Source organism: Pituophis catenifer, unplaced genomic scaffold (assembly GCF_029215685.1).
Source record: "Pituophis catenifer annectens isolate HBS135680 unplaced genomic scaffold, rPitCat1.0.hap2 SCAF_2, whole genome shotgun sequence".
Lineage (NCBI taxonomy): Eukaryota > Metazoa > Chordata > Lepidosauria > Squamata > Colubridae > Pituophis > Pituophis catenifer.
The window spans coordinates 159,145,951-159,290,129 of NW_027256882.1; the positions used below are offsets into that span (position 1 = coordinate 159,145,951).

The 144,179-nt window shown below is 41.1% G+C and overlaps 3 protein-coding genes across 3 annotated transcripts in view; 1 reads left to right on the forward strand and 2 right to left on the reverse strand.

The window, feature by feature from the left end:
• Positions 1 to 40,707: 40,707 nt before the first annotated feature.
• On the reverse strand, positions 40,708 to 42,959 carry BCDIN3D (BCDIN3 domain containing RNA methyltransferase). The gene is made up of 2 exons (XM_070934909.1): positions 42,741 to 42,959; positions 40,708 to 41,749 (listed from the first exon to the last, which is right to left on the reverse strand). The coding sequence occupies exons 1-2, from the start codon at positions 42,957 to 42,959 to the stop codon at positions 41,165 to 41,167; spliced, it is 804 nt and encodes a 267-aa protein (XP_070791010.1). The 3' UTR covers positions 40,708 to 41,164.
• Positions 42,960 to 66,510: 23,551 nt separating this feature from the next.
• Positions 66,511 to 104,718, reverse strand: FAIM2 (Fas apoptotic inhibitory molecule 2). Its single transcript, XM_070934910.1, has 12 exons — positions 104,704 to 104,718; positions 100,124 to 100,310; positions 87,741 to 87,841; positions 86,626 to 86,690; positions 85,999 to 86,052; positions 81,225 to 81,275; positions 80,223 to 80,262; positions 79,507 to 79,544; positions 76,580 to 76,667; positions 74,895 to 74,990; positions 70,297 to 70,350; positions 66,511 to 66,706 (listed from the first exon to the last, which is right to left on the reverse strand). Exons 1-12 carry the CDS (start codon positions 104,716 to 104,718, stop codon positions 66,557 to 66,559), a joined length of 939 nt encoding a protein of 312 aa, XP_070791011.1. The 3' UTR covers positions 66,511 to 66,556.
• Positions 104,719 to 137,321: 32,603 nt separating this feature from the next.
• AQP2 (aquaporin 2) overlaps positions 137,322 to 144,179 on the forward strand; it is a 20,995-nt gene continuing 14,137 nt past the window's right edge. The window contains exon 1 of the mRNA XM_070934911.1: positions 137,322 to 137,684. Coding sequence (XP_070791012.1) covers positions 137,322 to 137,684 — 363 coding nt within the window. The remainder of the gene's footprint in view (positions 137,685 to 144,179) is intronic.

The window sequence follows — 144,179 nt, forward strand, 5'->3', positions numbered from 1 at the left end:
AGAGTAATGAAAATGAATGCAGAAATGAAAACGAAGGATATGCTGAACCTGTTACCACAACCACAAATACTGAAGATGATGGGGTCCTTGAAGGTGGTGTTTCTGGAACTCATGATGAAATAAACAGGGACATCTCACAGGTCAGCCTATCTAGAAGCCAGAATGATGAACCTAAATCTAGAGGCAGCCATGAAGAATTTGCTGAACCTATACTTTCTAGAACAAGGAGCACGGAAGATGGTGGAGTCCCTGTAGGTGGCATTCCTGAAAGCAACAGCAAAGCCAGCAGAAATAGTTCATTGGATGACTTTTCTAAAATACAAAGAGACCAAAGTCAAGACTCTACAGATACTACCTTTAGTCAAGGCCGCACTGAAGGTATACAGGAGAGCAACCTTCATAATTACCCCAGTAATACCGGTAGTAACACAGCCTATGTAGAGGGTAGTGTTTCTGGGTGCCTTAGTGGTGAGAAAAAATCTGTCTCAAAGGATGGTGGCTTTAGAACCCCAAGTATAAGAAGTACAACTTTAAGTGACAGTGTGTTTATCAGAAGTCCTACCAGTGGAGATGAAGGTCTGTGTGAGGAGACAGATTTAAAAATTCATAGTCATGCAAGAGAAAGTGCTTTGGAAAGTAATATTTCAGGAGATCCTAGTCCCAGAAGTGAAGAACTTTCACTGCCTGAACTTTCTAGACTCCAAACAATAGAGAATAGAGGCATCCCAGGTACCAACCCTGGCCTTTTTGTATACGGGAGAAAAAGCAAATCGGAGAGTGATTTTTCTAAAAACTACACCAACAGAAAAGGAGGCTTAACTCAAAGTGTTTTTGCCAGACCTCACAGTGTTCCAGATAAAGCTGACTACTCCAGCAGTGTGACTGATGGAAGTCAAGGTTTCGTCAAAGCTGTGGTTTCTAGACTCAACAGAGGCATTGTGGAAGATGGTTCCTCCAGAGGCCAAAGCAGCAGAAGAGGAGGATTTGTAGATTTTGATCTTATGAAAGACCAGACTAAAGAAATCAAAGAAAGTCATGGGGAGAAAAGATATCCAGATTATGATGTCAGAAGTGCAAATGAGACAAAGGAAGGTGTCTTACCGTCTGGTTGTTCCAGAATTGAACATGAACAAGCAGGCAGATTCTCTAGAAATCTCAATGATAGTATAAGTCCTGTAGAGACCTCCACTCCTATTCAGGTTCACAGAAAGAAGGAAGATGTTGCCGAACACAGCTTTTCTAGAAGTCACAGTGGAGAAAGTGGGAGCTTTAAAGCAGCTGATTTATTATCAAGAAGCTCCAATGAAGAAAGCAGAGATATCCAAGAGGCCAATATTTCTATTCGTTGTGACAAAGAAAATGAAAAATGTACAGAGGGCATGATTTCCAGAAACTACAGTTATAAATGTGCAGTTACATCACACCCTAGAACCGAAAGCGACAAGGCTGAAGATGTTCTAGAAAGCGGCTTAAATGAAAGCCACAGTTCTGAAAGTGGAAGACTTTCCCCATCTGGAACTTATAAAGGCCAAAGTGGTGAAAGAGAAAATCAGTATGACATTTCTAGAAGCTACAGCAACACAGATGAAGTTACAATGAATAATCCGTGAATAAGCCATGACAACAGAAATGAGTGAAAGGCCAGCATCCTCAGATCCCATTACCTTGGCCTATGAGGTTTGCTCTGATGTGTATCACTACTTTTCTTCTGGTGAAATGTTATTATATTACAACCATTCACAAAGTAAGTGTCTCACAAACACATGAATAGGACTCAGATACCACATTCTAGAAGTTCAAGTTCATCTAAAGACTGATGGATTGTGGATGGGAATCCATTAAAAAGGTTTCTGTTATCAACATAACAATAAGACACAGAATTCTGCAGGCTTGAAGATGCTGACCCAATCTTCTTTGGCTATTATAATTTGTGAGTCATGTTCAGAACATTTTTTAATGCTAAACTTTATGGTGAGGGGGACTAATATTGCAGTTATACTACAGACATTAACTGCTACAAAACATAAGCCAGCAGTATATAGTTTTTAACCAGTATTATTTACTTTTTCTGTTATTTACATATATTATACCAAAGTTTAAACATGCATTAAAGCAAATAGCATGAGGCTTTGCAAGAAAGCTTATTCGATGGAAGCTAGTTAGTCTACTTCACTGCTGATCTTTGGGCTGATTTCAAGAATCTTCTTTTGAGTTGATCCACTGAATTCTTAAAGGCAAAAATTATGTTTTTCATTTGCTTAGAAGGCTTTTGCCAACCTTAATGGACACCAGCATGCTTAGTGAAAACTCACTAGCCAGTTCTTGAAGGCGCTGTTTTTAGCTGAGTCTGTTAATCTGTTTTGTCTTGTATGCTTCAGCATTCCCTTAGATGGTTTCATTTCTATTATTTGCACACTTATGCAGATGGATAAGCACAGTCCAGAGACTTCGTACATTGCCTGACCATTGTAGAATCCAATACAATCTTTGATTGTAATCTCTGAGCACAGTCTCAAATTTAAATCTTCACTCAAGACTTTGAACTGCTGATAGCAATTCAGCTGCAGATAATTGAAAAGAAATCTCATGCTTGCTTTTCAGTGATGGTAAATGTGTGGCTAGGAATGGGTAGGAATATTAATAACAATCATTTAACTCTTATAGTTTTGTATAGCAATTTGCATGCAGAATAGGGAGGAGAGGGAAAATATGGAAAGTATAGTTGGGAACAAGCTAGTGATATTTTGCCCAAATTCAGCTCATATTGTCTATCAAAACATAACCACATTATGTTTATGCTAGCATGTTGTAATTCTGGGGACATGGCAACAGGTGGGTGAATATTTTTTGTATATTTATATAAACCTAGATAGTGACATATGCCTTTTCTTGTATTTTCAAACTACAACCGGAATTATAAAACTGAAATTGGGTACTGATAATCAAGGATTAGGAATCTGATGATCAGAGCTAAAAAAAAAAAAAAAAAAGGATAGGAAATTACAAGTACAGTTTAAGAGCCTGAGTCTCAGGTTTGTTCTAGGACTGAATTTGATAAGTATGAAAATGCACTACTTCCAAACCAGAGTTATTTATACTTAATTACAAAACCCAGTTATTTATATTTAATTCCAGATGTTTTATTAATGTTATTTGTCTCCCAGTTCTCCATCAATTAATCATCCATTCATTATTTCTGACATGAACAGGAATTCTCACAGTTTAAAGTGTTCTTTTATCAACTGAATCTAAAAATGATTAGTAAAGCAAAATCACACTTTGATCAAAGAAAAAGCGTGATTTCTGGGATATATTCCTTCAGCAGATAGGGGTAAATTTCTTGGAAATTTATCAAAAGGCACTAATTATATTTCTGAATTTTGACATAACGCAAGTTGTATCACGTATAATCATTCCTTCATCAAAGGCTCTACATTCAGTTTGATGATTATGCAGATGAAATTGTATCACCTTTTGGCTATTTTAAAAAAATCATTAAGAGCAAAGTACAATTTTAAAAATGAAGATGCAAACCACACATGTGATTCCACTAGTCAGATGTTATACAGCAAATGGGGCTGTGTCCCTATGCAGTACAAGACAGTTAGATTAAAGGTGCCTAAAGGTAACTGGGGCTTGGAATAAATGTAACAAAGCCAATTGATAGGCAAACATGATCAAAACTAGTGCTGGAATCCACAAAAAGGAGAAAGTTTCAATTGCTGAATAAAATTGCTGAATAATTGGCTTCTTTTGCTCTAGGCCCTTTGACTACTTCTGAGTTTTTTGCTACCATAAATTAGCAGAATTCTCTTCCTACAATCCTACAAAGCTCTAACTGATATCTTAGTTTAGGTGTCTTGTCTTGTGTGCCATGGAAGGGAATGCAATTCCCAGTATTAGGCGTGGGTAACAGAAACACGGAACTTTATAACATGAGCACAGATATCATAGATGAAGCTAGATCAAATGATGGGAACTAATAACAAGCAATTGCAATTTTATGCATACATATATAGGACTGATTGATTGGTTGTTTACGTTCCATCAAGTAGTTTTTGGCTCCTAGGGATCAAATGAATTCACTGTAACTTCTCCCTGAGCAAACATACAGTACAGAAACAAGCTGAAGAAGGGGAAGAATGCTTCCGACACAAATATGATGAAGGAAAGACACTTTCTGCAATTTGCCTTCCAACTTTATGCAACTTGAAGTCAGGAAAATGCACCGAGGAAGCAGACAGCCATGTGAAAAATTAGGAAAGAAAAAGGCCAAAAAAGTTGGGTGATTGTCCTAACAATGGTTATTTCACATGCCGTAATCTTAATAAAGAAAACAGTAAGCAGGATGTTTAAAATTGCCTTTATCATAAGGATCCATAGTGTTGTGTTCACCCGTTTCTAAAGCAAAGGTTTTAACACCTATGCGTACACTGTAATTGAAAATCAGATATTGTGCTAACAAGGAAGTAGTAAATGAAAAATCAGAAATTATTGTCTGGGTATATTTTTTGTATTTGGCGAGATAATATATTTGCAGCAATTATTTTGGTCTTGCTGAAATATAATGCTTTCCGCCTGTTATAGCTAGCATTTCTATGCACTGGGATCAGATTATTCATGCTACTGTACTGTTATTTAAATACTAGAGATGCATAGGTGACTGATTTTATTAAAATAAAATGTTAAATAGGTCTTCATCCGCATAACAATCCACATAACAATCAAGGGCACCTCTAAACAATGAGCTTTTATGTTAACAAACCCTTCCAGTTGTGGTTTAAAGAATATCTGATATTTCTGGGCCATTCTCACTATTGCAAAAATATGGTTATTATGAGGATGGAGCCTATTCAGGGCTCCATTCGCTGAGTTTTATCAGTCTTCCACATATTTCTCCTCTCCCCATTTTCATCAAAAATACAGGTAATCCTCCACTTACAACAGTTCATTTAGTGACCAAAGTTACAACGGCACTGAAAATAGTGAGGTTTTTTCACACTTACGACTGTTGCAGCATCCCCATGGCCACATAACCAAAATTCAGATGCTTGCAACTGATTCACATTTATGACGGTTGCAGTGTCCCGAGGTCAGGTTATCACCTTTTGTGACCTTCTGATAAGCAAAGACAATGAGGAAGCCAGATTCACTTAACAACCATGTTACTAACTTAACAAGTACAGTGATTGACTTAAGAACCATAGCAAGAAAGGTTATAAAATGGGACAAAACTCACTTAACAACTATCTCGCTTAGCAACAGAAATTTGGGGGTCAATTGTGTTTGTACGTTGAGGACTATTTGTTGGCCTTCAGCATGGGGCTCTTTTACAAGCTAGTGTATTATGCAGGGAGGTGAACAAGCTGGACTCTACCACTGAGAGTACGGAGGCCCTCTCCCCTTGGTAGGAAGTACCTCAAGTATTAAGATTATAATTTTCACTGCCTTTGTGTTGCTGTTCCTAAGTGACAAAAGAAACAAGAACTGAGTCATTTATAAGACATTATCTGCATTGTTACTTACATTGTCATCTGATCTATGGGGGTGGCTCCTCTGTAATTATCAGATGGGAACTCAAAAGTCTTCACAATAACCGGATACTAAATTTGAGTAAGACCAAGCTCTCTGTTTCTGTACCCGTAGTGTTCATTTTGCTCACTTTCTGTGGCTCAAATATCCATTCAGTGAGAATCGACTCATTTGATGGCATTGAATAATGCAATATCCTTGTTGTGTATGTGTATTGTATTAAAATGCGGGTGTTTTAAATAAAGTCCTAAGCTATTTAAAAAGGAAATGGTGAAAAAATAACCAAAACATTTTGTCATTTATTCCTCTCGGCATTCAGGTTGGAATAATGTATCCCAATTTTCTCTTCCCAACCACTCATCTGAACTTGCACACTTCATTGGAGGCTGATAACCACAACAAACAGAGTGCAAGATAGAACTGCATAGTAGTGTCATGAATTTTCATGGAATCCCTCCCAATGTAAATCCATCCTCTATGTATACCAAACCACCCCAAAGAATAGCGGACATTTTATTAATTTATTGTCTCATACAGTCCAACACAAATCAAAATATCAATTTCTTTGCAGCCACAGCACTTTGTGGCGAACTAATGACATAGCTTTTGTCTGTCTTTAAGAAACAAGGAACGTAATGGCTCAGTGGCTAAGACACTGAGCTTGTCGATCAAAAGGTTGGCAGTTCAGCGGTTCAAATCCCTAGTGCTGCGTAACAGGGTGAGCTCCCGTTACTTGTTCCAGCTTCTGCCAACCTAGCAGTTCGAAAGCACGTAATAAATGCAAGTAGAAAAATAGGGACCACTTTGGTGGGAAGGTAACAGCGTTCTGTGTGCCTTTGGCATTTAGTCATGCCAGCCACATGACCACGGAGACTTCTTTGGACAGTGCTGGCTGTTCGGCTTTGAAATGGAGATGAGCACTGCCTCCTAGAGACGGGAACGACTAGCAGATATGTGCGAGGGGAACCTTTACCTTTACCTTTAGAAACAAGAGGTAATCATCAATGGGTATGGCTTTAGTTAATAAAACATGAATCCAAGGAACCAAAATTCAGCACCATACAAATGTTTTATGGGGAGGATAATCATATGAGAACCTGCTTTCCTTCACCCTGGACTACCTAATTTATGCTCCTTGAGAAAGGGACAATTTGTAGGTAGGAGGGGGAGAGAGCACGGAGTGGCCAGAGTTTACATAGAAGGTCTCTGGGATTTAGCCCAAGGATTTCTCAATTTAGGCAAAATCATCATCCATAATGAAGCCATCAAACTAGTTGCATGCTGGTCTTCCATAGAAGAGGCAATTGCTAATATATTGGATGTAGCAGAGTGTTACAGGAGGAGTGTTTCCAATTGGGAGAAAAATATTCCAGATATGTGTGATAAAAGAAGGTACAAAAAGCTCTTCAAGTGATTCACCAGAAAACTACTTATGTGCTTGTTATGTTGCTTTCTCAAATTGGCTTTGCTATTTATGTGATTGCAAACACCAGCCAAACAACACAAGTGTTGCTCTGACAACACTCTGCTGCTCCTTCGGTATTTCAGCCATTGTTGAGAAAGGTTTCGAGTCAATGAACAACTTAAACCTGGATGGGCTGCATTCCATTCAGGAAAGGTAAGCATACCTTCCAGATGAAATAGTTGGATAACACTCTTGAAACTTCTGTTGAAAAACATTGTCATGCAGTACAATTTTGAATCAGGCACAGAAGAAATTAGGGAAAACCAGAAATTAATCATAGTGGAGAAAAGTTTGCTTCCCAATAGTTAAAGTAATGCTAACAGTGTTACTCACTTACAAGTTGCCCCGAATTACATTACTAAAATGAAAAATAATGGATTAATGAGTGCATTTTCATGAACTGGACTATCAACTCCATTCAGTTCTACTATACAAAATACATTCCTAGGTTCTGAATTCTTGAGTGCTATATGGGTGTCCCAGGTACTGATGGGTGGATCTCAGAGATTTTTTAAAAAGTAAATGAATAAGCCCAAAGTCTAATCACCATTTAAATATTCCTGATGTTGTGAAATCAAAACCAGCAACAATAGGTGTTCCATTAAACACTTGCAATATGCATATACCGTAATTAATGTGTTCCCCTCCCATCCTAGAGCTCACAAGAAATAATCTCTTGACTGCCATCTAGCGAATGATTAGATTTATGCGGCATCTGGGTAAGTAGGCTGTTGAAGAGCTGGTGTTTGAGAAGAGTCTAACAGTGGAGATCAGCGTGGGAGCTGCACACAATGCTCAACACAATAGGCAAGAAGAAGAAATGAAGAGGCAGGGGTCCTGGAAGCTACTGGAAAGGAAATACAAGACAGGAAATCTTTTCAATTAGACATCCAATTAAGCCAGGGACAAGTTAGTAAATTACAGAGTTTTACACTCTCTAGATTAGTGGCTCCCAACCTTTTGGGCACCAGGGACCGGTTCCATGGAGAGAGGTTTTTCCGCGGACCAGAGGGAATATGGTTTCGCATGCTGCCTGCATCCCATGGATGGGGCTTCACTTGTTTGTGGCCCAGTTTCTGGCATGCCACAACCCAGTGCTGATCCACAGACTGCTGCTCTAGATTGATGGCGGACCAATCCCGCCCCACCCCCCCCACCCCCACCCCCACCCCCGTAACAATCCACAGGATACTAGTAGAACAGGATACTATTAGATACTTGGAGCCACGAGATTACCAATACAAAACACACTATTTCAGATTGTTATCCTCTGCATCAATAGTCTGCATATTACCTGCCTGCAGCATGACAATCTATTCTCTGGCTGCTTTAGCTGCAGATGGACAATGAGATACAGATGGGTGACATGGCAATAAAGCCCCTTGGAAATTGTTAGTGATCTGTCTTCAGACCAGTGCTGAGCGGATTTGTGGATAATTTTATCTTCTCTCTCTCTCTCTCTCTCACACACACACACACACACACACACATATACACAAAACACACACATCACTTCTCACAGCACTTAACAACTAATTTCTGTTGTGGATTTAAGGGCTTTGCAGAAAGATTTATTAGAGGTCTTTTTTTTTTTTAAAAGAAAGAATTTTCACATCTCAGGAAATATCAAGGTTGACTAAAATCAGCTGGGAGAACTGAAGCACACAAAAAGAAGGAAAATGAGAAATAATACCAGATAGTATTTTGTGTCTAGAAAGATTCCCTTGATTCACACAAATACTTAATATTTATCATGTCCTACAAAAATCAGAAGCTTCCACTAAATTAATACAGAAAAAAAATGTAGGGAATAGAATGGCTACTAGTTATTTCTGTGAAGTCAAAATAAGCAGTAAACTTGGAACTAATGGAGGGAATGTTGAAAGAAATGTCCATCTGGGTTTAGTTCCAAGTGGGGAGAAAGACACTGGAAACATGGAGGCTGTTTGGAAAGATGGTTTAATGGTAGACAGGACCACATGATTTGAGGTCCTGGGCAATTGAGCACATATGTGTGTGTGAGAGAGATTTATACCCTCTCTTGGGCCCCACCTTGGAGCTTCCTGTTCCTGTGTAAGAAATGTATTCTGATTGGTTGTCAGACTCCCATGGGGGCATGCAGGGGTAACTTTGTAGATTGTCTTGAGTCCCAGGCTTGGTTGAATCTTGCTGGGTGATGTAATGAAGGGGCTTTGGACAATTCCTATTATGGCTTAATGGCTTTGTCCTGGTTTGGATCTTGAGTGAGGGATAATCCTATCACCCTGGAACTGAAGGTCCTTTGTAGAGAAGATGGCCCAGTCTTTTGTCTTGTAGATAGGTTGGCACCAGTCTTTCTGGGGTTATTAACAAAGATGGGGGCTGCTTTCCAAAAGTATGTTTCTCCTTTTCTCATCCAGGGAGGTATAATATTCTGCCTTTTCAATATTTCCTAGAATATTTTATTCTTCTAGGAGAGGGGTGGGTCCTAACTTCCTACGGGAAGTAAAATAATCCCCCTCCCCCAATTGCCCTGAGCATTTATGCCCAATAATCTTCTATATAAGCAACCCAAAAAATTAGAGCATGCAGTATGCAGCTGTCATAAAGAAGACAAGAAACATCCGTAGAACAATCAGGGGAAATTTCTTTAGGGGCATTTCTAGATGACATATTTCTCCTGATGACATTCCCTTCTCCTTTTTCAGTAATCGAGCTTGAAGAAAAATCAAGAAGCGGAGCCAAACCAAAATTGAAAGATTCCTCCATTGCTTGCTAACAGCCACATTGAGGAAGGATTACAAAGGGAAAACAAAGGAGCATTCAATAATCTTTGAAGTAACTATTTTGTCTCTTGGCCTCTTCTACAAGCGAGAGAAGGTGTGGCAGATAAAAACCTTCCCCAAGCCCATGTTTACATGTGTATTCAGCGCCCTCTAGGGTTCAGGTGGGATATCTCTTCTTTCCACAAAGAACAATGCCAGACTTGTATTGCTGAACTGCATTCCAAAATGAAAGCGCCTGTGAAAAATCCAAAAGGATTAGCAACTAAGCTTTGAATAACATCCCTTGTAGACTGAAGGGTGGAGGGAGAGAGAGATTCTGCTTCAGCAGCAGATCAAACAAAGACTGAATCTTTTGGGGTTGTGGGATGGGTGGGACAGCTCCAAATAGTCACGCTAACCTTTTTTTGCATTTGAAATGAAAAAATATAGCTTCTCCAAATGCAGGACTGGATGACAAGTAACAGCTTAAAAGGGCATCCAAACGTACTCTCCTGATTCTAGCTATTGCATTGCATTGGAAGATACAGAATTTTGCAGGAAAGAAAGAAATGCATATTGGAGAAACAACTGTAAAATAGGATTCCCCAAACTTGCAATGAGTTAAAATTAGATGGAGTCATGTGGAAAGATAAATTTAGCAGCAAGAGGAAAGTTTCATTCTTCCATATGATGAGGGCAAATCCCAAGACATTCTTTCACTGGAGGTAAAGAAAAGATGGTCTGGTTTTACACAGAAACTGACCAAACAGGCAGTTGAGTGTTTTTTCAAGACTAAAATAAGACTTCAGTGTTATTCCAGGGGCTCATGAAGGCAACTTAATAAAATAGTAAAGATCGTAAGGCATCTCATGCATCTCTCTGGCTTCGGCATCCAAGAGGAACTGTTGAAATGTCAATGTGGCAGACTCAAGAGAATGATCAATGTCCTACCCCTCAGATCAAATTAAATCTTCTATCCAGCCAGGAGTGGGCTGCTGGGGGTTCGCAGGGGTTCAGGAGAACCTCTAGCTAAGATTCTGTGCAGTTCAGAGAACCCCCAAATCCCACCGCTGGCTGGCCCCGCCCCACCCACCCCGCCCCTCCCAGGAGTCCCCACATGGCCCATTTTGGATGCAGGTAAATGCAGGGTGCGCGTGGAGGCTCAGGGAGGGCAAAAAATGGGCCTACTGGAAGTTCGGGAAGAGGGCCAGAGGGCCTCCGGAACTTGGGGAGGCCATTTTCGCCCTCCCGGAGGCTCGAATAAAGCCTCCAGAGCCTGGGGAGGGCAAAAACACTCATACCCCCGCCGTGGTGCAGGAGGCCAACTAGGCCACGCCCACCATGGCCACGCCCACCCAGCAATCAGGCAGAGAACCCCTTGCTAAATTTTTTGAAACCCACGCCTGTATCCAGCTACTATCCACTCTGATAGTTTTTCTCTGGAGTTTCTACCATGGCTTATAACCTAGCATTCTTTGAACTGAAAACACCAGCTGAAGACAGTTCAAACGTAGAAAGCAGATGTTCCTACAGAATTTCAGAGCCTCAGTGCTATCAACTGAGCAGCAAAAAACAATATCAGTATGAAATTAACTCTAATCTAATAAACAAGCTTTGGGTTAATTCCCTCTTTGAAAAGCTGATTTTTCTAAAGACGATGAGATTTTCCTGTTTCTGTTACCTAAATCAACAATACCTTCCTTCCCCACCAACACACACTTAAACTGAAGTCCATTGGAGTCTCTTTGCCATTTTAATTCCCCTCTTTATGTAAACCGGCCCTTAAAATTTGAGAAGTCGCAGTTACCAAATGTTTAGATTCTATTGCCAGATTTGATCTCTACGTCAATTATCTTTTCCTCTTAAAAAGGAATTTGGGGATGGGGCTTGGTGAACAGAGATGGGATGAGTGTTCTTGTAGTTTCATGAAAGCTACGCCAAGCACACGTTTGTGGGATTGGAAACAACAAGCTGAGCTGTTTGGACCTGAATGATGAATTACAAAGAAATCCTTTTTTTAAAAAAAAAAAGTCTCTTGCTTTTGTCCTCCCACTGAAAGACATTCCTGTACTTTGTTAGGTGGGAGGTTATTTTGAGCTGGGAAAATAGCTACAGCTGTGCATTCACAGGGAGACACAAGGAGAACATTTCACCTCAGTTTCCAATCCCCAAAATTTGGAGAATAATAGTGTCCTGTTTTATGTGCAATGATGGACAAACGGCTGGACAAAACGACTGCAAAGTGTTTGGAACACCCAAATGCTCTTTACCTTTTATTGCAAAATATAACTCTAAATATGTTCAGCCTGCTAAACAACTGCGTAGAGGCAGCTTTACTTTGAAAGAGGATATAAAGCTATAAAAGCATAATGCTGGTCAACAATCAAGGCCATCACCGCTATGAAAAAAAATCATTTTTTAAAAAAAGGTAATAGTAAAGTTTAACAGCATTTCCACATTTACAGATTACATTACAGCAGATTCAATTCCCAAGTATCTACAGTATTTGGATAGCAGGACAGAAAACACTATACAGGTAGACCTCGGCTTACAACAGTTCATTTACTGACCATTCAAAGTTACAACGGCACCGAAAAAAGAGACTTGTGACCATTTTTCACACTTATGACCGTTCCCATGGTCACGTGATTTACATTTAGATTCTTGACAGCTGGTTCATATTTATGATGGTTGCGGTGTCCCGGGGTCATATGATCACCTTTTGCAACCTTCTGGGGAAGCCAGATTCACGTTACTAATTTAACACCTTCAGTGATTTACTTACTTAACAACTGTGGCAAGAAAAGTCATAAAATGGGGTAAAACTCAACAAATTCCTCACTTAACAACATACATTTTGGGCTCAATTGTGGGCGTAGGTTGAGGACTACCTGAATTGGTCATTCTTGCATGAAAGTTTAAATAATGTAAGCCTACGCGCAGTTGGTTGTTCAAGTAGAAGCCCAACACATAGAGACATATATGATAATACATAGTACCGTAGCAATCCTTGACTTATGATCATAATTGGGACCAGAATATCCATTGCTAAGCAAGGTGGTTTTTAAGTGAGACACACCCAATTTCATGACCCTTTTTGCCATGGTTAAGTGAACCACTGCAGCTGTTAAGTGAATCATGCAGTTGTTAAGTGAGTCCAGCTTCCTTCATTGACTTTGCTTGTCAGAAGCCAACTGGGAAGGCCACAAATGGAGATCGCGTGACCCTGAGGACACTGCAAATGTCATAAGTACATGCCAATTGCCAAGAACTCTAATTCTTTTTTTAAAAAGATTTTTATTTTTATTTTTCATAAGCACATTTACATGCACAGTCATTTCCATCATTTTTCATTCATCTTTTCTTTTAACTTTCATTTTTCATTTTTACTTTTTCAGGGCTGCTCTTTTACCCTTTACCTTTACACCAACCTTTCTTCTTCTCCTCCCCTTCTCCTCCCCTGTTTCTCCTCCTACTTCCTTCGTTCTTCCTCTCCTTCTCTTCCCCTTCTCTTCCCCCACTCCTCTCTTCTTCCCCCCTTCTAACCTTCTCCTCTACTCCTCTTTCCCCTCCCTCTTCCTCTCCTTTTCCTTTTCTTCTTTCTCCTCTTCTCTCCTCTCCTCTCTTTTCCCTTCCTCTCTCTCTACTCCTTCCCCTCTCTCCTGTTGTTTCCCTTTTCAGTTCAATCTAAAGTGGTATTCGAGCAGCCCCGATTTCCTAATTATCTTTATTCCAAGCACTCTAATTCTGATCACATGATCATGGGGAATGCTGCGATGGTCATTAAGTACAAGGACCAGTCATAAATCACATTTTTTTCAGTGCCAGTGTAACTTTGAATGGTCACTAAACAAATGCTTATGAATCACGAACTACCCTTTATGTGCATGTGTTTCTTCACATACTTGCTACAAGAAACTCAGGTGTAATTGGTAAATTTTGTATTTACACTGCAACAGTGAAAGCAAGAAAAATGGGGGATATCCTACAGTATAAGAAGTATACTGGCATAGGATAAATGGAGAGCTACAACACTCCCTAAAATGTGTGTTCCTAAAATATTCTTAGTCAGACAGACTTAATTAACCCAATTATCTAGGTTCCTATTACACAAAGAACCAGGAACTAACCATAACTGGCTGGGTTTGCATAGCACCTTATGCTAAAATACGGTCAGTTAGTTTAGAACTGAGTGGGTCCTATAAAGAGGGGGGTACATTTAGTTGCATTCCTCTCATTTGTTGACCCATTTTCTTACAAGGGAGGGAGGAAGGGAGGAAAGAAGGAAGGAAGGAAGGAAGGAAGGAAGGAAGGAAGGAAGGAAGGAAGGAAGGAAAGGAGGAAAGGAGGAAGGGAGGAAAGAAGGAAGGAAGGAAGGAAGGAAGGAAGGAAGGAAGGAAGGAAGGAAAGGAGGAAAGGAGGAAGGGAGGAAAGAAGGAAGGAAGGAAGGAAGGAAGGAAGGAAGGAAGGAAGGAAGGAAAGAAAGAAAGAAGGAAAGAAGGAAGGAAAGAAGGAAGGAAGGAAGGAAGGAAAGAAAGAAAGAAGGAAAGAAGGAAGGAAGGAAAGAAGGAAGGAAGGAAGGAAGGAAAGAAGGAAAGAAAGAAGGAAGGAAAGAAGGAAGGAAGGGAGGGAGGGAGGGAGGGAGGGAGGGAAGGCACTCCATCCACCTGAAGTTCAATGTAGAGTATCTTTCCCGACAAGTTCAGTCTCTTAGGAAGGTGTGGCAAGTAAAGCAAGCATTCTCATTTACCATATAAGGTTATCTCTTGGTCTCCTCAGGATTGACTGGCCTATCAGGAAAGGAATGCAAACATTCCAGCCCTTAAACTAAGAACTCGGAATATCTGCCAGGAGTTTCTTCTGTTGTTGTTTTTTTCTTTCAATAAATTGCTTTCAGCTCACCAGGTGTATTGGCAGCAGTGCCCAAGCTTAGCAGTGGTGGAGTGCTAGTCAGAGCCACTCCTGACTTGACTTTCCACGAAGGCTGGAACTGGTCATCACAGGATTTCTCTTCACCCTGAAACCCAACATAACCAACAAGGCCTGGATTAATTGGACCAATTAAAAATTATTGGCTGCATTTATATAACATGCAAAACTTTGTCCAGATTTAAGTTTAAGTAATATGTATGTTTCTTGGGGGACTTAGAATTCCTTCAGAACAGCTTGTGGGGTCTGCTTGTGGTTCACTGCACTGAGAGAACACAAAAAAAAATGGGGTTAATTCAGAAACTGTATTGCACATTGCTCAAACACTCCTTGAGTGAAGATTTTCCCAGGTGTGTGAGGTTTTTCACAGCAGTATAGAAACTGAATACCTTCCCTACTGGCAGGGAAACCAATAATACCCTGAATATTGGTGACATTTGTCAACACTGCTGTCACAACTGCTTGAATTCATTCCATGATCCAAAACAACATAATTGTAAGTAATTAGGTGGCCATTTCCTATAGAACCTAAGTGATCTTGGCTGACTTCAAAAGTTAAGCAGGGTTAACCTCGGTTGAGATTTTTGGAGCACTCCCTGGAATTTGCAGGCTTGTTGGTTAATGTGAGAAATGTATTTATTTTCATCAAGAAAGTGATTCCAGGAGACAGCTATGGCAGCTTCTGCATGCCCAGGAAACAGCATGGATTCAGTCACTGGGAGTCAAGCGCAGCTCAAGGCTGTTTTTTGTTTGTTTATTCAAAATGCAACAAACTTTTCATGAACTGCTGCTCATCCCAATGGCAATCAGTGTTTCGAATTCTATGCACTGGAAGAGGAGAAAATCTTAGGAGCCATGTGATAAATGATTGAATAGAAACAATAGTCATATTCAACACTTTTTGTGTGAGAACCCCAGCATACGTGGAGACATGGAAATGAAATAACATGTAAACATTTGGATCAGTTTTAAAAATTGTAGCTGTACAGTGCTGTACACTGTAAAGGTAAAGGTAAAGTTTTCCTATCAAGAGCCTTGATAGTACAGTGGTTTAGTGCACCCTGTTATTAACACAGCTGCCTGCAATTTCTACTGGTTTGAATCTCTCCAAGGCTCAAGGTTGACTCAGCCTTCCATCCTTTCTAAGGTAGGTGAAATGAGGACCCAGTTTGTGGGGGCAATAAGCTGACTTTGTATAAAATATACAAAAGAATGAAGGCTATTGCTTAACGCATTGTAAGCCACCCTGAGTCTCCGGAGAAGGGCGGCATATAAATCAAATTAAAAAAAAAAAAAAAAGTTTCCCCTGCACATGCATGCTAGTCGTTTCCAGTTCTAGGGGGCGGTGCTCCACTCCGTTTCAAAGCCAAAGAGCCAGCGCTATCCAAAGACGTCTCCATAGTCATGTGGCCAGCATGATTAAATGCCAAAGGCTCACGGAACACTGTTACCTTCCTACCAAAGGTGGTCCCTATTTTTCTACTTGCATTTTTTACATGCTTTCGAACTGCTAGGTTGGCAGAAGTTGGGACAAGTAACGGGAGCTCACCCCGTTAAGCGGCGCTAGGGATTCGAACCACTGAATTGCCGACCTTCTGATCGACAAGCTCAGCATCTTAGCCACTGAGTCACCGCATTCCTGCAGTGCTGTTAGCTGTTGTATTATTCCAAGAAAAGATATGGCTGCTTTTAAAAAATGCACTCAGATGCCATGTTTGCATCCGTTGCATACTTGAAAGCATTTTTTATATCCTTTCACCATCTCCTGCTTTGGATATTTTGGGCTCATCTCCCAAATTTTCATGCAACAAAGGATTTGTCCACAGGAGAGGAGGGAGGGAGGGAGAGACAGAGAGGGGGGGGAGATAAAATTTGGAAGCCACTCATCTCACAGACTCATATGAGAGGGTTATGCCAACACTTTGTCTGGAACATACATTTTATGAGAGATCATCATCTGTATTTGTAAGAGGATTTTGTTCAGAAATCTGGATTTTGAAGGGTGAAATGAACATTTTGGAGCAGTTGCATCTGAACCCTGGGCTTGCAACTCTAACTCTGTAGTGTGCACCAGACATGTTCTGAATCACACTGTTCTTCAAATCCAGATTTCTGCAGAACCCTACTTAGAAAGATGGTTCTACCTTTTTTTCTTACAAGATGTTTACTAAGGAGAAATTGTTTTTTTAAAAAGCATAATGACTTTGATTGGTATTTTGCAATTGGGAAGATTGCTAGGAGACTGGGAGTCTTTGACCATATTAGATCCTAAATACAAATTTATCCAGACAAATTTTCTGGTGACTTCTCATCCAACAGATTCTGAAATGAAAAGTTTTGAACTATGTTTTTCCTATTTCCAAATAAGAAATTTGTGACTTGCCTCAATCCTTGATTAAATTTGTGACAGGAAGACAAAATCCAAGCCTGTGGGACCAATTTTATCCACTGGCTCTCATGAAGGCTAATTTGAAATATTTTCATCTATATCACTCTGTTTAGTATCTTTAGAACATGGCTGAGTTAGATACATGCACGTATACATACACGAACACACACACATATGCATACATATAAACATAATGTAAGTTGAAAGATATATTTGCCCAACAGGCAAACTTAACTGTGCTTGGCATGATTCTGAGTGAATATAAGTAGGAATTTAAGAACAGCCAGTAATTTCTCATTCTGGTGCCAAGATTGATCCTTATCAACTCTGAAGACTTCAATTAGATCATGAATTTTAGGGTGTCAACATCTGGAAAGAGAGAGAGGCAGAGACAGAGAGATTAAGGAATGGAGGAAGGAGGGAAGGAATGGAGGAATTAGGGTTAGAGGGAAAATAAGGGGGGCTTTTTGTCATTAAATATGTAGTGTTTTGACTGCATTTGTGGGCACATATTACCTATGAGATGAGATATCACTTATATCAGCATGTCCTCCAGAGGTTTCAAATACCAGTTTCCCTCAGCTCCAGCTACCATCGTCACTAACACTAGCACTTAAACTTATATACTGCTTCACAGTGCTTTACAACCCTCTCTAAGCAGCTTACAGAATCAGCCTATTGCCCCCAACAATCTGGGTCCTCGTTTTACGGAAAGATTGAGCCAGTGAGAATCAAACTGCCTGCTGCCTGCAGTTGTAATGCATATTGTAACCCTAAATGTCTGAGTAACACAGACGTTGCCTATTTTGGTGTTTTGTTATATCTCTTCCTTGAGATAGGAGAATTTCACACAAAAGATGCATATGAAGTGCCATAGAGCCCAAAGGAATCTGTATGTCATTTAAAAGAGTGACCTGTTCATCTTGGAAGCCCAAATGACCAAAAATAGAGGAGACAAGCTTTCTGCCTAGATAGGCAAGCATTACCAATGAGGTAATGAGGACATTTTAACAAACCACTTTAAATTTCTTTTCTTGGGTATTTTTAAAGTTGAAGGCCATCTGTTTTTGTTTTTATAGTACAGGTAGTTCTCGGCTTACAACCATTTGTTTAGTGACCATTCAAAGTTACAATACAACTGGTCCTCATACTTATGACCATCACAGCATTTCCACAGTCACATGATCAAAATTCAGCACTTGGTAATCAACATGAATGGTTTCAGTCTCCCAGGGTCATCTGATTGCCTTTTGCGATCTTCCCAGCTGGCTTCTGACAAGCAAAGTCAATGGGGGAAGCTGGATTTGCTGTGTGATTCATTTGACAACCATAGCAAAAAAGGTTTTAAAAGCAGGCATGACTCATTTAACAACTGCCTTGCTTAGCAACAGGAATTATGGTCCCGATTGTGGTCATAGGTGGAGGTCTACCTATATCGAGTCACTCTAGGTTTAGTACTGATAACTAACTACTCCTAATCAATCTGTGCATGCTGGGTTGTGGGTGGCTAAGTTTCGTTTCTCTTGGTACATTAATAAAGCAGATGGCACAGCAGCTTCTCACACAAAGGTGTTTTAATCAAATACTCCTTTACCAAAGTTAGGATGCATTAGGACAATAGCACCACCATGTGGTCAATGGATGTTTAAAGTCATTGATCAAGGGAATACAGAACCTAATTTAAAGCAGAGATATGCTGGTACCAATACCTCCTGTCCTTTTCTGCTTCTGTCATCTACCTAATAAAAAGAACTTTATATAGTTATATGAATGTGCAAGTATATCGACAATTTGAAGAAAATGAGTGCAGAAATCTATGTTCAGATTGTAGGTTATTTGTTTATTTATTAGGATATAGTCTGTCTTTCTTCCATGAGTTTCAGGGCAGCATATACATTGCTTGACTTTTCTAGTTTCCCCCCATAACCACCAACCATAAAATAACTTGAACTGAGAATGAGCGACGGACACCAAATTACTCAATAATTTTCTGTGGCTCAGTCTTCTTTCTCAATCCAATACTCCTTTTCCCTGAGAACATGATATTGCAAGTTTCTTCTTGAAGTTCCACCAATTTGTCCAAGCAAACACTTAAAAACGTAAATCTAAAAAAGGGCAAGAATTGAATTTCAAAATCACATCTTACATACTGTATGTCTTTCTGATTTGCGTTACTCTGTATCAGTGATTTTCAAACATTTTTGAAAATCTCCAGATTGCTTTATATGCTTAAAAATGATCAAGGACACCAACAGCATGGTTTTGGTTATATCTGTTAAAACCGAGCAACTTTAAAATATTTATTTGACTTTGCGGACCTTCCTGAAAGGGTCTCAGGTAACCCCAAGTTCCTTGGACCATACTTAAGCCTTAAACCGCTTAACATAGAACCAACACATCAATTTTGTTTTGTCTCACTTTTTCTCTTCCCTTCAAATATAAGAGAAAGGACCCCCAGACAGATGTTGCACTCCATAAGTCAAGAAGAAGGGCGGACTGAAGGCAAAATGCAATAACGAGTCCAATTACTTGGTTTGCCTACTGAAATCTGGAATATAAAAATCCAGATGAACTCAGATTTGTTATCAAGCATAGTAGCCCTGTATAAGAGGAAAGAGAAACCAGAACCCCAATTTGGTTTCCATTGTTGGCTATGAAAATAAGACTGGGACTGATTAATTGAAACCATGCAATGGATGCAAATGACTGGAACAAACGTGTGGTGCTTCAAGTTAGCTATGTTGTCTGACATGGGCTGGTGGCATGAAGCCAGGATCGGGCTACTTCTGTAGGGCAGCAATGGAAAAGCATCTCCTCACTTCTTGCTGAGGCCTGTAAGTATTTGTGAACCTGGTAATCACACCCTCTGATTCAGGGTTTTGGGAAGGGGCGGGGAATGTAACGCAAAAGGAATCATCTCAGAACTGAAGAATCCTTGGGCAGGGAGCTGCCTGCAAAAGCTGGGGAAACAGACCAGGGAGGAGATTTGGATCCTGCCAATTCTAGGGCAAATAAATCATTTCCCCTCTGCTGCCTCCCGGTAAACACTGTAACAAAAAAAAAAAAAAAAACCAAAGGATTTCCAGAATAAATAGAAAAGATCTACAATCCTAGTGAGGGAACACAGGGCTTCAAAGCTTATGATTCATCCCCGTTGAAAGCCTTCTGCTCTGGATTTTGCAGGCATAAAGACCCAGGTGTTACCTTGAGGCCTGTTTGATTCACCACTATGAGCGGAGATGGAGATAGTTCTAGCTGGGTCTTCAAGAAAACTGAACAACTGGTGATAATTTCCTTGCCAGGAAAAGTTCTAAATATATCAGTGGCAAATCCAAGTTAATTTTCTGGACAGAATTGTCTATGTTAATGTAAGAAACATGCATTATTAAGTTTGGGTATTATATGATTTTGGGAAATATACATTCAAGTAATGTTCTTTCGCTATTTGATATGTGATAATGATGATCATGGGAGCTACATCTGGTCAAGAGCGAGCAAGTAGGCAGAAAGGTTTCAGAGGATCCCAGACATACACACAAAAAATTGTGTCCTCAAAGAAGTGGCTCAAAAAAGAAAAGGAAGGAGACACTACTGCTCCTTTCCCAAAATACTTTTTTTTTGTTGGCTTTTTTCCTTCATGTGCTCAAGGAGACTGTGGTTCAAATTCCATACAATCTAGGGCTCAACAAATTTAAATTTTGGAGATGTTAACTTGAATGCAATTCAGTTGATTTATCCTTTTGATAGATCTTCGGAGTCTTCAATTCTGCTGAATTGCTCTCTTCAGAGTTGCCTTTAATACAATTTTAAGATTGTATTTTATACAATCTTTTATACAGGTGAACAGCACTTTCATGAAATTAAAATCTCCCAAAGGAATTTGATTTGATGCACTATTCAAATTAAGTTGAGCATTCAAATTCTGTTCCAATTTGATTGACTAGCTCTGGAATAAGGCCCATTAAAATCAGTGAGATTTACTTCTGAGTAGGCATGCATGCTCCAAACCTTGAGTTGAAATAAATTTTTCAGAACTGAACTCCAAAATTGACTTCACCTATTGAAGTGAATCAGGTGCTTTGAAATATATTCAAAATTTTGGTGGGTTTTACTCATGCAAAATCAAACTGAATATTTGATTTCATTCAAATAAGCAAGTTACACTCAACTGACTCATTTCAGCTTGACTCAACCCTTGGAATCAGTGCATATTTGAATAAAATCCTGGTTGATTCATGCAATCTTGTCCCTTGAGGATTAAGCTCAATGAAATGAAATGGGGTTTACTTCTACGTAGACATGCAGAGGATTGTGCTGTCAACCTTTTGCAACGGAGCTTCAGAAGGAAGGAAGATTGGAAGACCTACTTGAAGTTTTTTAAATTAGGAATTTTTTAAAATGTCTTTTCCCTTCCCCCTTCACAATCATTATTTTCTTCATCGACTAGAAATTGTGTTCTTTACTCTGGCTATTAGCTCTGTGGCCAGCCAAATTTTGAAAGGCGTGCAGCCAGGTACGTTTTCATACTTGAATGGAAATACTTCTGGAAAGTTTCATAAGTACATAGTTCCTATGTACTGTATGTTCACAATATTTAATGGCATTAGTCACTGAAGAAGCATGTCTGAACCTGGGGAGAGAATTTTATGATATTTTTAATATCACCCACATAAAGGTGCTCCACAACCACACGCCCAGTTATACAATACTGCCTGTTAAATAGGACACCAGCATTTCATTTGCATCCATATAACTTGCATTGGTTTTAGAGGATCAGAGTCTCTAAAGAATCTTTTTCTAGCCTACAACAAAAGTTTAAAAGAATAAAATCCTCTTTTCCTCCGGCAAGTTCTAAATAAACGTTTCCTTGTTTTATTTGCATTGTATGTCTTGTTTACTATATATTGCTAAATGCTTCTGTTAATAAAAGGCAGAAGATTACAGAGTACCTCATCCTGAATATTCCAACTACTATTGGTCAAACCCACCAATACCAGTTAAATTATGTGGGAGAAGCCTTCATTTCAATACTGAACTATATCTAACACTCTAATCCCTCCCCCCAATAGAGCTAGTTGACAATTATTTACTAATAGGAGAGAAAGTAAAGGATGTATTTCCTTTGATGATAGCTAATGAGTCCAAATATAATTTTCCTCTAGGGACCTCAGTCACTTAGAATCAAGCCTTTTCTGAACCACAACATCCTGTTATTTCATCTTCTACAGTATCTTCTATTTTCTGGGTAAAAGTAGAATGCGACACAATACTGTGTCTTTGAGAAAGTGGCTTTTATGCATTTAGGTACCTTAAAACTGTGTTTCTTAAAGAATATTAGTTGGGATTCCAGACTTCTCCGAACACCTTGTAGGTGAACCACAAAGCTTAATGAAAATACCTCAGCCCTGTATTCCTGCCTGGTCCTGCTCTGCTGTCAAATCACGGTTGCACGTGTAAATATCTTTAGCAAGCCGACTTGATGCATCACCTCAACCACAGCTTTGTGGTGCCTGAAGTATGGAATCACAGTGCCTCACTGACATGGCACACCAAGAACAAACACAAAGGAGCTCAAACTGGTATGTCTCTGTCACCATGAGGGAGTCGTTCTTTGCGCCTGCATGGAACACCCTTCCTAAGGGCCTGCAAAGGGTGAGAAGATGTTGAAGGAAAGCTGCTGAGCTGCCTCAACCATTTTCACAGCTATATTATTATACCCACAGCTCCATCTGGTCAACAAGATGGGAGCCACCAAAGAATGCTGACAAATCCATTAGGACAAGCATAGCCAAGTCTACAACTTGGGCTTTGCTTATGGCATAACCCACCCGTCACCCCCACCCTCCTGGCATACTATATTTAGATGTATCTAGATGAACTTATCCCAAGTGGACATCCTAAAATTGTGCCCAGCTTTCTCCTACATGTCTCCCATATCTTCACTTTGGCCAATCTAAGTCAGTCATGCCTTTTGGCAGAAGTAGCCCAGGCACTGTGTCTTGTCTTCTTGGCTGGTGTTTGCCCATGGAGAACACCCTGTGTTCAATCTGCTGGACTGCACTGCTGTTGCTTTTGTGTTTTTCCACCTTTGGGAAAAGCAAAGCGTTTGGTTTTCCACAGCCTTAAAAAGGTAAAGAAAATAGCTTACCATGTACGCGAATTAAAATTATTTTAAAAAAGAAGAAAAGGTTTAAAAAGTCTTCAAAGAGAAATGAATGTTCCTAAAATTCAGCAGAGCTGGTTAGTGATAAATCTGAATCCCATTTCCTCCTAGCTAATTTACCACTGTATGGTGAAAATAGATTTGCTCTGGGGAAACATGTGCAAAGCAATTGCTCATTTATATGGGAATGTGCTGGGTAAAAATTGCAGACGGAAAGGGAAAAGGGAAGGGAAGGGAAGGGAAGGGAAGGGAAGGGAAGGGAAGGGAAGGGAAGGGAAGGGAAGGGAAGGGAAGGGAAGGGAAGGGAAAAGATGTGGCAAACTCTACAGAAATTTCAAATTATTAAATATCTTATGCACAATGCTATTAAATATAAGTAGGCTGCTGTATATTCAATAGTGAGTCATTGACCACTTAGTTCCTGGGCATGCTTACTGGGAATTAACTGTGCCTAGGTTTAATGGTGCGGGTTCCTAAGATGTGTACATGGGCTTGGAATGTGTTGGACTTTTGAGAGAAGAGTAACTGAATAAAAGAAAAGTGTGTGTCAATACAGGAAACAGAATATTGGATTTCATGTGGCTCTTTCACCCCACTTCTGCGGCTCCCTGTCACTCAAAATATGTGTCACAACTGCCAATGTGCGACACCCGCCAGCATGCAATGTATTGAGCTTTTCAACCCCCAGTAGGCCAACCATGGATAAATCCAAGAAAAGAAAAGTTTCAGAAGAAAACAGAATGTTTAATTCAACTACATATGCTAGTTTTGTGGCTGCTCAAGAAATAGTCAGGCACAGGAAGGGTTTTGTGGCTCCTGGTGTGTTCTTTTCTGTGGGAAATGGGTCCAAATGACTCTTTGAGTGTTTAAGGTTGCAGACCTCTGCCCTATACCAGACACATGGTTGTCCACAGCCTCTTCTTAAAAGCCTCCAGTGTTGAAGCACCCACAACTTCTGAAGGCGAACCATTCCATTGGTTAATGGTTCTAACTGTCAGGAAATTTCTCCTTATTTCTACGTTGGATCTCTCCTTGATTAGTTTCTATTCATTGCTTCTTGCTCTGCCTTCAGAACAAGAATAGCTTGACCCCCTTTTCTTTGGAGAATAGGTTTTGGAGAATAAGTTGACCCCTCTTCTTTGGAGAATACGTTTTGGAGAATAGGTTGACCCCTCTCTTCTTTGTGGCAATCCCTTAGATATTGGAACACTATTAACATGTCTCCCCTAGTCCTTCTTTTCATTAAACTAGATACTCATGCATGACCTATGCTGAGACTCCCACTTCTTCTTGAGGCACCCTGCACTACTTGCCTCTGTGCTCTTTGCTTGGATTTTGTCTCCCTCTCATCTCTGGGGACTGGCTGAAAGAGCTGCCTCCTGAAGGACATCATCTCTCCTGACCGTCGGCAGGGTTCAGGAATGGAGCTCAGATTTTCCCCTCTGTCAGCAGAAGAGAAGAAAGGAAGTCAGTGTAATCTGTGCCATTAAAAAGCCAAACAATAGGTTGCAGGTACAATATTGGAGATTTTGAAAGAGGGAAATAAGTGATGAGTTTCTACCAATAAATCAAGATAAGAAAGGACTTGTTTCTTTTCATCTCTGAGGCAAACCTCCAACTATCTGCCTGGTCTTTTGATGTGTCACTGGCAGGTTGTTCCCTCAGGCAGAGCAAATCTGTCACATCTTGATAGATCTTTTTCCACAGAGCTTTCCCACAATAATTTTTTCGATAGCTGTGTTACTATCCCCCACCCTAATTTTCAGAACAGTCATCACTTTGCCATTTAAGGATAAAAGGAGAATAGGAAGAATAAAGTTGCTAAAAATATCAGCCCCTTCACCATGTAGTTCAGGATTTCCCAACGATGGCAACTTTTAAGACCTGTGAACTTCAACTCACAGAATTCCCCAGCCAGCATGCCTGGCTGGAGAATTCTGGGAATTGAAGTCCACATGTCTTAAACTTGCCAAGACTGGGAAACCCTGGTGTAGTTTGTAGTAAAGTCTGCTCTATCCAAGTAGCACGATGAGGGATTAGAAATCCTAAGCAGGCCAGAAAGACAGGAATGCCCATTCTTTAGTGGCTGTGCTAGATTTTGAAAGTGCAAAGAATCTGGCCCCATGAATCTGCTGATTCATATATATTCTTTACTTTCCTTCATCTTTATCATATATATTTAAAATAACAAACCTGGTAAAAATGAGACAACACCATTTGAGTCTAAAACTTGGCTGCCCACCTCATTCTGATGCATATGTTACAAGACAGTTGTACGTCACTCCAGGAGTGAAATCCAGCAGGTTCTGACAGGTTCTGGAGAACCGGTAACAGAAATTATGAGAACCGGCAAATACCACCTCTGGCTGGTCCCAGAGTGGGGAGGGAATGGAGATTTTGCCTTCCCCTGCCACACCCACCAAGCCACGCCCACAGAACCGGTAGTAAAAAAATTTGGATTTCACCACTGCATCATTCAGTGTCCTACTCTGCAATTATTCCAGCTTTCACCAGATGCTATTAAGAAGCTTCATCCTTTCTGGTCAGTAGAACAAATGTCCTTGTCTCAGCTTGACCTCTAGTTTTCTGTGTAGCATTGTCGGGAACTTCCTTGCTGAGCTTGTTGTGCTTTTTCACCACTCAACACTTCTATTTTGGCTGCTGTAGTGCGCGCGCACGCAAGCGAGCGAGCAAGATTTTGCATATTTTGATTATTATGTGCAATAGCAAATGTAGAAATAACTATGATAATTATCTCACCAATGTGGAGAAAACTGCAACCATGTCCTACCCAGCCTTTTCAAACTGCCATCCGAGTGTTCAAAGGTCAATTTCTTTAATAGCGATAGCATTTAGACTTATATACTGCCCCGTAGTGTTTACAGCACTGTCTGGGTGGTTTACAATGTCAGCATATTGCCACTAACAATCTGGATCTTTATTTGACTGACCTCAGAAGGATGCAAGACTGAATCAACCTTGAGCTCTCTTAGGATCGAACTCCTGGCAGTGGGCAGAGTTCTCCTGCAATGCTTATTCTAACCACTGCCCCACCATGGCTTAAGTCCAGTTTGAACTGGCAACCCCTAGAGTAGACTGTGACTTCAAACAGGGCACTGTCAATCATCAAGCTGCCCTGCAGGACTCCCTAGACCAGTTATTTTACCATACTAGTCATATTAAGTTGCAAAGTAATGGTCTTGAATAGGAGATAACACACTCAGATTTTGTTTCAGGGGAAAGGGGGGGAAACCAAGAATACCCCTTGGCCTAAAGTCCAGTTTTACTTGTTTTAACTTATTTTTGCTTTGCTGCAAAGAACAGGCTCTGCAAAGCTTCTGAGACAGATTGCTCTATGCCTGTAACATTTCATTAAAGTGTGATAAACTTGTAGCTCACAGTCCCACAGAAAAGGCCACTCGCTTTAATCACTTAAGTACAAGAGAACAATTTCACATTTCGGGGTTCACATGCATTGTAAGAAGAGGAATCTGGTCCCATACATCTTACCAGGTTGTTTTCCCTAGATTTGGGATTTACAGATAATTTCCTGGAGTCCTGTCAGTATAATAACTATTATACATATTAGAAATCCTTTTTTATTCTGTGGGTTTCTGAAATTTGTGCAAAACAGGGTGCCAGTCGGTGGTGGGTTTCAAAATTTTTTACTACCGGTTCTGTGGGTGTGGCTTGATGGGCGGGGCTTGGCTTGGTGGGTGTGGCTTGGTGGGCGTGGCAAGGGAAGGATACTGTAAAATCTCCATTCCCTCCCCACTCCAGGGGAATACTGCAAAATCCCCATTTCCTCCCGATCAGCTGGGACTTGGGAGGCAAAGAATAGATGGGGGCGGGGCCAGTCAGAATTTTTACTGCCGGTTCTGCGAACTACTCAAAATTTCCGCTACCGGTTCTCCAGAACTGGTCAGAACTTGCTGAAACCCACCTCTGGTGCCGGTGTACTTTATTGGATCTTTTTGTCTCTTTAATTAATTCTTGTCTTTTTGATCCAAACCATACTTGCACATTAGCCAAAAGAGAGAGAGAGAGAGAGAGAGAGAGAGAGAGAGAGAGAGAGTTGGAAAGTAAAATAAAATTGGAAGGGGGCAGAAATGGTTGGCTTAAGAATGGGGGTGCAAAAGAGTCTAGGGCTAAACTCAGCAGCTCAGAGACGTGAAAGGAGCTCGGCCTTGCAGTTTATCGCAAGCTTATTACTTTCCCTGCCCTCTCTTGCTCGGAATATCTGAGCAATGTTGTCACTGGGAAAGGCTACATATTTCCATGCCAAGCCTACAGGTCTTGGCTGGTAGCTGCTGCTTTTGTATAAGAGTGTGTGTGTGTGTATTTGTGTTTCCTCCACTCCAGATGTAAAGGCTTGCTTTGGCTGGTTCAGAAGAAATGCTGACTGCAGCTGTCCCAGGAATATAGATGGGGGAAATACAAGGAAGTTCTGTAAGAAGTAGGAGGGGAAAAGATTATGAAATGAAATTGTTCCAAAGACTTCTTGTATACTTTTTTTTTTAAAAAAGGGACAGGTTTCTTTTTTTTTTAAGCCAAAGAGCAAAGAAAGAAACTAAGGTTTTTTGTTTTGACCAATAGGTTTAAAATCTTTTAAGTTTCGTATTTGTGTTTAGTCAACATCTGCAGAAGAGAGGAGAGCAAAGTTTTTGTTAAGTCAGCCTTGATTCTGGTGATTAGCTGAACATATCCAGGTAGTTTCCTTGACATGAAGACAGAGGTGGTGTGACGTTGTCTTTGTCCACAATGTTTTCTTTCAACTTCCCACTTCTAGTCTACAGCCCCGGCATTTTTTGATCATCTCCCATTGAGGAATTAAACATGTCCAATGTTATCTATCTTCCAGGCCCACGTGAGCTACCTCCTGAGGCTAGCCTACAGAACCTTCCCTCCCTCCCTCCCTCCCTCCCTTCCTTCCTTCCTTCCTTCCTTCCTTCCTTCCTTCCTTCCTTCCTTCCTGTGAAGGATCGTGCAGTCCTAGTGAACAGCCACTTAAATGTGTTGCAGCCACCAAAAAAGCCAGTGCAATCCTAGACTGCATCAACAGGAGGATACAATCAAGATCACAAGAAGTGTTACAATCACTTTATAAAGCCTTGGTATAAGGCCATACTTGGAATACTGCATCCAATTTAGGTCACCACGATTAGGGGACTGGATGCTAAAACATATAAAGAATGGTTGCTGAAATTAGATATGTCTAGTTTGATGAAAAGAAGGACTCGGGGTGACATGATAGCAGTGTTCCAATATTTGATGGGCTGCTACAAAGAAGAGGAGGTCAATCTATTCTCCAAAGCACCAGAAGTCAAGACAAGAAGCAATGGATGGAAACTAATTAAGGAGAGAAGCAACCTAGAACTAAGGAGAAATTACCAGACAAGTGGAATGGCTTGTCTTCAGAAATTGTGGATGCGCTGGAGGCTTTTAAGAAGAGACTGGACAGCCATTTATCTAAAATGGTATAGGGTACTCTGCTTTAGCAGGGGGTTGGATTAGAAGACCTCCAATTCTGCTATTCTGTATTTTGTATTCCTTTTTCAGCAGAAACCCAATAAAATATCACTAAACTTCAAGATCCACTGTGATGGAGTGAATGACGTGTGGCAAAAGAATAGGGGAGCCCAGTTTGTAGTCCACTATCAGCCAAGGAAATGCAGTGGATAATTGTGGACACTCATGTCTACTCTTAGCCCCACCAATCTCACAGGGTTATATATGGGAGAAAATAGGAAGACAGAGTGCTGCGTATGCTGTGTTGAGCTCTGGAAGGATAAAAATATACTTATTTAGAAATAAGTATATATTCAAGGCAGGAGTGCATCTAGAAAGCCACAGGAAGCAATTTCTGCCAGATAAGGGTTAGGAATAAAGAGAAAGAGATTCCACTTGCAGACAGGTTGCTCAAAGAAATATAGTCTAAATGATGGAGCCAGAACTTCACACAAACGTCTCAGAAATTGGTTGGAAAGACAGCTTGATTAGCATGGACCACTTTATCACTGACATGATTGTTCACCGCACATTGCTGGGTGTAGTTTCAATTAGTGTGGTGCTCTGGCAGAGCTTAAAGGATCCATGCCAATATCCAAAACATTCTAGAAAGTGCTCAATACGTTTTTTTCCTTTGCATACAAATTATGTAGGATAAAATTATACTTTCGCTGTATATATGCTATGAATTATAATACTGTGATTGCTTCTCAAAAAAAAACCCCACCATGTTTTCCCCAATGCACTGCAGGCTGGGCTTTTAATCATATCACCAGGCAAAGATTGTTAAAAGCTGATGGCTTACTGCAAGGTCTCTCACATACACACAATTTGAAAAATAGCACGGATGTGAAATGAAGCAGCTTGCTCATCAACTCTCTTCTGACCAAGATAAATATGAAGGGAGTGGCTGCATGGACTATTGCTATGACAAAGTCTCCTTCATATCTACATTTTATTTATTTTTATCCTGCCTTCATTATAACTCAAGGTGGTAAACATACCTAATGCAGGTGGACCTCAACTTACAATGGAACTTCCGTCACTAAATAATGCAGTCATTAGGTGAGTTGCATCTGATTTTATGACCATTTATGCCATGGTCTTTAAGCATTCCCAACTGACTTTTGTCAAAAGCTTCCTTAGAAGGTCATAAATGGCCTTCTGTCACGTGACCCCAAAATGCTGCAACTCTCAAATGCATTACCAGGCACACAAATTGCAATCAAGTGCCTGTGGGACACTGCAACTGTTGTAAGTGCAAGTACCCATCAAGTCACTTTTTTCAGGCCCATTGTAACTAAGAACAGTCGTTAAACAAATGGTTATAAGTCAAGGACTATATTCCTCCTATTTTTCCCTCGACAACCACCCTGTGAGGAGGATGAATAACTGGCCCAATGTCACCAGCTGGCTTTCATGCCTAAGGCAACTGTCCCCAATCTTTGTGGCTTTGTGGTTGAAGGGGTGGAGAGGGGAACCAGGCTGCCCGAGCAGCAGGCCACTACATATATACGTGTGCAGCTCGACTTGTGCTCGAGTGGCCTGGTTTCAAATAGGCCAAAGCCCAGCAGTGGGCCATGGCTCAGAGGTTGGGGACCTCTGGCCTAAGGCATGAAGCCCTAAATAAAAATTTTTCCATTTACTTAACCTTGAGAAAGTATCCTTCCTACATCTAATTATAGACAACCAGGAGGCAAGAAAAGGCAACTGTCTCAGCAGGCAGGCTTGAGTTCCATCAATAGTAAAAAATGGGGGGGGAGAGAACCCCACCACAAACAAAGCAAAAGAGATCCTCCTATGCAAATTCAGAGAAAATACTGGATCTGAGTGCATTGAAAAGGGGCTAAGAGAACTAGGTCCTATGTGACTGAGTGGGACAAGTAAGCTCGTTGTACCAAAGTACCAATAAGTAGTCAACTAAGGCTGGTCAGGCATCATGCGTTCTTTGAGTGACGGCAGCAGGGGTGAAATCCAGCAGGTTCTAACAGGTTCTGAAGAACCGGTAGCGGAAATTTTGAGTAGTTCGGAGAACCGGCAAATGCCACCTCTGGCTGGCCCCAGAGTGGGATGGGAATGGAGATTTTGCAGTATCCTTCCCTTGCCACGCCCCCAAGTCATGCCCACCAATCCACACCATACCCACCAAGCCAGGCCCACAGAACCAATAGTAAAAATATTTGGATTTCACCACTGGATGGCAGTCTTTGTACATAAGAGCGTGGTGTCAGCATTCATGGGTCATTTAAAGCCAGAAAACATATAAGTGCCAAGTGTGATGGGTTTTGTGAATGTGGCTGTTGTGAATAGCAATAGCACTTAGACCTATATACTGCTTCATAGTATTTTTACAGCCCTCTCTAAATGGTTTACAGAGTCAGAATATTTCCCCCAACAATCTGGGTCCTCATTTTACCCACCTCGGAAGGATGGAAGGCTGAGTCAACCTTGAGCCCGTGAGATTCGATCTGCTGAACTGCAGCTAACAGTCAGCTGAAGTAGCCTGCAGTACTGCACTCTAACCACTGTGCCACCTCGACTCTATCAAGGTTGTGAAGATCAGTTGAGCAAGAGTCCAACTATTGCTATGTTGTGATAGTCCCACAAAACTGACATGCATAACACCCAACTTGGAACCTGCCCTTACATTACTATTGTCTGTTGGCAATAAATTAAGGCTGTGGTACAACTAAGACCTTGATGACTATCCCTCCATCATAGCATGCAATATATTCAGGGATATTCTGATACCAAGAAGGAAGCCATTTCAACTCCAGGGTATGCTTCCGGATTTTATACTCAGTTTAGCAAGACGCACATACAATTTCACACAAGGCCTCATTACTGTTCATGGCTCAAAAATGGGGGAGAAGCCTTTAGAAACCCTGCAATGTCCAATTGTTCTGAAGAAGCTGGTTGCTTCTTGCACTTTTCCACTCTTAAAACAACAACTAGAGATAAGTAGTTACCACACAATGGGGTGGTGTGAAGCTTAACTGCTTTAAATGAATGGTAAGAGCAAACAATATTTAGTCCAAATTACCACAAAGGTTGACGGCTGAGTTCTTAATGGAGATTCCATTACTTTTATTTGAGCATCCTTAGGTCAAGACACATAACTGAGCTGCCTGTAGGATAAGTGAGCTGAGTCACAGCTTTGCCTTTACTTATGGTAAGAGGTACTTAGTGGCTTGCCTTTGCTTAACCAGGCTGCTTTTGCAAAATAGAATTATTGAGCGGGACTACGCCTTTCCCTGGAATGGAACTAGCCCCTAACAATGTCGCAGAACCAGGCTGTTTTCCATTATGCTGTGTTCAAAAGAAATCTGAAAAAGCTAAGACTTTATGACAATACATGCCGGGCCTTCTTAAGAGATGAAGGTTGAGGTAATAGTCTATCAACGTTTTATCTCTTGCCAAACCGGTCTTTCACGAAGAACAGCTTGTTGAGTAGGCAACAATAGTTGTGCACTCAAGAGAAGAGCTGTGGTGAGCAGTCAGAAAATTCGCTGTTTCTCATGTCTATAATTAATACTCGCTTACTTCTTAATTTAATTCCATAAAACCTCATGCAGGATTTCTTCCAAACTACCGAAACAGGGGTGGGTTCTACTTACCTTACCACCAGTTTGCAATGGGGCTGCACAGGCGCGCGCTTCGCTCGCTTCTGCACATGCGCAGAACACCCTGATGACGTCGGGGTCGGTGGGCGGAGCTTCCCGCCAGTTTTACTACCGGTTCTTGCGAACCGGTCCGAACCGGGGGCAACCCGCCACTGTACCGAACTGCAAAGTTTCTCAGGATATTTTCTGTCAGAATCATAAATGGATTCAGTCAAAACTGAGTCTTCAATTACCCTGAAAATGTGAGGACAAGTCTGATTACTTATTAGTACTCACTATTACTTTTATAGCCTCATCTTTCCTCCAAGAAACTCTTAATTGCCTTTTTGATTTATCTAACCCTATCATTTCTCACACTCAGGGAGAGATACACGCACTTTTGATCATCACAACAACTTTGTGTTATTTAGAAATAAATAGCAAGTAACCATGGTTACTTAGTAAATGCCATGATAGGAGGGGGTTTTCATTCAGTCTGATACTCTGAATCTCCAATACAAGTGGGAGTTGAAGTCCAGATATCTTGAAATTGCTAAGGTTGAGAAAGACTGTAATAACTATCACACCACACTGTTGCTCTCGATTATTACAAGTTCTGCTTCTTTCACACATCTTTCATCTCCTATTTGGGAATTGGGATTCAATGGGACAATAACTGCGGCAAGGCTGAAATGACCAGGGAGATGGCTTCCTCTTTTCCTTTAAGAGAGTCCTTCAGTGATACTCTACTACCACCAGCTGGGCAATTTAAGTAGAAAAGTGAGGCACATACAACAATATGGCTTGTCTTGCAACTTTATTACCTCAGCTGCAAGGATGGATATAAATATATTACGTACATTCTGGAAATTTAAATAATTCTGCATATTCATATGCTACAAGACAGGTTTTGTCACAGAGATATTTAAAGTGCATCAACCCCAGCAAAGTTTTAGTCCTGCTTCAACTCTTCTCTTCTATGTATTCCTTCCCCAATCGGATTAATGCCTTTACCTTGTAGAAGAATTTAAGGGGCAGGGAGGTAAATGGGGAAAAAACACAAAGGCTAAAACATATGAAGAACAGTTGCAGGAACTGGGTATGTCTAGCTTAATGAAAAGAAGGACTGGGGGAGACATGATAGCAGTGGTCCAATATCTCAGGGGCTGCCACAAAGAAGAGGGAGTCAAGCTATTCTCCAAAACACCTGAGAGAAGGACAAGAAGCAATGGGTGGAAACTAACCAAGAAGCAACCTAGAACTAAGGAGAAATTTCCTGACAAGACAATTAATCAGTTAATCAGTTAATTCTGAAGGAACAACTTGCCTTCAGAAGTTGTGAATGCTCCAACACTGGAAGTTTTTAAGAAGATATTGGATAACCATTTGTCTGAAGTAGTGTATGGTTTCCTGCCTAAGCAGAGGGCTGGACTAGAAGACCTCCAAGGTCCCTTCCAACTCTGTTATTCTATTCTATTCTAGTCACTACATACATAAATCAGTAGATGGATGCCATCTCTTCAACTGAATTATCCTACTGATGCAATTCCAATAGGGCATTGCATGGCATACCTATTCACTTCATTATGTTCATGAAGTATTATCCTACTGATGGAGAACAAATAGCAATATGGGTAGTCCTCAACTTACAGCCACAGCTGGGATCAGAATTGCCATTGCTAAGCAAGAGGGTTGTTAAATGAGTCACATGTGATTTTACAACGTTTTTGCTGCGGTTGTTAAGTGAATTACTGAAGTTGTTATGTAAATCATGCGGTCATTAATTCGCTTATCAGAAACTGGCTGAGAAGATTGCAAATGACAATCACATAACTCTGGGACACTGAAACTATCATAAATGCCTGTCAGTTGCCAACAGCCTGAATGATTCTATAACCGTGAGGTTGCTGCAACTGTCATGAGGGTGAGGATCAGTAATAAATCACTTTTTTCAATGCCATTGTAACTTTGAATGGTCACTAAACAAATAGTTGTAAGTTAAAGACCATCTGTATAATATGGAGGGGGAAATGGCTATGAAATACAAAACCCTTTCCTTTCAGCCAAAACACTTTCTGCAAACAAAAATTCAGCTTCTCTCTAGTCTCTACAACTAGAGTTAAGCTTTAGCAATGCAACTGCAAATCTAATTCTTTAATGTAATATATTTTGAAAAACAGCACTGCGATAACACTGAAGATTTATGTGGCAGCTCTTATAACCGTTTTGCACTAAAGCTCAAATAATCACAAAATGCAAAAGGTATTTGCCTTCACTCACAAAAGGTATTGTTTGTTACCATTAAAAGGGCAGCTTAATTATTTTCAGGGGGAAAAATGCAATTGGCTTTTGTAGCAGTAGAAATAATTGGCTGCAATAGCAGTGACCTCTGCTATGTTATTTCCAACTGTTGGCAAGAACAGGAACTATTTTCTGAATACAAACACAAACAAATCAATGCTGAACCCTCACACAATGTACTATTGTTGTGAAGTTAAAATGCAATTGTTGTGGACTGTGCATCCTGAATATTCTCAACCCTTGTAGATTTTTTGCGGAGCTGGGATAGGTGTGGCTTGCATGTGATGCATCCGGCTCGTGGGCTGCCAGTTTGACACCCCTGGATAGAAGTCTGCTTAGATGCTGGAGTTCAGAAGAAACTTATAGAGATATTTGTCTTCATCCTTTTACTGGATACTTTTAAACAAATCAGTGACTTTTGGCTTTCTAAAGACGTTTTAGGGGCTCATTTGAGGCCCAGTCACATTTTGAGAAATAAAGATGGTCCTTGAGGCCTGGTTTGACTGGCAGCAAAACAGATTTCTTTGTGTCAGTGTATGTGGGCATGTGTTAAGTTAACATAAAAAATGAAGTGGAGAAGACCTTGATGGGTATCAAGGGAGACATTTGAACAGCATATTCAGTACTGGAATATGCTGCAGAGTTGTCTGCCATATCCACAGATTACAAAACCAATAGACAAATTAATGCAGGAATGGAGAAAATGAAGGTATTATACTTTTGGTAGAGTTGCAGATTTTTGAAGGCGTTATAAGGGCCTGGTGGCTCAGCAGACTAAAAGCATTGTGATTAACACCAGCTGTCTGCAATTACTGTAAATTCGAATCTCACCAGGCTCAAGGTTGACTCAGCCTTCCAAGGTAGGTAAAATGAGGACCCAGTTTGTGAGGGCAATAAGCTGACTTTGTATAAATATACAAAAGTATGAAGGCTATTGCTTAACGCATTGTAAGCCGCTCTGAGTCTCCGGAGAAGGGCGGCATATAAATCATTTTTTAAAAAAAAAAATAAAAAAAATAAGTGAGTCCCCTAGTGGGGAACCAAATGCACTGCAACCTCCATAATGAAATCTTCAATACTGTATAGCAGTGATGGCGAACCTTTTTTTCCTTGGGTGCTGTTACATGCTAACACGCATAATGCAATGCTCCCCCCCACAGGCCATGCCCCCAGCACATGTGTGCGTGACCACCCCACGCTCCCCCCACCCCCCTGCTAGCAGGCCTCCCTGAAGCCTCCTGGAACCAAAAACGGGGTGTGGGGGGAGGCGCTGCACCCCCCACACCCCGCATATGCACGTGTGACCCACACACACACCTCCACGCATGTGCGCGCCTCCCGGCAGAGACCCAAAAATCAGCTGGCTGGCAGGAGGCGCGTGAGCATGCGCGGTGGAGCTGACCTGGGCATCGGCTCGTGTGCCCACAGAGATGGCTCCGTGTGCCACCTGCGGCACGCGTGCCATAGGTTCGCATCACGGCTGTATAGGATACATTGATACTCTCTGAGCATCAGTGCTGATGACGTTGCCTAGTTTGGGTAATGAAATGTCTGCAAGAAAACAAGCAAGCTCAGAGAGCACCAAGAACCTCTCATTTCAACCCTGAGCTACAAATATTCTCCTTTATTGATATAGATTATAGAATATAGTTCTGTGGCTCAATAAACATAAAAATTCGTAACAAACTTGGTAATAAATTCAAGATTTAGCAGAACAGTGATTGATATTGCTCTGAATGAATGTACAAGGTTGTTGCCACCTGAGAGGTGTGGTAATTTAAAGCCTCCGTTGATTCGAGCAAATTGGAAAAGGCGCTATCAGACTTCTGGGCTTTTTTAGAAGCATTTGGGTAACTTGTAGCCATTTGATTACCCTCGTGTCACTAACTGCAGAATGCCTGTGGATTTCTTTGCATGGCCACCAGTGGTGGGTTCCTCCCGGTCCGGCCTGGTTCTCCCGAGCCGGTAGCGGTGATGATATGACATCACCAAACCAGTTCTGGGCCCCCCACGTCCCCTTACCCCGCCTTATTCTTACCTTTTATTTGGCCCCACCCCCAATCTATTGCTGCCTCCTGAGTCCCAGCTGATGGCTAGAGAGGAAAAAACCTGTTTAAACTCAAGGGTCGCCCTACAGCTGATCAGTGTTAAAAAAAACAAATGAGTAGACCAGTGCCTGCAAAAATACATGACTAGATCAGTGCCTGCAAAAATACATGAGTAGATCAGTGCCTGCAAAAATAAATGGGTAAACCAGTGCCTGAAAAAAATAAATGGGTAGATCGGTACAGCTCTGCAAACAGTTAAAAGCCTGGTAGACCAGTACCTCGGCTAAATCCTAAATAATTGTCACATGACCATCAAGCCTCGCCCACAAAATAAGCCACGCCCACAGAATCGTTAGTAAAAAATTTTAGAACCCAACCCTGATGGCCACCATTCACAAATACCTCTCTGGTTGGTGAACAAAGGATTAAAAACAAATCAAGCTAACCAACAAACACAAACCACAATCGCACAGCATAAATCAAGGCTCAGGATAGAGTGCAGTAGGTTCAGAATTCTAAACTATTTTCTAGATGAGTTGATACAATATCCTAATCCAGTGCTCGTAGGGAAAGCCAAGCTTTTAAAGCATTATGGAAAACCCATAGCATCAGGGCCATTCAGATCCAGGTGGAGCAAGGCTGATGGCAGAGATTGCTGTTCCAAAGGGCAGGTACTGTGACAGAGAAGGCATGCCTCCTACGTCCCAATAGATGGCTCTGATTCATGGAAAGACCTGAAGCATATCTACTCTGTTGGATCCTGCGGGAGAGGCAGGCATAATTGGAGATTAGTAATCCTGCTAATAATTCTGTGCCATCAAAGGCTTGATAGGTGATAAGCAGTAAAATGAATTGCACTCAGAAGCTGATAGGAAGCCAATGTAGCTCCTGAAGTGGTAGCATTACACAGGCATATAGCTACCCATAGCATTGCATTCTGGACCAACTAGATCGCTAGGTGATCTTCAAGGGCAGCCCCATGTAGAGCACATTGCAATCGTCCAGGCAGCCAGTGATTGTGAAGCAGAGCCTCCCAATCTAGGAATTAGGGCACCTGGTGTGTTAGATGGAGTTGCAGAAAAGACCTCTTGGCTATGGCTGCCATCAGTTCAAGCAGGAATTGTGAGTCCAAGAGGGCCCCAAATTGTGTGCCAGTTCTGCCTGGGGAGTATGACCCAATCCAGAAGCAAAAACAGAATTAATGGGGACAGTGATGTTGCTGTCATAGCTTTTTTTATGTCAGCCAAATAAGAAAGCTCTTACTTTTATTCCTTTGATCTGTTTCGTATGTATATTTAAAGTTATTTAGTTATTTATCAAATTGATATAGCCACCCCATCTTATGAATGTAACCCAGGGTGGCACAGAATAAAAATAGCACCATTAAAAATAAAACTTTAAAAACCATTAAACAATTAAAACATAACTAAAACAACAGAAGAGCACTTTCAATACATGCAATATAGGTAGTTCTTGTTTTAACAACCACAATCCGGACTGACAATTCCATTGATAAGCAACATGGTTATTAAGTGAAACATCACGTGAATACGCTGCACTTACCATCTGTTGTAGGCCATTTGTGAAATTCTTTTTCAGCATTGTCATAACTTCAAATGGTCTCCAAACAAGGCAGTTGTTGTATAGCCATTTCATGGGCTCCCTATTTCCATGGGATCCTCAAGCTTGCTGTCAGCCTTCCTAGGCAGCTAAAATTTCAAACAGTCAGATGGGCTAAATCTGCTTTATTGTGAGACTTCATTAATAGAATCTTGCAAGCCTGAAAGTGCAACTCTCCTTCCATCTCTTTTACTGCCTGATAAACCCCTCCTATCAGACCTGATAGGACAGGTAAATATAACCAGGGAGAAGTAATCCCTCCAATAATCCAGCCTCATGCTATCTAGGACAGGGGTCAGCAACCTGCGGCTCTGGAGCCGCATGTGGCTCTTTCACCCCTCTGCTGCAGCTCCCGGTTACTCAAAATATCACTCACAGCTGCCAATGTATGACACTTGCTGGCACACAATTTATTGAGCTTTTCAACCCCCGATAGGCCAACCATGGATAAATCCAAGAAAAGGAAAGTTTCAGAAAAAAACAGAACATTGAATTCAACTACATATGCTAGTTTTGTGGCCGCTCAAGAAATAGTCAGGCACGGGAAGGGTTTTGTGGCTCCCGGTGTTTTCTTTTCTGTGGGAAATGGGTCCAAATGGCTCTTTGAGTGTTTAAGGTTACAGACCCCTGATCTAGGACTTTAAAAGTTAAAACCAACACATTGAATCTGGAAGTAAACTGGCAACCAATGCAGCTCACAGAACAGAGGTTTAACATGTGCAGTTTTAGGAGCATATATAACTGCCCACTCCACATTTTGCACCAGTTGAAGCTTTGGGATACTCTTCAAGGGGAGCCCCATGTAGAGTGTACTGTACAGTCCATTTGGGAGGTGACCAGAGCATGAGTAACTGAGAGCACAGCCTCCTGATTCAGAAATGGGTACAACTGATAATACAGTACAAAGTTGCTCTAAGATCCTCCTAGCCGCAACAGCCACCTATTTTCAAGCAGGAGTCATAAATCCAGGAGACACACACACACCCCAGATTGCAAACACATAAAACACAGCAATGAGGATTGTAGCAATATAATCATTTCGCTGGTTTTACTCCCCTAACATATCTATGGAGATTCTCAAAGCATTCAGGTATGGTTGTTCAGTACTGAAACTGAAAAAGCTTCTTGGATGAGAAGCGAAACGTTTTTCAAGGAAAACCACCAAGAAAGTCCAGTTGCCTTTTGACAAGCACCTTTGGTACTCCCCTAGCTATTCACAGCGGTGCAAGAATACCCAGCTATGCATAATCTTTCATTGTACGTATTTTGAATTTGCTTACTGCATTTCAGAATCACCCAAAGGAGGAGATGTTTGTATGGAAGGCTGAACAGGAGAATATGTGAATATCTTTATCTTCTTTTCCTGCTCAAGAGTATTTCCCGATATAGAATTATTCCGAAGTATTAAGCAGGCTCTTCCTGTGGTTCTTGCCACTTCACACTTCTGTGTTGCTTTGAAAAGAAAGCAAATGAAACCAGAGTCTGGGATACCAACAAAGAATTGTGTGAATCTGGTTTGCCACACTGAAATTCATTCATTCTATTATGTGCCTTCGAACCTAAGGAGGAAGGGAAGTTTTATCAATGTAGTTGAGTAGCATTCAGCCCCCTTCCCAGTTCTGAAGGGCTTGAGCATGCTTCAACAGATCTCCCTAAAAAGCATTGCCAGTTATATTGTCAAAATATAAATTATATTAAGGAATACAGAGCCAGTATAGAGCCAAAAGTAAAAGCCATAAACAATATGAGGCTTTATTTCAGAACTAACAGAAATCAAATTTCTGTGATGAGAAAAGAATCATTAAAATTGTGAGATACCGAAACCAAGCATATCTTATTTTCCTGTTGCTGGAGGACCAAAAACATTAAACTTTGTTTCCATCTAGTGGGAATTCTCTGTGCAGGATCCATCTCCAAAATTTTGAGACTACACCAGGGGTGAAATGCTCCCGGTTCGGACCGGATCGTCTGATCCGGTAGCTTTGGCAGCGGGTGGTTCGGAGAACTGGAAGCAAAAATCCCTGCCCGCCCCCCATGCCCAGCTGAGCCGCGCGATCATCAGAGGCTTTTTTTTAACTTTTAAAAGCATTTTTTCTACAACCTCTTCGGCCAAAAAAATGCTTTTAAAAGTGTAAAAAAAAAGCCTCTGATGATCGCACGGCTCAGCTGGGATCATCAGAGGCTTTTAAAAGCATTTTTTCTACAAATTCTTCAGCCAAAGAGGTTGTAGGAAAAAAAATGCCTTTAAAAGCCTTTGACAATCCCAGCTGAGTTGCCTGATTGTCAGAGGCTTTTAAAAGCATTTTTTTCTGCAATCTCTTAAGGTTGTAGAAAAAATGCTTTTAAAACTTAAAAAAAAAAAAAAAAAGTTGGCCATGTCCACCCAGTCACATTACCCCCCCTAAGCCACGCCCACAGAACTGGTAGTAACAAAATTTTACATTTCACCACTGGACTACACCAAGAGTCAAGGTGTATCGGTAAATTTGGAAAATAATTTCTGATATTAAAATGTATGATTTTCAAGACCCCATGTTATCCGTACAATTCAATCACATGGCAAAAGAGTTGGTTCTCTCAATAACCTGCCATTTTCCCTTTGATTAAATGCCAGAATGTAGGTTAAAGGTTTTCCTCTCCAGTTGTGTCCAAATCTAGGGGGCTGTGCTCATCTCTATTTCTTGGCTGAGGGACCCAGTGTTGTCCAAAGACATTTTCCATGATCATATGGCCAGTATGGCTATACGCCAAAGTGCACGGAACGCTGTTACCATCACACCACCTCAACAAGCCATCACACCATCAATGTCGTCATCATCATTGAGCCATTGCGCCCCTTCAACAAGAATATACAAATCCTGAATTATCTCAAATGTTTTTTCTCTTTTGATTTAAACAGCAAGAGGCTCCTGTCCCAACTAGTGCTTCCAAAGCAACACACAAACTCCATGGCACAGTCTCTTGTCAAGATCTGAGTTATCTTCTCAGCCATGTTCCCTTTGATGGTGAGCGAATGGAAATGATCAAAGTCATTCCGGCCCAACTTCCTCAGGCGCCGAGCAGCTGCACGGTAGCATTTCCATGGCTGGGGTTCAAGAAGTAAATATGTACATTTAGTCACAAGGGAAGATAAGAATTTCACCAGACCACTGTCCCCATGATTCAGATGGATCCACATAGTTATTGACATGCAGAAGCAAATGTCAAACCAACAGCGACCAAACTTGTTCAAGTAGGAGGTCAGCAGAGTCTCTCTTGCACTGGGGTCCATGATATCGAGAGTGGTGTAGGAAATGGAACCAGGGAAAGGGCTGTGTTGTTTGGCTCTCTCAATCAGGTTTGCATCAATGTCACAGCAGAGGAGGCGGAAGTCCTTTCCATTCACAGAATGCTCCGGGTTAGTATGGTTAAAGCCAAGGAGGTGCTTATAGAGGGCGACACTGAGTTCCTGAAGAGAGGAAAGAGAGAAATCTCTCAACTTTTGCTCTAACCTTTTCCTAGATACCCACCCCCTAGTCCAGGGGTCAGCAACTGCGGCTCCAGAGCTGCATGCGGCTCTTTGGGCCCTCTGCTGTGGCTCCGTGTCAGGTGATCCCACCACTGGCTGGCCCCGCCCCTCGCCCTCCCAGTCAGAGAGAGAGAGAGAGAGAGAGATGTCAAAAGGATTTTGTGGTTCCCAGTGTTTTTTAACAACTGGTTCTCTGCCCTAATGGGTAGGCATGGCTGGGGGTGGGGGGGTCATGTGACTGGTGGAAGTGAGCGACATTGAGTTGGCCACGCCCATCCAGGTTTTGTGGCTCCCGGTGTTTTCTTTTCTGTGGGAAACGGGTCCAAATGGCTCTTTTGAGTATTTAAAGTTGCAGACCTGTGCCCTAGACTAACTGTAATTGCGCCTCTATGATCTTAAACAAAATTCAGACAAACCATAATTCATGAATCCAGAAACTCAGATTCAACAGGACACTGGCTGAGTCCATCCTGGCTAACCCCATAAAGGAAATCCGGCTGTCTATATAAGTCTAAATCGAACTGTCTATATAAGCATCCTATTTCTTAGGGGTTTCTTATAAATGCGGCTGAACTATAATGTCAAATCATCCCTCGTCTTTGCCAATTATCGCTGGGGAACTGATGAGCCGATCCAACGCATTTGGAACATACCAGGATGGGAAAACCTGACCTACAAAAAATGCTTTGCAATTTCTTCGAATATAGATAGCCTGGATTTGCCAGCTACGCTTTGCAGTTGGGTTCTCGGGACTTCTGAGAGATTGATGCCGAGATCAATAATGGCCAGAGTAATATGAAAATAACGGATTGCGTTTGCAAGAGCTGAACGCCCATTTGCAAGCATGAAGAAACCAACGGGGAAGCAGCTGCAATATATGCAAAGATGCTGAGACCCCCGCCCCGCCCCTCCCGCTCCTTCTCTTTCTTACCCCCGAATTGCATCCAACATCCAGGCCCAACAGGGGACCCGCACGCGGGGTTGGGAACAGCTCGCTCAAAAGAGTCGCAGGCAAGAGGGAGACGCGTCCTTCGGGCGGATGGAAGCAAGAGTAGTTGGGGAAATTTCCGTACGGCGCCGCCCCGCCTGGCAGAACCGGGGGCTCAGCGTCTGCAAGAACCTTGCAACACGCAGTCACGGGCGCCGCCATTTTAGGGGCCGGTAGGCTTACGTTCCGACTAGGAACTGAGCAGCAGCAGCAGAGGTTCCGGGGGTGGGTGGGAAGGGACGTGTTAATATAGCAAAGCTTTTAAACAGGAGAAGAAAGGAAGTTGACCGAAGCCCATAGCTTTTGTGAGGTTTCAACAGACGCAGGGTTTCTGTTTTTGTTTTTGTTTTTTTTGGGGCAGCCTGGGCTGCAAAAAAAAATCCGGACTACGTGGTGGCTGCAAAAGGAGTGGGCAAAAAAGAGGAAGGGTGAACGGCAGAAGCACTGAACGGGTGGAGGGAGGGCTTGCCTCTGAATAAGTTAGCATAGGATCAGGCTCTCTCCGAGGAGTCTTTTTTGTAAACCGCCTAGAGTGACTGAAAGTGAGTGGGTGGTCATATAAATCCTCTAAAAACTAAATAAAAATAGATTTGCTCCATGAATCTGGAGCAGTCTGATCTGTGGATCTTCTGACACCGCCATCAAAGTTTGCATCATCCCGGTTTGCAGGGGCTGAACTGCAAATCGTGGTGCCAGAAGATGGATCTGAGACACAAGACTAAAGGACAATGTACGCCTTTAAGGTGCTAACTGGCAGATGGATGGAAGCAGGGTTCTTCCCCAATATAGGTTATATAACGGTGTCGTAGAACTCAATCGTTCCCTTTTCTTTAACTTTGTTTTACATTATTAAAAAGGAAACAGTCAGTAGACCTCAAACTATACACAGTAATTACAGGTAGTCCTGACTTATGAACATTCACTCTGACCATTTGAAGTTTATTTATTTTATTTATTTATTAATTTTATTTCTATACCGCCCTTCTCCCGAAGGACTCAGGGCGGTGTACAGCCTAATTAAAAACACAAAGACAGACAAAATTTAAAAATAATTAAAATTTCTGGTAGTGCTGAACAAAGAGATGAATAAATGCTCCTTGAAGGTATGGCTGTTGCAGCAACCCCATGATCACATGATCAAAATTCGGTTATATAACAATGACAGTTGGAAGGGGCCTTGGAGGTCATCTAGTCTAATCCCCTGCTCACGCAGGAGTCCTATGCTAGGGCTTCTAACCGCCGAACTGCCAACCTTTCTGATCGACAAACTCAGGGTCTTACCCACTGAGCCAGCCCACCTGCTCTTATGACCACAGGGACATTTTCACTTTCCACACTTGCCGATCTCCCCCTCCCATCTAGGCCCCTTGCACCCAGCGGGCCCTGCCACCCCAGCTGGAAATTTTCCATCTTCCTGCTCCTGCTGCTGACCAAGCATACCTGGCCTGGCCCTTCATGAGGCAGATGGTGTCATGTGACCAGCAGTTCCCTTGCAAAGGACCAGGATGGACACACCTCATCAGCAGTGGGAGCAAGAAGGTGGTGAAGGTCAGTTGGAGTGGTGGAGTGCAGGGCAGTGAAGACAACTGTGACTTCACACTGCACTGCTGGGCTGTGGCTTTGTACCACGCTATTGGGGCTTCCTGGGGTGGCTGGGGCTTTGCACCAGGCTGCTGAGCTGGAGCTTTACAGTGCACTGCTGGGGCTTCACACAGTGCAGCTTCACACTGTGCTGCTCGGATGGTGCACCAAGAGTCCTCCGAACCACAGTGGGACAAGCAACTGCACAGTTGTGTGATGCTTGCCTTCCCACAAGACAGCATGCAGGGCAGCCAAAAGAGGCTGAAGAGGAGGCAGTACCTTATCTTACCAAGGCTCAACACTGCGAGTGACTAAACCTGGAATAGTTTAATTGGGATGGGTCCTCAGCTATGGGGAGTGCTGGAATTGCTGTTGCCAAGTGATGCGGTCATACTTTTTCACTGTATTGCTCAGCAATGGAAATTGTGGTAGCAATCTCATAAGTTGAGGACTCCCTGTATGAATGAATTGCTCATCTCCCTCTGATTACCGTAAGAAAGATGTTTGGTTCTGTCACACAGCATCAAACATGCAGGGTCTGTACTATACTAGGTGTAGAATAAATAAATTATGAAGCTCAGTGCAAAAAATAACTTAATTATTCTGCCAGCAGATAAGGGAAACACTAAAGTTATTATGAAGACATAAGAGTATTTGAAGAAGATCCAGAACCTCTTAGAGTCTCCGGAGAAGGGCGGCATATAAATCAAATTAAAAAAAACAACATGTAAGTGATGTGATGTGACAACCAAAGTATTACAGAAAACTAATCACCTCATCAACACTTTGTCAATCTTACCTGAAGTGCACAACTGCCTTTGCTGGACAGAAGCCTTGCCATCATGCTTGTTAGGATTACCAAAGATTCAAAAAGAGTTTGTGCCACTGAATCAGTGGTGGGTTGTCCCTGGTTCGGACTGGTTCGCAAGAACCGGAGTAAAACCGGCGGGAGGCTCCGCCCACCGACCCCGATGTCATCAGGAAGCTTCAGCGCATGCCCCATTGCAAACCGGTAGTAAAGGTAAGTAGAACCCAACCCTGCACTGCATCCAATTGTGAGCGCCATTGGTGGTTCTACATATAATATTGCCAAATACCTAGCTGTACATTTATAGCATTACATTGGACTATGCCAACATCAGCTCAATTTTGGGCAGCAGAAAGCAAGCCCAACAAAGGAAGAATGCAGGTGAGGATGGGAAGGCGGGTTGCCTGGCTCCCCTTTTTTGGGATACACATACACACACACGCCCATGTGGCCAGATGCCCTCTTCAATGAGTCATTGACACTATGGGAGGATCAAAGGCAGCCTTGGAGATAGTAACATAGCAGTGAAAAACTGGAATTTGAGTACAATCAGTAAGTGACTAAGTTGTTTCGGTACGTCAACGAATTTACACTTTTGTATGACTAATTGTGAATCCAATTTACACTTTAATTTTATACTTCCTATCTATAAATAAGTTGAAATGAAATTTCAGCATATATATGCATCATCTTGAGTTTTATTTATGTTAACCATGGAAGGAACTCTGATCTCAGACAGTAGCTTAGCTGACAGTGCATTAATTTCGTAAAAAGGAAGCAACTCAATGTTATGCTACATACATAATGGTGTTTTGAATACATTTGTATTTGCTTCACTAATTAATCACAGACATCAAAGATGCAGTGAAGGTTCAGGTCACAACTTGTAAATGTGCCTGCAGATGGGATGGACCGGAAATATAAATATCTAATTTCTATCAGTATAGAATTATTATATTACTCAAATAAAGAAGGAAGAAGAGGAGGAGGAAAGCAAAAAACAGTCTTTGTACTCTCCCAATACTGGATTATCTAGTAAAATGAATGGGAAAGAGGCAGATTGTATCATATTCTTTATTTTAATAAATCCAGTTTACATATCAGTATTAACTATTGATAATGAATAAACTTGAGAATAGCAATCTAGAACTATTAGTAGTCCTGATTTAAAGACAGCCACCTCAATTACTCTCTGAAAAGGCTGCTTCTTAAAAAGCTTATCCAATCCCAAGAGGGGGGTCTTGTAATCGCCCTTGAAAGATAAGCAGCAATGGGGGGCCACAAATCTTACACATGATGAGGCTGTCTGAAGATGCAAAGGCTCAGAGCAGGACAACCCCAATAGTCTTAGGCTAGCTGATCTGAGAAGAAGCTGTTCTAATATTCTTTGAAGCTCTACAGTATTAGCCAGAATGGCAATTATCTATGGCAAGAGAGAGAGAGAGAGAGATCTGCGCCTTCCGGAGGGACTGGTACCAATTCATATCAATAATTCCTCTCTGTGAGCACATTGACACTCGGCATCAAACAGCGTTTTTACATACCAGCAGATGGCGGTGTCTTAAGAACCTCATTTCCTGCCAAGATGCTTTGGAAAGGGTCTTTTTAATTTATGCAGTTATTATCTGCCCCAGACCAAAGGCTTTAGGTTAAGAGAGTCGCTGACAAATGGCAAATATCTCACAATTATACCAACCTGCTTTGGACAGTATTCAATCATGTGAGTTTTCATATCCTAATGGCAAAATTAAAGCTAGTTTGGTATAGCAGTTTAGGTGTTTGACTAAGAGTGGGGAAACCTGACTTCTAGTCAAAAGTTAGGTATAGAAGCCAGCTGGGTGACTTTGAGTCTGTCACTTTGTCTCAGCCCTAGAAAGAAGGCAAGAGTAAGCCACTTTCAAAATCTTTCCATAAAAACTGCGGGAACTTATCTTGCCTGGAGCCATGACTGACAAAAAGATTCCACCGTGGTAAACTTCATTTGACCTTTTCCTGGCATGGCAGAATGATTATTTTTCTCAGGGGATGGCTGAAGGAAGGAGAAGAAAGAGACCAGAGAAGAAGTTGGTTGGGATTACCTCAACTGCATACATCTTTGAAGAGCTGCCTAAATCAAGTCTCTTCGTAGGAGTCATCCTGAAGGCTACTTTGACGGATTCAAGGAAAGAAAACAGCTTTTCCAGCCTTGCTAGAAAATTGTATCAAAGAAATGGGTTTGTTGCTCGTATCTATGGCTGTCTTAGCCAGCAGGTGAATGAAAGCTATTGAAGATCCATATTTCTTCAAAATATCCAGAAGATGGTGGCTATCTTAGATTTAATTATCATGAATTAAATGTAAAGTGCCTCTTGAACCCATCTCAGATTTCAAACCTCTCCTCTTTTCTCCTCCCTTAATCTTAAAATATTAACTGATTTCAAGACTTGTAAGAATAAACCAATTATGGTACCATGGAGGTCAAACAGTAATAGTACTAGTTAATGGATTCTGGGTTCATGGTGGCAACGATTTGATATAGCATAAGGATTGGTCCCCCCTCTTCCTGCCTGCACCCAAGATAAAAAAAGCAGTGATATCAAAGTGTACATCATGTACATGATGATGTCATCTCCCAAGCCCTACAATTCTGTACTTGTATCATGATGTCTGATGCAAATAATGTTACATAATGATGTCATCACCTGTGCCATCTTTTGCTCCTTTGTTCCCCTTGTTTGTGTGCTGTTATTTTTCTGGTACACGGTTGCCTGTGTTTCACTGCTTATTCATTCTATATATTTGTTTCAAATTGTTCAACATATCTGTCAGTCTTTGCTTTATTATTAATCTTTAAGGTCATTTCTGTAATAATAGTATTCCAAGGTATTTTTTAAAAAAGCTAGCAGGCCTTTTTTCAGCAATGGTCTGGTATAGGTCAATTCCTCCCCCACCCCCCACCCCACCCTGAAAAGCCTTTTGAAGCCATATTTTATTTGGGGGGGGGGAATCAAGATGTTTTTGTTTCAGAAATTTTTTATGATTCATTGTACTAAGATTCATTTTTAGGGAAACAATGCATTTTGAAGTAAGGATGTTCATATTATGTTTTATTTTAAAAAATGCAAGTTACTTTGTATTTAGTTAGTTCAGCAGCTATTTTCTTAAAGGTTTTAATAATTATACTAAATTATAATTATAATGATCAGCGGAACAAATCTCACCAGCTCAAGGTTGACTCAGCCTTCCATCCTTCCGAGGTGGGTAAAATGAGGACCCAGATTGTTGGGGGCAATATGCTATTTAGTATACTGTCTTTGGTGTAAGCCGCCCAGAGTCCTCAGAGAGCGGGCGGCATAGAAATATGAATAATAAAATAAATAAAAATAAAATAAATAATAAGAATATTCTGCTTTAGTATTCCTAATTGGCCATGTTGTAGGAAGGACAGCTCTTTTGGAAAGAATTTTTTTATTTTGTTTGCTTTTTTGACATGGAAACCATAAAAATCTTTTAGATCTGGAAGAAATGATGTGGTCATGAATTGTCCTTGTGTCTGGAAAGATCTATGCATTTACCCTGCCCATTTTTTTCTTTTCTTTTTCTGGCAAGGTGGTTTTATAGTCTTCTCTGGAAGCTTTAGGGCTGAGTCTTTATACTAGATTTCCTCAATTTTCTTTTAATGTTTATCTTACACGTACCATCTTTGTAAAGCAACAACTTTTGTGTCTTGCCTTCAGTGGAATGAGGGTGTCTCCCCCATCCTTTCTTTCTTTTGTTTTTGTAACTATCACACAACATTTGGTTTTGTTCTTTAAAAAGAATTAACTCTATTTTTAGATCTACTCAACAGCTCCTCTGTGTTTCCCAAATCAGAATAGTGAGACCACCAATTTCTGGCAATTGTAGAAGCAGAGAGTTGCCAGGGCCATGCAAATATTTGGTGGAAAGGGGGAACACAAGTTTAAATGTAAGACCTGAATGGAGGAAGGCTATGGAAAGCTACAGATTCAGAGCAGGGGTGAAATCCTACCGGTTTGGACCAGTTTGGGTGAACCGGTAGTACTTACCCCCTCCTTGGCCCCACCCACGCCCGGCTGGTTGCCGCTCACCTCTTCCGGACACTTGATATTCCACAGAATTCAATGTTAAATGCAGCAGAGAGAATACTAATTTTTCTCCCTCTGTTCACAACGGAGCTGCTGCAGCCTGTCCCTTTTAAGGTGGTCCCCAGGAGGGAGGGGGACAGGGGCAGCAGCTGGAATGGAGCCATTTTCGTGAAAGGCAGGAAAATGAGGAAAGGGATTTTCCTGCCTGTCATCCATTCCTCAGTCTCAGGACAGACTGAGGGAAGGATGGTAGGCAGGAAAATTCCCCTCCCCATTTTCCTGCCGTTCGTGACAAGGAGTGGCTGGGAGGGGAGGGGTCAGTGAGGAGCCCCTCGATGTGAGTGATGTCGAGTTGGCCATGTCCACCCAGTCACATGACCTCCCAACAAGCCACGCCCACGGTAGGGGAAATTTTTTAATTTCACCACTGATTCAGAGGCAACAAGATACTTTGGAGTGCATAGGGACATTCACATTGCCCAAGTCTGAAACTCCTTAAACAAAACAATGTGGATTGCAGTGCAGTTGTGGAGCAGCCTCAGGGAAAGACAAAGTAGCTGCTTGAAGAAGTTGCAGGTGGGGTGAGGGCATATGGAATGTACATGAAACACCCTTTTGTCTTTGAATTCAAGGCACTATACACCCCAAAGTAGAAACATCACCAACTCTCTTTTAACTATGGCACTTGCAGCTCTTATAGTTGTCCTCTCTGCTTTGCTTTCGTTATCACAATCCCCCTGCTTAAATTTCTGCCTGGCTGTATAAACATACAGGCCATTCTTGATGACCTGAGAATTTTCATTAATCCATCTGTTATTGGCCATGATACAAATAAGTGGCAAGTAGTCTTAATGTGTTAGAAGCCCTTCTGATTCCCATTGTCTTCTTTTGATTTTCTTGTAAGTCATTAGCTTGAAAGAAAATGTGCTGAAAGGCAATTCTGTTCTCCAGAATAAAACGAACCATCACTTTTACTTAACTGGCAGAAAGCATTGCTGTATTTTCTACCTTGGTAACCTGTTTCTCAGCAGGTTGCATCTGTCCTTTTTAGAGAAATCTGAGGTCAGCTCTTCTTCTAGATACTCTGCTCTTTAAACCATGAATTTCCCTGGGTGATCCTGGGCCACCCACTGTTTCTGAGCTGTCTTACTACGGTAGGTTGCTTGCAAAAAGAAAATAAAGATGCGAAGATAAAAAGGAATGCAAAATAATATAAATGCTGAGGTTGTTGTTGTTTTCTTTTTTGAGAAAAATGCTTTCTCAACCAGTTCTGACAGGCTAATACAGCCCTTTGGGAAGGCTAAGAAATAGCATTGGGAGGTTCCAGGACAGAGAAGATCTTCATAAAATCTTCCTTTCCTGGATAGAAAAATTCTCATAGCATTTGATATTTGTCAGAAAGATCAAATTTCAACAGATAAAACACACCTGATCCTGGACATAATAGGGATAGTTGAAATCAAATAACCTTTTACAGTATATGAAAAGAGGAAAGGAACATTTCCTTTATTTGTTCTTCTAATTAGGGAGCAAAGCAATAGCAATAAAACTTAGACTTACTGCATATACCTCTTCATAGTGCTTTACAGCCCTCTCTAAGCGGTTTATAGAGTCAGCATATTGGCCCCCAAGAATCTGGGTCCTCATTTTACTGACCTTGAAAGAATAGAAGGCTGAGTCAACCTTGAGCTGGTGAGACTCGAACTGCTGCCAGTTGGCAGAATTAGCCTGCCACACTGCATTCTAACCACTGCTCCACATCATTAGCAAAAGGCTGTCCTTTCTGTTTATAGTTCCTGGCTAGATTTTGGATTGCTGTCCTACCGTGTTCCACTTCCAATGCCAGGATGATATTAGCATCACAATTACTGAATCCAAAACCATACTTTGGTTGCGCACACAGTCGTGTGCAAGTAAGAATTCCTTGACAACAGAGGTAACCAGGTGAGGCATCTGAAAGAGGCCAGAATACTATAATGTTTGATGTGACAAAAAGAGCCATAGATGTGGAAAAATCATACGGACAATCACGTTTGCTTATTCCTATCAATACAGGAAAATAGTGAGTTTTGTACTAGTCTTCTTTAGCTTGGAGTGACATATTTCGGGGAGATAGTCCCTCAAATGCATAGCTTGAAGAGCTTTCCAATCAGTGGTGGAAGAAGAGATTATTCGGGTTTAATTAATTAATTTAATTTGATTAATTAAATTTATATGCCGCCCCTCTCCGAAGACTCAGGGCAGCTCACTATATATTTTAAAAAATCATTATAAACAAACATTTAAAAATTAAAAACATTAAAAACTCATTCATGCCATTCATGGCCGGATCTCGCCAGATCACAAGAGCGAGATCAACAGCCCCAGGCCTGCCGGAAAAGCCAGGTCTTCACTGCTTTTCGGAAGGCCAATTGGGGAGGGGGGTCTGGACCTCAGTAGGTAACTGGTTCCAGAGAGCTGGGGCAGCCACAGAGAAGGCCCTCCCCCGCGGGCCCGCCAGCCAGCATTGTTTAGCTGATGGGACCCGGAGGAGACCAACTCTGTGGGATCTTACCGGTCGCTGGGAGCTATGCGGCAGAAGGCAGTCTCGAAGATAACCTGGCCCTGAGCCATGTAGGTCTTTAAAGGTAATAACCAACATCTTGAATTGTGACTGGAGACCAATAAGGAGGCAATGCAGCTCGCGGAGAATTGGTGTAATGTGGGTGTATCTAGGTGCACTCACAACAGCTCACGCGGTTGCGTTCCGGACCAACTGTAGTCTCCGAATATTTTCAAAGGTAGCCCCATGTAGAGTACATTGGAAGCAGAACGGGGAGAAGATAAGTTAAAAATGTCTTACCAATTGCAGAATGTTAGAGACACACTAATTTAATAAAGCTTTTTAAATAATTGTATTGGTTTTCAAAAAAGGTACAAAATTAAAAGGTTCTGCTGTTCTGCAGTGAATTAGCAATGTGCCTTGTTTTCCACAAGCCCCAACCAAAGCCAGAAAGGTGATGGTTCATTTTTGTTTATTGTTAATGAAAACTAAAATGCTTAGGGCTGTTTTATTAGTTTCATTAGTTTCTAGCATTAATTGTGGATACTCTATAACTGAAGTTTTTTAAGAAGAGATTGGACAGCTATTTGTCCAGAAATAGTATAGGACCGTGATGGCGAACCTATGGCACGCGTGCCACAGGTGGCACACGGAGCCATATTGGTGGGCACGCGAGCATTGCCCTAGCTCAGCTCCAGCATGCATGCATGCGCTGGTCAGCTGATTTTCGAGCCTTCTGGGCCCACCAGAAGTTGGCAAATCGGCTGTTTCCGGCCTCCGGAGGGCCTCCGGGGGCGTGGGGAAGGCTGTTTTTGCCCTCCCCAGGCTCCTAGAAAGGCTCTGGAGCCTGCGGAGGGCGAAAAATGGGGCTACCGGGTCCACCGTGCCATCAGATGACAAAAGTGGGAAGAGCACGGAGGGGTTGCGTGCACATGTGCGGGGGGGGCAGAGTGCATAGAATTATGTGCGCATAATTCTATGCACTGTGCGACCACCCTACACTGCCCCCACTTTTGGCACACAATGGCAAAAAGGTTAGCCATCACTGGTATAGGATCTCCTGCTTGAGCAGGGGGTTGGACTAGAAGACCTCCAAGGTCCCTCCCAACTCTTGTTATTCTGTATTCTATTTATTACAGTCCCTGTCCTTCATGGCTGCATTGGAGTTTAGTTCTGGACTGCATACCAGATTCCCCCGTGTCATTTATTCTCTGCAATGGTATGAATTTGCCCTATTAAGGTGGGTATGAAAATTTAGTAAAACTGGTTTTCACCTTTTTAGGGGAACTTGACCAATGGAGATGAGATTCCTCTGGAAGGAATGGATGAAGATATATTTAAGATGAGAATTCAGTTGGTGAGTACATGGAAATACTCATACTGTTCTCTTGGCAAGAGTATGGAAATAACTTGCTTTTACCGTACTTCTCTTATGATGTTATTTCCTCTTGTCATCTGATTTCCCAGTCCTGCAGATGGCAGCATTTGGCTGATGTTCTCAAACTCAGAGGTAACCTGCTCAGAATCTGGATAGATTTCAAACTGTAGATCATTAGATGTCCATTAATACACCAGGCTTTAAGCTTGACTGATACCAATCTTTGGAGGGGAGGAATCCCAGGGAATTTCTTAGAAAAATACAATTGCACTGCTTGGAACCACTGCTTGGTTTTGTTTTTTTGTTTTTTTAATTTAAAAAAATTAATTTAATTTAATTTAATTTAAAAAAAGAACACTAGTTTTTCAGCAAATAATTTGCTTTTAAAATGTCTTTGATTTGCTGACATTATAGTAATGGAGGCAGGCAACTTTCTTTTGTCTAACCATCTCTTTGAGGAGAATGGAATCTTTATTTCAGGAATTTTCAAGAAACCCAGTCATACAGATTGGGGAAAAATTGGTTTACCTTTTAATAAGAATGTAGCTGACTCAAATTTCTCAGATCTTTACAATAAACCAAAATGAGGCTGTTCTTAGTTTTGCTACCTTTCTAAGTAATTTTTTAAGCCCTCCTCTCAAAATATACAATAATAATATTGCAGAAATACATGCAGAAGAAATATACAAATATACATTATAATAGGGAAAATTGGAGATGTGGTGACTCAGTAGCTTAATGATGCTGGAGATGGTCTCTGCTCTAGTAGTTTGAGTCCTAGCACTGTGATGGGTGAGTTCCTGCCGCTTGCCTCAGATTCTGCTCACTTAATACCGGTAGTTTGAAAGTATGTTCTATGCAAGTAGATAAATAGGTACCACTTTGGTGAAAAGACAAGCTCTATGCAGGCAGGCAGATTCTTGGCAGCTTTGAACCTTCTCATTTGTGATGCCTGTTTGCAAGGCAGCTCTGGTGTAGGGAGCGGGGGCTTGGATGGTGCTACAGGAAGAGCCTCTGGTCATTCTTTCTGCTGTGACACTAGCTTGCCTTCCTGTGGTATACCTTGGGAAGTGCACGAGCAAGTGTGTACCGCAACAGAGCTAGTAAATCGGCAGCCAAACGTCTACTCTGCATAAGCATTGTAGTCTCCTGGCTAATGTAACAATGCCATATAATAGTAATAATAGTAATAGTAGTAATAACAACAACAGCAGCAGCAGCAATAAGGAAAATTTATTTCAAAATATATAAGAGAGGTTTTACACACACATACAAGTTTTTTGTCACAAAAATTGGGTTGAAAAGAATGCTGTCTATGTATGGTCAATAAAAATACCATGCATGCAACATCAAAAAATATGACTTTTGAAAATGGACCACTGTCCAAAATTCTGCCATAAAAAAATATAAGCATTTTAAATATGTATACCTTGCTTGAAAGAAACAGTATCTTCCTAAACATATTTCTACACTCAGCAACAGTAATATACTTTATTATACAAAAGGCAAGGCTGTATGATGAGTCTCGCCCAGCTCCAGGTGTTAAGGCAGCTACTTTATGGCGCTACCTGTGGTAGAACAATAATTTCATCCAAGCTCTGAAAATTATACAAAACCATTTCCTTAAAGGCATAATGATGCTTCTGCCAGGAACCGTTCTGCTGCAGACAATCACTCAGCTTCCTTTAGGAATTGCTCAGGTTCAGAAAACCTGAATTAATACAAATACACCTAGCTGAAGGATAATAAATCCCTAGTTAGCTTGTTCTTCAAAGTGCTGAAGCATCAGAAGGCATGGAAATCATTACTGCAATCATTGTTTTCCTTATCTACGGTATAAATATGCCTTGTTCTATAAATTATTGTTCTACCACACGTAGCTCCATAAAGTAGCAGCCTTAACACCTGGAACTGGGCGAGACTCACCATACAGCCTTGCCTTTTGTATAATAAAGTCATGATGAAAAGCTAAGAGACTGAATCTATTTGCATGGCTTAGTAAGCTGAAAACAGATCACCAGAAAGCTGGCTACCTCATTATTATAACTTCCTTGACAGGGGTTATACTCCTACAATATTTCATTCTACACTAAGAGCAGTGAGTCATGGACAGTAACCACAGAATCCATGGTCCCAGATTGAAGATTTGATTCGTTGCTTGTCTGCCTATCTGTGGAAAGATCCTTAAGGGTTGGATATTGAACATTTAGATATGGATGATAATGTGTGTTTGTTTCTAAGACTATTTTGCCCGGCTCTCCTAATACATGACTTCGTTCACCTTGGCAGGCAAGAGATTGTAAAAGAGGCATCATCTCAACATGATGATGTAAGTAGAAATTGGAAATTGCATGATATCTCTAGATATCATCTGTGAACCAGAGGTGGTATTCAGCTGGTTCGGACCAGTTTGGGTGAACCAGTAGCGAAAATCGCAGGTGGGCCCGCCTACCCACCCCAGCTCTATGCCATCCTATTTAGGGATGTTTTTGAGCCCGGGCAAATGCGCGGAACCCGCGCGTGTGGGCGAAGCGCATGCACAGAAGGCAGAGGTGGGTTTCAGCAGGTTCTGACCAGTTCTGGAGAACCGGTAGCGGAAATTTTGAGTAGTTTGGAGAACTGGTAGTAAAAATTCTGACTGGCCCTGCCCCCATCTATTCTCTGCCTCCCGAGTCCCAGCTGATCGGGAGGAAATGGGGATTTTTCAGTAACCTTCCCCTGGATTGGGGAGGGAATGGAGATTTTAAGTATCCTTCCCCTGCCATGCCCACCAAGCCACACCCACAGAACCGGTAGTAAAAAAATTTGAAACCCACCACTGACGGAAGGCTGTGCGCATGCGTGGAAGTGGGCACGCACACTCACATTTGCGAACCTGTAGGGAAAGTAAGTGAATACCACCCCTGCTGTGAACGATGCATAAAGATGAATCAGATTTTATGTCAAATGAGAAGAAATTATCTTAAGTTGGGAGGGGAGAGATTGACAGATTCACCCATTCTTATTTGGGCCTTGTGGCTAACAGCTACATAGTGGGCATCCCAATAACATAGTAGCAAATACAAAGCAGCCTCCACAGACTTCTTAGTCAAGACTGCCCCTAATTAATAAACACTGCTGAAGCAGATATGATTTCCTGAAAGCAGGTAATATTTTGTTATAGCAAAAATATTAACATCTGCTTTGATAACCATAGAGTAGAATTAAAATGATTGTATATCACAAAATACCTCGGAGTAAGATACCTTTTCGGAGCATCATAGGTGAGTCAACAGCCAGGTCAGTACTAGTCCACAAATGTTACCCACAGATACTTAGCATACTTGCAATTATTCTTTTAGAGTAACAAATCTGAGTCATTACTACCTGTTGCTCAAGCAACTGATGTTGAAATCCATTGATTAATGCTATCAATATCTTGTCTTTCATAATGGTTAAGAAAGAGTCCGATTTAGTCTGGGAAAAGGAGAATGCTATGGGCCCAGTTTGTTAAAGAGTTTTAGCTAGCAGAGTCTAGGACAGGAGTCTCCAAAGACTTGTGGATTTCAACTCCCAGAATTCCCTAGCCAGCCATGGGATTCTGAGAATTCTGGGCAAGACTTTAAGTCCACAAGTCTTAAAGTTGGCAAGTTTGGTCTAGGTCCTAGGGGTGTCAAATTCACGTCGTCACGGTGGCATCACATGACGTATTGGGACTTTTTTCCTCCTTCGCTAAACCGGGAGTGGGCGTGGCCAGGACGTGACACATCTGGCCCGCCGGCTGGGAGTTTGACAACCCTGCTCTAGGAGAAGAGCCTTTTCTACCATGTTCCCCTCACTTTGAAATAACTTGCCGCTGGAGGTGAGATCTGCCCCCACCCTTTTGGCTTTCTGGATAGGCATTAAAACCTGGCACTTTCAGTTGGCTTAGAGCCCTGATGACAGCACTAAATGCCAAACTCGTGGGGTCACGTCATCACGGGGATGGGCGTGGTCAGTGCATGTCACATCCGGCCCGCGGGACACAAGTTTGACACCCGTGTTCTAGATGACTAGTGGATTAATAGGAAAGACTCTGCCACCATACTGCTCTTGCTCTTAGTTTTCTAGCTTTTTATCTAATTCCTGTTAATGTTCTATGTTTATGATTTTATTGTAAGCAGCTCAGAGTTGCTCTGGATAGTGAGACGGGCAGCATATAAACGCAATACATACATACATGCATTTTACAAGCTAGTGTGATTTTTCTAGAACTTTCCTGGGCAAAAGATAAGATGCCATCGTGGATGATTAAGGCTAATAGCAGCAATCTGATATGACTTACGGGGATGCAAGGATCAAACCTTGATGTAATGTCAAGTAAAAGGAGCTTTCAGTAACTAAGTAAAGTTTCCAATGATCTGCTGGTACTCAGAAAACTTAATTATATATGAATCAGTGCAGAAGAATTATGCTTCATTGTTATAATTTTGGAGCCTGGTTTTATTGTTGTAGTAGTCCAACCTCTGTTTGAACAGCCGCATGTATTACATGATAACCAAAACAGAATGAATTAAGTGGAACAAATCAAAATAGCAAACAATTGATTTTTAAGAAGCATGGGAAAATAACAATCTTTTGATCCAGCATCAATATTACATCAGGGAAAAAACCTTCCTTGGGGGCCAGCAGAGACATTATTACCACAGTCGCCCTGTACTTCCTTCATTATGTGCATGCATGAAGTAGAGAGAGGAAAGGAAGGAAGGAAGGAGAACTGCCAAAGGTAGTAAACATCACCATTTATTCTCTATTGGGATCAATCTCAGATTATCTCCTACTGTATTGTCTGTCATACACGTAAACAGTGAACTTTGGCAATTAGCAAGTGCTCCTTGGTCTTTCCTGGTCCCCAAATGAAGAACCCTTTAATCAGGGGTGAAATCCAGCAGGTTCTGACAGGTTCTGGAGAACCGGTAGCAGAAATTTTGAGCAGTTCGAAGAACCGGCAAATACCACCTCTGGCTGGCCCCAGAGTGGGGTGGGAATGGAGATTTTGCAGTATCCTTCCCCTGCCACGCCCACCAAGCCACACCACGCCCACCAAGCCACACCCACAGAACTGGTAGTAAAAAAATTTGGATTTCACCACTGCCTTTAACTCAGTTGGTGTCTTGCAACACTTGCTTAGCCACACCAATGAAGAAAGTGCAATATTTTCATACTGAAAACAAGATCAAAAAGTTGGGCTAACTACGTTCCATTCCTAAAACGAAGATAAGCAAAGGAAGCTGGACGTGCAAGGAGAATCCACACATACGGAGTACCTGCCAAATAAAAATCTCAATCCTTCATCTCCTCATTAGATGAGATTCTGATGACAAGCCATTCCCAAGCATCGTTCGGGCGATTGCCATCGCTGCGTCTCACCACAGTGAGAGCTGGATGACCAGATCCTTCGCTGTTCACTTCACTTGAAATTGCAGCAAAGGTTTAGCTACTGAAAAGAGAATTAGTTGTCCACAGAAGATGGCAACAACCAAATCACGTGCACAAAAGGAAACTGCTCTGGTAAATTTGGGAAAAAAAGACACAAGGGGGCAGTGATTGTATACTTTCCTAACTTTCATTTCAAGCATGTTTGGTTTATTTCACACACACACACACACACACACACACACACACACACACACTTATGTACGTATGTACATATAGGTGGCTGTAAACTGTAACCAGGAACACACTGTGCAAGAATAAGCTGAACACTGTGTGCTTCAGAACAACACTGAAATGTGATCCTGGCTGCTATGGTGCTTTAGCTAGTTTAAAAGAAGCTAATGGGAAAATATTGCCTGGGTGAAGTTGCACACCAATCAGCATCATGTTTTAGATTCCGTTTTAAATTACTATTAAGTATGTATTACAGATAGGGTTGCCAGATCTGCTTCCAAAAAATAGCGGACAAGCGGGGGGGGGGGGGGGGGGGTTAAGTAGTAAAAAATTTTTTACAATTAAATTATATATTTTCTTACAAACATTTTAACACGTATTAAAATAATCACTTCAAAACTTTACTTAAAATTCAAAACATCAAATATATTATAATAATATGTAAATATTAAATTACATTTTAATTTCATCATAAAGCTTTTGAATAAAAAAAAGTCCACTATTTTGTGAAAAAAAATAGTGAACATAATGTGAAAAAAGCGGACTGTCCGCTCAAATAGTGGACACCTGGCAACATTAATTACAGAACTAGGAAAAGAGTGGGCATATCACTTTCTGGCAACTTATAGAGTCACCGAACAGAATTTCCTGCCAATTTGAGATAGGAAAAACTCCATAGCTGTAAGTGTAAACCATAATGTGGCTTAACATGGCTGAGAAGAAAATCCCAAATTCTCCCATCTTCCAGAGATCTCCAAAAATCCTATTCCCTGCCATTTTAGCTTTCTTGCTTCATTTACTGCATTCCTGGCAAAGGGAGGGAGGGAGGAAGGAAGGAAGAAAGAAAGAAAATGTGATCTCAGACCATCAAAAAGTTGCTGCCTTCTAACATAGTCCATCAACATTGCCTATCTCCGGGTTGTGAATGATTAATATGCCATAGGGGTAAGTATAATACAGTGACTAAGGGGCTGAATTGAGACCAAAGCCTCAGGCTCAGCCATGTAACTACTTTTTCTCTACTCAACCCACTTCAGTGTCATTGTGTGTATAAAATAAAAGTTGACCCTCATGGCTGCTACTTAGAGTTGTCGGGGGGAGGGACAACATACACATATAAGAAATGTTAAGGTGGAGCTGCACAGCAAGATGCGTATGTACTTTTGTGTAGAGTCTGTAAAAAAAAAACAAATGTGCAAACGGGAAAATGGGAGGAACAACTCACTAAAAAATTCTGTTCTATACGACAGTGCAACCCACCAACTTCAATGGAGTTCTTACCAGTGGTGGGTTTCAATTTTTTTTTACTACCGGTTCTGTGGGTGTGGCTTGGTAGGCTTGGCTTGATAGGCATCGCAGGGGAAGGATACTGTAAAATCTCCATTCCCACCTCACTCCAGGGGAAGGATACTGCAAAATCTCCATTCCCTCCCCACTCCAGGGGAAGGTTACTGCAAAATCCCCACTTCCTCCCGATCAGCTGGGTGTTCTGTCCCCGTCCCACACACGCACCCCCACAGACGGCCTGGAGTTAATAAGCCACACGACAAAGTCTTTGAAGATAAAGCTGGCAGCAACCCAGTGGCTAGCTGCCAATTCAGACTTTACTCACACAAAACAAAGATTAGACTGCAAGCATTCTGATGAAGCAGGCAAAGTTTCAGCAATACAAGGATTAGTCCAAATGCAGTCCGACAAGGCAGGCAGAAGTCCAGTAACGCAGAGATCATGGATTATTTCTAGTTTTTGCTCATCACAAACTGAACCGGCCACCACACCCACATTTATACCCAGTGGGGTGTGGTCCAGTGACTCAGCTAATCTCTGGCACGCCTTCCCCTCTGCTGCGCACGCTTCTCCCTGCGCCGCTGTCGAGGATCCAGCCAGCACTTATCTCCTTCATCGCTGTCCACCTGTGGCTGCGGGGACGTGCTTGGCTCGGGGCCTATCTCTTGGCCTTCGGTGTCCTCCGGAGGCATTGCCAGAGACCTTTTGTCCTAAGCATCAAGTCAGACATTCAGTGCAAAAAGTCAGAGCTTTTGCAAGTTTTTTTCTTGAGAGTTTTGTAAAAGCTCTTAAGGGAAGCTGCAGAATATTATACCTCCCATCTTAAAACAAAATTAAGCCCTAAGCCCCTTTTCATGTGAATGAAACATAAATTCAGTACTGGAAGTGTCTCTGGGAGTAATAATAATTTTAAAAAGACAAAATACTGTGTCTTGGCTGAATGGCTATGTTTAAACTTGCTCCTGAGAGAAATAGATAATTCCTTGAGGATGCTACTGTTATGTGCCATCATTTTGCTGAATTCTTAGCAACTATATAGGCAGACTTTCTGCAGAATTATTTATTTATTTAGCGTATGGCTGGTCACACACAATATTAAAACACTTCATTTTTACAGGTTAAAACAATTAAAAAAAGAGCAGTAAGAAAACGTAAGAGGAAAACAGAAATAACATTTCAGAGTTTAATGTCGAGTTTGGAGATCCAGTCAGTAGCTGTCGTTGTTACGCAGAGGAAGTTCCTAAAATCTCCTGGATACCTTCTGTTAGAGCATTCCCTTACTATGTGTTGGATAGTCTGTCTGGGGCCCCGCAATTGCATTGTGCTGAAGGTGTCGTTCCCCATTTATACAAGGAGTCGGCACACTCCCATGAGTTGTTCTAATTCTATTGTATGTCACCCATATGTGCCAGGGTAGATTAAATCCTGGAGGTATACTATTAGGATTAATATGCTCAGAAATATCTTGGGGGGAATAGCTACTCCACGCTTCCATCCACTTTTGTGTGGTGTTCTGATGATCGGCCAGCATCTTAAGCGCTGTTGAGAGTGGTGGGTTTCTTGACTTTAATCGGCATCATGAAATGTAGCCATGAATGGGTAGAGAGGAATTTAACAGGATCTTACTATACTCCCGAATGAGAGCTTCTTGTCGTCGTAAGTGCGGGGGAAGTATGTGACTAAAAACTGGTAGCCAGTTTATTGCTTTATCTGCAGAATAAAGCCATTGTTTTAATGCACATTTTTATTCTAAAGGGCTCTTTCCACATCTACTGATTGAGTCCTTTTAGATCTCCAGTTGTTTAGACATTCCCAGTTTTTGAATACTACCAAAAATCTAGTAAATCCTAAAGTACAGGTTCAGTGGCCACTTTCCCCAGCAAAAGTAGATAGGTTTGAAGATAATGTGTGTTTGGAGGGGTGTTTGATGTACTAAATCTATAAATTGTTACTTTTCAAAGATCCTTTCAAATACAAGGCATATCATTTTGGACCTCATTCCCTGCCTTCAGTGAAAAGAGTTACACATGATTCCTGTTCTGCTGTTGTCTTCTATGGAACTCAATAGTTTTCTGATAGATGTGAGGTATTTAGAAGGTAAGTATCCAAAATCATTAGCAGGTTCATAATGTATATTTTGCAGTATGGCTGTCTCAGGAATTCTGGGAGTTGAAGTCCACAAGTCATAAAGGGGCCATAATTAAAGGAGGGGCTTGGAGGCAAAATTTGCTTGGAAGGTATGAGATGAGACAAGCCCTTTGGAGCAACAGATGTGCCCCTCCTCCTTCAGTAGTAATCAGTTATCACCTTTGCTGAGTCTTGATTCATTTAATAATAAATCACATGATTAATTGTGGCCAAACATTTGAGAATCACATCATAAAGGCAAATAGACTTGGCTATGAGCCGTGGTGGTGCAGTGGTTAGAATGCAGTATTGCAGGCTGACTATGCCAACTGCCAGGAGTTCAATCCTGACTGGCTCAAGGTTCACTCAGCCTTTCATCCTTCCGAGGTTGGTAAACTGAGGTCCCAGATTGTTGGGGGCAACAGGCTGACTCTGTAAACTGCTTAGAGAGGGCTATAAAGCCCTGTGAAGCGGTATGTAAGTCTAAGTGCTATTGCTATATACAGAATTCTTCACACCTGAACGCACCTCTCTTACCTTTCCTACAAATGAATTTATATTCATGGCAGAACACCAGGATGGACCATTTCTTCCATCCCTAAACTGGCTGTGCTTGTTTGCTTTTGCAAAGTCACACTGCTTCATCTGTTTCTTATGCAGATGCTTTTGATCTTCAACCTTCCAGCCTGGCTTTGAAATATAAAATTACACAAATTGTGTAGAAAAGTAAAAAAAAGGGGGGGGCGCAAAATGAGCCTTTGTTGGTAGGCGCATGGCAATTTTCTCTTTCTGTTCTGCCATGGCATTAACTGGCCAATTGCTTGATGTACAAGGACGGCAAAGGCAGGAGTGCTTGAAGAGCAGCTACAACCGGACGGTACTCGGGACAGGAGATTTGGGCCCTTGCTGGCAAAATCCTTTTTTCTTCATGGGCCAGAATTGCCACAGACCGCCCGATGACGCATTCCCTTCTCTGTTCTCAGGGAGATCTCAGATAAACCACCCCTATCAGCTGGAAGCATCGCCTTTTAAATAATAGTTTCAGGCTGCTGGTCTTAGCCTTCAGCCCACAGTAAGAAAATAACTGGTTGATTTCCAAATGAGGAACATTAAGAGCCCAATGGAGATGGAAAGATACTCTGGGTACTCCCTTGAGTTCATTTGGACTGTAGCCTGGAGACATGCAGAGGTGGGAGGTGGCACGTAAAACAAGTCATCGCCCTGCCTTTCCAAACTGAGATTGCCCTCTGGTTAGCAATAAAAGTCCTCTTAACTCATCCCGCTTCCCTCCCCCAACCTCCACAAATCCCTCTGCTCTAAAGACTCCTGGTCGCAATTACCCCCCCCCCTTTTTTTTTTTTGCTAAAGGCTCTTTGAAGACAAGATCCTTCATCTCTTCAATCCAACTGACACCTCACAGCCATCATTTATCATTTTTTTTAGCTTCTGAAATTTGGGAGGGGATGGCTAATTGCTGACTTCAGCTCTGGTATCTCTCCACCCACCCACCCACCCCCACCCCACGTGTAGTTTCCTGAGTCATGCCACCTAGATACCAGGGAATAATTTTTCTAGAGCAGGGAGCATTGGCACGCTTCCCTACTTGGCATGGAGAGCTCTGATGGAGACTTCAAACACGAGCTCATTCCAGTCTTGAAATCAGCCTTGTGCAGGGAGGGGGTAGCTGAAGCAACTTAATGTGTCTGCACCAGGACCTGATGCACTCAAGCAATGCAACCAAAGGCATACATTAACCTGGGACAGAATGTCCTGCTCGAATAACTCTGAGCAACCTGGGAACACAATATGCTATAAACACCGGGAACGCTAAGCAGGTGTTCTGAGTGAACACGGCTTGGATGACAGGCTGCTGGTGATCTCTGCCTCGTGCGCAGAGATTCTCGGAGGCTAAGGAGGATGTTCTAAAATGAAAAGCACAACCCAGTGAGCAAATCATGAAATAGGCACTGCATCATCCCATACAGTGCATCTGTCTGCAGATCCAGGTGGTAAAGGAGACCTGAATTCAGCTTTCTCAACCACGCAGTTCTCTTGTTGTTATCTCAGCCCACTGAGGAACACCCAGTATCATTGTTGTAAAACCATTCGAAATAATCTTATTGTACCTGGTGCTCTCCGGATTCATGGGACACCAATGCCCATATATTGTGCTGGGGAGGATAGGAGTCTAGATAAACACAACTCAAAGCAGGGATTGGTTCTACTTACCTTTACTACCGGTTCGCAATGGGGCAGTGTGCGTGCGCTTGCTTCGCTCGCATGCGCACGCTTCCTGTTGACATCGGGGTCGGTGGGCGGAGCCTCCTGCCGGTTTTACTATTGGTTCTATAGAACCGGTCCGAATCGGGGACAACTCACCACTGACTCAAAGTCTCCAAATTGGGGAAGACTGCTACCTAGAACATCCACCCAAACCAAAGCCAAGTATCAGCTTTGTCATTTAACCAGAAAATATTTGAGAGAGGAGTGGGGTAATCCATCCCTGCAGAGGGATTCCATTTCCCCCCTCCCCAGGCCATTTGCTTTCAATTTTAGTAGTTTTCTTAACAACCAGTGATGAGCCATCTGAACTATAGTGCCAAAATATGTCAGTAAAGCACGGTTTGGGTCTTTTTTTAAAAAAAACAAAAACAAAAATTTTAAGCCATCTCTCACTATTTTACATTTTTTAGAAAGCACTCCCAAGAAGAAGAACAGTGTTTTTGACAAATGATGCCATTGCACTGGGAATATATTTTTTACAGTCCTAAATTCTAGAAAAGGCTGTTTGCTGCTGCCACAGTCATTCATCATCTCTAAGTAAATATAATAGGATCACTTCAAGTGACAACTTGCAAGTTACGTTTTTAGGCCTGGATGATTACACAAAAGTAGCTCTGGACCATTGCACAGGACAAGTAGCAAGATACTTTTTAATGGGTAAAAGTGATCAGGGTTACAAAAATGTCTTAAAGGAGAAGTAAGCCATCTATGTCCCTTCGTCTTCTATCTAAAGGATTATTATGGGGAGAGTGCAAAGTTATTGAAGACTCTTGCAGGGAATGAATAAATCCTTTTCAGAAATCCTCTTTACATTTCATTATGTACAATATGTATGAAACAGCCATAAGGTGCGCTCCTTCTTCTATAAAGCCCACTCAATACCCACTCACAAAATAATGGGATAATAAGAATGTGCTCAAATCAATGAGGGTTCTCTTATTTGCTGATTGCCTTGTCATCTTCTGGGCTCTGATAAGCTCCTGAAAAGATCTCCTCTGCACTACCACCAGTGTCCCAAGGAACTTATGTTTGGGTGGGGGTAGAGCAAGGACAAGTGGAAGACGTGATATAGCAGAAGCACATGTGCAAGGAAAGCAAACAGTGGTTCTACCAGTGATTGGGACCAGAGCATAACCAGCTCCAACATTGTCCTTGGTTAAGCAAGACCACAAAGATCATTTTTATGAGGTTCAAAAATATGCAAAATAACTGATTTTTTTTTTTTTTTGGAAAGAGATCCTCAACTAGAAATTGGCAAATTAAATGGGTAGGCCAGATAAAATGATTTCAGCAGGGGTGCCTCAACGGTCTAGCCAAAATGAAGGCCCCTAAAGAATATCAAGAAATTTCAGCAGATAAAATCTTGTTATTCGGTTGGCTGAAAAAATATCCCAGAACTATATATATATATATATATATAATCTACTACTAATCTCTGTGGGAGCAGATATAAGTAGAAACAACAATATGCAGACTAGGATTGTGCCAGAACTCTGAAATTTGGAACAATTCGCATCATACAAAATGAACTTCACATAAATTTTCGGGATTTTTTACAACCTGCTCACTTTGGATATAGCAAACTTAAGTTTCTGACTATTTCATTTCTTCATTTCTTCGGTTTTAAGTTAAAATCAATAGCATTTTTTTTTCTCCTCAGTGCTCTTTCTGCTATTGCTACACTAATTTCAGTATACATATTGAAAGCAGATGAAAGCAAGGGAAAGACTAGCATATATACCAGTTTACCCTAAGAGCATGTGTATATAAATACACACACACACACACACACACGCACACACATACGTGTATGCTCGCACACACACACACATACACACATGGCTGCATCAGGAGCTCAAGTAGACCAGTGGGTGAGCAAACACTCACTTGACGCAATAAAGCTCGCTAAAGGACTGAGAGGTTACTTCTCTTTCCTCTCTCCTTTCTTGCTTGTTGTATTATTATAAATCTCTCTCTTTCTCTTTCTAAATATATTTCTGTTTTATCAGACACAGGGCCTAGAGGCTAAGCCTCGACTGCTCAGTCTCGACTGCTTCCAAAGATCTGCAGGAGAAAAGAAAATATGTAGATGATGTCCAGGTATATGTTGAGGGCTCCAAAGATGTATTCCTCTGGACTCATGGCATAGCGACGGTTCCCCATCAGGAGCTGGGTATCAAAGGCCAGGAACTAAGGAGGAAAAAAGCAAACGCAGACAGTGATTAAAATGCAATCTTTTGGCGTCCAAGGCGTTGGATGGAGAAAATTGGAAGGTTGTTGGTTCCCCAATCCCTACACCCAAATCCCATAATTTAAGTAAGAAGAAAAGAATTGGCAGAGATGTATGAAAAAAAAATGTGTGCGAAACCTATAGTCCTGTGCATAGACGTTCCCAGATACTTCTCTTGGAAATGCAGCTAGATTCACATCCAGTGGTGGGATTGAGTGGTGGGCCAGCTAGAATTTTAACAACCGGTTCCCCCAAACCAGCTGAATCCCACCACTCTTCACATCCATGAATATTCAGCTTCTCCTAGCCAACTCTACTCTTCACTATGGAGGTTCCCTTGGCTTGGATTATAAATAGAGGATCTTCTCCAGCCATAGGCCAACCGGAGCTCCAGTATGTTCAATGATAGAGCAAGAACATGGAAAAGGAATCATACAGTCCAGTAGATGTGTCCTGATTTCCCTAGCTTGGTTGAACTAGGCTTAGTTTTATTGTGGTTTGTCAAAACAAACCAGTGGCTAGGTGCACACAATATGCTAAATAAAATCAAACCACGCACTATGACTGATGCATATTTATTGGCAGGTCAGAATTTAAATATTAAAATAAAAAAAATGGGTAGGCTATTCACTAGATTTACATCCTAACTTTTCTTTGGGATCCCAGCTGAGGACTTCTACCCTGTTTCTCCCAAAATAAGACATCCCCTGATAATAAGCCCAATTGGGCTTTTGAGTGCATGGCAATAAGGCCAAGCGCTTATTTCAGGGTTCAAAAAAAGATAAGACAGGGTCTTATTTTTGAGGAAACACAATACCGTTCTACTTTTCCTTGTAATAAACTAACGGGGTAGAAGATATGAAAGTCTCCTTTTCTTTTCCAATAGTTTTCAAAAGTGGCATAAAGTTGGCTCCTGAGGATTCATCTGGACTAGATTAAAATTCAAGCTAGAAATGAATCGGGGGGTTATATTCTTCGCATTATTGTCACATCCATACAAGCTTCATGAAGTGGCGCTGCTAGTTCCACAACTACAAATGAAGTGGTATTAATCATATCAAACTTAGATGATTTAAATTTCAGACACCTGCTTTTCCCACTGAACGCTCCTTTTTTTTTTTTTTTTTTAGTTTTGGTCCCCTTAAGTCATCTTTGACTCCTAGCAACTGCCAGGCTGCATCCCTGAGTTTTCTTGGCAAGACTTTGGGAGTGGTTTGCCTTTACCTGCCTGCCAGAGCTTAGACAGAGGGACTGGCCCAAGGTCACTTTAGTGCCTAAGGTAGGACTAGAAGGTAGGACTAGAATTCACAGTCTCCCAGTTTCCAACCTGGTGCCTTAACCACAATACCAAACTGCTGCAAAAACATGCCCTGGCAATTGTTTATATTGTATACCTTGTTGCTGCTTCATCCCAGATGATATATGAGGCAGCTTTAAATCCAAATTGTATTTTAGCATCATTCAAACACCATCCCAGGCGAGGCTCAAGCTAATTTTCTATTATTATTATTCTCTCTTTTATTCATTAAACATGAAACTCAGTCAACTGGACATTTAAAAATGTGTCACAAATACCATTGACTGGTGCTAATGGCTGATTTGGGTTGCTGCCAGCATCCTAGGTATCAACCAAGTATCATCTTAAAATATACAATGTTCCGAGTAGCGCAGTTGTTTACAGTTCCGCTGGTGTTATTGCAGGAAGCTGCAATTTCTTGATGTGCTGTTGTTGTTGTTGTTGTTGTTGTTTTCCATTCTCTTTGCTTCATGATTGTTTCCTAAAATCCTCAGTAAGGAAGGATTTTGGCAGGACTCGCCATTCATATTTGTGGTTTAGTGCCATGAGCAATCCTAGGTTATCAAAGGTGCAAAATGACATGACCAGAAAGCAAGGAGAACAGCTTTTCTTTGTTTGGAATTGGAAGTAGTAAACTGGTTTATTCCAGTATTGTTAACAGGATTACAGGAATAGGCCCGATAACCTTGTTGGCTCAAGGCACTGGCCCATTTAGTTGATATGTGTATATCTCTCCTATCGCTGAGTATTTGCGTAAGAACCACATTCAAAGGTCCAGAATTAGGAGCAGAGAAGATAAATGGAAACCGAGGGAGGGCTGTGGCCAAAAAAAATGAGAAGAAAACCAGATTTTTCAGGAACCCTGACAAAAAGAGAGAAATGTTCTAGCACACAGAAGGCATGTATCTCAAATAAGGAGGTTCTTTACTATCAGCTGGCTTACTGAACAAAGAAATAGGGCTGCCAACTGTTGAGCTGAAAACACTGCTGACCCAGTGGGCTGAATCTGCCCTTAGAATATAATAGTGGACAGGGAAATGGTATATGGAAGAGGATCTGATGTGAGACCAGCCTACAACGTTTTCACTGCCACACTGCCTTTTTCTTTGGTCTTTGACTATGTCGCATTCTCTCAGCATGGCAGAGCCCAGAATAGGGAAGGGGCAAAGTCTATACAGCCAGTCTTCTCTCATGAATGTACTTGTATCCCTTCAATACATGTATGTGGCCTACAAGCTTTTGGCATGTGCCTTAAAAAAAAAGTTGATGACTTTATTGAGACCATTCATTCATTTATTCATCCACCTGACAATAGTTCACATTTCTGGTTGTTTTGCATTGGTGTAGAAATCCAAGCAATAAAACATGACTAGGAGAGGAGATTGGCTTTTTATGGGGATAAAAATCAGGCTGAGCATACTTTACACCCACAGATTTGTATTTTGGGAACAGCTTGCTTGAAATGGATCACTGACACAGTATACTTTCCACAATCCCCTTATGTCTATGGCACATTGTAGCCTATATTGTTTTAGCTTTCCTTGGCCTGCATGTTTTGGGATGCTTTACTCTGTTTCAGATTCTTAAACTGAAGAACGGCATTGTCCAAGGACTTCATCTTCCATTTGAAGGCAGTTGAGGGATGATGAAAATATTTTACCTAATTTCTATAAGATTATTGTAATATCGTAAAAGGGACATGCAGATCTCACTACTTTTAATCCAAATATGGACAGACCTCAGCCTTAAGTCCCAAAGGTGCTTTTTCAAATTGGACTTTTCTTTCTTTAAGTTGCTGACTTAAAGGACTGAAGAACTGAAGAAGCTTCTTGGATGAGAAGTGAAACGCCTTCAAGGAAAAAAACAAAGTCCAGTTGCCTTTTGAAAAAGCACCTTTGGGACAATCATGACCTGGATGACTGAGAATCTCCATAAATCTTCCACCTTAGGGATATAGAATGCCCCTAAGCCACATATTTCAAGCTGTCAGAGCCTCTATGTCAGCATCACCAGATTAATTTCCCATCACTTTGAAGGGGTAACATGTACATTAAAATAGGCTTCACGATGTTTAAAAAAAAATCTACTTGACAAGTCACCCAAAACAGAACCTCCTCATCCACGTCCATGATGTAACTCCAACTACTTTGCATCATCACCAAGCCCACTTTCACCCTTTGCTACCCCTCCCTCTGCAAAATGACGACCCATATCCATTGACAGGACTAAGCAACACAAGCAATGCTGACTTACCATTGTAAATACAATTGCACCCAGAACAGCATAAATGGCCTGCAGCCATGGCACCTACAGAGAAAGAGACAGAAAGAGAAGAGACTTATTGGGGTCAAACCCAATAAGACAGAATTTAATATAACCTATGTGAGGACAGAAACATCCAAATGGCTGCTGAAAGAAGGAAGCTTTAGTTGATTCTCAAATAATGAAAAAGAAGAACTCTTTATTGGCCAAGTGTGATTGGACACACACAAGGAATTTGTGTCCGGTGCATTATCCAAAATAGAAATGTTTCTGGAAGAAGGAAAAGAACCAAGTGAGCATAATGATAGGTAGCCTTCTGGGTGGAAAATATAGGAAAGCAGATTCTAACTACTCCTAAATATTATAGGAAGCAGATTCTAACTATTTCTAAGGGTATCTCAAAGGTAGAAGTCATTCATTTGTGGCACTGGAGTCTTGAAATGGTTTTCAATTTTCTTCTTGAAATGGTTGCAAAGCTCTCCTTCACCAGCATAGCAAACAGGGTTAGGGATGCTGTATTTAACTGGGTTGAGGCCTTGATGAGACTATTATCTTTCTAATCATTCAATTATTTTGCTTTGTAGGAAGCTGGGACCTCTTTATGGACTTGTGTGCCTGCAGAATTCTACTGGTGGCCTTCTCATTCATGCTAATGGGACAAATTAAGGCTACATCTTTCAATATCTAGTCTCTACTATTTCTATCATTATGTATCTTTCTGTGAACATGTATGTGTAATTAAGGAGCTTCAGTGCTTTCATAGGTGCGACTAATTAAAAAGCACCATTAAATTTACTTTGGGCCTGAATAATTCAAACATGCAAGCAATATTATTTTTTCCCATTTTTGCTTCTGTTAATATTTAAGATGAATGTATGACCGGAATGTTATACATTTTTATATAGCTGATAACATCTCATTTGTACATTATCGGGCCTCGTGTAGATGACGGAAGCTTACATTCCCCTCAATCAGATTTTGAATAGTTATCGGTTTTTAGAACTACCGTGTTCAAATAAGTGGGGGGGGGGGGGTTGTTGGTTTGTGTATGTGTATTGTGGAAACCTTTTGTTGTTTTCTATAGGGATAGTAAAAAGGATCTGCATAGATCACACGGTAAAGCTTTTATTAGCTTGTTGCACTGTTAAGCAGCAATTATAAATGGGGGAATCACATGAGTGAAGCTCCTTTATATAAAGAACCTTTCTAGCAAAATTTATTTAAGGTCAAAGACCAAATAAAAATGGGACTTGCTACCTTTTCTTCAAGTAGAAATCACATTAAGGAAGAGGACAACTTCCTCTGGGTCAAGCTAGTTCACTGTATACTGTCTGTTTCTCAACCTCCATTCTTTGAATGCATTCATGAATACCATTCATCATCTTGTGATCGATTGGAACTAACTTCACCTCATGATCTGTTCTAATCTGCAGACTTGCCCAAAGTTACTGTTGTGATCACGAAAAAACAACGAGAGAACATGCTGAAAGCCATTTGGAGAAGGTGGAATATTGAAATGAAATTCTTTACATACACAATTTTTTTTAAAACAATCATTTTCACCATCTTCAACATTCCAGGAAAAGAAAACAATGCATTTTTATCTAGCCAATTTTTGTTTTCTTAGCAGCCTTACCTATCAGAGTTTTAGACTTTGGGCAAATTAAGACATACAGAGGTCCAAGATCAGAGGGATCAGATACTCTGAGGACCAGGCTAAAAACTAATGCTAACCCCCAACTTGTCTGCTGCTTCCTCTGAGGGGCGGCACTTCTCCATACTTCTCTGTTTTAATTCTAACAAATGAAAAGGAAAGCCGATCACACCCAATGGCTTGGATCAGTGGTAGGTTTCAATTTTTTTTACTACCGGTTCTGTGGGTGTGGCTTGGTGGGCGTGGCATGGCATGGCTTGATGGGCATGGCAGGGAAAGGATACTGTAAAATCTCCATTCCCTCCCCAATCCAGGGGAAGGTTACTGCAAAATCTCCATTTCCTCCCAATCAGCTGGGGCTCAGGAGGCAGAGAATAGATGGGGGTGGGGCCAGTCAGAAGTGGTATTTACCGGTTCTCCAAACTATTCAAAATTTCCACTACCGGTTCTCCAGAACTGGTCAGAACCTGCTGAAACCCACCTCTGGCTTGGATATGGTGAAAGGAGTTGGTAAATGCTATTTCCAATCCGTCAATATTTTTTTTAATAGACATCTATAAGGAGAAGAAGAAATTGTTTCTCCCAGAACTTGAAAATCCCACAATAAAATAGTGTAACTCTTTTCTCCCACACCCTGTCAGAAGCCTATGGGTGGTTGTTTTTTTTTTAAAAGGTAATAGCAATAGCACTTAGACTTATATACCGCTTCATAGTGCTTTACAGTCCTCTCTAAGCAGTTTACAGAATCAGCCTATTGCCCCCAACAATCTGGGTCCTCTTTTTACCGACCTCAGAAGGATGGAAGGCTGAGTCAACCTTGAGCCTGGCGAAATTTGAACTGCTGAACTGATAATAGTGGATATTAGAAAATACTCCCACTGCAAATGACGTCTTCTGCTACTGCAGTATGATAACAACAGAAGAATGTGAATGGAAATTCAAAATGGTTTCCAGTGGGAAACAATTAGCGATGACAAATGATCCCAGCCAACAAAGCTAATGGGAAGCCCAGCCAAGCCGAGAAACAAGCAAACAAAGTACGCCTATCAAAGGGACCTTACCACGTAGGCCAGAACAAGATAAGCTTACCCCCCACTTTTTTTTCCCTCCCATCAATATTTCTCAATATCTAGAAGGCTCCTGTGATAACAAATGGTAGAATGAAAAGTCTGTTGTTGGAGAGATACTAACCTGCCTCCATTCTACCCATTTCTTTCCCTCTCGCAATAAATATTTGCCTCATGAGCAACTCAAAACTAAACGCAACCCAGTGACAAAACCTGCTGCCGCCAAAGTGATAACCAGGCCTGAAACACAGGTAATTGTTATGGCAAAACAAACTGAGATAAGGCTTGGGAGGAAATTACAGTTAGAACATTTAATCAGTGGAATGGCTTGCCTCCCGAAGCTGTGGGTGCTCCAACACTGGAGATTGGACAACCATTTCTCTGAAATGATATAGGATTTCCTGTTTCCTTGAGCAGGGGGTTGGACTAGTAGACCTCCAAGGTCCCTTCCAACTCTTGTTGTTCTATTATTCTGTTACTGAGCGAGAATATATAGAAAAGAGGGTGAGAACATGCCAATTAGATACCAGGCAATTAGCAGCCCCCAGAACAGATTCTACAAACAGTAGAACAAAAGATCAGCAGAAGATGCCCGATAGGGGTTTTGGTTTTTTTTTAACTCATCTGTACTTTCCTCTCTTAAACAAGATATTCCAAAATTGTTTACCACCTCCATATGATAACTGATACTTCTCCTTTTGGCTGACAATCTGTCCCAAGCCTTCTGTCTTATACTAGCTATGCCAGTAGCAGTTGTGATAAAAGCAAACATTTTAAAAAATAGAGGAGAAAAATAAATCAAACCTAAAGAGTCTACTGACAAAAAGGAAAGGGAAATGATTTCCCTTCCAAATATCTAGTAAGGTTCACATTATTGAACCATGTTTCCTTTCTGTAGTTTGATTAGTGAAAGTAATGCAGATATGGAAAATTAATGTACAGAAAAAATTTAAGATACAGGTAGGCCTGCCCCCAGGACACTGCAACTGTCATAAATATAAGTCAATTGCCAAGCATCTGAGTTTTATTCAGGGGACCATGGCAGGGGTGGGTTCTAAATTTTTTTACTACCAGTTCTGTGGGCGTGGCTTATTTTGTGGGCGTGGTTTGATGGTCATGTGACAATTCTTTAGGATTTAGCAGAGGTACTGGTCTACCAGGCTTTTAACTGCTTGCAGAGCTGTACCGGTCTACTCATTTGTTCTTGGAGCGTTCCAGTCTACCCATTTATTTTTGGAGGCACTGGTCTACTCATTTGTTTTTGGAGACACCGGTCTACCCATTTGTTCTTAGAGCATTCCAGTCTACCCATTTGTTTTTCGAGCGCTCTGGTCTACCACCACACTGCCTTTTAACACTGATCAGCTGTAGGGCGGCCCTTTGAAGTGCCGCGACAAGAGTTTAAACAGTTTTTTTCCTTCTAGCTGATCAGCTGGGACTCTGGAGGCAGCGAATAGATTGGGGCGGGGCCAAATAAAAGGTAAGAATAACGTGGGGTGGGGTGCGGGAGGACCCAGCTCCCAAACAAAGAGAACCGGTTTGGTGACGTCATATCTCCCATTCCCGAACCAGGCCGAACCGGGAGGAACCCACTACTGGACCATGAGGATGCTGCAATGGTCATAAGTGTGAAAAATGATCAGAAATCCCTTTTTTCAGGGCCGTTGTAACTTTGAACGGTCACTAAGCAAACTGTTGTAAGTCAAGGATCCCCTGTAGTGGTTTCTGTTTTTTGTTTTTTTGCTTCTAACTAAATTGCATCACTGAGTATAGAAAGATAGTTCTGCATCTCCTCTGCAACTAGACATGGCAAAGTAACACTTGGTAGGATGCATATATGGATTGGTTGACAAAAATAGGAAACTTACATAATGGAAAGGAAGTGTAAAAGCCAGTATGATCCCACTAAACAGCAGCACCATCAGCATCACAAAGAGCACCCCCTGGCAAGAGGTAAAGTCATACTGTGGGAGAAAACAAGAGGACATTAGTATAAAATGCATGGATTAACCTGAAAGTCCCTTAGCTCCTGGATAGCCTAAATCAGTGGCCCCCAACCAGTTGTGAAATCCAAATTTTTTTACTACCAGTTCTGTGGGCGTGGCTTGGTGGGCATGGTGTGGTTTGGTGGGTATGGCAGGGGAAGGATCTCCATTCTCACCCCACTCCAGGGGAAGGATATTGCAAAATCCCCATTCCCTCCTCACTCCTGGGGGAAGGATATCGCAAAATCTCCATTCCCACCCCAATCTGGGGCCAGCCAGAAGTGGTATTTGCTGGTTCTCCGAACTGCTCAAAATTTCCACTACCGGTTCTCCAGAACCAGTCAGAACCTGCTGGATTTCACCCCGCCCCAAACCTTTTGGGCACCAGGGACTGGTTCCATGGAGAGAGGTTTTTCCACAGACCGGAGGGGATGTGATATCGTGTGCTGCCTGCATCCCAGAGATGTGGCTTCGCTTGTTTGCGCGGTCTGGTTTCTGGCATATCACGGACATCGGTAGTTGGGGATCCCTGGCCTAAGTAATGCGTACATCTGCCTTTCCCAAATTAATATTAACCAGATGCATTGAATCTGCCACCTTAGAGCAGCAATGAAGTTGATATCCAATGAATCTTCAAGTCACAAGATTGAGGGGGCTCCCATAAATGCTTAACGCATTGTAAGCCGCCCTGGGTCTCCGGAGAAGGGCGGCATATAAATCGAACCAATGAATGAATGAATGAATGAATGAATGAATGAATGAATGAATGAATGAATGAAAAAAATTCCCAAATATTTGCTACTTCATTTAGCACCCATATGGAATATGCCACCACTTTTTATAGCCTTTTCTACATGCTCTCTGAACATGATGTATATTATATATTGTATATTCCCTTTTATCTATAAATTCCAACATAGCCCTCAGTACTAATCAGATCAGGTCAGATCAAGAGTAGCTGCCAACACAGCATGAACAATAGAAAATGTTTGACTTGCAATGTGGAAAGAGCAAAAGACTCTTTCAAATTATTCTACTTTATTTTTATTTTCTTGCTGTTCCTGCCTGATAAAGTCCTTCTGAATGAGTGATGATATATAGTGGGTTTTTTTTTAAACTCGTCATACTATTTGAATGACATTTTTTCCCCTCCATCTAAAAAGTTGCCGATTAACTTCATTCCCAATTGGGAGAAAATTCATTTTAACTTTTTGGTTGGCAATTTTTGAGCCAATTCTCAAATTTGGATAGGGAGAGGGGAGAGGGGCAAGTCTAATTCTGTGGAAAAGTTGCTTTTCGAGGTCACCATTATCTGCATGAGACGAGAACAGTGTAAATTTGCTCAATGATGTAAATTCTAAAGCAGGGTTCTAAACCTCAGAAACTTTAAGATGGGTGGACTTCATCTCCCAGAATCTTCTACACATGTTAAAAGTTGTTGAGGTTGAGAAACACGGCTCTTGAGTAATCACAAAATGTTTGCCTGCTAACTTTAACAAAGAAAAAACTTATCTGCTTACATAGGAGATGGTAAAATCAGAGAACTTGGTATAAATGCATTTATGTACCTTGGTCTGGAAGCTAAATATGGTGACGGAAAGGCAAACCAAAGCTGTAATGCCCAGGCAGAGGAGGACAGATGTGGTGTTGTAGTAGCTGCAAAATGAGTAATGACATGACATCGTTGAGAAGAGTCAAGCAGTCAACATCAGACATACCATAAGAAAGTCTGCTTAAAATTTATAAATTTGTCTATGGATCCATCAAATGTCCAATTTGTTGTTAATCAAATGGCCAATTTCCATCTTCAGGGTCATAGAAAACCATCTGTGGGACTTTTTTTCTAATTGACCTCCAATTAATCCCAGCAATAAAAGTTCTGGTTTCAGTTGAACATTCAGTTGAACATGTAGGAACATTTCTTGTATATTAAGTGTATTTTTTAGAAGTCCACCAAGCACGATAAAAATATCTATCATGTGCACATAATAAATTCGAAGTATCTTTATGCAGTAGGGTCCTTGATGCTCTCTGAGCTTGGTGGTTTTCTTGTGGAGATTTCATTGCCAAACTAATTAACATCATGATGAAGTTACCTATTGCTAGTGAAACATCAGCAAGAAAACCACCAAGTTCAGAGAGCACCAAGGACTCTACATTGAACCTGCAAATGTTGTGTTTTATCAGAACTTTTAAACATACTAAGACCATTTTTCTGCAGTCATGTACCAATAGTGTATCATTTTGTAACAAATCTATTTTAAGTTTTAACAATGTAAATTCCAATTTTATAACAATGTAAATCCCAATTTTAACATATTTAAATTTTAATTTAAAACATATTTTTCCCACTGTTCCATCAGTATATTACATCGAAAGTTCTTAGCCCTAGACTTTAATAGAACTTGTTCCTAGAAAAATACTCTCAGTATTTGGAGTCTCCCATTTTACGTTAGCTTTTGTATTCTTTTGCAAAAGCTTGCTAAATAGATAGGGGAAGCATAGTGGTTATTGCCTTGTTCAGTTATCCAGGATGCTTGAATGACAGCATTGTTTATCTGCTCTTCACATTTGCTCTCCCCATGCCATTGGTTGGCCTTTGATAAATATGGAACAATGGAAATCCATCATGTTACTCTACATGGGATTGTTATAGCAGAAACAAAGGGAGGATTATACAAAACCCAAACCAGAGACAGACTGAAAAAGAAGATTCTTTCTTCCCCCTCTCTCCAATTTATTCATTTCTGGGCAGAATTAGAGCTACTGTAGAGTAGTTGCATGCTATCAGCCTGATCTTGGTTGCCCGAAACGATGACATTGCAGAGGAGTAAAACTTTGGAACAGTCCTTCTGCTAACACTTCTTTTCCACTCATTAAAACCTTTCCCGACGTGCATTGTGAAGCTATAAACATTGTACTATAATGCAGAATAGACACAGAAGTGTATCTATGGACACAGCAATGTAGATGTTTTGTTCATTGGCTATTTTATTTTGCCCATCTGCACAGGTAGATTATCAAACAGACAAGACAGAGGTCCCAGAAAAATATGGTTTTCATTATTATTATAGAAAAAAGGATAGAAAATAAATTTGTAAGTTAACAATCAACCCCATGTTGAGGACTCGGTTGGGTGATCTTAAGCAATGCATAAGTAGTCCATTCCGTTAAAAACCACTGAACATTGATTTAGATGTTCTCAAGATCTTACCTTAAAATGAACATATTCCATCAAAATAGTATGAGGTTTGGTAATCTTGTAAGATTTCAATCATTATTCATTGCCAGTTATATAGCAATAGCAATAGCACTTATATACCGCTTGACAGTGCTTTACAGCCCTCTCTAAGCGGTTTACAGAGTCAGCATATTGCCCCCAACAATCTGGGACCTAATTAAATAACATTAATTTCAAGTTCTAAAACAATTTTGTGTGATTTGAAATACTAAGAAAAATTAAGAGAACAAAAATAGAAAGCATTTTCTATAGCATTTGTGTAGCATTTTCCCTTTCCTTTCAGTTAAGGAGAAATACTCTTAATCTTAAAGATTTGGCTAACCAGTATCAAACCTTGAGTTTTATTGAGAATTTAATAAATAAGTACAGAATTAGTATTTGGGACTTTATTATTATTCCTATCTTGCTACCCTGTTTCCCCGAAAATAAGACCTCCCCAGATAATAAGCCCAATCGGGCTTTTGAGCGCATGTGCTAAAACAAATCTCCCCAAAAAATAAGCCCTCCCCGAAAATATTTAAATGCATGTGCAGCCGGTCCCCACCATCTCCTCTGGTTAGGGTTAGGGAGACAGAGCTGGAAATCAGATAAGATGGCAAGAGGAGCCCCATCTTGCTCCATGTGCCCCAAAATAATAAGACCTGCCCGAAAATAAGACCAACCACTTATTTCGGGGTTCTAAAAATATAAGACAGGGTCTTATTTTCGGGAAAACATGGTAGCTTCTGTGCAAACCAGAAAAAGAGTCCACGTTAGCAGAAAACTGAGCTTGATTGTCCCATTGACTTATTTTAATAGATTGTTTACCTGCCAAACAACTGCAGTTCATTGGATGCTGAGTCTAACTCAGGAAAAGGCATTGGGATAAATAGAGGAAGAGGATGGGCTTAGTTCTGAAAACAGAGTATTATGTCATAATGTCGTGTATCAATAGTACTACATGCCAATTAGGTTAAGTAAATATCATCACTTTTCCTAATGTTGGAGATGCAATATAAACGATGCTCAACCCTGTTGGGAAAAGTTGGCTAATTATAGGCAATTGATTATTGGCTACAGAATTGGGCTACAATTTGGAAACTGAAGAATAATGGTCTTAGAAAGTCTAGAAATGAAAATCAAACTATATATTTGATATAGGCCTTGATTTTCAGAAGTAATGATTGCAGAAAAATGCAGAATGCTAGGGAAAAATATAATCACACACACACATATACCTAGCATGTTATTCAGGTGCCTAGTATGGACATTTACCTGGAGATCATTCCTGTCAGGTAAGCCATGGACAGAGTCTATAAAAATAAAAAAAATTAGTTACTGCAGAAGCAAAAGATGGAAGCTAAGAAGGAAAAGGGATGTAAAACTGTTTATGGATATCATTCTTTGAGCCTATTCAAGACAACTGAGGTGAAAGACCACATCCTACAGCCTTATCATATTCCATAACCATCCAACCATTTTATGGTTTCTCGTGGTAGAAAAATTAGGAATAAGATTAGAGAATTAGAGAATTTAGAATTAGAGAAATTAGAGAATAAGTGAGGTTTTAGGCAAAGAAGAGGTCCTTTTAAGAAGCAATCATGCTGAACCTGGACATGTGAGGCATGAGTTGTGGTTAACTAGATAATTGTACAAGTTAATGAAGGTATTGCACAGACAACTCAGGCTGAACAGCTACTGTATATGCAGGCCAGGTTCATAGGCTGAAACTCCTACTATTCTTGTTAATTGATTGATGTGCTTGGTTTATTTACTGCACCAATAAGGAGCTGGAATCTTCAGGAGTTGACAGTCTATTCCTTATTGATCTACTGGATGGGTGCCATCGGTAGTGCACGCCATAATTAGTTGTGCTTGGAAATAGATGGGGGATAAACCTTTTGCCTTTTGAATTTATAGATTAATGTGGGAAGTGTGCTGTAAAAGTCCCCTAGGGCCAGTGTCCCAGCACTGATTATTAGGCTACTTACAAAGATGCTGAGGAGGATCAGGTTCCATGGGAAATACCTCCTGTGAATTAAATGAAAGGGAGCCAAGTGAACCAGGTTATCCAAAGTGCATCATCGGGAAAAGAAAGTTGTACATCATTAACTTGCATAATAAGATCATTAAAGAACAACAGAGCAATTAAAGCAATCAGGCCACAGCATGTACAATTTTGCAAGAACCCTGGTTACACGAAAGGGCCTGATATCAAGGCACCGGCTTCATTTGAATGATGGCTAAGCCTAAAAATACAAGAGTTACTGAGTGAAACATGTTTATGGCATGAAAATTAACTCTCACCTCCTAATAGCTGTGGATGGAGCTGGGCAGCTATTAAAGAGGCAGCTAGAACTGATTGAATAGCTAGCCAGCCTAATTTGGATCAAACATTAGCCAAGATACTACAGCATTGAGATACATCAGTCCTTTCAAGCAAAATAATCAGATGAATGAGAACTTTTCCTTTCCTTTCTAAGCCAATGTATAACATATATATAATAAACAGTAGACATATATAGTAGAGAACTTCCCCCAACCATAAAATGCCAAGACATAGCATTGAAATATAGGAAATGTCTTTTGATGCAACTGAAAGATAGAATTGGAGCTAGTCATGTTCATTATGTTTTTCTTTCTTTCTTTCTTTCTTTCTTTCTTTCTTTCTTTCTTTCTTTCTTTCTTTCTTTCTTTCTTTTCTTTCCTTTCCTTTCTTCTTTCTTTCCAGAATTTTTCCTTTTTAATCCCCTTTTCCCTCTCACAGAGTATTTCTGTGTATTGAGAACTGAGAATTTTATCCAAGACTTGCAGATGAAAAAGGTAATGACTTACCGTAGTTAAAAATATGGTGGCCATATTTGGTTCTTTAGACAGGCCAACAAGACTAGCTCAAGTGATGTTAGAATATCCACACTTCCACTGTCGCATGGTCTCTTCCCCAAACAGAATTAACCCACCACAAACAGTCCAAACCCCTTGTGTAATTTTACCTTGGTCCAGAGCAGCAGGCAAGGATCAAATAGGTGATAAAGAAAACAGCACTAGGAGGAGAAAAGAGAAAGAGAGAAAAAAAAAAGAGAGAGAATGAACCAAGGGGAGGAGAGGGAATCCTGCCTGCTGTTGCTCTGAATCTTTTCTTTTTTTTCTACCTTAGATGATCATTGGTTAACAAATTCTGAGGAAAAAAGCACTATATAAATACTAGACATAATAATTCCTTCTATGATTGGGGCCTTGACGAGGCGAAGGGGCTCATGTGGGTAAATGAAATCGTGGACTATGTCATTGGACATGTATATACAGAAGGGTTTCCCAAGGCAAACAGGCCATGGCAGATACCCCAGACTAACAGCAATCATATCTGCCAACCTGCATTGAACCAGCATGGCAGATTATGGTCTATTTCTTCCATAGGCCAATACAATCTCAAAAACTGCCCTCTCTCGGGACCGTATTGGTTGGAAACATGTGGGAGACAATGGCTAAAATGATGGATGATCAATGATTTCTTCGACACTAAAAGGCAAGAATGAATAATTTATAACATTTTTACCAGAACCTACTGTAATTCCAAGTTGAAACTATGTAGATGCGAAAAAGGGAGAAGGCCCATAAATAGGGTAGTGTCACCAAGATCAAGAAGTTCCCCTCTCTAACAATGTCCTTAAATACTTCTCTGTGCTTTCTCTCATAAAATTAAGGAAACAGATGCTTTCAGCCTCTTATCCAACAACGGCCTTCTACCAAATCAGATGTTTTGTTCACTTAGCCCAGTTGCAGTCCCGATACCAAATTTGAGGAAGGAGGAAGGAAGCAATATCTTTCTGTGTCTCAAATTATACAAGCCCTTCCCAACATCCATGTGTTGCCTTTTATTACAATGCTGTCCTCTACTGCTGTGAACATTAATGTACTTTTTCTGTAGTAACTAAGATAGATATTTGAAGAACAGGTCTGAAAAATGTATCCCGTGCAAAGTCGGATCCTTGTATGATAGTAGAGGAGAAAATAACAATGCTCCTTCTCGTCCAGTTTATGCACCCCAAGCCAGTTCTGCAGTTTTGATCAGCATTGTTCCACAATACGTGGATAAAAGAGCCTTGGTAGTACAGTGGTTTAATGCACCCTGTAATTAACACAGCTGCCTGCAATTTCTGCAGGTTCGAATCTTACCAGGCTCAAGGTTGACTCAGCCTTCCATCCTTTCTAAGGTAGGTTAAATGAGGACCCAGTTTGTGGGGGCAATAAGCTGACTTTGTATAAATATACAAAAGTATGAAGGCTGTTGCTTAACGCATTGTAAGTCGCCCTGAGTCTCCGGAGAAGGGCGGCATATAAATCAAATTAAAAAAAAAAAATTAAGGCAGCACAATTCTTTGGAAAGAGATGCTTTGGAACCTGCCAAAGCAGAATTTTTCAAATGTAGGTGTTGGAACAATTTAGCAACTTGAAAAGCCGTGCTTTGGGAAGCTGTTCCCGGTATCTCCCACACATGTGACCACACAGCCGCGAGAAAATGCTTTGCGGCTCTACAGCTGCACAAGGCAGACAAAAGACATGGCTGCTTTCATGAGTTGAAAAAAAAGAGCTTTGTACTATATGTGTGCCTGGGTATTCCAAAATACCCCTTTCAAATGATTTGTTCAGCTCTAGAGGATACTGTACTTTTATATAAGCTTCCTGTACTCAGCTGTCCTCCAGAAGTGTTAGATTACAATTTCCATGATCCGTAGACAGTCTGCTAGCAAAAGATTGTCAGACTTGAATGTGCAAATATCTATATTTCTATATAGAGAGCCAGTTTGGTGCAGTGGCTAAACCATCAGGCTAGAGACCGGAAACCATGAGTTTTGATCCTGCCTTAGGTACAAAGCCAGCTGGGTGACGTTGGGCCAGTCCTTCTCTCTCAGCCCTAGGAAGCAAGCAATGGCGAACCATTCCTCAAAATCCTTGCCAAGAAAACTGCAGGGACTGGAACAGGCAATCATCAGGAGTGAAAACTGACTAGAAGACATACACACGTATTATCTATCTATCACTCTGTCTATCACTCTATCACTCTATTTTATTCATTCATTCATTTATTTATTTATTTATTTATTTATTTATTTATTTATTTATTTTATTTGTATGCCGCCTTTCTCTGAAGACTCAAGGCGACTTACAATGCATTTAAAAACCATATATTTAAAAACATTAAAAATTAAAACATTAAAAACAATTAAAACCCATTCACACCATCTCTCTCTCCCCGTCCCTCTCTCTCTCTCCCCGTCCCTCTCTCTCTCTCTCTCTCTCTCTCATCATCTACAGTATGTATCTTTATTTCTCTATGTACAATATGTTGCCCAAAAGAGATTATTGATCTAAAGAAAATTAGCCTTCAACTGGATGGCTAATTTGGCATACATTTTCCAAGTCCTTTAAGTTTTGTGTTGAAATTCAGACCCCATCTCAGGGTGGAAAATAGATATTTCTGATCCTCAATTCAATTCTAACAGCTCATCCGTGTACTGTAGCCAACTAGCAGAATGCAAAGGAGATTTATTAAGGACCCAAGGCTTCTGATTCAAAAGAGAATGGGAGGTTAAGGTTAACCCTTCCTCCCTAAGCATTCCACCAGTACTTTTCCACGAAATAAAGTTTAATAGAATGTAACCTTAAACTGCTCCCCAGACAGTCAACATCTGCCTGGTAAAGAAGAAATTGGCTTGTTAATGGGAAGGCAGGTTTCCAGTTACATTTGCAATAGTCAGGTGATATGCCATTAGTCTGAAGAAGCAATGCAATTGTGAAAAGTTGGCACTCGTTGAAGAGGACAAAAGTACTGCACCTTAAATAGTTATGCAGAACACGAAAATTCAGCAAGCCTCTTGTCACGCAAGCTAGTCTTGCTGGAATTTTTTTTTTGCATCCAGCAACCTAGATTTTTAGTGCTCTGTCCCATCCGGGGTGGGCTGCTGGGGGGTTCGCAGAGATTCAGGAAAACCTCTAGCTAAGATTCTGTGCAGTTTGGAGAACCCCCAAATCCCACACCTTGTTATGGCTTAAATTGGGCCCATTAATTTGGGCCAAAATTGTGCCCCATCGTTCGTTTTTAGTTATTGATTTGCTCAGCCTCTTCTCCAGCTTCTGAAAACAGCCCTGCAAATTGGTCAGGTGCGGCGCTGAGATTTCCTAGGCCCCTAATAACAGAAGGCAGGTATGCAGATGGGACAGGATCCTCTTCCTTTCCCTAGAGCAGGGGTGTCAAACTCAAGGCCCAGGGGCCGGATTCGGCCCACCGGGTGCTTAGATCTGGCCCGTGGGGCTGCCCTGGAAACAGCAAATGACTGGACCGTGGTGACTCTGCCAGTGAAAATGGAGCTTGGAAGGGCTACATGGAGCCCTCCCAAGCTCCTTTTTCACTGGCAGAGGGTTGCAGGAGACTGTCGCAGCTGAAAATGGAGCTAAGGAGCCCATTTTCTCTGGCAGAGTGCTCAAGCCACCACAGATGCCCCCAACATGAGTGACGTTGAGCTGGCCATGCCCACCCTGGCCACACCCACTCTGGTCCCCCGAGGTCAAACACAACCCTGATGCGGCTCTCAATGAAATCGAGTTTGACACCCCTGGACCAGTGGTAAAATCCAAATTTTTTTACTACCGGTTCTGTGGGCATGACTTGGTGGGCGGGGCATGGTATGGCTTGGTGGGCGTGGCAGGGGAAGGATATTGCAAAATCTCCATTCCCACCCCATTCAGGGCCAGCCAGAGGTGGTATTTGCCAGTTCTCTGAACTGCTCAAAATTTCCACTACCGGTTCTCTAGAACCTGTCAGAACCTTCTGGATTTCACCCCTGCCCTGGACTTGAAAATCCTAGAAAGAGTGGCCAAGGTATGCACAGAAGAAAGATGTGTGGGGGCATATTGAACAATGCAAGATTTATCCTCTGAAATTATGATTTTTAGTCCTTTTGTCCTTTCGCCTTGTTGTGTTAAAAAAGAATCAGTAGCAAAACAAGGAATAGCAAAAGCTTTGTCCTTTTCTCCTTCTCCCTCCTCTATTTTAAGCACTGAGTATGGATGACTGCGGGTAAAATAAAAAAATACTGATAGTTCTCCACTTAAAACAGTTTGCTTAATGACCGAAGTTACAACAGCAATGAAGAAAGTGACCTATGACCGTTTTTCACAGTTACGACCTTTGCAGCATCCCCATGGTCATGTGATCAAAATTCAGACACTTGGCAACTGGTTCAGATTTATGACCATTGCTGTGTCCCAAGGTCATGTGATCCCCTTTTGTGACCTTCTGTCAAGCAAAGTCAATGGAGAAGCCAGATTCATTTAACAACCGGGCCACTAACGTATCAACTGCAGTGATTCACTTAACAACTAAGGCAAGAAAAGTCGTAAAATGGGGCAAAACTCATTTAACTAACTTCTCACTTAGCAACTTAAATTTTGCGCTCAGTTGTGGTTGTATGTTGAGGACTACCTGTATAGATATGGTGACTGAACCATATAGATAGATACAGAAGATAGATAGACTGAACCCCCTCAAACAAACTGAACAATAAATAAATATAATTGGCTACCACTTTTTTTACACTTTGATCCTGGTTGGTTAAACTGTTCCACATTACCTTATCCTTGGGGAAAAAATGAAATGAAGCTACAGGGTAATTTTGCAAATAATGTTTGTTTTCTTATCCTATAAGGTGTTATGTTAACTTTGATGGCTGACATACAAATAATCTCTGAGATCAAATCTGTACTTACTAGGAAGCCCAGTACCAGGCTGGATTTGCTTGGACATATCCTTGAACTGGTTTACTGCAATGAAAAACACAAGAGATTAGAAGAATGAGAGCAAAATATGAAGCACTAAAACCCTTGATTGAGGAATTTTAACACTGACCTAATCGTCCTTCTAAGAATGCTTTTATAAATGATAAAGTACCACCCTGATTGCCTGCCTGCCTGCCTGCCTGCCTGCCTTTCTGCTGTGCTAGGAACAACAGATATTGATTGATGCTGGTTATGGCTAACATAGAAAACAAAATAGAACGCTCACTATGTTTGATTTATGAAAGTATTGTCAAATTTGGATTTTAATGCTTGATTAAAAATACCTCCCTTAAGAGATGCTATGATCTGAATATTTCTAAGTGGCCTTCCTTACTGCTTCAAATATGCACTAAACTAAAACATGATTGAGTCATGCAGTATAGATGTATGATTGGGGGCATAACATCAGAAAATTCTGCATGTTTAATTCCTCATTTGTAAAATGAGTATGAGAATATGGGAGGAGTAACATCAATAGGGAAAAAAATAGCAGACCAGAAAAGAAAAGCAGCGGCAAAAGGTTTGTTGTTAGGCAGGGTTGCTAGGACAGAGACTTACCAGAAAGTGAAGATGGCCACAATGCTGACGGTAACAAGGAGCTGAAGTAGAAGGATGCTATAAACCTAATATCAAAGAAGCAGAATAAATATCAGCCTGGTTAATGCTCAGCAATTATTCTGAGGATCTGATAATTAAAAAGCAAGCCAGATCCTATCAACCTGGTTCTACCACCCATTCTTTTTTGGGGAAGTTCACACATTATGCTGTAATCTCCTTACGTGATCTTGTTCTGACCATTTCCATAAGGGCCATATAATCAATACTGGAAGAAAGGAGTTGTTCATGTGGACAGGTGTCCATGTGAAGGAACTGTTTTATGTGTTGATGAGAACAAGATCCATGGGTGATGGTGCTACCTCCTATGAAGGAGTCCTCAGTAGAGAATACACTGTCAATCTATAATGGAATGTAATCCAGGGAGGGAGGGTCTCTTTCCCAGAGACAGTGGAGCTTTGAATGTCTGATAGGCAGGAAGAGGGCAGAGATGGACCTCCCAACTAACCGTTCGCAGAGTAACATCTATAGTTATAATTGGTTTAGTCTGTCAAGATTTATGTCTGTAGCTAACAACAATAAATAAACTACTCAAAAATAACTTCTTGTGTCGTTCCTGGTTCTTGGGGCCTGACAGAAACTCCCAGACAGCCACTGAGCCTACAGAGTTTTGAATCTAAGCCTAATATTCCCGAGTCTAACTCAAGACACAATTCCAGGCTCAATGCTTTCTGTGGCTAGGAGTTTGCCAAAATTAGTTGGAATACCTTCAAGTCTCAGAGATTGGAGGAAACTGATGATCCAGATCTAAAACTAAGAGGCAGGAATTTTAGATGGCCTGAGGGCTAAAGTTTGAGTGTAATTTTAACAATTGTGATTTAATTTAGTAGACAATTGACCTTGGCGTTATTATTTTTGAAGCCCCTCTTCATGACTGGACTCTTTCTGGAATCTGCCTCTGATTCTATCTGATGTTGTATCTTTGTTCTAACACCTCTTCTTGATCTTGCACTTCTTTCTGACCTGCATAAAATGAACTAAGACCTTGCAACCTACCATTCTTCCTCACTAGTGATTAAGCGTTGAGTTTGGTTTGGTCTTAATTGCTTTGACATTACCTTCCTGATGAATACCCTGCGCACATTCTGGTCATCCCAGCTGAACGTTGTGAGGGTCTCAGTTTCCCCTGAGTATCCACTTCCATAGTTAGGACTGGAATCTGAAACAGGTGGAAAATAAAGAATTTGTCTAAGCAAAGGGGTATGTCATATAAGATGAGACTGTGCTCTTCCCTACTGAAATTTATGGTCTGAATATTTATTTTACACAAAGTTTCAGGTTTAATTTTAATTAAATTGAATTAACCTATTATCTGATTTTTTTCTGAGCTAATCAAAGAAAATATTGAAGGCAAATTATACCTCCATAGGGACCATGAAAGTATAGAAGTCTATGTTATGGACTGATTAGCTCTTCCGGCTGGTTTCAGCAGCCCACATTCATTCTGGGATGTCTATCCACTACATACAGAATACAGAATAACAGAGTTGGAAGGGACCTTGGAGGTCTTCTAGTCCAATCCCCTGCCTAGGCAGGAAACCCTACACAACTTCAGACAAATGGTTATCCAATATCTTCTTAAAAACTTCCAGTGTTGGAGCATTCACAACTTCTGAAGACAAGTTGTTCCAATGATTAATTGTTCTGTCAGGAAATTTCTCCTTAGTTCTACATTGCTTCTCTCCTTGATTAGTTTCCACCCATTGCTTCTTGTCCTGCCCTCAGGACAAGGGCTTGACTCCCTTTTTTTTTGTGGAAGCCCCTGAGATATTGGAACACTACTATCATGTCACCCCTAGTCCTTCTTTTCATAAGAAATGTGGTATTAACATTTCACGTGATCTTGATTCTATCCCTCTGTTTATGCAGCCTAGAACTGTGTTGGGTTTTTTGGCAGCTGCTGCACACTGCTGGCTCATATTTAAATGGTTGTCCACTAGGACTCCAAGATCCCTCTCACTACTACTGAGCGAGGTATCATATATACTGTACCTGTGCATTTTGGTGTTGTTGTTTTTTTGCCTAAATTTAGAACCCTACTTTTTTCACCATTGAATTTTATTTTGTTAGATAGCGCCCAATGTTCAAGTCTGTCAAGTCTGTATCTTAAGCCCATCTTCAGGAGTGTTGGCTATTCTTGCTAGCTTGGTGTTGTCTGCAAATTTGATGAGTTCCCCATCTATTCCATCATCCAAATCATTGAGGAAGATGTTGAAGAGTACTGGGCCTAAAACAGAGCCTTGGAGTACCCCATTGCATACTTCCCTCCATATAGATGCAGTTCCATTGAGGACTACACATTGAGTGCGGTTGGTCAGCTAGTTATGAATCCATCTGGTGGTGATGCTATCTAGCCCACATTTTTCTATTTTATTTAGTAGTAGGTTATAGTCTACTTTATCAAATGCCTTACTTGTACTTCAGATATAACACAATTTTGATGAAAACTTCCCTCCTTCTATCCACACCCCATTCTCCTTTCTTCTGAAATCACTTGCAGGTAATGGCAGTCAGTCTTCTATAGGGAGATATTTCCTCCCCCCTATGGAGCTCAAATAATGTTGGAGGAAAGTCATGCTAATTCACGGTACCAAAAAGCAAGAGGAGTCTGGCCATACTTTTTCTCATTAACACGTTTTATTCAAAGTCATACACTTTTGTGAGTTACATCGCACTTCATTCCCTGCACCAAGTCAGGCATTGTTTTCCTATGCCAGTAATGGCCAGCTATGACGGAAATGGCCTTCAGAGGTAGACCATTACTCTAAAGCAGTGTTTCTCAACCTTGGCGACTTGAAGATCGTCGGCCATGCCAGCTGTGGAATCCTAGAAGTCCACACATCTTCAAGTTGTCTAGGTTGAGAAACACTGCTCTAGAATACTCACACCTGTTTCTTCTCCCAGGGCAGTTGGGCTCAGAAAATGATGAAAGTCCTCCCAGCCATTCATTGAATTAGCAAACTGTGATGGTGCTTCCCTTCCATACCTCATAGGACTGTTGGACTCCATGAGGAAGAACAACAAACAAAGCCTCCAACCCAGCTGATCAAAGTAGTTGTGACAAGAAATGGTGATTCCCTCTGCCTGCTTCTAACTTATTATCAAAAATATAGTACAACATTCCCACAGTATTCAAAAATAATCAGAAAATCACCGCGATCCATTGAGCCTTTAGCCCTAATTGATCAATAGTGGTATCCATGTGATTAATTTTAATTTTTTTAATCTCACCTACCGTGAGTCTTTTGACTGGGGAACCTTATAAAAGCTGCAAATAAACAAACTGAACCTATCTTGATATACTTTATTTTAAAACGATGTTTCGTTCCTATAAATTGGATATCACACAATACTGTACTAACAACTAATAAATGTGGACAGGGAAGGGGAGAAAAATATACCAATTTTAGTATGAGATGGGTGAATCTGCCATTCTTATATTCAGGTAGGAGTGCAAATGAAACTAGACTTGGGTTTTTGAACATCTCCAGTTGTGGCAACTCCCACAAATTTATATGAAATGCCTACTTAAGAGAAAACTCTATATCATGAGTGGACTAGTGAAATGGCACAGAAAATGTGAGGGGAAACTGCAGAGAGATATATTTTTCACCTCGAAATATGCATGCACATGTACATATATGATTGTTTGAATCTTTTATGAACAGCTAATTTCCAGCTGAGGCAGAAACAGGACAGAACCAACATGCCTTGAAAATAATAAAGTCTTTCAATCTTTCAAAATTATGACTTGGTTTGGAAAAAAGTAGTAAATGATCAGACTTTCGAAGTTTCAGAAGATGAAGGAGATTTGCCAGTGGCATTTATACATTTAATAGAAAAGAAACAACTGAACTTTTTTTCACAAACTCTTGGCAAACTTTGGTTTTACAGACGAAGGAATGAACTGATTTATATAAGCATGAAGAGGCGATTTGGGGGCTCTAAATCAGAGGAAATTTTCTCAAAAAGGGGACAATCTTTGCAGTTACATCAACCTCAAATTAAAATGAAAAACCTCCTCAAAATAGAAGTAGGAGGGATGCAGAAAGACTGGAAAAAATATAAAAAGAAAGCAAGAATGGAAGATTAACCTTTTCTTTTCGCTTTGTAGTTGTTCTACTCATGGTTAAAAATGATTATGTTTTAGGTGTTATAACTACTGAGGGGGAAAAAGTATAAAGTTAAATATTGATTTTTAAATATGATGTATTAATGGTTGATTAATCCTTTTTGGTTTTCTAGTTTATGTATTAATGGTTAATTATGTTGATGATTATCTTTCAAAATTTTAAAAGCTGGAGGGAGGAATAATGAAGGGGGGAAATTTAGAAATTTAAAAAATGTAGAAATTTAATTAGTGAATACCTAAGGTTTATTTTTTGTTATGAGATTTCAAAACAGGAAAGCAGGAATGGAAGATTAACCTTTTCTTTTGGCTTTGCAGTTGTTCTACTTATGGTTAAAAATGATTATGTTTTAGGTGTTATAACTACTGAGGGGGAAAAAGTATAAAGTTAAATATTGATTTTTAAATATGATGCATTAATGGTTGATTAATCCTTTTTGGTTTTCTAGTTTATGTACTAATGGTTAATTATGTTGATGATTATCTTCCAAAAATTTTAAAAGTTGGAGGGAGGAATAATGAAGGGGGGAAATTTAGAAATTTAAAAAATGTAGAAATTTAATTAGTGAATATCTAAGGTTTATTTTTTGTTATGAGATTTCAAAATATCTGAACTTTGAGAAAAGTAGGAGGGGGAAAAATGTTTTTAGGTTTGAATGTTTAATATTTGTTAATGGTTTTAAAACTCTTAGAGTTATTGGATTACATGCTACTTTGAGTCTATAAAAAGGGAGGTTGATGAAATTGTAAAAGGGGAGTTAAGGGGTCTTGGGAGTTATTAAATCTTGCAGTTAGCTAGTTTATTTTAGCGAATGTTTGGTGAAATCTATGCCCTATTTTTGTTCTGGGAAGTCGGGGGTGGGGGGTGGTGAGGAGGGGTTGAAGATTGAGTTTACCAAGGATTGATTTTTTTTTTCTTTTTCTTGATGATACTTTGAATGATTGTTTATATTGTATACTTGTTTGATCAGAAAATAAAAACCTTTTATTAAAAAAAAGAAAAAGAAAATAATAAAGTCATGTAAGGAAAAAGAAGCACCACTGGCCATCTCTCTATACAAATAAGAGTATTTTACAATTCTAAAAAGATAAACACACATTTTAAAAATTAAAGTCTAAGTAGGATATGTAGGGTTTTTTTTTTAATTGCCATTCTATTAAGTCTATTTTAGATTTTTAAAAAAGGGATTCCCTGTTCTATACTTTACTTCTGGACTATGTGAGTTCTGTGCATTTGAACCCTGGACATACGAAGGAATAGGGAAAGAAAGAATAAACTTGAATTTACTTTTGAGGCTGAAGTACATGGAAAGTTCCCATCTCCTAGATGGGCAATTTTAAAAGATGTCACAGGTGACAGTATCAGAGGTCAAAGATCTAATGAAAAAGAAAAATGTCAAAGATGAACCTGGAATGACTTTGAAAACTGCATGTTCCAGTTCTGCTGAAAGATCTGACCCACAAGCTGCAAAGAGGGATCAAAAGGCCACAAGACAAGGGGAGTCTGGGCAGACGTTGTCCTCTTGGGATCATGTGAAGATCTCAAGAAAGCAACAACTTCATGATTTGTTTAGGCTCCAGTGACGTGTGAAACTGCAAGAACTGCATGCCAAGGTCATGTGATTGGTATCACAGAAATCACGTTTCTGTTTCAACTATTCCATTAACATTCTATCTATTGAAACACTAAACAGCTAGTCCTTGACTTACTGCTGTGATTGAGGCTGGAATTATGGTTGTTAAGTCATGCCTGATTTTATCCCCTTTTTTTGCGGCAGTCATTAAGCAAACTCTGCAATCATTAAACAAACATGGCGGTCATGAAGCAAACCCATTGTACGAAATCGAATTTGGGTCGGTCACTGGGACCACAGATTTATTCTTCTGAGCTTTCAGACTCATGCTGAAGCCCATCTTCAGGGAATTTCTCTACTGGAATACGTGCTTTGGGCTGTTCGGTGATTCATGTTTACGTGGTGTTTTTCTGTTGTCTGATTGGTGTGTTGATGGCTAGCGATTGGCTGTTGTTTCCTTGTGCTGCTAAGCCAGCGGTGAAATCCAGCTGAGTCTATCCAGCTCGCACAAATTGGTAGCACCAGCAGTGGGAGGCTCCGCCCACCCGCTGGGACGTCATTACGACCCATTTTTGACCCTCTGCGCATGCACAGAAGGCTCTATGTATGCAGAAGAGGCGCACGCGCGCTCTCATTTCCAAACTGGTAGCGAAGGTAAGTGGATTTCACCATTGTGCCAAGCTCTCAGCTCCTAAATATTTGATAGACTGGTGATAATTCAGCATTCCTGTTGACTGACAAGGGGCCTGTTTCCCAGGCTTCAATCACTTCCCTGGCTGTTTTTGTGCCTGCTCGTCCAACAATCTTGATTAGCTACAAAATTGAATCTGTGTCCTTGTTCATTGCAATGGGCAATGTACCCAATGGGTGTTTTTTTGCTAGAAACGCTGGTTTCAGGCAAAAGACATTATAAATTACAATCATATGATTGCAGGATGCTGCAAAAGACTGTAAATGCAGGTCAGCTGCCAATTGCCCAAAATGTGATCACATGACCACAAGGAGGTGGGCAGGCATTAGAACTTCAAAATTAGCTTGTAAGTAGCTCTGGGGTGGTCTGACATAACTTCAAATAGCTGCTAAGTGACCAGTTTTAAACCGAGGACTATCTGTAATGCTATTGGGGTGGATGAGAGGATTGGGTTTCTATGTATTAAATGTCATGAAAAGAACCCATGCCTTGTGGGGAGAGGGGGTGGCTACAATAACACTAGCACTTAGACTTATATACCTCTTTACAGTGCTTTACAGCCCTCTCTAAGCGGTTTACAGTGTTAGCCTATTGCCCTCAACAACAATCTGGGCCCTCATTTTACCCACCTCGGAAGGATGGAAGGCTGAAGCAACCTTGAGCCTGGTGAGATTTGAACTGCCAAATTGCAGTCAGCCAGCAGTCAGCAGACATAGCCTGCAATAATGCACTCTAAGCACTGTGCCATCATGGCACAAATAAATTTTGAAGCAATAACTTTCTTTTATCACTATCCTTAATCATTGGCATTTGGCAGAGATTCCATCTCACTACATTGCGCGAAGTGAGCTGTAGCTCATTAAAACCTATGTCTTTTAATGCAATTTGTTAATCTGAAAAGGTTCTACCAAAAGATTCCACAATTCTGCATCAAGAAGGAAGAGGGATTCTGGGAAATTAGGCAGAGAAAACACAGCAGGGGGTTGGCAAAACCACTGATTAACTTCCCATACTGGGGCTCAATATTAGGGATCCACATTCAGGAATCACGTCTCAATATAATTGTAGGGATGGTTTTATTGCCAATCCAGGATGATTTACAGGAAGCCAAAAGCAGTGCATTGGAGATTAACATCACCATCATCACTACCACCACCAAGAATTTCCAATATTTTTAAGACAAACATTTATCGTAATATAATCTATCATGGATCATAGCCTCTGTCATAAAGAAACTATTATTTCGTAAGGTGAAATATAACTCTCTGCTGTTTTTTGCTGCCACAGGCCAACACAGTTACCACTGTAGAAAATGCACTGTAATAATGCACTGCAAATAACACTGTAGTATTACAATACTCTTTTATTTTCACTCCTTTTCCTAATACCTTCAAGCAAAGGTTTAGTCTGTTTGATTGCCACTTCATGCTTGGTTGATAATTTTATTGAGCTGTTTGCTATCTGATCATCAGGGACAGTGGTGGGTTTCAAAAATTTTTACTACCGGTTCTGTGGGTGTGGCTTGGTGGGCGTGGCATGGCTTGGTGGGCGTGGCTTGGTGGGCGTGGCAGGGGAAGGATACTATAAAATCTCCATTCCCTCCCCAATCCAGGGGAAGGTTACTGCAAAATCCCCATTTCCTCCCGATCAGCTGGGACTTGGGAGGCAGAGAATAAATGGAGCGGGGCCAGTCAGAATTTTTACTACCGGTTCTCCAGAACTGGTCAGAACCTGCTGAAATCCATCTCTGATCAGGGATCTTTATTGTTTTAAGTCTCTCCTTTCAAATATATCTCAGAAGTGACGTTTCAGTGATTACAATTGGAAATCCTTTCTCCATCAAGAGGAGCCCTATGGAAGTCAGATAAGCAAGCAGGCATATGATATGATTTGCATAAGACACAGAAATAAATTGTAAGACAGGTAGTCCTTGACTTATGACCATTTCTTTAACAACCATTCAAAGTTACAACGGCCTCGGAAAAAGTTACTTACAACCTATCCTCAAAGTTACAACATCTCTCTGTCTGTCTCTCTGTCTCTCTCTCTCTCTCTCTCTCTCTCACACACACACACATATATACACATACCTATAGTCATATGATCACAACTTAGGTGCCTTGCAACCAGCTCTTATTTTCTACACTTGCAGCGTCTTACAGTTACATGAATGGGATTTGTTCTCAGTCAGTTCCAACAAGTCTATTCAATTGGGGAAGCTGAATTTGCTTAATGACCACATGGTTCATATGTGATTTGCTTGGTAAGAAATAGTAATAAAGTCAAGTCTGATCACATGATGATGATTCATTTTATGACCACATCGACTAATGACAGAAATTCTAGTCCCAATTGTGGTTGTAAGTCCCTACCTCCAGAAAACGGGGGGGGGGGGGGGGGGGCAACCATCTTTCAAACCAAATAGGCAGCATTTTGCTAGCAATAGGATAAAATGAAATGGTGAAAACTATATTTTTTGTATAGATTGGATTTTATTTTTCAGCTGTGGATCAAAGGCTTTCCTTTGACCCACAGGCTTGAATATTAAGCAAGCTGAGCTCGTGAATATAATTAATCCTTGTGCAGATGGATTCCCTTGGCCTTATCTAATTGTCTGAGATTAACCACCTTGACATAGTTTATGATGAAAACTCTGTCCCTCCAGAGACAGATGTTTCCGCTGCACCATCCTGATTTTTTTTTTTTTGAACAGTTGGTATCTTGCTTAAGCTAACAACTAAGAAAAATATTATCCAAGCTTCTGAATTAAAATAACAGTTGAATTCTTTGATAAACAATCGGAGTGCTACTACACATATCATATCCAATTAAGAAGAAAGCTAGGCATTTCTTTGTTTAACATATGTCTATCCAAATATATATATCTATATATCTATATATCTATATATCTATATATCTATATATCTATATATCTATATATCTATATCTATATCTATCTATCTATATATAGAGAGAGAGACTGATCTTGAAATAATAATACTAATCTAAGCCAAATTACACGTCCAAAACATCAGCTCTATTAAGGTGCTAGATATTGATGGACAAGGACAAGATCCTTCTTTTTCTCTCTACTTAGTGTGAAACTGGTCTCAGTTGAAGAGCCCAAACAGAGGAAACCTTTAAATTGAGGGCCATCCTGTAGGATGCATAGACACCCAATTTAAAATGATGACAGATTCAATTAATAATCAAAGTTTACAAACATTCTATAATACTGTACGGCATGATGACTCCTGTAGAGTTTAGACAGATACAGTTTTACAACACTTTATCCCACTAGTTCAAAGTGGTTATCAACAACCCCAGTAAGGCAAAATAAAATGAATAAAGTAACCAGTTTAAGCACAGCAGTAATAATCAAAACACCACTCAAAAGGAATCGCTACAAAATCGAACAATGATACACTTCATTTATATTTGCAGTCGCTCCCCAGTGTTAGCATCAATGCCTCAGCTCCACCTCAGATCATCAGGCATTAGGTTCTCATAGGAGAGTAAACCCTACTGTAAACTGGGATCTATGTTGTGAGCGCCTCCTCCTGTCCCCCAGTCTGTGGAAAAATTGTCTTCCACAAAACCAGTCCCTGGTACCCAAAATATTAGGGACCAATACTCCAACAATACTCATCATTAAAATGATCTTTAGCCCATAAGATGTCATTCTCTTTCTCGTCTGGTATCAGGATTAGTTACCATAAGGAAGACATCGGGAATCACATTTCCTGGTAGAGGGTCTTTAAACAGATGCAAAAGTTCTCTCAGATTATTTCATTTACTGCTATATATGCTATGTTAATGACCAAATTGCTAATAACCAAGTGCTATGGGCACTTATACTTATCCTCTAAACATTACCGATATTAATAATAATACGAAGGACATATATCAGGGTAGGAATTTCAGACACATATTTAGGGCTACCCATTTTTATCAAATCTCCAAATTGAATATTCCCGCCATCTACTTGATATGGTACATTTCACATAAGCATTATTAGTCAGGGAAGCAACAGGGTATGGGGAGGAATAATTCTGATTTATCCGTGTTATTGCTTAAAATGTAATGATAACTCTAGTGTTTGCCAGTAAATTATAATAAAATCTTGTGCTACTATAAGATTTCAAGATCAAGATCCTATAAAAGAGTTATTGATTAAATTAAATCGCTGCCATAAAGACTTAAGAGAATCAACCCTCACAACTTGCCATTGTGGTAATGGTCAATAATCTTGGTCTTTGGGGAACAGTTCCATTTTGGCATTACCTTAAATCCACTTTCCAAATGCCCATTTGTACAGTAATAGCTAAGCTAAAAATTAATTGATCAGTTGCATTTACTGTGTTTCTGTAGGGATTCCAGCTTTGTGTTGGTTTTACGCAGAAAAAACCTCTCCAAAGGCATTGAAAGGCTCTAGCGGTTAAAATAAAAAATAAAAACAATGAAGAGCAATGGGAGAAAAGTTTTGGCGCAAAGTTGTCATGTCCTCCAAGTCACTGCATTGTGATGACACAGGACTGGAATCTTCAGGGGACTGATGATATCTCCCATTCACTGTTGTCATGATTTTCTGGGACTCAATTTCTCATCTCTAGTCAGTTATGACTCAAAGGTGTTATCTAAAAAAGGCAAAGCATTTTGAATGCTTTGGATGTATCCTTCCCCAATCTTTCTGATATCTTCCAGCCCACACCTCTTTTTCTCAGTGTCTACCTCACCATCCACCGACATCTTTTTGGTATGTTCTCACTGCCCCCATTCATCTCCTGGTCTTCGATTCCTGATGAACCACCTTCCATCTTCAAAAAAACCTCAAAACTATAAGCTAAATAATAGCCACTGGCATGGCAATATTCATAGCTAAGCTGCTTTTTTTTTAAATTAAACAACCACAAAGGCTGGATTCACACATAATGCCAGGCCATATATTGTGATGGGCTGTATGCTAAAATAAAGCCAGGTCATAACACACACTTGAAAGTAAATCAGGAAGCCTATAAATGGGGAGTGTGTCTAGCAAGAACAAAGAATGCTTATCTACAGGAAATATGCATGTGTAAATCTTGTAACAATTCTGGGTAGTTAGAAAGCTGATAAAAGTAACAAGAGTTAAACAAGTTGCAGGCCTCATCTAAAAATTAGGAATGGTGAAGGCCTGCAGCCAATAAAATGTGTATTAGATAACTCCTGGGGCATTCATTAGCCAAGGCTTAGGAATAGGGACAGCTAGAGACCAATAGAACAAATTGTAGAATTATTACTAAAATGTTTATTAGATATTTCTTGACTTGTCCTGCTTCCTCTTTTAGTGAAAATGTATAATTTGAGACCGCCTTCTACCGCATAGCTCCCAGAGACCGGTAAGATCCTACAGAGTTGGTCTCCTCCCGGTCCTATAGGCTAAACAATGCCGGCTGGCGGGCCCGCGGGGGAGGGCCTTATCTGTGGCTGCCCCAGCTCTCTGGAACCAGTAACCTCCTGAGATTGGACCATCCCCACCCTAATGGCCTTCCGAAAAGTAGTGAAGACCTGGCTTTTCCGGCAGGCCTGGGGCCGTTGATCTCGCTGTTGCGATCTGGCGAGATCCGGCCATGAATGGTGTGAATGGGTTTTAATTGTTTTTAATGTTTTAATTTTTAATGTTTTTATATATGTTTTTTAAATGCACTGTAAGCCGCCTTGAGTCTTCGAAGAAAGGCGGCATACAAGTTGAACAAATAATAATAATAATAATAGAAATTCTAAATTTGCCGGACTTGAACATTTTGACTCTACAAAAAAACATCTTACTCGGAACAGCTTACATCCTCCGACGATACCTTAACAGTTCCTAGGTCCTTGGTTAGGACTCGAGCTGCTGAGCTATTAACCAGCCTCAAAGGCTGTGAATCTCACTAAAGATTAACCAATAAATAATAATAATAATAATAATAATAATAATAATAATAATAATAATAATAATAATAATAATGGCTACCCCGCTATTTAGAAATTCTAAATTTGCCGGACTTGAACATTTTGACTCTACAAAAAACCACCTTACTTGGAACAGCTTACATCCTCCGACGGTACCTTAACAGTTCCTAGGTCCTTGGTTAGGACTCAAGCTGCTGAGCTATTAACCAGCCTCAAAGGCTGTGAATCTCACTAAAGATTAAATAATAATAATAATAATAATAATAATAATAATAATAATAATAATAATAATAATAATAAAGCTTACTTAACCCTTTTTTCTTGGTTCTTGGCATTTTGGCCAGGAGCCCTTTTCCTTGGAGTACTCCAATAAAAAGCAAACAGAAAACCTGCACCTTGTGTCTGGCATCCATCATTGGCTTTAGCACCAGGCTCAGACCCGAATTGGGGACAATAATCGTGTTCAGCCAAAAGTAAATTAACCATACTGGGTATTATTTAGGACAGAGGTGTCAAGCTCAATTTCATTGAGGACCACATCAGGGTTGTGTTTGACCTTGGCGATTGGTGTGGGCATAGCCAGGGTGCCCGTGGTCATCTCGATGTCACTCATGTCAGAGCCCGAGAGCTCTGCCGGCGAAAATGGGCTCACAGGCTCCGTTTTCAGCTGCAATGGCTTCCTGCCACCCTCTGCCAGCAAAAGCAGAGCTCGGGGGGGGGGCACACATGGGGCCCCCAGCCCTGTTTTTGGTCACAATGGCCTCCTACAGTCCTCTGCCAGTGAAAGTGGAGTTCGGGTTTGGGTGGCCATGCGTGGACCTCCCCCCCCAGGTTCCATTTTCAGCTGCAATGGCCTCTTGCCACCCACTGCCAGTGAAAGTGGAGCTGTGTGCAGGCCCCCCAGGCTTCGTTTTCAGCCGCAACGGCTTCCTGCAGCCCTCTGCCAGTAAAAACAGAGCTCAGGGGGAACCGCATGCTCCATTTTCACTGGAAGAAAAACTTTCTGACCTGAATTTCAGATCTACTACAAATTCAACAGACTGACATGGGACAAGAAGTTGCCAAATTTCAAAACCAAGTGAGTTTATTTTTTTTTTTAATCAGACAACTCACGGGGATCCACGTATGCCCAAGTGGGATGGAGAGGGACATTCAGCGGGGGAGAAAAGGCCCCTGCTTTCATCCCTTCTGCTGAGGTTGCCTCTTCATAGGTTGGTGGTACTGCTGGGGCACTAGGTTGCTTTCGTTCAGCATTTCCCTGCTGCCCTTCAGAATTTGCAGGCTTGTTGTTCACAGAGAGCTGCAAAAGGGAAAGAAAAAAAAAGATTAATTTAAAAAAAAAAAGAATGACCATTTTTCTTGTAAATTTTACATGGGGAGAGATGGAGAAGAGAATCAGAAGTAGATGAGGTCCAGGGTTTGAGGTACAGGTAGTCCTCGACTTACAACCACAATTGAGCCCAGAATTTAGATTAAAGATTAAATTGAAATAATAACCCTGTTTCCATTGCTCAGATAATCTAGAATGACTGTCCCATTTTAATAATAATTTATTTATAAAGAAAACTTGACTTCCTTTCAAATAAATACCATATTTTTCAGACTATAAAATGCTCCGGACTATAAGATGCACTTAGCTTTTTGGGAGGGGAAAAAAAAAATCTGCCTCTGCCTCCCAGTAATTTTCCTCCTTGCAGCAAACAGTAAACAGCCTGGTCAGCTTCAGCACAGCCTGGTTTAGCACAAGCAGCTGATTGGCAGTTGGATCGGCCTCCCAGAATACTGCCGATCCGCTGTTCCAGGCTGCAGGGATTGCTGCCTCCCATCGCTGTCATCACTGCCCATTGCCGCCGCCACCGCACACCCCATTTTTGGACTCTGCACATCCTGTTTTCAGCCTCCACATGTCCTGTTTTTGGCCGGTTCCAGGCACCACCTGCAACGGGCCAAAAATGGGATGTGCAGAGGCCAAAAAAAGGGTGTGTGAAGGCCAAAAACAGGGCATTCAGAGGCTGAAAACAGGATGCGTGGAGGATGAAAACGGGACATAGAGGCCAAAAATGGGACGCACGGAGGCCAAAAATGGGGCACATGGAGGCAGCGATAGGTGGCAGCAATCCTCGCAGCCTTGAATAATTGATCGGCGGTATTTTGGGAGGGTGCGGGCCCGCAGGTGAGTGGGGCTTCAGCAACATTTGCTCTATAAAATGCACAGACATTTCCACCCACTTTTTTGGGGGGAGGAGTGTGTTTTATACACCAAAAAATATGCATTATTTCACCTACTGTTGATGACGTATCACCATGAACAGCTACTGACTGAAACCAAACATAGATATTTAGCTTCGTTCTCACTGCTACCCTGTACTTCATGGAAACAAAACTTTTCATAAGGTTGCTTGTCAATTATTTCAAAAGCCTTTCTGTTAGCCAATAACAGCTGAATGAAGGCACATGAATCATGAAACTTGCAATTTATTTATTTTATCCGTTAGATATAATTATTGTCTTTCTTTAAGGAGCTCCTGAAGCTTTTATTAATGGAAGGCAGAATCTGGTAGATGTGAGTCTCCAAATAATGCCCCAAGTATCAAAGTATCCATGGGTACCCCTTTTAATCTAAAATTATATTGAAATATACCACATATATTCATGGATAAGCCCATTTCTAGATAAGATATCTCTGGATTTTTTAACCAAAATACCATTTGAAACACACCAGTCATAAATACGTAAACTGACTCTCAAAAATTTTATATTTTAATTTTCACAATTGGCTTATCTTTCAGGGACGATGAATCTGCCATGCTTCAAAGAAAATTGTCAGCCTCCAAGATCGTCTTAATTTCTGGCCCCCTCCAACCCACCGACCCCAAACCTACCTCTCAATCATAGACACTATTTTAGGAAACAAAATGATGGGAAACACCAGTCCAGGGCTTTCTTTGGAAAAAAATGTCTTCTGGCCAAGAAAATAACAAAAGTAGTAGTGTGGAAGATTATGCAAAGGTAATTGGGATAGGGAAGCGGTCTGCAATCTTAAATACTCAAAGAGCCATTTGGCCCCTTTTCCCAGAGAAAAGAAAAAACCGGAAGCCACAAAACCTGGGTGGGCGTGGCCAACTCGATGTCACTCACTTCCACCAGTCACATGACCCCTCCTAGCCACACCTACCCAGCCGGTCATTAGGGCAGAGAACCAGTTGTTAAAAAACACTGGGAACTACAAAATCCTTTTGACACATCTCTCTCTCCCCTCCCTCCCTCCCTCTTTCCCCCTCTCTCTGTATCTCTCTGTCTCTACCCTGGCTGCTTCTCCAACCCCCGCCATCGCCTTTACCTTCTCACGCCAGGCGAGGAGTGACTGGAAGGGGAGGGCGAGGTGCGGGGCCAGCCAGTGGTGGGATCACCTGACAGGGAGCCACAGCAGAGGGCCCAAAGAACCGCATGCGGCTCTGGAGCCACAGGTTGCTGACCCCTGGGATAGGGGGTTACAGCGGGTATCTGATATTCTAGAAAATGGCAGCTTTGCAAGTGTATATATCTCCAAAGGCAGCTATTTTGTGACTAAATAAGCTTCCTAAGCATCTAATCTACTATTAACGTCAGAATAATACTGCTGTTGACATTTTTCATTTAATTTGTGAAAGTGCTCATATTTAAATTTCCTAGATTGCTCTTAGTATTCTATGAGAGACTTAAAAAAGCTGAACAGATTGGATAAAATCCAATTTTCTGTTGCCATAGTCATAAGAGTATTTTCCTCTATTCCTCCTTTTAGAAAGCCAACAGAAACCAAGAGAATGTCAGAATGTGTCTTAGAGTTTGGCCCCAGAAGGGAAAACAATAGCTCTCTGCATGTAATTAAACAATTCCCAGTTTAGCTAAGGATGTTGGGAGTTACAGCTGAACAAAACCTAGTGGGAAGCACACAAATTACCCAATTCTTCAAAAAAGATCCTTGGATAGAAAAGCCACATTCCCATATATTTCTCAAAATATTTCTCAAAATATAGACAGTACTCCTTGACATCTCCACTTTAAATAACTGATTCAAATTAAAAATCCTGTTAACCTCAATAAGACTTCAGTCCTAGTTAGTCTGCCTAAAGTTGTAAGCTTGTCATTCAGTTTGGGTTAAGTCACTACTGTCCATCACCTAGCAGCCACATAAAGACAGACGAAATAAAACGAAAGCTCTTTCGATTGAATAAAGCCTTCCTGTAGCCACTTGCAGCTGTGAAATAACAAATTCTATACAGATTATGATAATTGAACACATTTTAGCTGCACAAGCTGAGGCAATCGGTAAATATTCAGAATCAGAAACACAACAAGAGGATAACCCAGAACTGCGTCACTGTGGTGCTGCTGAGACAGGGATGACCTAATCCAAAGGAACAAGCTCTTGGACACACACACATATGCACACATACCCTGGTGCTCACCAGGATTACAATAATCAGCAGACCCTTCCGGGATTATAGTTCCATAACATCTGGAGGGTTATCAGATGGCTAAAAAGAGACTTCGAAGATGGGAATTGGGAATTGGGGAGAATAGTGAATAGGGATTGTTGCCAAAAAAAAAAAAACCCTCTCCAGCCAAAATGACCTGCTGTTCTTTGGTGAACAGATTCTATCATTTCATATTTTGTCCTAAATGTCACTGGGTAGCCAGAGGAATGTAATTTGAATTCAAAATTTCAACATCCTCCAGCTACATTCTGGTGCCCAAGCCAAAGTTACATAATTCCTCTTCTGCTAAGTAATTTTACTGAATTGTTGATTTCATAATTTGAATTATTTATTTTTAAAAGAAGAAAATGATATATTAAGTGGAACATCTGCAAAGCGGTATATAGCTAGCCCGAGGATTGAAAACAAGAAAGAAAGAAAGAAAGAAAGAAAGAAAGAAAGAAAGAAAGAAAGAAAGAAAGAAAGAAAGAAAGAAAGAAAGAAAGAAAGAAAGAAAGAGAAAACACAGAATTCAGCATATCAGTCCAAAAATAGATGTTTGCTGCTGAATCCATGATTTGCAGCTCTCTGAATGAAGATGTATGTCTCTTCCTGAATTACAGGTTCTAAATTTAGGATCTGATGCCTGGTCCTTGTGACATTCCAAGTGACAAAGTTGAGAATTCAGGTAACGGATCATATATAACGTGCAACCAACAGGATTTAGAGCATTATAAAATACACCATTCATACTATAATTTGCCATCCAGGATGGCAACCTGAAACCTATCAAGGGGTGAAACTCAACAGACATTCAATTAGATGCTCTTGCTAAGTTGCCACGGCAACAGATTTCTTAGTACTGGGGGAGAACCAAAGCAAGCATGGAGAAATTGTATCTCTTATGGATTCAGAAGGCCCTCCCTCCCCTCCTTTCCCTGCTTGGGGAAGTAAAAATGCTTTATAAAGTTTGTGAGTCATCTAGATTAAGGTAATTTTTCTAGGGCTGTTAAGAAACTTAATCTTGGTAGAAGCATAGGGAGGCAGGGCGATCAGCCCTATATTAATTGAATAATAAAAATCTCTCTTCCATCTGTATACACTGAGCATCCAGAGAAAGCAGATAGCTTACAAGCCCTTGAGATAAAGAGGGTGATGGGAAATTGATAAATCGAATATAGAGGTCATTCAGCCACATGAATTAAGGTGCAGAGTCCTGCTCCAGCTTGAACCTACCTTCCCCTGCGTCATCTTTTCCTCTTAAGTGACGCTCCTCACTCGGATAATTCCCCTTCAGAGAGGAAGGATGGAGGCGAGCAGATTCAGTCTCCTCTTTTAGCAGCCAGCTGGGCTAGGATTACCTCTCTCGGGTGGGCACCGCTTCTGCCTCTGCCGCAGCCTGCAATAATGCTCCTACGTTCCAGCAACATCTAGAGCATATCTCTCCGCTGATGGAGCTGGGGCGATACCATTGCCCAGCTTTTGAACAGGGGTGGGGGTGATGCTGAGGAGAGCAGGCTCAGTCAAGGAAGAAATAGAGAGGAAAGAAAGTGGCTATTATTATTATTTTTTTTTTAAAGGCTTTTTCTGGGCCTGATTTTGCAGAATCGCAGTGCGAAGATAGAACCCGGTGGATGCCAGGATGCAGGAGAAGGTCGAGGTCCAGCATTTTGCAGTGGGAACAGGAGGGGAGGAGGCGGTGATGCAGGGAGAGAGATGAAATGAGATGCGCTTAGAGGCACCCGCTTTCCTGTGTTACTAACAGCAGCCTAGGGAGCAATTGGCAGCACAGCCCCAGGGACTATTAGATTTCTCTGGCACCTGAAAAGCTTTGCTCATCAGAGACAGGGAGAAATCCCTGTTGCTCTGCTTAGTTCAGTAAATATCTCCCCCTTTCTCTTTCTCTCTCACAGACCAACTGATTCCTTTGGAGTCCTTTTTGAAATGTTACAGCCATATTCAACTCCTTTTATTTGTAAAATCATAGGTCAACCGCTTTGTGGCCTAGATGCATCAGCGACTCCTTTCAGGCAACCCTCGCTGTGACTTGTTGTCAATAAAGCACATTGCTTTATAGGAAGTTAGCATCCACCCCTCTCCAAAAAAAATGAAATATTTTAGGAAATATTAAAAGGGCAGAATATTTCCCCTAAAAGGAAGGCAGAAACTCAGCCTCCTCCCCACCTTTATCAATGGGCCATTAAGGCCTGGGCTAGTCTATTCTATATAACAAAGATCTACCTCCTTCAAGCAGAGCCACAATAGGAATTGCCCAAAGCCCTTTCATACATCATCACCCAGCAAGTCTCAACCAAGCTTGAGACTCAGGACAGCCTACAAAGTTGCCCCTGCATGGTCCCATGGGAGTCTGACAACCAATCAGAATACAAGCTCAAATTCAAAAACCCAGAGAGGGTATAAAACTCAGGCACTCTCAGCATCTCTTCCCTTTTTTTTCTTCACCCAACATCATCAAGGCATGTGATCCTGTCCACCATTAAAACCATCTTTCCAAGCAGCCACCATGTTTCCAGTGTCCTTTTCCCTACTTGGAACTGAACCCAGAAGGATATTTCTTCCAACAGCTTATTTTATTTATACAATTTTTTTAACAGTTTATTTATGCATTTTCACATTACATGCATACCATACATGCTTAGTGAACAGCATATTGTCTGGATCATTTTGCTTCTATGATAATACTTTTCCCGCTCATTTCTACCTCTATTATCCAACCATTTGTAAAACAAATCCCATGTTTGAAAATCCTCTATCATCTTTTTCTTTCATCTTTAATGTTAATCTGTCCATTTCTGCACAATCTATTTTTTTTTAATTACACCTTCTGCTGTAGGTTTTTCCTCATTTTTCCAGTGGTGTGCAAATACAATTCTTACTGCAGTCAATGCATGTAATATTAGATATATATTCTCTTTGCAATATTTTTCTGGTACTATGCCCAACAAAAATATTTCTGATGTAGAAAGTTAGCACCCACCCCTCCTAGGAGAATGAAATATTTTAGGAAATATTAAAAAGGCAGAATAGTATATTTCCCTAGATGAGAAATTGAGAAGCATGGTCTTGGAGGCAGAAACTCAGAACCTCAGCTCCCTCCCTCCCCCCCCCCCCCCGATACTGAACTGTGGCTGCTTTAGAAATGCAGATTTGGCATTGCCTGCAGCAATGTCTGGCTCTGAACAATGGCAGGACAAAGCCATTCAACCACAATAGGAATTGCCCTTCATTGCATTACCCAGCAAGCTTCAACCAAGCCTGGGACTCAGACAGCCTACAAAGTTAGCTGTGACCCTATAGCAACCAATAGAATACATGTTCTTGCCACAGGAACAGGAAGCTCAAGGGCAAGGCCCAAGAGGGTATAAATAACCCTCACTCTCCACTCCATGTGGTCAGCTGCCCAGGACCTCAAACCCATGGTGGTCCTGTTCACCAATAAACCATCTTTCCAAACAGCCTCCATGTTTCCAGTGTCTTTTTTCCCCACTTGGAACTGAACCAGATGGATATTTCTTCCAACACTGGTTTATAATCTAGGTGCTGCTTTAACATTTTTTCTAACCATGTATGTATTTTTGTCCAATATTTCTTTGCCTTTGCACAAATCCACCACATATGATAATAGGTACCCGGTGTCTGGTTACATTTTCAACATCTGATGGACAGACTTTTAAACATCTTTGCTAGTCTCTCCAGTGGTAAGCGCCACCTATAAAACATTTTATATAGATTTTCCTTATAAACTGTTGCCATTGTCAACTTATGGTTTCTTTCCCACTGTTTTTGCCATTTGTTATTTATACAATTTTAATGGCCGGCCATCTCGGGTGATTCGGGTGGTGTGCAAGGGTTAGAAACACAAAACCACGACAAATAACCCCCTGGTCTCCATGGATAAGCAATAACCCCACTCACTAAAAAAAATAAAAAATCCAAAGCAAAAAAAAACACCACACCATACTTCCTCAACAACAGCAGAGCTCATCTAGCCTGCTGACCCAAACCTCTATGGATATAGCCAAGTCTTTGATGCCTCTGAATCTCCAGGATGATGCTATTCCATAGAACAGATACTGTACTGCGACTGAGAAGGTGCAACTCCAAGGTGCAAAAAGATGACACTATGTGTTAGAAGGGATCCAGAGCATGTCCTGTCTGCTAGATCTGGCGACAGGAGAAAGGCAGTACTGCAAAATAGCTTGGCCATCACTGTGTAGGTTTTGTTATGCTTGATCTTTCACTGTGAGCCATCACCATCCAGTGATCCACCATCCAACAAGAAAAAGATCATATACTTAGAGAATCTTTGATGAGAGTTTGGAAGAAGCACCGACTCAAATGGGATTACAAAATACCGTTATGGCTGGATCTTGGTCATACTATGTGGAATACAAATATAATGTCACTCGGGGGGGGGGGTTATATAAAGAGGTTCTTTTTACAGATGCGGGCAGATGGCAGCTGAAGACATTACAGACACTGTTGGATGAAGGAATTAATTTAACTTGGTTACAATATAATCAATTACAATTGAGATGGAAAGAGGACCAAAAAACTGGTATTATGTTGCATGAGGAAGAATTGGTTAGACATATAAGAGAGAAAGGTCCAATGCATATTAAAAGGCTTTATAATGTTTTGCTAGAAAGGGATTCAGAAACTGAATTAGTTAAAGATTGTATGATTAAGTGGGCACAAAATTTTGAAGAACCAGTGATGTTGGAAACATGGGAAAAAATTTGGGTTCAGAATGTTAAATTTACACAGTCGCAGAACCTGAGGGAAAACTTTTATAAAATGTTTTATAGATGGCATTTAGATCCTAAAAAGTTGTCATGTATGTACCCTAATGTTCAGCCAAAATGTTGGAGATGCGAATGTTTGGATGCTACGTATTATCATGTTTGGTGGACCTGTAGGAAAGTTAAGGCTTTTTGGATAAAAATATGGTGGGTTATGCAGAATGTTTTGAAGAAAAAAATTCAATTCTCTCCACAATTGTTTTTATTGGGTATAGTTAAGGGTTTTACACGGGGTGAAATAAAACTAATATTGTATATGATAACTGCAGCAAGATTGTTGATAGGTAAATATTGGAAGAATAAAGCTTTGCCTACTATTGAGGAATGGACTTTGAAGATGGCTAGTTTTGCAGAGATGGCGAAGATTTCAGCATACTTAAAGGATTGTTCACAAGAGACTTATGAATGGGAATGGAAAAGGTGGATAGAATATGTTCAGAACAAATACCAAACTAGAAAGTATCAAATAGCTTTTATTTGAAAATAATGTATTAGAAATATCTTAATGTAAAGAGAAAAAGAGGAAAAATTATATAGGGGGAGGGATGGGTTCAGGTTTATATATCAGTGTTATTAGTTATGAGTACATAATAGGGAAGTCTGGGGGGGGAGGATTAGGGAGGGTTAGGGAGGACGGGAAGTTTGGGGAGGGAGGTGGGGGGGTGAAAAAAAGGGGTGAAAATGTAATTGTAAAACTTTTGCAATAAAAAAAAAAAAAAAAGAAAAAGATCAGCATGCCTCTCCCCTTTCAAGGTCTGGCCTTATTCTTGAGTGTTTGTTAACCAAATCACTGGGATTATTTGAATTCTATACAGGTAGTCCTCAACCTACGACCACAATTGAGCCCCAAATGTATGTTGTTAAGCAAGAAATTGGTTAAATGGGTTTTGCCCCGTTTTACGAATTTTCTTGCCACAGCTGTTAAGTGAATCACTGCGGTTGTTAAATTAGTAACATGGTTGTTAAGTGAATCTGTTTTCCCCAATGACTTTGCTTGTTAGAAGGTCGCAAAAGGGAATCAAATGACCCCGTGACACTGCAATCGTCATAAATATGAGCCAGTTGCCAAGCATCCAAATTTTATTCATGTGACCATGGGGATGCTACAACAGTCGTAAGTATGAGAACTGGTCATAAGTCACTTTTTTCAGTGCCGTTGTAACTTTGCATGGTCACTAAATGAACTGTTGTATACTAGTCTCTTCCAACAGGATACCCACCAGATGTGATGTGTTTCAGTTCTCATAAACGTTGGCAAGCTTTGCTGTTCTATCTCAGGCAACACACTGTTAGACAATTTCTCCTTCTCCAGGTTTATGTAACAAAGCGTTTTGTTATAGTAATGGGTTCCACTTACCTTCGCTGCCAGTTCGGAACTGTGATCGGGCGCATTGAATTTTAATGTCATTCAAACAACAGCAGCACAAACAATATAATAGAATTGTTGGAAGAAATGTCCATTTGGGTTCAGTTCCAAGTGGGGAGAAAGACACTGGAAACATGGAGACTGCTTGAATAGATGGTTTAATGGTGGACAGGACCACATGGTTTTGAGGACCTGGGCAAAAAAAGAGCACACGGGTGAGAAAGAGAGATAGATTTATACCCCCTGTTGGGCTTTGAATTTGAGCTTGTATTCTGATTGGGTGTCAGATTCCCATGGGACCATGCAGGGGTAACTTTGTAGGTTGTCTTTTGAGTCCCAGGCTTGGTTGAGCCTTGCTGGGTGATGCAATCTCCCCAGGTGCCATGTGGTGAGTTCTGTTGCTAAATGGGTAGAGGGTTAATCCTATCTTTGTTGGATCGTGAGCGAGGGCATTTGCTTATGAATAGACCTAACTATCTCTTTATCTCTTAAGTGCTGACATCTGCTGAGGGCTATTGAGAGTGTGGGGGCTATTAAGAGTGAGTCTGCTTCGTGCCTAAAAAAACATGTTTCTCAATTTCTCATCCAGGGAGGTATAATATTCTGCCGTTTTAATATTTTCTAGAAATTTCATTTTTCTAGGAAAGGAGTGGATGCTAACTTCCTACAGAACAACATGAGTACAAACTGACATGAGAAGAGAATCTAAAGGGTGACATAAATCACTTTGCAAGCATTCAAATTTTTCACATTCATCAGATAACAAAGCAAACAAATTAATGAGGCAGAGATACAAACCACTGAGACCAAAGACAATGGAATTTTAGTCTTAAAATGGAATGCAGAAGAAAGTGCCAGATGGCCACATTATCTTTTTTTTTGGGGGGGGGGGTTGTGTGATGATTAACCAGTGTGTAAGTCTTGGGGGATCAAACAAACAAACAATGGATATTTGCCATTTTTTGAAATTTTAACATCAGGATGTTATTCAGATCTGCCTCTAATTGGAGGCACTGCAAGATTGTCACCAATATTGCAATTAAATTAATTGTGTAATCCTGGCTGATATCAAGCTGATATCTGTAATCAACTAGATTACATAAAGTGGTATCTTCATCCACACAAGGCTATTCTCTTGCAATGGGGTCTATCCAGGAAGGGCTGGGCTTCAAAAATTTTAGCAAGGAGTTCTCTGCCCAGTTGCTGGGTGGGCGTGGCCATGGTGGGCGTGGCCTAGTCAGCCTCCACGGCGGGAGGGAGGGGCGATTTTGCCCTCCCCATGATTTCCTTGAGCCTCTGGGAGGGCAAAAACAGCCTCCCCAACCTCCAGAGACCCTCTGGAGGCTAGAAATGGGACGGTTTCCGGCCTTCCCAAACTTCCGGTAGGCCCGTTTTTCACCCTCCCCAAACCTCCGTGCGTGCCCTGCACTTACCTGCATACAAAATGGGCCGCATGGGGACTCCTGAGAGGGGAGGGGCAGGGTGGGCGGGTCTAGCCAGGAGATTTGGGGGTTCTCTAAACTGCACAGAATCTTAGCTAGAGGTTCTCCCGAACTCCTACGAACCCCCAGCAGCTCACCTGTATCCAGGCTTCCTTTGAAAAATACTCATAAACTGCAATTGGTACAAAATACAGTTCTACCCTCACCCACTCCTATTGCTAGGTAATAGCCATTACTGCTATGTGACACCTAAAGCATTGGATTCCTTTAGATTTCTGGGTGTCATTCAAAGTGTTCTGTGAATAGAGCATTCAAATGCTCCAACACTGGAAGTTTTTAGGAAGAGATTAGATAACCATTTGTCTGAAGTGGTGTAGGGTTTCCTGCCTAAGCAGGGGGTTGGGGTAGAAGACCTCTAAGGTCCCTTCCAACTCTGTTATTCTATTCTATTCTGTTGATATTTAAAGCTCTACGTAACTTAATCCCAGGGAATTTGCTGGCATGCTTCCTCCAGTCAGAACACCATTCAATATTCCCATTCCACTGCAGAAGATTGACAGTCCTTCAGGAGATGGGGATTTGAAAGTGGGGTTCTTTGGCGATGGTTTCCCCTTTCTGGAATGGGTGTTCCCTCTGGAGGTTATATCAACCTTGCCATCCTTATGAAAAACTGTCAAAGTAAAGAAGAAAGGAGATCAAACAGAAGGTTACGCTGTCTTTTCAAACTCCAACTTTCTCATCAAAAACGTGCATGTTGCTATTGCCTTTGACCCTCAGTGATGACTATTTCTTTTTCTTTTGGTCTTATCTCTTCCTTCCAAAAAAGCTTTCCTGTGTTGTAAGACCCTTATGTAAAATTAAATAGGACAGGGGCACTTCTTTATCAGGCTAGATTGAAAAGCTGGTCTGTGTTCCTCTAGTGTTTCTTTTAAAACAGTGATTTAATACAGGGCTGAGAGTGACTGGCCCAAATCACCCAACTGGCTTTTGTGCCTAAGGAAGGACTAGAACGTGTAATCTCCCAGCTTCTAGACCAGCAGTTATACCAAACTGGTTTTGGGGATTACAAATACAAAAGTCCATTTGTGTATCCTTGTTCCTCTGAAGTTCTTTTCAAGCAATTGGCCGGGAGGAGGGGGGGGGAAACCTCACCTCCTACTCCATTTTTATTCCAAAACTTGTGTTGCAAATTAAGCTACTGGAGCCTTAGTGGTACAGTAGTACAGTGGTTAGAATGCAGTATTGCAGGCTAACTCACTGCTCACATCCTGGAGTTCGATCCTGACCGGCTCAAGGTTGACTCAGCCTTTTTTTAAAAAAATTTGATTTATATGCCGCCCTTCTCCGGAGACTCAGGGCGGCTTACAATGCGTTAAGCAATAGCCTTCATACTTTTGTATATTTATACAAAGTCAGCTTATTGCCCCCACAATCTGGGTCCTCAATTTACCTACCTTAGAAAGGATGGAAGGCTGAGTCAACCTTGAGCCTGGTGAGATTCGAACTTACAGTAATTGCAGACAGCTGGTATTAATCACAATGCTATCAGTCTGCTGAGCCTCCAGGCCTTTCAAGCCTTCCATCCTTCCGAGGTCGGTCAAATGAAGACCCAGATTGTTGGAGGCAATATGTTGACTTTGTAAACTGCTTAGAGATGGCTGTAGAACACTATGAAGCAGTATATAAGTGCTATTGCTGTTGCTTCAGAGACAGATAATCCACTTATGAGCAATTTGCACTACAACTTCTACCAAATGTACCCCTGTTGTTTTTGAAGCCTAATTACAATCCCTGATACCATCCAACAGCAGGATCAGGCTCCTTCTGCCACAGCCCACTAAATAGCTGCTTGTCTGGACTGATTCTTAAATGGAGGAAGCATTTCATTTCACAGCCCAGAGCAAACATAGCATTAGCATGAGAATGGGGAAGGTGAGAAGAGTGACACTTTTTTAAAATCCTCGCATAATTAGATAGGAGGAAGAATGTGTGTGTTAGTGTGATGAGTGGATGGATGCACGAATTCTACAGGAAGGAGATAAGGGGAAATTACTTCTAAAATCTTGACAAGAAAATTGCAGAAAACTTGTCCAGTCACAAAGAGTCAAAAACTGACTCCAAGGCACACACACACAAACAGAAGCTTAGCCAGTGGCTGCCTCCCCTCCCAGAGGAAATACCTCTGAGTAAAAGGAAAATATCCAGTGCATAACCACAAGCCCCAGTAATCCAAAATTAAAAGTTGAGACCTTGGGCAAGAAAGTATAAGCTAGCCACCCATTAAGGACAGAATCCAACCCAACACATGTCCAAGCCAACATCGCTAACTACTTATAACAGTAATTCATTAGACACATCAGTTGTCCCTCGAGAGAATACCTTGTCCTTCAGTGCAGTTCAGGATGATTTTGTTTAGCTATGCAGGCAAAGTAAGGGTTGCCTCTCCAAGGATGGCTTGTTTAGATCTAAATCAGTGGTTCGTGGACCCCTTGGGACCCCTGTGGTCCGTGGACCCCTTGGGAGCCACGATGTCATCGGAGGAAGTCCACAAAGGCTTGAAGAAATGTTATTTAAATCTTGAGTTGAGTCGTAGTGGTCTAGGGCCAAGGTCCCTGGCCATAAGAGGGAGTCTGTATGGTGAAGAAAAGGTTGAGAACCACTGATCTAGATCAGGGGTCTCCAACCTTTTGGACTTCAGGGACCACCATACTCATAACTTTAAATCCCGTGGACCAGTCGGGGGGGGATGCTCAGCCGCCTTTTGGGCCTACCTGCCTGCTTCTGCAAGGCCTTTAGGTGGGAGGCCCGAGAGAAAGTGCCTGGTCCAGACACACAGCCTGGAAACCTCTTTTGCGTTCCTTCTCTCAAAAAGCTTGGTCAATCTGAGTGAAGGAAAACGAAGACAGGCAGACTGGCGGTGGCTTGCTGACATTGGTGGGAAAGTCAGTCCCATATTCCAGAGCTGTGGTAGTCACAGGACTGGCCCTTTGGTCATCCCAGAGCAGCTCCTCCACCCAGGTGCACCGGCCTGCAGGGGAGCTGCCTGCTCCCTGGCAGGCCAGTGCACCCGGGTGGAAGAGCTGCTCCGGGATGACCAAAGGGCCAGTCCTGTGACTACCACAGCTCTGGAAAATGGGACCAGGCCATGGTGGGGCTGGAAAACTCTACCATAGGGAGTGGCACGTGCAATGCAGGTGGTACAACATGCGAAAAGGAGCACAGCCTTTGCTGGCCTGAATGAGATAATGATGCTGTTACAGAGGGCGGGGGTGGGGGTGGCCCAAGCGGGCTGAAGTGGCAGGGGCGATGGCTGGAAGGTGCAGGAGTGAAGTGCTACTTGCATTTGCATGGCATCAGCATTCCGCCTTCATCATGGTATATTTGTGCCAGCTGGTGGCACCAAGACAGCCCTTGTCTCCTGCCATTTGGGGCTCAAAGTAGTAAACCGCATCCAGGAAGCACTACAGCTTTTTTCCATTTTATCATTTCTTCCCTACATTACAGTACACTGTTCGTAATTGTCCTATTTTAAATTTAATCAGCATCAACCTAGAATCTTAACTGGTGCACCATTATTATTTTTTGCACAACATAACCAAGGCAATGCAGCAAAGAGAGCAAACAAATCCCAGTTCCCCCACTTCATGCTAAAAATTTTTTATGAATTTCTACTCATTCCCATTTTAAAAGTATAGGCATATTTATGCCTGGGATTTATCCACCAATCCAATACAAAGCCCGGTGTTTCTAAATCTTTGTTTTTAAATCACACAGGCAAAAAAAAAGCAGGTTGGAAGCAAATGGAGGATTTGGGAAAGTAATGGTTGGAGAGGGGGGAAATCACTGAGAAAAACAGAGATGTCTGGAAAGGGACAGCTGATGTAAATAATAATAATTTTAAAAAATCACAATCAAAGGGGATTTGGGCACCTAACACTGGAAAAGCCAGCTTTGGAAAGCGCCAGCTGGGTACAAAAAGAGGAAGGGATTCCCCCCCACCCACCCCCGAAAGAGCCACAGGGAAAGAAGGGGAAAGAGCCAGTCCGCTTTGTGCGGAAAAGTCGGGCGTAGATACCACAAAGATATCTCCAGGAGGAGGAGGAGGTTTCCGCCTCCTCCTCCTCCTCCTGGAACCGCTGCTGCTCTTCCTTTTCTTCCCGGCCGTAGCCACCCAACCTTTGAAGATCCAGAATTTCCACCTCATCCAAAAGGCTGGCTGGGGGCAAAAGGATGGAAGGGGTGGTGAGGGCTTTGTGGGACCCTCCCTAATGGGGGATGGCTTGAAGTAGACGAAGGGCTCGGCTTGGCATACGAGAGCCGGCGCTGGGCTCGACCTGCCAGCTGGAGGAGAGCTGCTGCGGGGGACTGATGAGGGGGAGCTTAGGGCTTGGAGTGCTTGGGGCTCAGAGCAGTAAACCGCATCCAGGAAGCACTTACAGCAGAGAGAAGCAGCCGGAGTCAACCCTGGCTTTTCTGTCCATTGCAGATGCTAGATCAGCCCCCTGCAAACTCTTGTCTCTCGAGGAGCCCAGCCAAGGCTTCCCGTGGCGCTTCAGCCAGCGCTCCTTGAGAGACGAGAGTTTGCAGGGGGCTAATCTAGCATCTGCAATGGACAGCAAAGCCAGGGTTGACTCCGGCTACTTCTCTCTGCTAACAGGCGGCCAAGCTAACTGCCTGAAGGACCCCATCCTGTCTCTGGGAGTCAAAGCGCTGAAGCGCGAGCGGCGCAGGAAACCTTGGCTGGGCTCCCTGAGAGAAATGCAACGATTTCTCTGCGGCCCACCAACATTTTCTCACGGACCACTAGATCATTTAGGAAATTCTTTAATAAATAAATAGAGAGGAGAAGAAAGGATATAAAGGAGACTTCTGCTTTGTCCTCAATCTGAATTTAGTTGTGTAATCCGCGAATACAATTCGCCATTAGTGGTAGAAAGGAGATTGGTACATACTATTAATTAGATCATCAGTTCCATATTGCTGGCCACAATCTTATACCAGAAATGACAAATAATAAATCACCAACATGAATACTGCACAAATCAGCCACATGGAGTATCGAGAATAATTTATGAAACCACAAGAATGCAAAAATTCAGCCCAAGATAATAATTGATTGAATGATTTGGAGGAGGGCCAGGTTTTTCACAAGAGAAAGAGAGAAAGATTATAAGTCAGCAAGGCAAAGAGAGGACGAGGAAGCAAAAGACAGAGATATGAATGAGAAAAAAAGGGGATGAAAGAGAGATATAGCCAAATAATAGGTCATAGGTGCAAAACACCTCCATATCTGCAACCTTTCACCTCCTCTCCAGCCCCATCTTCAGATAAGAGAGAATGTGATGTTTTCCCCTTTGGCAAAAGAAATTCAGTGGGAGGGGGAATGAAGCCCATGGATACCACCAATCGCTTTTTTTAACTTGTCCTGAATTGAATCTGTAAGGACAGCAGCAGTTGTTGGCCTCATCCCAAGATTAAGTAGGGTTCCGCAAGCAAAGCAGAACAATTTAAGCTAACACAGATTTCTGCCAAATCAAGGACTAGAAAATTTCACAATACTTTAATATAGCTGTGGGGAACAGGCTTTTCTTTCTGTAAGTCATAATAGATCTATTAGTCTTTAATTAGTCTTGGTTGTTTTTACTGCAATAGATTCTAATAACTACATTTCTAAAATCTGGATTAACATTTCCTGATCTCCACCCTACCCCAGTCCTTTGCAATGTTATTAGTGTATTTGATTTCTTTTCCAATCTACATTACTCTTCTGTTCAATCAAGAAACTTTAGCTATAGAGATTTCATTTTACAGAAACTATTTGGTGACATTTTAAATTCTTGAATATTAATTCCACTCCAATACACCAAGTCGAAACTAGACATAAATGTAAATACATTCTTAACATTTGACAGATTGGGGGTGTGGTAGTGAATGAGGTGGGAGTATCGTATGGTATAACCTCATTCATAAAACAAGGCACTCCCCAGAATTAATTATTCTGCCACTTTTTCCTAACCAACTTCCTGTGATTAAGGCTTGACATTAGATGCAATTAAACAAGGATTGGTATTCAGCTAAAGAAAGATGTGCCACAAAATTTAGAGGTTGGCAGTAAGGCCCTCTGAGATTTTAAGGAATCCTCCCATCAGAAAGAGTTAACTTAAAATATATTGCTTTCGTAACTTTAGTGCCATTTTCTCTGCCATATGCATTTGGCATACCTGTTGCTTTGTTATTTATGAAATCTAGTGAGTCTTCCTAGACGGTGCTTCAGTAGTTCAGACAGACTTTTTTTTTTAGATGATTGCTTTGGAAATTATTCATCTTTTTTCCTCGGCACTAAAAGTGTTTTGGGGTTACCAACTGCTTGTCTAGAATTATTCAATTATTAAATGACACTGAGAACATATTTCTCTCATGCTTAAAGAAGTACATTGCTTGCTTCCCAGGTCGAGTTTTATCATCAAAACTCCAAGTGGTGTAAGATTCAAAATAACATATAATCTCTGATCACATTAATACAATTGAGTAAATCCAAAGATGCTTCACGAGAAAAGTCCTCTACTCCTCTGCTCTCAACAGAATACCTTATGCCACCAGGCTTGAAATTTTGGGCTTAGACAACTTAGAACTATGCCGCCTTCGGTCTGACCTAAGCATAGTACATAAAATTATCTGCTACAACGTCCTACCTATCAATGACTATATCAGCTTCAACCACAGCAATACACAAGCACACAATAGATACAAACTTAAAAGTGAACCGCTCCAAACTCGATTGCAGAAAATATGACTTCAGCAACAGAGTGGTCAATCCCTGGAATGCACTACCTGACTCTGTGGTTTCTTCTCCAAACCCCCATAACTTTAACCTTAGACTGTCTACTGTTGACCTCACCCCATTCCTAAGAGGTCTGTAAGGGGCGTGCATAAATGCACCAACGTGCCTACCGTCCCTGTCTTAATGTCCCCATTTATTTGTATCCTTATAATGTATTCATAATAATGTTTATACTTATATCTGTAATCTTATATATATGCTTGACAAAATAAATAAAATATTTCCTACACTTTGAAGTGATCAAGTAAGATTTTATCTAAATATCCCCACCCTTGAATGTAAAGGTGAAGGAGCTTTAGTTGTTGCATCACCCTTGAAGAATGCCCTGCAAGATGTGCCTCCTTATTTATTTATTCTTACTAGGCTTATGGGTTTGGGCTCTTTGAATCTCTCTCTCTCTCTCTCTCTCTCTCTCTCTCTCTCTCTCTCTCTCTCTCTCTCTCTCTCTCTCCCTCTCTCTCTGTGTATGCACTGATCTGTCCTATTTCAATGTATCATTTTGTTGTGTGTTAGATAGGTGGATTGAAGAGACTGGAGATAGGCCTCAGACAACAGCTCTTTATTCAGTAACTATTTACAATCCAGCAGCCAGCCTCTCAGACAGACAGCCCTTTCATAGGGAGCTGTCAGGGAAACCAGCCAATCACATTCCAGCATTCTTCCCGCTTAAACAGCGGACCAGAGGGAAAACTATCCTGTCAATATCTAACATTGTGAATCACCTTGAGCATAACAGGTTGGAAGGTTGCATACTAAAGGTCAGAATGAAGAAATGAATGAGTGTGTGTGATGTGCAGAAAATAAATGAGAATCATAATCACTTTATTGTTCAATGAAGACAGATACCTGCATATCAGTCTACTGTCAAATCTACACAGCATAGTCAAGCTTTGTTCTGGTCATTTGGGAAACCCTCACCATATCACATGCACACTTATCTAGACTTGTGTACATATGCCCAGCCAATCTGACAGTGAAAGAGAAAAAAATCTTACATACAGGAAGGAGAACCCAGATTGGATAACTAGTGTGTAAAATAAGTCTCCATCTGCAGAAGGAAGGAGGGCATGGAAAACTCTTCAGAAGGGACCCTAGTTTTCCCCAGAGTAAAGGGAAAGGAGGAGAGAGGTATTTTCAATCTTGCTAGATTATGTTAGTTTAACTTTATAATAAAGAAAGAGCTAATGCTCCTTATTGTATAGGTAGTCCTCAACTTAATTGAACCCAAAGTTTCTGTTGCTAAGTGAGACAGTTGTTAAGTGAGTTTTGCCCAGGAGTGAAATCCAGCAGGTTCTGACAGGTTCTGGAGAACCGGTAGCGGAAAATTTGAGTAGTTCGGAGAACCGGCAAATACCACCTCTGGCTGGCCCCAGAATGGAGTGGGAATGGAGATTTTGCAATATCCTTCCCCCTGGAGTAGGGAGGGAATGGAGATTTTGCAGTATCCTTCCCCTGCCATGCCCACCAAGCCATTCCCACAGAACCAGTAGTAAAAAAATTTGGATTTCACCACTAGTTTTGTCCCATTTTACAGCCTTTCTCGCCACACATGAATCACTGCAGTTGTTAAGTTAGTAACATGGTTATTTAAGTGAATCTGGCTTCCCCATTGACTTTGCTTGACAGAAGGTCATAAAAAGGGAATCACATGATCGCAGGACACTGCAACTGTCATAAATATGAGTCAGTTGCCAAGCAACTGAATTTTGAACACACGACCCTAGGGATGCTGTGTAAAAAACAGTCATAAGTCACTTTTTTTCAGGGCAGCTGTAACTTCAAACAAACTGTTGTAAATCAAGGACTACCTGTACTTCTTGTCCGGACTACCTCACTAGGCTAACAATTCTCTTGACGTGACTCTACTATCTTTTTCTCAGATGTTGCTTTGTTTGGGAAGCAAATTAGTTGGTTGCAATGCTAGGAAGGACTGAGATCTATATTCCAAGTCCTGTATTTAAGATAGAGGAGTTTGGAAAGAAATCATAACTAGAATTTGCCTATACTTACTGGAAATAGGTGGATCCATTCCAAGGAGGGTGCTTTTGTTGGGGTTGGGGTCTTGTCGTACTATTGCAGGGGTCTACAACCTCTAAACACTCAAAGAGCCATTTGGATCCATTTCCTACAGAAAAGAAAACACCGGGAGCCACAAAACCTGGGTGGGCATGGCCAACTCGACGTCACTAACCACCAATCACATAACCCCCCTAGCCACACCTACCCAGCCAGTCATTAGGGCAGAGAACTAGTTGTTAAAAAACATCAGGAACCACAAAATCCTTTTGACATCTCTCTCCCTCTCTCCCGCTCTCCCTGTCTCCCTCCCCCATCTCTCTCTCCCTCTCTCCCCCCGCACTCTCTCTGTATCTCTCTATGTCTCTCTCCCCCTCTCTCTGTATCTCTCTGTTTCTGCCCCAGCCGCTTCTCCATCCCCCACTGTCACCCTTACCTTCTCAGGCCAGGCAAGGAGTGACTGGGAGGGGAGTGTGAGGGACGGAGCCAGTTGGTGGGATCACCCGATGGGGAGCCACAGCAGAGGGCCCAAAGAGCCACATGCAGCTCCGGAGGCACAGGTTGCTGACACCCATACTATGGAATTATAGCTAAGAAGCATTCCAATCTATCCTGTTTATTACAATCCTCTTTTATTCCTCTAGTGGTGCCTGAACATGGGAACTGTTGCCCTTCCCCGTCCTTCCTTTTCACAGTGAGAACAGGAAGGAGCAAAGGGGGGGATGAATCAAAATCACAGATTCCAACAAGAACTTTCAACCTAATTAAGTTAACCCAATTAAAATCCTGAATATAGAGTTATAGAAATTTTTAACCATTTCGAGTATGCAACTATAATATTTAACCTCAGATAAGGGAGGAAGGCTCTGTGTAAGCAAATTATGATTATGCCTTTGGGTAAAATTCCCCGTAGCACTTGGCTGGCTACTGTTGGGGAATTTCTGAGCTAGACAAACTCTGAGAATTAACAGATTCTTCTTTCTACCTTTTCTCCAAAGTATTATGGGAAACCCCCTGCTTTAGGGCATAGGCTCATGGTTAGAATTTGGTCTTTCCACCCCACACAATTGCGGCAGGAGGAAAGGTACAATTAAGTGAAAACTGACACTTTCTAGCAGGATCCCATATCAGTTTTCCTCCTCCCATTAATTATACAGTCACTGTGCTCTTATCAGTTAACATTTATCACATGATGATATGGTAGGAACAGTAGAAACTTCACAAGCTTCATCCATGCTTTGCTTTTGGGAAGCCTTTAGTGTTCATTTTTTAATTGCCCCATGGAATTTGTTAATAGAGTTCATTAGTTGTGTTTGCATAAGTTTCCCCATGGTTAATCTAACCATAGTTTGTATTCAATTAATCCAGTATTATAGGGGAGAAAAACACAATTGTGGGAAGCCACCCACCCCCCTCATTGAAGAATGAAATATTTTGGGGAATATTTTAAAAAAGGCAGAATATTATATTTCCCAAAGGGAGAAATGAAGAAATATGTCTTTTTAGAGGCAGAAAGCAACCCACACTTTCCTTAATAGCCCACAGCAGATGTCAGCACTTATGAGATAAAGAGCTTATTGAAAACTAGATAGCTCTATTCATAGGTAAAGCAAATACTATAGGCAGAAATCCATTCAAGACAGGATATTTTGAAACAAAGGCAGAACGCTAGGATTAGAAGCAGCCCAGAGCAGTCCAAACTTCAACCAAACCTAGACGCTCAAACAAATACCTAGGATTTGCATTTCCTCTTTTGCTTATAGAGCCAACTATGACCCCCTACATATCCCCATAGGAATCTGACAACAACCAATAGAATATTTAAAAACTTGCACAGGAACAGGAAGCTCAAATACAAAGCTCAAATACAAAGCCCAAAGAAGGTATAAAAACCCCTCACTCTCAACTCCATTTTGTCAGCTGTACCAGAACCACAAACCCATGTGGTTCTGCTTTATCATTAAACCATCCTTTCAATCAGCCTCCATGTTTCCAGTGTCTTTCTCCCAGCTTGGAACTAAACCAGATGGATATTTCTTCCCACACACAGAATCATTAAACTGACAGGCCAGAGAAAAATGTGGCTGGCTATTCTGTGGCTCGGCCTGAACAACTGCAGGAATATGTACTAGGTGCTTGATACTTAACTTCAGAAAACACTGGTCAGGCATTACAAGAGCCCCTTCTATACATGGGCACGAGACTTTGTAAAATGGCTGTCGCGGTCCACTCGACACCTCACCTCGCTGCCAAGATCGAGGATCCAACTGCTATGGTCAACAGGACCCGAGGGGGTCAGCGACGGGGGCGTCGGAAACTGTCTACGCTGCTACACTGGTGGTGGGGGTGTTTCATATCAGCATAGGTTGCCGAACACGGTGGCGGCCGGGGAAAGGGATCACTGTTTGCCTTCTCGCTGTAACGTTTCCAAGGGCGGCGGCCCGGCGGCGCATGCGCAGTAGACCCGGAAGGGCGGTGGTCATTATACTTCGCTAGCGCGCTATTTAAAAGGCGTTGGGAGGCAGCCGCTCCCAATGCCGACTGAGTATCCGCATACCGTCAGCTTTGCCGTGCAGCGTGTGGAGGATTGTGCCAATAAAGAGTTACAGCAAGCCGTGGCTACGTGTGCTCCTTTCTCCTTTTCACACGGACACGCAACGCAGAGATGACAATGGCACTAGAATTGTTTTTTAAAGAATGCCTTTAGCACACTTTTGAAAGAATACTAGACTCGTATTCAAAAGCAACAGGATGAGTGAAGAAACCCACTCAGAGCAATACAGCTCTAATTTGTGTGGCCTTAAAGCTACAGGGAAAAGTACTAGAGGCAGTCCTTGAATTAGAATCATCTCTGAGATTGGAATTTCTGTTGTACGTCATTGTAGTTATAGATCCCACTGGACCCAATTTTGCAACACTTTTTATGGCATTTGTTAAGTGAATCATGCAGTTGTTCAGTGGATCCAGCTTTTGTAATGGGAGATTTTTGCTGGAAATTAGCAAAAAACAACAACAACAACAAACAAACACAATTGCAATCATGTGATTGCAGCAGCAGGTCATAAATGTGATAAGCACCGGCAATGACAATTGCATGATTGCAGAGGTGAGGTGATGGCTATAAATGCAGGTGCGGACTACAAGTCACTTTTTCCAAGGCTGTTGTAACTTTGAACTGTTGTAGACAAATAGTTGTTAAGTGAAACTTAGAATAGAGACATTAAAAAAATGGCATACAGCACACAATGGTTGGGGAGGAAATTGTGGTTAGGGTGAAGAAAAAACAATTTTGATGGCCAAGACTGTATTTTTGAGAGGCAAAGGACTGCAATGGATGGAAGCAAGTAGGGGAGACTGTGCGTTTTGGGGAATCTATTCATGGGGAGTTTAACAACTTAAACTAGTGTGTTGTGTGTGTTGAGAAAGTAGAATAGAATTAAAAAGTCATCTGATTTTTAGTACAGTATATAATACCGTGTTTCCCCGAAAATAAGACCCTGTCTTATTTTATTTTTTTTTGAACCCTGAAATAAGCGCTTGGCTTTATTGCCATGCGCTTAAAAGCCCGATTGGGCTTATTATCAGGGGATGTCTGATTTGGGGGGAAACGGGGTATAATTTAGTGGACTGTTTAGTAGGAAGTGTCAGTCTCACTAGGTAGACCAAACCAGGAAATCAACTCCAAAAGAAGTTTATTGAGATTGGTTACAATAACAGAATCTTGAAGGTCTGGTTCTAACATCAGCCTGAACCTCTTCCAAATATTATGTCATTCTGGACTTAAAAAGTGCTCCAGCCCTATTTTACTTATTAGATTTGTATACTGCTCATCTTTTGTCTGCAATACTGCATTCTAACCATTGTGCTGCCACAGCTCCACAGTTCCAAATCTCCCCCTTAGGCTCCTAACAGCATGTCTCATATTGCTAGTGTATATATGATATGACTAATGCTATACGCCAGGGGGTGTCAAACTCACGGGCCACGGGCCGGATGCATCACATACTGGCCACGCCCATGCCTGGTTCAGCGAAGTCACGATACGTCATGTGACACTTTTTTTAAAAAAAAAAAGATTTATATGCCGCCCTTCTCCGGAGACTCAGGGCGGCTTACAATGCGTTAAGCAATAGCCTTCATACTTTTTGTATATATATACAAAGTCAGTTTATTGCCCCCACAAACTGGGTCCTCAATTTACCTACCTTAGAAAGGATGGAAGGCTGAGTCAACCTTGAGCCTGGTGAGATTCAAACTTACAGTAATTGCAGACAGCTGGTGTTAATCACAATGCTATTAGTCTGCTGAGCCACCAGGCCCTAACACTTCCATGATGACGCGAGTTTGACACTCCTGCCATACACTAAATAAATAATGCTTAGCATCAGTATAAGATCACAGTCTGTGGGCCAAAAATGACCACATTTGACCATCAAGCTCCTGATCTATCCACTCAACCTACCTCAGTGTAAGCCCTGCCTTGGTTTCCCAGAGGAAAGATGTATACAAATATTAACAGGATGAAGGACATAGAGGAGTCGGCTCTGGTTATAGAAATGACTCAGTATGCGGTTATCTCCCATACCAACTTTTTGATAAGCATGAATTACTGTCCTCAAATTGAATATCCCCGAAGTGCTATTTCCTAAGGGAAACCGTAAGGAAAGGAAAGGAAAAGAACTGAAGAAAGCTTCTTGGATGAGAAGTGAAACATTTTCAAAGAAAAAAAAAAGTTCAGTTGCCTTTTGAAAAAAGCATCTTTGTGACAATCATGACTTGGATGATTGAAAAATCTCCCCAGACTCTCAATTTGAATTTAAAAATCTTTCCAGTAGGGCAGCTAGTTTTGCCTTTTTCCTTTCCTTTCTTTTTTTTTTTTTAAAAAAAACTTAGCTTCAGGTGATATTCCTCGTGTTAATTATAAGTTTAGCGGCACAGAACTGCAAGAGTGCAAAAGAGTGGCCATTAGCACACACGAGGCAGCTCCCAATATGGGGATTTCCCGTCTTGTTTCTAACAGGGCCGAGTTGCAATGGCAGATTCTGTCTCTAAACTAATTTCTTTCATTATTTAGAGGGAACTAAAATGGAGAATGAATATCAGAACCGGTTGTTAGATAAAACAACAGCAAATGATATTATTTTGTAACATATATTTGGGGAAAGGGGTGGAAAAATATGAGATTTCAGTTGGACAACATAATGTTTGATACAGCATTACAATACACAATGGGATCTCATCAGCATACTGATGATACTTGGCCCCATGCTGACCCAGCGGTTTCATGCAGATGTTAAGAGAAATGGGGAAAGCAGAGAGCCTTGAACATTTCACAGAGTAGAGGTGTCCACGCAGACCTCTCATCTCCACTACCACTGACTGGAACTGCCCCCTTAGGAAAGAGGAAAGAAAGAGAATAACATAAATACCAATTCCTCAGAATCAAAGCTGAGTTCAGGTCCTGGTGAATTATTCATCTGATATATAAAATATAGATATAAATGTGATTCCCACAAGGTCTCTTTTGAGTCTAAGTTTTCAGTAAGCCGAGTATTGCCTGGAAGTCCTGAGGCAAGGACTCCTAAAGCTGAAAAGGGAGAATTGGCTGTGACTCAGACATGATGAATGCTCAAAACTTGACCCAAAACTTTCAGAACTTTTCAATACTCAATAGAGGATATGCACAGATAACAGCCTCATAGCTGCGAATACAGCTTAGTTACCCGTATTTTTCAGTATAAAATACTCACTTCCCACCCCACCCCCCCCAAAAATAGGTGGAAATGTCTGTGCATCTTATACAGCGAATGTTGCCGAAGCCCCGCCCACCCACTGGCCCCCACCCTTTGGCCTCTGCCTCCCAGCAATTTGCTCTTTGCAGCAAACAGCAAACAGCCTGGTCAGCTTCAGCACAGCCTGATTTAGCATGAGCAGCTAATTGACGGTTGGATCGGCCTCCCGGAATACCGCCTATCAGCTGTTCCAGGCTGCAGGGATCGCCATTGCCTGTCACCGTCATCGCTGCCCATCACTGCTGCCGCCTATCGCTGCCTACACCCGCCCCATTTTCGGCCTCCGCACATCCTGTTTTTGGTCCATTCCAGGTGGTGGGGATAGGTGGTGGTGGCAGCGATTCCTGCCACCTGGAACAAGCCAGAAATGGGATGCGCGGAAACCAAAAACAGGATTCAGGGAGGCCGAAAACGGGATGTGCTTCATCCAGCTTCATCCAGGTACATCCAAAATCTGCATTATTATATGAACATTTATCTTAATAACCTTAGAGATAAATCTAGGCTAATAACACTGATACTTTCTAAATGAATGCAAAATATTCCTTATTTGCTGATGGACCTTGAGTATATAGTCAATTATCATAAAGTTGGCTACACAAAAGAAACTTCAAAAACCACATTCAAACACTGGGTGTGCTGTTTGAAGTCAGTTACAATGAAGGCAGTCATTTAAAAAGCATATTTTTGGGAAACATGCCAGATATTATTTAAGGGGGAAAAAGGTTTTGGCATGGATCAAAAATTGGCATGTGGTGATGGGAACCAATTCCCTGGCTCAACTTTATGTTTTTTGACCCAGAATAATTTCTCACAAAGAAGGCTGAATCCTCCCTGCCCAAAAGGAACCAGTTAGGGCATATTGTTACCTGTTGGAACTTGCAGCAATCATGTATAAATATATACCACAATTTACCTTATAATTCAGGTGCACTTACTGGATAGTTACTATATGCTGCAACATCCAAGGAGGTTCCATTTCCTTTTCAAGAACATTGGCGCTGTCAAACTGACCTCCAGAATCCCATAGCCAGGAAGATAAAGCATACACAGAAAAAGACTCAGACCATCAGATGTCCTAGGGGAGAAAGGAGAAACCCTGAATACAAATATGGCACATGGGTAGCTAATGTCATGGCTGGAAGCTACATCTTTGGGCTTTTCCCATTCATTTCTGGATTGGCACATCCTAGATAAAGTTCATTGCACTCCACTGTACTCCATCTGGGGGGGGGGAATAAAAAATATGGATCAAGGGAACAATGACTTAAAAGAAAGAGAAGCCATCAAGAATATATCTGTGGTGGACGTGTCCCAAAGCAAAAAAATACTGGAAGAAAATACACATATGACTGGAAACTATGACAAAACAACAGATAGATTTGAAACCTGAGACGTTCCTGTTGGGCATGCTGCCAGGAAACTATAATAAGGGTAACACATATTTAATTTTACATATTCTAACAGCAGCCAGGATTGTATACGCACAATACTGGAAAGATATATAATCCCCTACAGATGATAATATAATAATAAAAAAAAAATCTGGAATGTGCAGAAATGGATAGGTTAACTCTAAAAATCAAAGGAAAAGAAGACTCGGAATATTTTATAACATGGGAACTATTCTACAAATGGTTAATTGACAGCTACAGAGATTAGATAAGTGGATTTATATGAAATATGGACTACATGAGAAAGAAAAACTGATGAGTAAAAATTTTGATGGTTATATAATCAATCATAATTTGAGAAGGGACGCGGTGACTTAGTGGGTAAGATGCTGAGCTTGTCGATCGAAAGGTCTTCAGTTCAGCTGTTCGAATCCCAAGTGCCGCATAACGGGGTGAGCTTCTGTTATTTGTCCCAGCTTCTGCCAACCTAGCAGTTTGAAAGCACGTAAAAAATGCAAGTAGAAAAATAGGGACCATCTTTGATGGAAAGGTAACAGCAATTCCGTGCGCCTTTGGCGTTTAGTCATGCCAACCACATGACCACGGAGACATTTTAGGACAGCGCTGGCTCTTCGGCTTAGAAACGGAGATGAGCACCACCCTCTAGAGTTGGAAACGACTAGAACATATGTGCGAGGGGAACCTTTACCTTTATAATCGATACGATAATGGAAGATAGTATACTTTTCAATAACGATTGATATTATCGCATATATGTTTATATGTATATGATTATAATGATTATGATGTTTATATGTTAACACTTTGGACACCTAGAAAACACACTGTTCAACATAGAAATGGAACTTGCGATATAAAACAATAAACAATATTTATACCAAAAAAAATATACCTGTTGTAGGTAATTATAGTACTGTTGGACACTCTTGCACACCATTGCTAATCGGTGAGAAATGTCAGGGGCACCTGGCTTATCCAGTTTTAGATTTCCTTTGAAGGAATTGATTGGGAACAGAAGACTATTTCCATGATATCTAATGAATATGCATGCATTTATAATAACCAGCGAGCTTGTTTAGCACAGGATTCTAACCCATCGGGCTTCCTCTGAGCCTTACAGCAGAATGCTGATGCCTCAAATCAAGGCATAGAGAGGGTTTGACTCAGTGGTGAAATGTAAAATTTATTACTACCGGTTCTGTGGGTGTGGCTTGGTGGTGGTGGGGGGGGGGGTAATGTGACTGGGTGGGCATGGCCAACTTTTTTTTTTTTTACTTTTAAAACCATTTTTTTTAAAAAATGCTTTTAAAAACCTCTGATGATCCCAGCTGAATTGCCTGATCGGCAGAGGCTTTTTTTCTTTTAAAAGCCCCTGACGATCCCAGCTGAGTTGCCTGATCGGCAGAGGCTTTTAAAAGCATTTTTTTTACAACCTCTTCAGCCAAAGAGGTTGTAGAAAAAAAATGTTTTTAAAAGAAAAAAAAGCCTCTGACGATCAGGCTGGGAACTCAGCTGGGATCGTCAGAAGCTTTTTTTTCTTTTAAAAACCAGCTATGCTGGCTGGAGAATTCTGGGAGTTGAAGTCCACAAGTCTTAAAGCTGCCAAGTTTGAAGATCTCTGATTTAGAGGAAAGAATCATTTGCATCTGTTACCTTTTTGTCTTGGGCCATCCTATTCCTTTTGCATCCTTTTCTCAAATAAGAGCCTTGGTAGTACAAGGGCTTAAGGCACCCTGTTATTAAGCTGCTTAAGACCAGCTGCCTGCAATTACTGCAGGGTTCGAATCTCGCCAAGGCTCAAGGTTGACTCAGCCTTCCATCCTTTCTAAGGTAGGTGAAATGAGGACCCAGTTTGTGGGGGCAATAAGCTGACTTTGTATAAATATACAAAAGGATGAAGGCTATTGCTGAGCACATTGTAAGCCGCCCTGAGTCTTCGGAGAAGGGCGGCATATAAATCAAATTAAAAAAAAAAAATCATAAGGCTTATTGGGTTTAAAAGGCCCGATTGCCTCAGGTCACCCACTTTAAGAGCTCTAATCGCAGGAATCTTACATCTCAACAAGTACAGAGTTTAAAGGGAATCTTGTCTGTCTCAGCCTGACTCTCAAACAACACTATCACCACAATCAACATAACATCATCTGGGTGTGTCTGGGGTGCTTTAGAAAGAACTAGCATGACAGGTCTCTAACTCCGTGGATCCATACCGGCCTCCGAATAGGTGAAAATAGATCCCCAAATTCAAAGACCAAATTCAAATGGCAGCGACTTTATGATAATACAGGTAGTCCTCGACTTACAACAGTTTGTCTAGTGACGGTTCAAAGTTACAACAGCACTGAAGAATGTGACTTATGACAATTTTTCACAATTACGACCTTTGTGGCCTCATGTGATCAAAATTCAGAGGCTTAGCAACCAGTTCATATTTATGACCGTTGCTGTGTCCCAAGGTCATGCGATCACCTTTTGCGACCCTTCTGATGAGCAAAGTCAATGGGGAAGCCAGATTCACTTAACAGCCATGTTATTAACTTATCAGCTGTAGCAAGAAAGGTTGTAAAATGGGGCAAAACCCACTTAACAAATATCTCGTGTAGCAACATAAATTTTCGGCTCAATCGAAAATTCGGTCGTAAATCGAGAACTACCTGTATTAATGTGGTTCTCCAGACTTTTTATGCAGAGCACAGCTAGAGGCAGTGGATGTTTATGCTTTCTTTTGAGCTGGAGCAGCCTGGATATCTCCCTGATCTGATTCTGATCAGTGAGTATTGTGTAACCACCATCAAAAGCCCATTAGAGATTGGCTCACTTCCTTCATTTTCTGTGGTAAGGGGGAAGAAAAAACCCTGCCTCCCTCCTAAACAGAGGAGAGAATCTGAAACTTTTGGAGCAGCTTTTCATATTGTCCTCTAGCACCAATCATATTGTCATACCCAAGGCGGTCAAGAGCATGATGACTCACCAATTGAATAGTCAAATGACCTGCATAGAGTTTTTTACCTAATGTAATTCAATGCACTGACTTCCAGATTGAAAAACATCCAACATTCCTTTCAAGCATTAATGTAAGGACTGAAACTGCCACCCAGAGCCTTGTCAATGGGCCTCACTTCAGAGCCCACAAGACAAATGATGGAAATTTACAGAAGGTCTACATTTCCAGTGGTCAATATTTTATTTATCAAGTGACCACTGGAAATGTAGACCTTCTGTAAATTTCTACAGAAGCACTGATGGTATTACCTACTTTGAGTAATGAAACATCTGCAAGAAAACAAGCAAGCTCAGAGAGCATCAAGGACCCCTCAGGTCAGCCCTGAGCTATAAATATTCTCCTTATAAATAAAATATCATAAACAAAGGGGGGGGGAAATGAACTTGTGATGTATTGATGATTAGACAGGATAGTTTATAAAAAGAAGAGCAATTTGATGCAACCTAAAGAGAGGTTAAAATATCATTGTACTTATAACTGCTAGGAAGAAGATCAGAAGCAACTTCTTTATATCTTTTTCACTTTTAGCTTTTCTTTAATTTCTCCCTTTCTCTTCCTTCTGTTTCATTCTATTTCCATTTGGTAATTAGTTCTTACTATTGTCAAAACTATCAGTAAAATGTGTATACACACACACACACACACTAAATAACTGATTCTGTCTTTATACTCAGAATACAGCAGGCTGAATAATCAAGTGATGGACATACAGGTCCCCATAGATTCGATACAGCAGCTCATGAACGGTTCTTGCCTGCAACGTTGAACCACCTTAAGCAAAACTCGTTTCCCATACAATTCATTGTGGGGTTGGTGCCATTTGTTTTGCTCCGCCACACCTACTTCTGCTCAAGGCCTTTGAATTTGCCCATTGCTCAATTTGTCCTGTGATTTTAACACACAGCAAGACATAGAGAGAAAAAGAGTCAGAGAAAGAGAAAGAGAGAATGAGAGGGAGACAGAGAATGAAAGAGAGAGGAGAGCAGAACAGTTATTTTGTGAGCATAATTACGTATAAGTTTTCTGGAAGAAGGTGGAGAAAAGAAAAGGCTGTCTCCAGGCAATTACTGAACAGACTTGGTGTTGTACCTTAAGTGGATCACTTGTACAGTTCTACTGAATTTTCCAGCAACATGGTCTGCAATTGGTGCCTGGCATGGCACAGTTATGACTTTGATTGAGAAGAAGAGGGGTGATGATAGAAGGACGAGGCGCCACCATACTTGGGCCCCTGATCAAACTTTTTACCCCCCTCCACCTCGAACCACTTGGAGGTCTTGGGAATGATCCAGCTCTTTCCACTGTTTTACAAGACATACAGTGCAACGGCAGTTCCAAGACCAGAGCTAGAGATTACAGAGCATTGGAGGTTGTTTCATTTCTTAGCACCTCTGAGCCCATTTAGACTAACAGGACAAATGGAGAGAGAGAGAGAGAAGTGAGAGGAAGGGCCTCCGCAGGTTGTCCCTGAGTCTGTCTCTGTCAGTCTTATAAAATACTCCAGTCAATTAGCACACCCAATTCTAACTTTATCGTAAGGTTACATTAACAGAATTTTGCAAGCCTCAAAGTATCTCTCCCCCCCACCCCCCACTATTTACAGCCCAAGAAACTAGGGAGGGTCCCTTCTAGATATTTGCCATGCCCACATTCCTTCTACAGTCTTGGCTGCCTTTCATTTGACCACAGTCTAGGTTGTGACTCACCTACCTGTCACCCAAGGTCAATTCCCATATCATTACAGTCTCTCACCTGGCTTATGGTTGGTCAAATGAATCTTATGTGTTTAAGAGACAAAGGAAATTTCCTTCCTTCCTTCCTTCCTTCCTTCCTTCCTTCCTTCCTTCCTTCCTTCCTTCCTTCCTTTCTTTTTTCCTTCTTTCCCTCTCTCCCTCCCTCCCAGATGTCAAAATGTAGAAACGAAGCCTTCTTATTCTACGTATTTCTTAATAAATCTAATTACTACAAATAATAATGTCTGAAAGTTTGATTAAGGTCATACCCTGCACCCAAGTCAGCAATACTATGAACATTTTTTTTCTTTTTAATGGATGAGATCTTTTACTATTTAATTACTTGTTATTCTTTTAGCACTCTATACATATGCACTGGTTCATACTCTCTAACAAGGCTTCCTACTACATTCAAATTTCTACCAAAAAAACCCTGTGCAATTAAAAATAGCCCTGCTTCTGTTCCACCAGTCAGAGCCTTCCAGGGGCAGGGTCCATGGAGGGGAAGTACAAGAAGTCATATAAAAGTCAGGATGGCAGGTTTCGTGTCCAATTGAAGCCCCACCTTTATTTATATATGTATCAAAAAGAGGTGGGGCTTCAATCAAGCAGGCATGTGTTCCATCTCACCTTTTTTTAATCCTTCTGCATACATTCCTTGCTACAATTCAGGATGAGGTCCTATTCAAGAGTCACCTCATTTTGCCTCAAAAAGGCACTTCACATTATGGAGGCTATAACGTGTGCCTCACTTGAAGGAAAGCAGTGACAGAAATTATCTTGCCAATATGTTTTGTGATGCTCCTGAGATCTCTATTGAGGAGCCTCTGGTTTCTCTTCAGATCATAAAGATTTATATACCACTTCACAGTGCTTTACAGCCCTCTCTAAGTGGTTTACAGAGTCAGCCTATTGCCCCCAACAATCTCGGTCCTCATTTTACCCACCTCGGAAGGATGGAAGGCTGAGTCAACTTTGAGCCTGGTGAGATTCGATCTGCCAAACTGCAGGCAGCCAGCAATCAGCAGAAGTAGCCTGCAGTACTGTATTCTAACCGCTGTGCAGTGGCGACTCTAATAACCTAGAATTGCTATGCAAAGCCATTCTGAAGTGATGCTTTATTTAAAGCATCCCTTCCCTTCATGCATCTTAGTCTAATACTTCCCAGGGAATAAACACAATTGAAGGAAGTACTTCTGAATAGAAATTGCCCCGAAAGCATTTAACAATGCAAAAATAATTCAACTTTCTCATATACTTCCTTCATTGGCTGCAGCCTGCAGGCTGTCACAATATGGAATCACAATAATGTAATGATGTTACTTCCTGTGAACTAAGTAGCTAAACAATACTATTTCAAATCAAAAGGAAGATATCTATTTCTACCAGCATCTTCTTCTGTTTTTATATTTTGATTAAGAGCCGCAATGGCGCAGTGGTTAGAGTGCAGTACTGCAGACCACTTCTGCTGACTGCCGGCTGCCTGTAACTTGACAAATCAAATCTCAGCAGGCTCAAGGTTGACTCAGCCTTCCATTCTTCTAAGGTCGGTAAAATGAGGACCCAGATTGTTGGGGGCAATATGCTGACTCTGTAAACCGCTTAGAGAGGGCTGTAAAAACACTGTGAAGCGGTATATAAATCTAAGTGCTATTGCTATTAGAAATTATTCCCATCTAATTTACTATTTAAATTCTAGGGGTATGAATTATCTGTTCTTGTGTGCAAAGGAGCACAGGCTCAGATTTTTTTTACATCTCATTTTTGGAGTCCATGGAATAATAACAAAAAGCAGAAAATGAATATTCACCCAGTCCAAGTGGTTTTATCTGTGGGGACTAATCCTAATCAAGGCACTTTGAGAGTTAATACTTTAGTAAGTATTAGTAAGTGTCTGTCTGTCTGTCTGTCTGTCTGTCTGTCTGTCTGTCTGTCTGTCTGTCTGTCTGTCTGTCTATCCATCCATCCATCCATCCCATCTATCCATCCATCCACTCATTTACTCAGTGTTGAATAGTCACTGGGGATATTAGATAAAATAATGTCAAAAACAAGATAAAACGTAAAAAAACAGAGAACTCCAATACTGAAATTCAACAACAGTCAATGTAGGAGACAAAACAACACATACATATCCTCCTTAAACATCCACCTGTTCAGTGACCAGTCAAAGTTACAATGGTGCTGAATGAGAGAGTGCATAAGTGCATAACTTGCACTTATGAGGAATGCAACAACTTGCAGCCATATGATCACTATTTGCGTCCTTCACTGTCAATTTCCAGCAAGCATAGTCAATGGGAAGCTGGCAGGAAGTCACAAATGACAATCCAGGGTGCTGCAAACACAAGGGATTCACTTAAAGAAGTCAGCTGGGACTACCACAACTGCCATCTTAAATTGGCGGCACTCATGTGGTGTTGGACATTTTGATTGTGTTATTAAGTAATGGAGTTGCGGATCCCAACTAACATTGTTAAGTGAGGAAAATCAATAGCCATGGGAGCAAGGAAAGGCTCTTGGATAAGAGATTTCATAAGCAGGGTGTGAGAAGGCCTTCTCTTTTGATCTCAGCTGATCACTTTTTCTACACCTAGCTAGCATGAACACACAACCTTTATCTTTTTAGAATTTAGTCTCACTGTATTGGCTTTTTTCCAGCCACTACTATTTCCAAGGAATGGTTCAGCCTGACCAGAGTTAGTTGGCAAAATCAGAGCTGGAGGTTTCCCATTCATTTCTTTCCTTCTGTTTAAAGAGACAATTAAATCATTCAGGACTAGTGAAGGATCAACTTGCTGATCATTCATCTCTAAACCCGGATGTTAACTCTGATTAAACTAATTAGTCACAGAATGTTTGTTTTACAGGGTGATTGTAACAGAGTGTCCTTAGATGACTGTGGCTTTTTATTTTCTGTTTAAGATTGCAGGAAACAGATTTATGTAGAGTCAAACTGTCTAACCCAGTATTGTCAACTAGCACACTTCAGATTTTAATCTCCAAAAGTACTTTGGTGGGCAGTGGCTGCAACCAAACGGCAGCACTTTTTGCCAAGATTAAGCAACCAGACCTTGATGTCCAAGCAACAGCAGCAAATCCTTCCTCGCCTTCTCAATGAATCCATGATGCTAATTTATTAAAACCCAAGCCCTCCAATAGAGAGAAAGTTGCCATTTTAATTATCCAATTGAGGATTTGTAATTAGAAACAGGACTTCAGACCCCATATTATGGTCAGCGTTGAGGACATCCAAGTTGAGAATCTAGGCAAGGACTTTTATTATCTGACTTCACCTAAATGTAGTTAAGTCTAGCATCCCCTAATGATTACGGTAAGTCAACTAACAGCAGTAATTGCAAAAGGCTACTCATACATGAAGATACACCCTCATTTTCTTCTCAATCAAAACAAGATGATCTCATAATTCCTGCCATAAATTGTGTGCGCAAAAGGCCGGTGCAAATGAAGCTTACATTCTCCAATAAATAAACTACTACCTTCTCAAGAGAAAGAATTAAAAGCAAGTTTGCTAGCCGCATAGTCCACAGCAGGATGCACCTATTTAGGGGTGGGCATTCATAAGAATTTATTCTGCCATTGCCCTTTATTTGAATATGAATTGGAATGCTAAGTAGTTTTGAGAAATCACCAGGAAATTGTTGTGACTCTGATGAGAAGAACCATTTTGTTGTGATGAATAGGGGTAAAAAATACTATCGATTTGTTCTATAGTATGAGAGGACGCAGTGGCTCAGTGGCTAAGACGCTGAGCTTGTCGATCGAAAGGTCGGCAGTTCAGCGGTTCGAATCCCTAGTGCCACATAACGGGGTGAACTCGTGTTACTTGTCCCAGCTTCTGCCAATCTAGCAGTTCGAAAGCACGTAAAAATGCAAGTAGAAAAATAGGGACCACCTTTGGTGGGAAGGTAACAGTGTTCCATGCCACATGACCATGGAGATGTCTTCGGACAGCACTGGCTCTTCGGCTTTGAAACAGAGATGAACACTGCCCCCTAGGGTTGGGAACAACTAGCACATATGTGCGAGGGGAACCTTTACCTTTACTTTTTATGAGAGGATAGACTGAAAGTTATAGTGGATAAAGGTCCATTGGAAGACAAACCAATTTTGTTGGTAAGACTCTTAATAATATGGAAATAAGTGGACATCCGAGAAGAATTTGTAATTTATTGAATGAGATGCTGGAAAAGAAGTAGTCCAAAACTGAAAGCTACATGCCTGTTCATGGAATAGACCCTCAGTATAACTTCATACACTTTTCATCCCCTTTTCAAATCTTCCTATAGATTTATCTTCTACTGGCATGAAATACAATCCACATGGGAGTATTGTTGTGGAAATGCAACTACTGGCAGAACAAAATTTGTTCATACCTAAGGTAGATTCATGGCAGATGAAGATGAAGGTACCAGTGTGATGGGGTCACAAAATCAGTCAAGGATGCCAAACTGCTATGAATAGGCTTGAGTTGCTGTCAGATATATGGGGGTTTCCTATTGTAGAGCACTGCACTGTAGGAAATTTAAAATAGTAGTTGTTTGAGGCCATAGGCCATAGGCACCAAGCAATCATGTTTCTCCCAGTCAAAGAATACTGTTGCAGATACAGAAGCTTAGCAGAAACTTGTGATAGGGCTCCAGAAAGAACCGGTTTTGTTACAAAATTCCAAAGATGGACAGTGACCTTGAAAGAGGACATTCCAGTCCTTCCTCTCCCTGCATCTGTATATGCAATACTTCCAGGTACATCAGACTGGAGAGATTATGGTTCCCCAGAATTCACCACTGCTGCAGTATGGCCAATGATGAGAGATATCGGGAGATCTAAATAGTTGAGAGTACAGGATACAAGAGAAGAGCAACAGTTGGACATTGCTTAGAAATTCAAAGCCGAGCCAAAAATAAAAAATAAAAAAAATACCCCAATAGATTACTTGAAATAAATTCAGATAAAAACTGTGAGCTTTAAAAAAAAATTGAAAACAGAGGTCAAAAAGACAATGGCAAAAAAAAAAAAAAAAACTAGCAACCCTGCCAAATATGTTTGAAAGTATGAAATAAAAGGTTAAGATCTAGTGGGAAGGAAAGACCAGCAAATGTTAATTTTTCAGTTTATCAGAGAAGGCAGAGTTTAAACTGGAACAACTCAGCTGGAACAGGAATGAAAAAGCATTAGATTTCCAAACCCCACCTCCATTTAAATAACTTTTACCTCCTCTGCAGGTAAAGATACATACACACACACATATATACCCCTCTCTCTTTTTCTCTTCGGCTACGCCTACATCCACACATACATACGGATTTTATCCCACCATCTTTTCAGGATATATCATCATTGAAAAGGAAAAGTGTAATGATAGGTTTCAACCCAGTCTGATCTGCACAATTTGTCATCCATGATGTGGGAACTCCGCTCTGTGGCCTTCACTCGAGCTATCCTTGCTGAATTCCTAGCCACGCTCCTCTTTGTCTTCTTCGGCCTGGGCTCAGCTCTGAACTGGCCTGCTTCCCCACCAAACGTCCTCCAGATCTCCTTCGCATTTGGCTTGGCCATTGGTACCTTGGTTCAAGCAGTAGGTCATGTCAGCGGAGCCCATATTAACCCTGCAGTGACAGTGGCCTGCCTGGTGGGCTCTCAAGTCTCCTTCCTCAGGGCCATCTTCTACGTGGTGGCACAGATCCTAGGAGCTGTGACGGGGGCTGCTCTCCTGCATCAAATCACTCCACCTCATATTCGGGGCAGCTTGGCCATCAACAGGGTAAGGATTTTACTGTCTTTAGCAATGGAAGGACTGAAGGACTCCAGCTTTCTGGGTCATCACAATGGCCCATATAGGAAGTGTATTAATATTGGTCATGCTAATTCAGTAATGTTTATGTTGAAAGATAATGGGTCTCTTGAATTTTTCCCAACCTAACAGTTTCTACATGCAAAGTAGATACACTTCTACTGGATTGCCGTCTTTCCTTTTGAGAAACTTGGGTAAAGGAAAGCAATGCTATTTTAAAATAGGTCAGTAATTGTGCTTTCCCTGACTGCTGATTTTTATTGTACCTTTCTTCATGCATAAGAGTTACCCAGGACTGCAAAAAATCTGGACTATCACTAAATGGTTGGAAAGAGTTGGAGCTTTTGATATTACCCAGATTTTTACAATGATTGGCCCATAGAAGAAGTGGATGGGATTTGGATTTTATCTTGACTCATCAAAGTCCAATGCTATGCAGGACTCAATATATGGGGCTTAAGGTTCACAATTCATGCTGAACTATAGGCAGTTTGCTTATGATTTACCATAGTGTGTAATCCCAAACCAGGGTGGTAAATAGTAATTTTTGATCTAGTGGGATATGGGTACTCAGTTATTGGACTAGCTCATCCTTCTCCCTAGCCTACTGGATCTCCCCATACCCAGTTCTTCCAACTGACACTGTTTTAACTTAAAGATGCCAGTAGTGAAACATGTGCATTCCTGTCATGTGGAAATTCCATTAAATTGATGGTAGAAATTTCAGACTTGCAAGACTTTGTATTTTAATGAGAATTGTACTTTCCACTCTCTGGAACCTGATGCAGAATATGAATGCACCATTGGAAGATCAGAAATACTATGTTAGGATCATGCCATCACAGAGAAAAATCTATGTGATTGCTAAGAGTCAACACCGACTTGATGGACAAAACCGATCAGATTTTTAGCAACCTAATTTAGGAAAGGAAACAAAAGCCTTTTGTTTTTCTAATCGCTATATCACTTTGCTGACCTAATGTTAATCATCCAAAAACCTACCAATAGATCTTCCTGACCACTATCTAGATGTTAAAGATACATAGATTCCATCACAAAAAAAGATGTAAGCTTTTACTACAGGTCTTTTCAATCCATTTTAGAGCAAGCTAGTTATTGTAAATATCATATATTTATCAACATGGATTCCAAATCTAGCAATGATCTTTGCATGTTTCTAGCATTGTAAACTTAATCCTTGCTTGACCTTTCTGGTTTCTATTCTCCCACAAGGGCCATATGCTATTTAAGGGATTAGCAGTTTGTTTCCCTGTCATATTCCAGTTCCTCTGTGAAAGCAGTACTAAGCCCAGGTTGCTATGCCTTGATGCTGGCATGACAAATTGCTACCCAATTGCCAATATATTTATTTCTTCAGAAAAAAATCAAGTACTTCCTGATGCCACGTATTATTAAAAAGAATGGCACTTTACCAGCTTAAATAACAGGGTCCTCCCTTCTCATTATAAATACCCATTTGCCCATTTCATAAACTCAGGGTCAGGTATCTTTTAACATGGTGTGGCAAATACTAGAAGATCTACGTGGTTGATATAATCATTATTTAAAGACATTCTCTATGAGCCCATAATCCCTTCTCTCCTCCCCACTTGGATGTGCTCTCCCAATTTACCAACACTGAAAGGTCTTCTCATACTCTGGGCAAGGAAAAAAAAAGGAGTTGCCGTCATATCTTTTTTATTTTCTTCAAATGCCTCCTCAAAGCTAGGGATATTTCTTGAAAATAAAGGCACTTTGCAGTGTGCTGACTTTTCCTTTATATATTTTTTTTAATATATAAAATTGAAATAGTTTTAAACCAGTGGTGAAATCCAAATATTTTTACTACCGGTTCTGTGGGCGTGGCTTGGTGAGCATGGTGTGGCTTGGTGGGCGTGGCAGGGGAAGGATATTGCAAAATCCCCATTCTCTCCCTGGGGGAAAGATATTGCAAAATCCCCATTCCCACCCCACTCTGGGGCCAGCCAGAGGTGGTATTTGCTGGTTCTCCGAACTACTCAAAATTTCCGCTACCAGTTCTCCAGAACCTGTCAGAACCTGCTGGATTTCACCCCTGTTCTAAACATTAAACCAGCAAGGTCACTAGCGTGACAGGTGGGCACCCTAATGCCGAAGGTCATCGTGTTAATCCATTTCTGAAATTGCCAATCATTAATAGAAAACTGGGATCATAATAAAATAGATAACATAATTATAATGGTAATATTATAAGACTGTTGCTTCTGATCTCTTATTGTATTGGCCAGTTGTCAGCCAGCTGCCTTTATTAGAATTTTGTGGTCCTGACTAGCAGCTGGCAGCTGTGCCATTTGGCACAGCATATTGCCACTAAAGTCTTCAGTCTTCATGAGGGATGGGATCATAATATTATTAGGACAATATCTTGCAAAGTCTTCCTTTTGGCCTGTGGACTCCAATGAAGTAGCTAGGATAAGTCTCCTCTCCCTTCTGGGCTGGATCTATGTCCTCCTAGCTAGGTGATCACTGAATAGAATAGAATAGAATTCTTGATTGGCCAAGTGTGATTGGACACACAAGGAATTTGTCTTGGTACATAGGTTCTCAGTGTACATAAAATAAAAGATACATTCATCAAGAATCATAAGGTACAACTCTTAATGATAGTCATAGGGAAGAAATAAGCAATCAAACTATATTAGGAAACAGTCAATATAAATCGTAAGGATACAAGCAACAAGGATTCAGGAGATAGCCAATGTCTTGTTGCAGAGGGGGTGAGGTGTTCCTGCTGTCTTGAATCTGTAGTGCACCTGCATTTTAGGAGGCCCTCCCTGGGTCTAGATGTGTTAGACAGTTTTGACCTGTTTTCAAACTTCCTTTTTTAGGGGAATTTTTGAGGCAATTGTAGGAAAATAACTGTATAAAACCCTAAATGAATGGATTATCTGGCTATGGTTCAGGCATGGATATGGCACAAAAACCACATTAGTTGTGTTAGTGGATTACCTTGTTAGATTAGAAGTTAGCAGAGATGTGTGTGTGTGTGTGTGCCTTCTGGCTCTTTTAGATCTTCTGGTGGATTTCAGTACCATCAAACATGGAATATTTTTGGACTACTTGCAAGGGTTGGGGACTAGGACATTGTGCTTTAGAGGAAGAAATTTCAGTTCAGTGGCCTTTGATGTATGGCAGGCAGCAGACTTTGATCCCCTCCTGTTAACTTTTCAATATCTGCATAAAGCTAATGGCAGACTTCGGATTGGTGTCATCAATATGTTCATGATACCCAATTATACACTGCTACCTTGGCCAACACTTGATATGCAATCAAGGTTTTGTCCAAGTGTTTAGAGGCTGTTAGGACATGGATAGGATCAAGCAGATGGAGTTAAATTCATGCAAGGCAGAGTTGCTGGTTGTACATTGAAGATCTTTATGGATTCCAGGGATGTCTTTTGAAGGGATGGCATGGGGTCTGTGATTTGGGGGCTCCTCCTAAATTCATGGCTACTGCTGAGTGGGCAGATACATGTTGTGATCAGGAGGGTGTTTGCCCGACTCCAGCTTGTGTACCAGTTATAACCTGGAGCAGGAACTAGCACCTGCAACTCATGCTGTCATCACCACCTGATTGATGCATTGCAATGCACTTTGTGGAGACCACCAAGAAACTGTAATTGCAGTATCCCTTGTGCTAACTGGCACAGGATAACATAAAACACTTGGGCTACAAGCCCTGCGTTGGCTGCAGGTACTTCTCTGGGTGCAATTTAAAGGGCTTATTTATGAAGCCCTGTATGGCTTGGTACTGAAGATCACCTCCACCAACCAGATTTGTCCCATCCAACATGAGAAACTTGAGAAAAATGTTGGTACAGTAATTCCCTACTACCTGAAGATGAGGATTACTGAAGCTGGGACAAAACGCTTTTCTCTAAGTGTTTCCATATTGTATACTAACCAAATACAAGGAACCAGGTTTGCCTTGATCCTGTTGGTTAGAGGCAGGTTAAGCTGTCATTACTCTGGAGACCCTTTTTAGTTAGTTAAATCAGCTCCACCTTAAAGATGATTTTAAATAGTTATGTGATCCACATTGAAGATAATTGAAAATATTGTAATGGTTGTATTTATTATCATTATGATACTGTATTGTGGATGTTCTTGTTTATAAACAAAGATTGTTTCCTTTCCATTTGCCTATCCATAAACTAATCTAGTTAATTAAACTTCCTTGTGTTTTTAAGAACTAGTGATATCCAACAATGTCTAATTTATTAAAAAGAAACATGGTGGCACACTGGTTAGAATGCAGTATTGCAGGCTAGTTTTGCTGACTGCCAGCAGTTTGATTCTCACCAGGCTCAAGATTGACTCAGCCTTCCATCCTTCCAAGGTTGGTAAAATGTGGACCCAAATTGTTGGGGGCAATATGCTGACTCTGTAAACCGCTTAGAGAGGGCTGTAAAAGCATGGTGAAGTGGTATATAAGTCTAAGTGCTATTGTTAATTGCTATTGCTAGTGTTTGATGATGTGGTTGAAAAAGGTTGCATTAATCACCATGAAAATCACTTGTACTGCTAGCTTGACTTCTTAACTTTGTTGATTAGGAATTCTGGGAACCCTTCAATTTATGTAGAATTTATCAGTTTGGGAAAGGTCAATAAGGCAATTTACTCTAATAAGATTAATTTATTGGAGCTGTTTTCCTGAATTGGAGCTATTTTCCTGAGCTATATGACTCCATAGTCATATAGCTCAGGAATAATTTACAAGCCCCTGGAGACATGTGTTGACTATCAAGGCATCCTCCAAGAACCATTAAATTAAAGTGCCTATTGGGAATTAAATTAATCCATAATTATTGGTGATTTTACAACACAGAAACAGGAGAAGAACAGGAATGTTTGCATACTTCTAATTGTATACAAGTGTAATCTACAGGCACATTCTGTTAGGTAATCTGACACGCATTCTTCGAAGATGAGACAATCCCCTCTGCCATTTTTAGCACTGTCAGCTGCATTTTTATTTGCCAAAATCTTGTGTAAGATATACCAGAATAGATCTCTGCCACAGGGCAAGAGACTGATTTGTAAATGCCAGTAACATTGCAACAATAATCAGATTGTTAATCTGCACTAAAATGCAGATAAACATACTTAAATGACTGAACATAATAAAAAAACCTACTTGGATACTGGCTCTTTTGTTTTAATCTGGCTGGTCAGATGTATGATATTTACTTTCATATTTTGTCTCTTATTTTATTTTATAACCCAATAAAAATGTTAAACATGAGATGTACGATAGACGTAGGCCTGATTTGCAAAAAGGTATGAGAGTAATTCAAATGTAACTATCATGATCCCTTAATATTGCAGCTCAATAACTAGGTATTTCATCTAAATCTGAGTTGTGAGAATATTCTTCGTTTGGTATAGTCTCAATCAAGCAACAAAGATATACAACTTCTGGAGTGACTAGGTAAAGTTAGTTGATTCTGTTGTAACTTTTTGTGGCTCTATAGAAATGTACTTTAATTTACTGGCATTAACAAAAGGAAAATGTCATGATGCCACTATGGTATGAAACTGAAAATAAATATATTTAGCTGTTATATTTGGTTCATTCTTTAAGATTATGCTGCCCTTTGTGGACTTTTGGGGGAAAAAAGAATGAGAAAGAATATCAGTAGTTAGAAAACTACTAATACATGGTTCTAATTAATAGTACAACTACAACTAACTCACAAGCCATGAAATGATCTAATAAGCCAGCTCCATCCTCCAACTTACCTTCCTTGCAAAGGTGTGGGTAGATACACAAGAGTGGGTGGAAGCTGAGAGTACTGTATGCCTCTTTTAGGTCTGGAAAGAAAAGTGGCACTGTATATGCAATGAAGAGGAGAACATTTAATGGATACAGAAAATAAAGAAACAAGATGGATATATACCAGGTGTATCCAACCTTGGCAACTTTAAGATTTGTAGACTTCAACATCCAGAATTCCACAAGTCTTAAAGTTGCCAAGATTGACACCTCTGATACAGTGGTGGGTTCCTCTCGGTTCGGCCCGGTTCTCCCAAGCCGGTAGCGGTGACGATATGACGTCACCGAACCGGTTCTGCCCCCCGCACCCCCCATCCCCCCACCCCGCATTATTCTTACCTTTTATTTGGCCCCACCCTCAATCTATTGCTGCCTCCTGAGTCCCAGCTGATGGCTAGAGGGAAAAAAAACTGTTTAAACTCTTGCCACGGGGCTTCAAAGGGCCGCCCTACAGCTGATCAGTGTTAAAAGAAAACAAATGAGTAGACCAGTGCCTGCAAAAATACATGAGTAGATCAGTGCCTGCAAAAAATAAATGGGTAGACCAGTGCCTGCAAAAATACATGAGTAGACCAGTGCCTGCAAAAATACATGAGTAGATCAGTGCCTGCAAAAATAAATGGGTAGACCAGTGCCTGCAAAAAATAAAT

Coding starts and splice junctions, on each gene's coding strand:
- BCDIN3D (XM_070934909.1), bottom strand. CDS start 42,959: ATGGCGGCGCCCGTGACTGCGTGTTGCAAGGTTCTTGCAGACGCTGAG. Junction 41,750..42,740: donor ATGTTGGATGCAATTCGGGG/GTAAGAAAGAGA, acceptor TCCTCTCTTCAG/GAACTCAGTGTCGCCCTCTA.
- FAIM2 (XM_070934910.1), bottom strand. Junction 70,351..74,894: donor TTACACTTCCTTTCCATTAT/GTAAGTTTCCTA, acceptor CTTTCTCTGTAG/GTGCCATGGCTGCAGGCCAT. Junction 66,707..70,296: donor GTGCAATTGTATTTACAATG/GTAAGTCAGCAT, acceptor TTTCCTCCTTAG/TTCCTGGCCTTTGATACCCA.